This window comes from Salvelinus alpinus, chromosome 26 (genome assembly GCF_045679555.1).
Source record: "Salvelinus alpinus chromosome 26, SLU_Salpinus.1, whole genome shotgun sequence".
In the NCBI taxonomy this organism is placed as follows: domain Eukaryota; kingdom Metazoa; phylum Chordata; class Actinopteri; order Salmoniformes; family Salmonidae; genus Salvelinus; species Salvelinus alpinus.
Window position 1 is genome coordinate 10,919,648 of NC_092111.1, and position 121,896 is coordinate 11,041,543.

The window sequence follows — 121,896 nt, forward strand, 5'->3', positions numbered from 1 at the left end:
TGATGATGGACTGAGTTGGTTATTAGCATCACTAGCCTTCTTCTACCAGGTGATGCATGCTCCCTCACTCACTCACTCACACAAGCTATCACACACACACCTCATACTCACTCAAAATGGTGGCCGGCAAGTTCGGCATGGCGGCAGCTGCAATCTAGATGAAAGAACTGTAAACTCTCAGCAACTTCTGTCATGCCGACACTTTTGATGGTGTCCAACACTTCGGGTTTGGAAGGAATGTTTTATACCAAACTTTCATAACACCTAGGCACAAACCAAAACGATAATCGAAAGCCAGTCTGAAAACTCAAATGAATGGTGGAGATCTTATAATAACTATATGCCTTCTCTTATCGGGTGATATCCATCAATGCCCTGGACCTCAGTTTATCACCAACACCATCAAATGGCCTATGCACCCATGTTCCTCATGCGAACGTTGGATTAAGAGTAAAAGCAAAGGTCTGGCATGTTTGGAAAGCGCGCAGTGGATTCATCTTAAATGCAGTGATCCTAGCTTTGGGCATGGGGTCAATGAAACTTACGTTTGCTGTCTGTGTGCTGTACCCGCGGGGTGTGTGAGCATTGAAGGTGGAGTGGGACCAGAGGACTTACCTAGGGTGGAGAGTAAACCAGGGGGGGGGGGGGGGGGGTTGCTCCATGACTGCAGAGGCCACCAGAGGCAGTGCAGCGGGAGGATGGTAGTGCAGTAGGAGGATGGTAGTGCAGCGGGAGAATGGTAGTGCAGCGGGAGGATGGTAGTGCAGCGGGAGGATGGTAGTGCAGTAGGAGGATGGTAGTGCAGTAGGAGGATGGTAGTGCAGTGGGAGGATGGTAGTGCAGCGGGAGGATGGTAGTGCAGCGGGAGGATGGTAGTGCAGCGGGAGGATGGTAGTGCAGCGGGAGGATGGTAGTGCAGCGGGAGGATGGTAGTGCAGTAGGAGGATGGTAGTGCAGTAGGTGGAGAGTTACAAGTGAATCAGAAATTCAGTCAGGCCTTTGGGAAGAAAGGTGCACTTCAACGTCCGAAGCCTACAATCGTTGCCAAACGTTTTGAGAATGACACAAATATTAATTTCCACAAAGTTTGCTGCTTCAGTGTCTTTAGATATTTTTGTCAGATGTTACTATGGAATACTGAAGTATAATTACAAGCATTTCATAAGTGTCAAAGGCTTTTATTGACAATTACATGAAGTCGATGCAAAGAGTCAATATTTTCAGTGTTGACCCTTCTTTTTCAAGACCTCTGCAATCCGCCCTGGCATGCTGTCAATTAACTTCTGGGCCACATCCTGACTGATGGCAGCCCATTCTTGCATAATCAATGCTTGGAGTGTATCAGAATTTGTGGGTTTTTGTTTGTTCACCCGCCTCTTGAGGATTGACCACAAGTTCTCAATGGGATTAAGGTCTGGGGAGTTTCCTGGCCATGGACCCAAAATATCAATGTTTTGTTCCCCGAGCCACTCAGTTATCACTTTTGCCTTATGGCAAGGTGCTCCATCATGCTGGAAAAGGCATTGTTCGTCACCAAACTGTTCCTGGATGGTTGGGAGAAGTTGTTCTCGGAGGATGTGTTGGTACCATTCTTTATTCATGGCTGTGTTCTTAGGCAAAATTGTGAGTGAGCCCACTCCCTTGGCTGAGAAGCAACCCCACACATGAATGGTCTCAGGATGCTTTACTGTTGGCATGACACAGGACTGATGGTAGTGCTCACCTTGTCTTCTCCAGAGAAGCTTTTTTTCCGGATGCCCCAAACAATCGGAAAGGGGATTCATCAGAGAAAATGACTTCACCCCAGTCCTCAGCAGTCCAATCCCTGTACCTTTTGCAGAATATCAGTCAGTCCCTGATGTTTTTCCTGGAGAGAAGTGGCTTCTTTGCTGCCCTTCTTGACACCAGGCCATTTTCCAAAAGTCTTTGCCTCACTGTGCGTGCAGATGCACTCACACCTGCCTGCTGCAATTCCTGAGCAAGCTCTGTACTGGTGGTGCCCCGATCCCGCAGCTGAATCAACTTTAGGAGACGGTCCTGACGCTTGCTAGACTTTCTTGGGCGCCCTGAAGCCTTCTTCACAACAATTGAACCGCTCTCTTTGAAGTTCTTGATGATCCGATAAATGGTTGATTTAGGTGCAGTCTTACTGGCAGCAATATCCTTGCCTGTGAAGCCCTTTTTGTGCAAAGCAATGATGATGGCACGTGTTTCCTTGCAGGTAACCATGGTTGACAGAGGAAGAACAATGATTCCAAGCACCACCCTCCCTTTGAAGCTTCCAGTCTGTTATTCGAACTCAATCAGCATGACAGAGTGATCTCCATCCTTGTCAACACCTGTGTTAATGAGAGAATCACTGACATGATGTCAGCTGGTCCTTTTGTGGCAGGGCTGAAATGCAGTGGAAATGTTTTGGGGGGATTCAGTTCATATGCATGGCAAGAGGGACTTTGCAATTAATTGCAATTCATCTGATCACTCTTCATAACATTCTGGAGTATATGCAAATTGCCATCATACAAACTGAGGCAGCAGACCTTGTGAAAATGTATATTTGTGTCATTCTCAAAACTTTTGGCCACGACTGTGCTATCGAAGATCGATGAGATACGCCTGTTGGCTCGCAAATCAGAGGTGGGTGTCTTATGTTTTACAAAGACATGGTTGGATTCATCTGTTTGGGACTCAAAAATTGAGATAGTAAGGACCGGAATCGGAAAGGTGGAGGGGATATGTGCGTTTGTAAGATCGGACATTGCTTATCACGTCAGATCGGATTTAAGCGTTGATCTGGAGATTGTCTGGCCGCCCAATCAGAATGCATTCTATGAAGGTCTCAAACTTGTGTTGTCAAACTGTAATGATTCTCTGCTGAAGGAAATCATTTTGTTAGAGGATTTCAATACTGATGTCTGCATAAAGGACTGAACATCAGGGGGAGATGAAATATGAAAAAGCAGAGGATGCCAATGGATTCAGCTCTTTTTTTAAACTTATTTTGCCAGCAAGCTGCCTGCCACCTATTCTGGTTTGTATGGAAACGACCAAGTCAAAAATATTATGCCGAGTGAGGGGTTCAGCCAAACTCTTTTTCTTTTGCAAAGGTAGCAGCAGCCAAAATAGCCAGTATGCTAGCAGAGCTTAAATGCTCCAAAGCCACAGGCCTGGATAATATTCCTGCAAGGTTTCTTATAGATTCTGCTGAGCAAATTGCCCCTTATATTACGCATATTGTTAATCTCTCTCTTGAACAAGGCATCTTTCCCAGGGACATGAAACACATTAAAGTTATACCTCTGTATAAGAAGGCGATACAGTCTGACCCTGGTAATTATAGGCCTATATCTATCCTCAGTATAACATCAAAGATACTGAAGAGAGTTGTACATTTACATTTACATTTAAGTCATTTAGCAGACGCTCTTATCCAGAGCGACTTACATGAGCAAATGTATAAATATGTCAACAAACAAAGTCTAATGTATGATTTTCAGTCAGGTTTTAGAAAAATTTATGTATACTTTACTTCACTGACTTCACCAGGAAATAGATTGATGAAGGAAATCTCTGTGGAATGGTACTGCTTGACCTACAGAAGGCCTTTGATACAGTTAACCACTATCCTAATCTCCAAACTGGAGGCACTGGGGTTAAGCCGTATTCCTCTAGGCTGGGTAAAGTCCTATTTATCAGGTAGGGAGTAAGTAGTAGAGGTTAATGGTTCACTGTCTCAGGCAAATTCAATGAGTTGGGGCGTTCCGCAGGGGAGCGTGCTTGGGCCTCTACTGTTTTTACTTTATATTAACGATATGAAAGATGCTTGTTCTTGCCGTCTTCCTTTATGCGGATGACTCTACACTTCTGGTGTCTCACAAAAGTTAAACTATGTTGGAGAGCATATTTAGCACAGAGCTTACTAACATTAGCAAATGGCTTGGAGATAAGCCATCTCTGCACTTAGGGAAAACTGAGGCAATTATTTTGGGATCCAGACCTAAATCGAGTGGGTCCTCTAAAATCAGAATGGCGTTAGGGGGTGAGGTGCTGACTACTAAAACCTATGTTAGCTACCTGGGATGCATCCTTGATGGAAGCTTGGGAGGTGTGAGCATGGCCACTAAAGTGCTAGGGAAGGTTAATGCTAGGACTAAGTTTTTGGCCAGAAAGCCCAAGCTGCTTGATAACGACTTGAAAGTGCTAGCTCATTCAATGCCATTTTGACTACGCTAGTACTTCCTAGTTTGGGGGCTTATCCAAGCTTATGAAGGGGAAGCTCCAGATAGCCCAGAATAAGCTGATCAGGGTAGTATTGAAGGTGAGTCCACATACTCACATATGCAGGAGCTGCTTTCAGGAACTCAGCTGGCTGCCTGTTGAGGCTAGGGTGTCCCAGATTAGACCGGGTTTGGTTTACAGTAGTATTTATGGTTCTGTGCCCAGATATCTAACTGATTAATTTCCCTGTGTTAGGGATACATAATCACAGTACCAGATCAGGTGTTGCTAATGTGTGCTTATACAGGTTCAGGAGTAATGATGGGAAAGGTACTTTCTTGTATACTGGAGCCCAGAGTGGAATGAGTTGCCTCTGCCCATAAAAACAACATCCTCTCTGGGAAGCTTTAAAAATAAAGTATTCTGGTCCCATATGAGTGGCCTCTATGATGTAACTGCAATGATGAGATCGATAATAAAACAAAAAAACAAAAAAGATCTAACTGTCATACTGTGTTCAACCGTGTTCGATCTTGCCTAGCCATCTTGCCTCAAGAGAACCACAATGGAAATAAGTCCGACTTTTTTGTGTTATCCTCGATGATTTACCTCATGTGCATGTATGGCTTTTTCAAGTTTTCTGTGTGCTTGTTTATAAAAATGGTCAAATTAATAAACTAAACTAGTCCATCATACACATTCATACCCTTATCTTTCACTTTCAGATGTTGGACCAAAACATTACGATACGGGTTTAAGAATCAATCCATCCAGTTGTTTGGGACACGATGAGGGAGCACCCGCTCAGCTTCCTAATGGTTTGAGTGGACATGGGCGGCAGCGCCTTTCTCTTGACACCGGAGTTTCTGTGAGCTTATAATCACTTCCTCCTATTAAGCACTCGGCATTGTTGGCCGACCTTGGCTCAGAGGCCCAACAGCGAGGGGCCTGGAGGGGTATCTGATTTCTGTTCCACCTGGCCCATTATTCCTGTGCCTGAGTCCCTTAAAATTCAACCATCTCTTTATCAAAAGCTGAAACACAGGCCTGCAGGAATTGCAGCAGGTTGTGCAGGGCAGTCCATCTTCTTGTTGATATTGTGGCAAAATAACAAGTGAAGCATGAGCAACGCCATTTAAATCTCCGGTTCTTCTCAACAATGTTGGCTGCTTCTGTTAAGACCCAAACTTCATCTCCAGTGTGCATCTTACCTGTGTTCCTTTGACCACTAATATCCCAGCAGACAGCGCCTCAGGACCTCTAACCAATATTAGATGTATCCCAGCGGAACTAAGTGGGAAGTAACAGAACTCCAGCTCTGTTGTCTGATGGTCTCGAGTCAACAGTGGTGGAAATGAACAAGGTGAACAAATCCTTCCAGTGATGCTTGTCATTTCTTTTGCAGGATGGTAAGCTGAAGGGTCAGCTTTTTCTCCTGCTTTTGCTGATGACATGCAGAAACAACCCCAATGGCTGAGGCTGTATTTGTGCTTTAACACTTTAAACTAAGGCTTTGCCAACTTCATGGTAATTAATGACGCTTGAATTCGGCTTAAGAATACTATAAAACAGGAGGCTTGCGCTTTGCCTAAATGAATTTACTGGCGTATCGGGTTCTGTTGGTGGGCCCATGGCCAGTCAGCCCGGAGTGATTAGCTCTGTCCTTTACCATTCAAATCTCGAGGTAAACCATTTGAGACACATTACATCTGCCAAGAGCAGAGGAGAGAATGCCAGGCCAGTGCCCTCTGTGTCCTATTACAGCTGTTACTCTACTCACTAAGCCCCTACTAGACTTTAAAATAAGGTTGGTACAGTAGATAGTGAACTGACATCCCAAAATGGATTCTTAAAATTGGCCTTAGCCATCAGGAAGTGGAGGATTTCCAGGAGGTGAGACACCATTATATTGGATGCCCAAAAAATGTTTTCCTTAGAAGTGGATGGCAAAGGCCAGAAATCACATTACTGCCTGATAGTGGCACAGGATTGAAAGCTGTGCTGAGTTATATGCATCATTGTAGAGTAAAGGCTGAATAGTCCCCTCTCGTGCTATGACATTGGTGAAGTGGTCCGTTTAGAGAAGCAATCTGTGTTTCGTAAATCAAATAAGCAGGCTGCAGATTAGTGCATTAGCACTGAAATAGTGCAAGTTTCCTGCAATCACAGAATGCATTAGTACTGAAATAGTGCAAGTTTCCTGCAATAATAGAAAAGTCCCATATGGTCTGAAGTGGTAAAATATGGGTTGAGTAAAGGCCTAAAAAAAATCCTAATTGATATACCCTATACAAGCTTGTTCTATCCAAAAAGAAAGAGTGCACACTTCCAATATGCATGAATTACTTAAATCCACACAGTATGTTTAGGTAACATTACACAGCTCAATGATTGTTTGGAAATGACCACATTAAATCTGAATGAAAAATCCAAACAAATGCAATAAAACAATTACACATGATAATTGCATACAAATTAGACTGTTGGCTGTCTCACAAACTGTTGTATGCTATATTGAAAGATGGCCACGTTCAAATGGTTCTCCCAATTATAACCACAAATAAGATGGTTACATAATGCTTTCACACAGGACTAATACTGAAAGGCTAGGGTAATTTGATAGTCCAGCAGAAAGTATTCACAGGATTTGGCTCAAGATTGAGTTTAACTGAGCTCAGAAAAGTTTCTTCACAATACGTTGCATCCAAGTTACCTCATGACATGCTGCATACATGGGACAAAGAGTAAACACAGTGAGTTACCTTTAAAAAGGCTCTGTTTTATTGGATTACAGCAGACAACTGGTTTTTGAAAAGAGTAAGCAGGATCTTGGTATAAGTGGAGTATTTCTTGTTATACAGTGCCTTCGGAAAGTACAGACCCCTTGACATTCCACATTTTGTTAAGTTACAGCCTTATTCTAAAATTGATGAGGGGGGGAAACTAATCAAACTACACACAATACCCCATAATGAGAATGCAAAAGCAGGTTAATTTTTGCTAATTAAAAAACATGAAATATCATATTTACTTAAGTATTCAGACCCTTTACTCAGTACTTTGTTGAAGCACCTTTGGCAGGGATTACAGCCTCGAATCTTCTTGGGTATGACACTACAGGCTAGGCACACCTGTATTTGGGGAGTTTCTCCCATTCTTCTCTGCAGATCCTCTCAAGCTCTGCCAGGTTGGATGGGGAGTGTTGCTGCACAGCTATTTTCAGGTCTCTGCAGAGATGTTCGATCAGGTTCAAGTCCGGGCTCTGGCGGGACCACTCAAGGACATTCAGAGACATGTGCCGAAGAGACTCGTGTTGTCTTGGCTGTGTGCTTAGGGGCGTTGTCCTGTTGGAAGGTGAACCTACACTCTAGTCAGAGGTCCTGAGCATGTTTTCATCAAGGATCTCTCGATACTTTGCTCCGTTCATCTTTGCCTCGATCCCGACTAGTCTCCCAGTCCCTGCCGCTGAAAAACATCCAAAGCATTATGCTGCCAACATCATGCATCACCGTAGGGATGGGGCCAAGTTTCCGACAGACGTGACACTTGGCATTCAGGCCAAAGAGTTCAATCTTGGTTTCATCAGTCCTGAGAATCTTGATTCTCATGGTCTGAGTGTCTTTAGGTGCCTTTTGGCAAACTCCAAGCGGGGTGTCATGTGCCTTTTACTGAGGAGTGACTTCCGTCTGGCCCCTCTACCATATAGGCCTGATTGGTGGAGTGTTGCAGAGATGGGAGAACCTTCCAGAAGGACAACCATCTCCACAGAGAAACTCTGGAGCTCTGTCAGAGTGACCATCGGGTTCTTGGTCACCTCCCTGACCAAGGCCCTTCTCCCCCGATTGCTCAGTTTGGCTAGGCGGCAAGCACTAGGAAGAGTCTTGGTGGTTCCAAACTTCTTCCATGATGGAGGCCACTGTGTTACATTTACATTTTTACATTTAAGTCATTTAGCAGACGCTCTTATCCAGAGCGACTTACAAATTGGTGCATTCACCTTATGTGTTCTTGGGGACCTTCAATGCTGCAGAATTATTTTGGTACCTTTCCCCAGATCTGTGCCTCGACACAATCCTGTCTTGGCGCTCTACGGGCAATTCCTTCGACCTCATGGCTTGGTTTTTGCTCTGACATGCACTGTCAACTGTGGGGTATGTCTCTTTCCAAATCATGTCCAATCAATTGAATTTACCACAGGTGGACTCCAATCAAGTTGTAGAAACATCTCAAGGATGACCAAAGGAAAGGGGATGCACCAGCACCCGATTTCGAGTGTCATAGCAAAGGGTCTGAGTACTTATTTACATAAGGTATTTCTATTTTTAATACATTTGCTAACATTTCTAAAAACCTGTTTTCGCTTTGTCATTATGGTGTATTGTGTGTAGATTACTGATATGTTTTATATATTTAATCAATTTTAGAATAAGGCTGTAACGTAAGAAAATGTGGAAAAAGTCAAGGGGTCTGAATACTTTCTCGAAGGCACTGTATGTCTTGACCATGACACTAAAGCGGTACATAAAGAGCTTGTATTGGTTTGTTTCTAATGTCGGAATGGAACTAGCACTACTTCTATTAAGTCAACATGTACATAGGTATAAAGGCTATTACAGATGTGTATGTTCATTTGCAGGACAACAAATAAATCAAATAGAGAAAGAGATTAGAATATGATGCAGGCAGCATGATTCTGGATTTGTTCAATGTGATTATTTCTTTCTGGTTTTGCCACTGACCGTTTCTTTTCTCTAACAATGATCCACAACATCACTTGGTCAAACAAGCATGCATGTTCCTTACCAGAGTGCAGGTTGGCTTAGAGTCCAGGGAGTACAATAGCACTTCAGAACAGTAAATAGTTTGATTTGATATAAGTCCACCTGACAGGAGGGAACTGCAACGGAAGTTCAGCATTGGAAAACTGACTGAAATATTGCCAACGGTTGTAGTGGTTCATGGTGTTTCATTACAAAATGTAGGACAGACCACTAAGATCAGCTGGAGCGAAAAAAAGGGGCAAGTTGCTCCCATTATAAAATGTAACAAAATTCCCCCAAAATTGTACAAATCTGTAGCAACACAGAAAAAATATATTTACAAGAAACCTTTTTTTAAAAGTGTAATAATGCAGCAAATCCAGCTTTGGCACTCAACGATCACCACCTGGTCAGTGCTTCAGGCACACATTCAGTGCACTGTGCCTTCTACCTCATCCTAAATCACACACAACATTACCACCATGTTTTTGAAAACGTTCTACAAAGTTAACTCAACCTTGAGGAAATGTTGGGCACAAACTGGGATGGAACAAGCAAGAAATTATTTGTTCAGAAAATACAATATTCAATAATTAAACTCTTTCCTTTTCAGCTCCTGTGTGCAACTGACAGTGGCAACTGTTCTCACCTGCAAGGAAGAAAAATGGTCCCGTTATTACATTTTACACAATTGGAATAACACTTTCACAAGAGCACTGATAATTCCCAAAAGGGATTAAAATGCTATTCTACTGCCAACAGTCAGGGCTCTCAGTGCCTTGGTCCCATTAGTAACTAGGACACGTTGTGAAATGCAGCTACTACGGTAAGAAAAACATGCCCTATTCTAGTGGCAGCAGGTAGCCTAGCGGTTAACAGGTTGGGCCAGTAACCAAAGGGTTGCTGGTTCAAATCCCCAAGCTGACTAGGTGATGAGTCTGTCAATGTGCCCTTGAGCAAGACACTTAACCTTAATTGCTCCTGTAAGTCGCTCTGGATAAAAGCTTCTGCTAAATGACTAAAATATAAATGTCTACAAAACTAACACACTTTCTTACCCTTTATCCAGTCACCCTTCCAGAAGCATCCTCCATCATCCTGTCTTTGTCCGAGACCAGCTCCTTAGCACCCATGCGTGCATCCATCCCCTTGGTTTCCTCCATCCAGCTCCCGAACCCCTCTCGAGAGCCTCCATTTTGGCCACAATTCTGGCTGATATCAGATGTGTTTTGTCTCAATTTGCTGGCAAACCATTCCTTGATCTCCTGGCTGCTAAGACTGGCATGCTCCGTTAGCCTCCCAATATCCTCCACCTTGGGTACCTTTACTTCCTGGTAGCGCTGGATTATGCTGAAAGCATTCTCTGTGCTCAGTAGCGCCCCCTCGCCATTTTGCCCACTGCTGTTCAGTTTATGGAAAAACTCCATCCACTCCAAGGTCCCACTCTTCAGTGCTGACCTACTGTCCTTGAACCAGCGGACGATTTCTGTGCGAGCCAGGCCTGTCTGGGCCTCAAGCTGATTGTATTCTTCAGGGGAAGGCCACCGAGTTTGTGCAAAAACATCCTTGAGAAGAGCCAAGGATTTGCTGTCTATAGGCACTGAGCAAGTGGTGGTGGGGGCAATGATGGCAAAGGGAGAGCTTCTTGGATGGCCACCTTGCTTGCGCACACCATTCAGCGGTCCGTGTTGTTGCTGACGCTTATCAACGTTGAGTCTCTTTGAGCCCATGGAGTTTAGAAGAGCTTGTTCAAGGTTGTCACGCAGCGCCCGCCGCTCTAAAAACCAGCTGTCAATTTCCTCCCGCGACAGTTGGGTTGCAGTCACTAGATTGTCAACGTCATTGTATGTTGGAGAGCTGTTTCTCTGGAAGTTCTCTTCTAGAATCTTCAACTGCTCAGAAGTCTTCCCTTTCATTCTCTCCAAGAGTGGAAATTGAGTCTGTACTGATTTTTGCTGTTCTGGTTTCGATGCTAGCTCGTTGTACAACTGTAGAATGCCGTTCTGTGCATGAGGCCCTTGGTCATGAACCCACTTTGCATCCCCACGAGAGACACCATTGGCTTCCCCAAGAGGGGTGAGCACTTTGTCCTCAGAGAGACGTCCTCTGACATATCCGGCCTTCATCTCTGTTATTTGCGTTTTTGTTTTCTTGCCGTCTTGGGAAAAGCTAGGGAGTTGGAATGGGCCCTTGAGGGGAGTCCACACTGACTGAATTATTGTTGGCCTCCTCACTTGAGGGGCAATGAGAGGGGGTGAGATTGGTAACTTTAAGTCTGAAGCCAATAGAGAGTGGGTGATTGGAAGTTTGTCTTTGGAAACGAATGAAGGAGGAGGCAGCATGTAACTTTTGAATTGAGGGGTGACAATAGGTCTCTTCATTTTAGGGAAGATTGGAGAAGGTGCCATTGGCAGCTGGTTTTTGGGGTTCACAAGTGGAGTGGCCAAGGGCAGTTTTCCTTTAGAAGCCATGAGAGGTGCTGCCGAGGACCTTTTCATCTCCGAGGCGATAATAGGAAGTGCTAGAGATCGCTTTAATTCTGGGGGCACTCGGGGTGGGGCCATGGGAAGTCTCTCTTTTTGTGGAACTGGAGGAGGGGCCATTAGTATCTTCTCCTTTGGGTCTTCTGCAGGGGCCGCCATGGGGCGCTTTAATTCTGGGGCGAATGAGGAAGTTGTCAGGGGTCGCTTGAGAGGTTGCACATAACTGGCTACAGTCACTGCAACAGGAGCACAGGTCATGGTTGAGCCATTAGCAATACTTGTCAGTACTAGATTAGACTGCCCAAAGCTAGTCTGAATAAGGGACTGGGTGGCTTTGGCAGGCTGAGAGATTGGGGTAGGCAGAACGGTGAAGGTCTGATGTATGGGTGGGATGGAGCCATTAAACATTTTCTTCCTGGCTTCCTCGACTTCCTCTGGTGACCAGGTGATGCCTTGCTTTAGCCGTTGGGTAGTGAACCACACCTTTATTTGCTCCTCTGGGTGCTTGGACGCAGCAGTTAGCCAGGACAGCTCAGCATGGGTTGGGTAAGGGAATTTGTTAAAAGATGTCATTAGGGTTGTGTTATTGTCCAGTGAAGGATTATATTTGGTGGAGTTCAGAGGAACAGCAATTGTTGGTACAGAACACAAATTGGGTGGTCTTTGAAGCAATGGCATTACATACGAGAGCCCTTGAATGATTGTTGGTTCAGGGATGATCATTGTGCCGTTTATGTTCACAGCTGTGATTTGATCTTTTGGGATAAAGTTTTCCAACCTCTTCTCCAAATCATTCCCTTGGTAGAGGGATTTTAGAGGGTATGTTGTATGTTGTAGAGGGTATGTAGAGGGTATGTTGTCCATGTTTGGCTTTCCGATATTCACCGTAATTGGTTTGCTCGGTGGAAAAGTGACAAAGCCGTTACCACCTTGTCCGTCTACAGTATTGCAGAGAACTGAATTGGTCTTGCCTTCGATTGTCTGCTCCAAGATAGTCTGGTTATTTACTTTTACCCTCTTGAACTTGAAGTTGGTCTCTCCAGGGTGTTGGGTCTCATTGTGGTCTGTAAGAGAGTCAAACTTTTTGGTGCTGAAGTTGCACACGGCACACAGGTAGAGGGGGTTGAGTATGACATTGGGGTGACTGGAGTCTACGTGCTCTTTGAAGTCGTTGAGGTTCTGAGTGGAGAAAGGACAGTATTTGCACTCATAACCTCCATGCTGCCTCAGCTGGGGCATAGGATCAGCTTCCGCCACAACTTTTGCTTCAATCGCACTTCCTAGATCTTCTATAGTGCCTTGTAATGTATGGTCTTGATTTTCCACAGACTCTGAAGACCCATTTTTAGTCACATTGGCAGTGGACACTTCCATTTCGTCAGAGTCATCCTGCTCTATTATGTCACTAACCCGGATCATGCAGGGGGTGAAGGATTTCCTGCGACTGGACATTGCTGGTGACTGATGTGGGATGTTATTTCGGTCAGGGGGAGGGTAAGTCTCCAGTGTTTGAAGAAGACCCTGCTCCTCTACTGTCCTTGGTCTGCAGTGGTGTCTCCTGCCGACTGTGGACGTCAGCTCCCGTGTGCAGCTTCATGAGAGTTCATCACAGATGGCATTCACCTGGAATAAAAGGGGAAAATAGGAAATGTTAAAGGGGAAGTTGGAAAAAAGCTGTGGGATGGGGCTGGAGAAATGTAACCACTCTCAAACTCATAGAGCTATGGATGCAAGAATTGACCATTCATTTAAACATGTTTTGAGGCTATAGTGTTTGTTTACAAACAATGGAGTAAAACAAGCTTATATTTTGGGTTCTCATGGAGTGTGGCAGTTAAACTAAGTTCATGAGGCATTTCTAAGTTATGTACCCATTGATTCTTGAAGAATATATCATTAAAGTCCAAAAATGTATGGAGCAACTACAGATTGGCTCTTTAACTGACATCACCTTTTATTTTCACTCTTGTAAAACTATAGCTGTACCACCCAATCTGGAAAAACAGTAGGTCTATAAATTCAACATATAATTCACTATCTAGAGAGTGGGCCTAAAATGCAGTACTGAGGTGTGACTTTCAGTACAAAGTTTAACTTCAAAGAAAATCCTTATATCGTTTGAAGCAAGACTGACATTCACACAAACTCAAAAGTGGAGAAGTTTGAGTGCCGAAAGAGTCTCATTCAGGCATTCTGAAGCGTAACATGTACGCCAATGTGAGCACAAAGCAGAAGATAAACTAGGCCATGGCCTGAGTGTGAGTGAGACCGTCGTGATCGGGGGAGGAAGAGAGAGAAAATCTAAGACACATGATAACCTATTTATCTAATAATGACAGTATTACAAATCTTAGTGTATTAGCCATTTTAAGTCATTAAACAAAACTATCACTTTTAGCTTTGTCGTTTTAATAATTAAACTTCTACGCTACATGCAATGGTCCTACCCAAGCTAGCCTGACACTTACAAAATTATTACAATAATTAGGCCTACAGTACAACTACATTTTATTACCAACAAGCTGAACTAATTGCCTCTAGTTTTTTTGTTCAGGTTAATAGACAAAAGTATAATTATGATGTCGTGTCAGTATGCTTTTATCAATTGCACACCTAAGGTCAGTCTGACAAAAGATTAAAATACTCTGAACTTAGATCCCTAGAACTTTCAACACCAGTCTGAATGTAGCATGACTATTCTCTGTAGGAAAACCACCATATAAACTCTGCAAAAGAAATGTCCCTTTTCCAGGACCCTGTCTTTCAAAGATAATTCGTAAAAATCCAAATAACTTCACAGATCTTCATTGAAAAGGGTTTAAACACTGTTTCCCATGCTTGTTCAATGAACCATAAACAATTAATGAACATGCACCTGTGGAACAGTCGTTAAGACACTAACAGCTTACAGACGGTAGGCAATTAAGGTCACAGTTATGAAAAAACTTAGGACACTAAAGAGGACTTTCTACTGACTCTGAAAAACACCAAAAGAAAGATGCCCAGGGTCCCTGCTCATCTGTGATAATGTGCCTTAGGCATGCTGCAAGGAGGCATGAGGACTGCAGAGGTGGCCAGGGCAATAAATTGCAATGTCCGTACTGTGAGACGCCTAAGACAGCGCTACAGGGAGACAGGATGGACAGCTGATCGTCCTCGCAGTGGCAGACCACGTGTAACACCTGCACAGGATCAGTACATCCAAACATCACACCTGCAGGATGGCAACAACAACTGCCAGAGTTACACCAGGAACGCACAATCCCTCCATCAGTGCTCAGACTGTCCGCAATAGACAGAGGCTGGACTGAGGGCTTGTAGGCCTGTTGTAAGGCAGGTCCTCACCAGACATCACCGGCACAAACCCACCGTCGCTGGACCAGACTGAACTGGCAAAAAGTACTCGTCACTGACGAGTCGCGATTTTGTCTCACCAGGGGTGATGGTCGGATTCGCGTTTATCGTCGAAGGAATGAGCGTTACACCGAGGCCTGTACTCTGGAGCGGGATCGATTTGGAGGTGGAGGGTCCGTCATGGTCTGCGGCGGTGTGTCACAGCATCATCCGACTGAGCTTGTTGTCATTGCATGCAATCTCAATGCTGTGCGTTACAGGGAAGACATCCTCCTCCCTCATGTGGTACCCTTCCTGCAGGCTCATCCTGACATGACCCTCCAGCATGACAATGCCACCAGCCATACTGCTCGTTCTGTGCGTGATTTCCTGCATGACAGGAATGTCATGGCCAGCGAAGAGCTTGGATCTCAATCCCATTGAGCACGTCTGGGACCTGTTGGATAGGAGGGTGAGGGCCAGGGCCATTTCCCCCAGAAATATCCGGGAACTTGCAGGTGCCTTTGTGGAAATAGTTGGGTAACATCTCACAGCAAGAACTGGCAAATCTGGTGCAGTCCATGAGGAAGAGATGCACTGCAGTACTTAATGCAGCCAGATACTGTTACTTTTGATTTTGATCCCCCCCTTTGTTCAGGGACACATTATTCAAAATCTGTTAGTCACAAGTCTGTGGAATTTGTTCAGTTTATGTCTCAGTTGTTGAATCTTGTTATGTTCATACAAATATTTACACATGTTAAGTTGCTGAAAATAAACGCAGTTGACAGTAAAGAGGATGTTTCTTTTTTTGCTGAGTTTGTATTCAGTAGCACCATGAGACGCATGACAAAAAGCATTGATCAATCATTCATTATCCACACAGGGCCTGAAACAGTAATTAGGCTACATAGTGTTAATGTGCCTAAAGGTGCACGACACACCAAGACAGGGCCATATGACTGCCTTCCTGAAGTTTGCATACAGTATTTACTATTCATGTGATGCAGAAAAAAAACACACCATGTTTTTAAAACGGAACGGACAGATCTAGGCCAATATTCAGTAATCAAAAGGAATATTGTTAATTGTAAAAAGCTCGGCAACAGTGTCCTCAGCTCTAGGTCTGTCAATATGCTGGGCAGCAGGGATTATGCTGTCTTGCACCTTAAGAATGCAACATGCCAGGCATCTCGTCACCTCTACCTAAACAACAATCTATGACATGGCCACAAATTTATTTTCTTTTCAATTTGGAAGATTGTGTTCGAACACACACTTGCCTCACAAATACTATCCAGCCTCATCAAGGGCACGCTCAATTCTACCCAAACTTGAATTGTCATGCCCATATTGCCCAGAACTGAATGATGAACTAAAACATGAATAAATAATTGTATCAGTCCTCCCTCATAAATGAAATTGATTCAGTGGCTCCTTATTAAAAATGGGAGGGGAAGAAAATCAAAAATAATTAGACTGCCTTCATTGCCATGGTGTCACTATGGCAACAGCCAAGGCAGCGAGGTGCCTTCCTGCTACCTCACCGCTGCATATTAACGATTTCTTCTCACAGGTGCTAATTGGACGAGAAGGGCTGCGGTCGAGCGGAGCTGGGGCCAGACAAAGTGAACAGCGTGTGGCGAAGGGTCCTCCGCGAACCCTGTCGGGACGATCCATTCCGGCTGATCCGTGACGCTCGCCTGGGTAGGCCTTCGCCACGGAGGCGGCAGTGCTGGGCTGATCAAACATGCATGAGCCTGTCTGTCTCGTGTCCTCTGGCAACTCTCAAAGCGCCAGTCAGCCACGGGGGACATAAGCCTGCCTCCAGACTGCCTGGGATATGACTTAAACCTCATCTGTGCATACTGGCCGATTAACTCACTTCATAAATGGTGGCAACACTGACCGCCTAAAATCAGGGCAAGACAATTCCCTCTAAAGGCTGACAGTGACATATGCCAGGGATGTATACAGTGGAAAAGACTAGTGCTGAAGATTTCTAAAATTGTGCGTTGAACTCTTCCGGTGCCAGTTCAGAGAACAAACACAATGCATCATCGTGGATGATCAATGTCCTGTACAGCCAGAGCAGACTGTGTAAAACCCCAGAGGCAGCCTCTACTAAGTCACATACACGCAGCCCTGCCCCGCGGTCAGCTCTCTCAATCACAACAGAGAAAATGACAGACAGAAAGTAAGAGGGGAGAGAGAAAAACAAGAAAAAAGACCGACCGAGTCAATCTGAGCATGTCATGTAGGGCTCAAACAAATTTGACAAGTGGATAATGGCATTTGTAATCGACTGTAGGCTAATTAGTAACACAAAAGGAACTTCCTAGTTACTATACAACTATGCTTATCAACACCAGTAAGGATAAGGATTCATATAGGATTTAGGCTGCACTTCCTAAAGACAAGGCATAATTTGTCCTCAAATGAATGCAGGTTCATTCAGAGACAACGTTCTTAGTTAGCTGTTGTCCTCAAAGCTCAGAGAGCATCATGCAATCCAAACAAGCAGTTCAAGAAAGGATCATGTTTTATTTTCTCGTGTAGAGTCATTTCCATATCAAAAGGTGGTGACTGACTGACATGCAATATCAAAGTCCTCAAATTGATTTCTAAAGCATGTTAAGTACAAGCTCATCGGCTAAATCTTGCTCTATTTGGTTAAACGTTTTAAGAACTGCTTCGCCAGTGAGAGGAGACTAAACCCAAATAACAGAGCAGCTCATCTCAATGAGACAGAAGAATTTGAATGAGCACAGAATTAATTTAAATCTCATCAGGCCGCCCTTTTAATACCTTATCAGTTCTGCATGGCGACAGAAGTAATTGCATTAGTCCCCCTTTGGTGTTTCGTAAGTCATTGTAGCCTAATTGAAGTGGTTAGACAGTTACCTTCTAAGGGAAGAGCTCATGGGGAAGTTATGCACTGTGCTGTTGTCTCTGGCAACATAGGTCGGGTTTAATATCTTCACACAGTGTAGAACTGTACATTATATACACAGACTCCCACAAACCCAAAGCGCTACGAGTCAAATACAACAAAAAACTAATTATACAAAACAAATGCAGTCATACAATGTACACCACACAAATATAGTGTAGGCTATTCCATACTGTCATGTAAGGATGTAATAAAAAAAACGATTTCCCCATAGCTATATAAATGTTAGGGAAAAGTCAGTGGCAGCATTAGTGTGTAAGGGCTATTCCAAACAACTCTTACGACGTTCAATCATTACGCTCAGATTAATGCCCCTGAAACTTTGATGGCAGATTTGGGTCCAGGCTACTGGGGTTTAATTCTCCTCAGACGTCCATGGGACTGGCATGTTGCTATGGAAACTGCCAAACCGGAGATAAGAGTGATTCAATCTCCTCCAAGACCTTTTGATGGCAATTGTTTCGCTCTGTTTGAATTTAGAGATGTGAGGGTCTTCTTTTTCATACTTTTGAAGGACATTCATATAGATTTTGGTTCGGAGTATAATGGTCAAATTTTGGGCCAACGATAATCTGGTGACTAATATTCCTATTCCTTGTCCTTTGTCGTGATTATTCACATTTATTCTCCTGCGAATATGTCTCAAACTAATGTCTGACTGTCTCTTAGTTCATGAAAATATCTCTAAACTTGGTCTTTGAAAAAAACTAAACTAAACCACGGAGACAAACACAAGATCAGACAAAGGATTAGAAGTATGTTTTTAGGCAGGATCCCGTCCCGCCCACCTGTGAATAAAAGGGACGAGACCACATGACATCCACAGGGACTGCTGTTCTCCGAGAACAGAGGACTCCATCTTGTCTGCAAACTCCACACATTAAAGACATTTATTTCAAAAACGCCAGCCAAGCAGGGAAATAGTTTGGCTGCACATCCTGTGCTGCTTGTTTAAGCTCCGATCTGGAAAACGTTTTTTTTTTTCTTCCCCCATGCTTTCCTCTTTACACCCCTGCAGACAAAGAAACCATTGATCCTTACATTGTGGTAAAGCAGGGTTTGTGGTCACTCTAAACAATGGCAAAAACGCAGGAAATGGTTTTCTGCTGACCACTGAACTGCGGATGAAAGGCTAAAACGTCCAGCGACTCAAAATAAAACGTTGGAGCTCGCTTATGAAAAGTTATGAAACAATACATTAGCCCATTAAAGTGTGTTAACTGTGGTGGAGAAACCATTCATTTGTATATGTGTAAACAGCCTGAGAAAAGAGCTACGTAAAGGACAGGAGCACGTGTGTGTGAGAGAGCTGGAAGGGGTATGTGCTGAATAACTGTGTGGTGGCCAGCTGCTTCTCTACATGTGGGGATGTCCAGCAGGAACTGGATCCAGTGGAGCGGCAGACTCCCATGGCTTCTTTCCCAGAGAGTTTAGAGGCAAAGCAACGTTGATGGATCCGAGGGGGTGTCTGGGGGGGGGGGGGGGAGAAGGGGGTCTGATGGAGACAAGGGGGAAGGAGTTTTCGGCTGTTGTTCGACAGCAAATACGTATCTTTTGCCAGACACATGGTCTAAGGAACAAAACGGTATCAGAACTCGTAGTAGTTCAAATGGGGACAACAGAATCTTCAGGCAGGCCTAAATGTTTATCTTTTTAGACAAATTAAAAGAGACTGTAGTCTGAGACTGTAGAGAGACTGTAGTCCATCCAACAACGTATGCATGTAACATACATGTGAGATCAAGTCACAAACACTGTCAATGCACAAGTGAGACAGCAGACGTAAGTGAATAATGAGAGCAGTTAAAAATATAGCTAAACAATGGCAAACAAAGTATGGAGGAGAGCGGAATTAAGCCTCCCATGTACCCAGGACAAGCACACAGGTGAGACTCAAGGAGAAGCACAACATAGATCACTTGATGCCACAGAACCAATTGAGGAAAGCATCTGGCATTAACAAGGTGTGCTTGTCATCTTGTTAAAGTGATAAGGGAAAATTCTTCACTGCAGGTATGTTTATATACACTGTGTACAAAACATTAGGAACACCTGCTCTTTCCATAACAGACTGACCAGGTGAAAGCTATGATCCCGTATTGATGTCACTTAAAATAAATCAGTGTAGATGAAGGGGAGGAGATATGTTAAAGGGTTTTTAAGCCTTGATACAACTGAGACATGGATTGTGTGTGTGTGCCATTCAGAGGGTGAATGGGCAAGAGAAAAGATTTGTGCCTTTGAATGGGTTATAGGTGGAAGGAGGTGCCAGGCGCACAGGTTTGTGTCAAGAACTACAACACAGCAGGGTTTTTCAAGCTGAACAATTTTCCTTGTATCAAGAATGATCCACCACCCAAAGGACATCTAGACAACTTGACACAACTGTGGGAAGCATTGGAGTCAACATGGACCAGCATCCCTGTGGAACGCTTGACAGAGTCCATGCCCTGACGAATTGAGGCTGTTCGGAGGGCAAAAGGGGGGAGGGTGCAACTCAACATTAAAAGTGGTACACAAGTATGAATAAATATATATTTATTTAACAGTTCCCTACGTGGCTTTTAAAGTGAGTATTCTTCATGTTTGTATGCATAGCCGTCTATTATGGCGCTTTGAGTGGGAAGACATAAAAATGCCCACCCCCTTGATGAATTATTAAATGTGGCCTTGATCAAGGGTACACACAGTAACTCCAGTTGCAGTAGGCAGCAGTGGCTGCTTGTCAGTGATTCGAGAGTCAACTTACCTGGTGACTCAGGACTTGGATTGACTGAAAGGGAAAACGTGCTGGCATGTCAGCTGTTGAAAGACCGGAGATATGGTTCCTAAGTCTAACTATGCACCAAAAATCATTGTTTTCCTGCCAAATAGGAATTATTCTATTAGCCCTGGCTGGGTAGGAGACATTACTTGGGTGAACCACTTTAACGGCGGAGGTCGAGGAGAACTAATGTTGCGAAGTGTGAGACGGATCAAAGACTGTCACTGCGGCATGACCTATGGTGACGCGTCGTTGCACAAATAAACATAACCCAGATGGGTCTCGCGCCAACATTCAAATAAATACTGTAAAGTGTCATTTGTTATGCGGCCCATTAATTACAGTGGAATTTCAAGTGAGCGCCAAACACAATATTCACTTATCTGTACCAAAAACCATTACTTCTAGTAGATGGAAAAACAGACTAGATGCTATATATTATGCTTGTTCCCCTGAAAAAGTCTGATGCATCTACAATGAAGTGTGTGGTGCTTACTATATACAGTATTATATTGGTAACACTGAAGTTCCCTTTGCTGCATGTTGAACAATCTGACTAACCATCACAAGGATTTTTCTGCCATCAAAATCCTTGGGTGGGCTGCCTAGGCGTTTTTTCGGACCACCAAACTGTATTTTTATTTATTTTTATAATTCAGGATGGAAAAGCGCCTTCAGTCTAAATGACTAAAACCAGATATAAAGTATGTAAAAAAGATAATGGACCTTCATATTTTGTAATAATACCATCTTTGAGAACCAACAAAATCACCCAAAAAAGCTAGACAGCCAGGTAGAATGGAAAATTCCAAAAACAATGAATTTGGCAGTTTTGATTTGTTATTAAGTTTGAACGAAATAACACAGCATTAGCCAAGGCAAAATGCATAGAATTTAAGGAAATTAGCTTAAACTGCAAACATTTTTCTCAGCTCCATGGATAAACTTTTAGAATTTCAGGAAATTGCCTTAAATTCAGAAATGTCTATACCGCCAAGATGGGGGCCTCTAAAATGTTCTCAAATTCAGCTGGGCTGACCACGCCCACCACCTTAGCCCCTTTTGATCCAGAAATCCAGTGGAATCCAGTCGAACGAGAGGGGGTTATTGGGTCTGCAGGTCGGTTGGGACACTTCTGCACCACATATCCCCCAGTGTGTTTGTGGTGTGCAAAGAGAATGTCTCTTGAAGCAGACAAGTAAAACAGCTCAAATCTAAAACAGAAATACCATACATTTGGAGACTTGTTTATCGAGCTATTAGGCCTAGTTTTAATTGCAGTAACAGCCTGTTACTTTCTCATTGACAAAAAAAGGAAAACAGTACATAGTTAGTTAGCTAGGCAAATAGATGTTTTGAAGTGTTTAAAAAGTAAATGCAGAGAAATGTTTACCATGGCAAAACATGGTGTTAAAATGCAGATTGATAGTTTGTATTTGAATAAATAGCCTGCCCTACTCGATGCATGACTGAGAAGATTAAAATCAGCCAACTAACGTTAACTATGCTAGCTAGGAATAGTAGCTAGTATGCAGCTTTGTGCTGTGGATTCTGTTGAGTTTGCTGAATGGAAAATTTGACTTCTGAATTGTTGCATATATTATGTTCAATATGTTTTAGATGAGCAGCTGTTCGCTTTGTTTGTAGTTATAGCTATCTATTGTGATATTTACGGTATGTTGAGTGGGCTTAAAGCTGCGTAGCGTGAACGTGGCTTTGCCCATACCACATCCCAAGGATGTTCTAAGGATAATATAAATAGAAAACTTGCAAATCTGATGTCAACGAAAGGCAGTGCCGTCTAAAGGGCCTATTTGAACAAGCATAGCAATTACAACAGTAGAGTAGTACCGGTTTCCCCCCTGAGCATCCCGCCCCCACCCGAGTGTTGCCCCGTTGTGAAAGGGCACTCACTGCACTTCCGCAGTAGGGTGGGGCTTCCCTTGGGGGGGGTTGCCTATCTTGCTCCAGTTCCGCCTCCACTCTCTCCAGCTCCTTTTTGGTCTCCGGTCCAGCGGCACTCTGGGTAGTCTCTTCTGGAATCTGAGACGAGACAAGAATGTCAGTGGCAGGGGGGGGGCGGTAGCTCGGAGGCAGAGCCCTGCAAAGGCCCTGAAAACTGCACCGCTTTGTGTTTGCCGAAAAATTGAAGGTTGTTACCTTGGAAACGTGCCGAAAGAAAGAGCCGGACAGCTTTGGAAGGTTATTTGAATGACAAACACCACCTGGGATGTATCGTTTCATTGCGCTTGACTTATCAGAATTAATCACATTACAACTCGTCAATGAACGCCGTTAGGAATTAAGCTCATCGCCGATACAGTTAGGTTACTTTAAAAAGTGTGTGCAAGACTGGGGTAAAACCAGGACCAGTTTATAACAATCAGCCCAAAGCGATGAAGATGGAATCTGTGTAAAATGGAGCTAGGCAGCAAGCCACATCTTTGCTGCTTATTCGAAGATGTAACAAACTAACCCGAAATTACAATACACAGTGCATGTTATAGGAAATATACCAAAAATGTGTTACAGGATATCTATGGCAAACAAAAACATAACGTCTTAACACGAACACGCTTAGCCTATGCCGCTAAAATTGCTCATCCATATATTTATATATTCCATTCCTTTACTTAGATTTGTGTGTATTAGGTATTTGTAGATATTACTGCACTGTCGGAACTAGAAGCACAAGCATTTCACTACACTCGCAATAACATCTGCTAAACACGTGTATGTGAACAATAAAATTTGATTTGACATTTACAAAATGGAGTCATCCACCTAGGGCTGGGATGATACCAGTATTGCAATATATATATATATATATTTTTTTCTCTCTCTTTTTAAACACGAAACAGACCAAATTCTTTGGTCCTTTAAAAACCTGTGAATGTACAATATTGTGCGCTATAGCTTGGAAAATAAATGTGTAACTCTGGATGACAACATAATGATTGTTTCCAACATTAGTTTTCCTAAAGAAGTTAAATCCGCTTCTTCTTTTGTTTCCTTGCCATGATACTAACGAGTCTCGCAATACTGGTATCATCCCAGCCTATGATCCACCCCACATGCAGCAATTATGACAAGAGGGGCTGAGGACCATACAGTACAACCAGAGAGCCACTGAGATGCTCCCCCTCAGGATGAGGTCATTGCTACAGACAGAGCACAACAACGCAGCTTTCAAGGGAGCTTAAGCCCACAGAAGTGACATCATCCGTCCACCTGAAACGACTGCTTAGTCACCAACAGCATAGCATCCACATGTGAACCGCAGCAAGTGGTTGCCACATAGAACTACCTCCTACTCACCACTCAATGTATTGATAAATGAGTAGGCCTATTCAAGGTAATGTAGCTGCAATGAAATTCATTTTCTTTTGGAGAATCAAAATTGACCGTTATTGAATGAAAACCACTGCACTCTCTCCCCAAGGCTAGGCCTGTGATAACTACCAATAAATATGATGGTCCTGACAGCCCCTCCTGTTTGCCAGAATCGACAACCCTGAAGTGAAGGTTCAGCCAAGGAGTACTTTACGCCTACGCCATGTGTTTACTTTTGAGGACACTGTTGGAGGCAGAGTTGAAGAGGAGAACAGTGTAAGGCTGTGTCCAATCTTATGTCATTTCTGACCCTCAAATGAAGTCTTAAAGCAATAGAGCTGCTTTTGGAGGCAAATTTAGTTGATTATGGTTCTCTTCTCTTACACTGAATCATAATGTGAAATACAAAATGCTTTAGATAACCAACTGCTGTTGAGAGATATGGTCTACATTTAAGTGTTCGGAATTTCACTAACAATGAGTCACTGAAATAAAAATATTTAGCATATCTTAATTGGTGCTGCCAATTAATTGACTATGGTATTCAAAGCAGGTGAGCAGACATCATTTCTGTGTAAACAGAGGTAACTATGCAATGAATGATGTTGGGAATGCTGCAATAGATGGCTCTACACTACAGCCTCCATGGCTACAGTAGTTAGGTCCCACATTCAGCTCTCTGGGAAGAAACAGACCCACTTGATTCAGTGAGACAACTGAATGCAAATGCATTTACTGGAGCATTAAATATATTAGTCTAATGCAGAAGATTCTGCAAGCCTTAGTCATACAAAGTATTTACAGGATAGGTCTACTACACCTTGCTTGTTAGTCTGCAGGGCTGCATATTGCAAAATGGAGTAGGCTATGCGTGTTAACATCCAATTAGGCAAGCCTGGCATAGTGGAGGAGAGCAAGAACCAAGCTGGAGAATTTGAGCACTGGGTTTGTGATTTCCAGCATTGCACATGCTCAGTTGGGGGGGGGGGGGCTCATCAGAGCACATTGTATTTGCACCACATGACTTGCACAAGTGCACGCTTGCCAAGCAGCTCTTTGGAGCTCACATTAACCAATACTTATGCAAACAGAACATTCAAATAATATGCAGATTAATGAATTCCTTGAGCTTGAACCAAAAACCGAGCAGTACCAGATTTTGCAGAAAAATGTTCGCTAAGGGCTAGTCTGAAGACAAAATGGAAATACCTGTTTTTCTGATAAGAATATTAGACAATACTTAAATCATTCAAAACCAACAAGTAACTGATCAACATAATATAACTTTTAAAACTATTAACACCATCTATCATTGGGCTTACATAATTAAGGCTACAAAAAACAACTACAACAACAATAGTATAGACTTACTACTAGTCACTTATCTCACCATATCTGGCCCAGGCTATAGGAGGTTTGAGTCTATTTTTAGTGAGTGCAAACAGAAGTCATACAAGGGACAGGGCTACCGGTAATTCAAAGCAGGCCTTACAGAGATACAACATAAAAGTAGCCTGAGCCTGACATTGTAGTGCAGGGTTCCCCAATTTGGCCCGCAGGTGGTTTTACTTAGCCCTCCAAATTTTCTGATTTCATTGTTGGACATAAAAATAAATGTAAAAACACCAGAAAATTGATTTCAAATGTGTAAAATATGTTCAAGTATTTCCACGCATATTAGAGACGTGATCATAAACAAATGTAAGCAAGGTTTGAAATGATTATGTTTCAGTCAAATATTTCTGTTTGTGCTTCCTGCGGTTAATTTACAGTCTACAAATTACTTGTAATTATGCTCTGGCCCACCGACCATCCACTCATGAAAAATATGAATGAATAAACATGCAGCAATTAATGATTTTACTGACTTACAGTTCATATAAAAGGAAATCAGTCAACTGAAATAAATTCATTAGGACCTAATCTATGGATTTCACATGACTAGGCCAGGGGCGCAGCCATGGGTAGGCCTAGGAGGGCATAAGCAACCCACTGGGGAGCCAGGCCCAGCCAATCAGAATGAGTTTTTCCCCACAAAAGGACTTTGTTACAGACAGAAATACTCAGTTTCATCAGCTGTCCGGGTGACTGGTCTCAGACGACCCCAGAGGTAAAGAAGCAGGATGTGGAGGTCCTGGGTTGGCGTGGTTACATGTGGTCTGCGGTTGTGAGGCTGGTTGGACGTACTGACAAATTTTCAAAAACAACATTGGTTTATGGTAGAGAAATTAACATTAAATTCTCTGGCAACAGCTTTGGTGGACATTCCTGCAGTCAGCATGCCAATTGCACACTCCCTCAATTTTAGACATCGGTGGCATTGTATGACAAAACTGCACATTTTAGAGTGGCCTTTATTGTCCCCAGCACAAGGTGCACATGTGTAATGATCATGCTGTTAATCAGATTCTTGATATACCACCGTCGGGTGTATGGATTATCTTGGCAAAGGAGAAATGTTCACTAACAGATGTAAACACATTTGTGCACAAAATCTTAGAGAAATATACTTTTTGTGTGCATGGAACATTTCTGGGATCTTTTATTTCAGCTCATGAAACATGGGACTAACACTTTACATGTTGTGTTTATATTTTTGTTCAGTATAGTTAATCCATGTCATAGTGCTTTGTTTACTTGCAAATAAGAAACCATGTAAACCATTTCCAGCTAAACTTTCCCATACAGTATACCTTATAAGTAAAGTGCAATGAGCTGTGGGCATTGAACTCCACGGTCCAACCGCCCTCACAACCATTGTGAACAGAGTGCCCCATGGTGGTGGTGGGGTTATTGTATAGGCAGGCATAAGCTACGGACAACGAACAAAATGGCATTTTATCGATGGTAATTTGAATGCACAGAGATGGTGATGAGATCCTGTGGCCCATTCATCTGCCGTCATCACCTCATGTTTCAGCATGATAATGCACAGGCCTATGTCGCAAGGATCTGTACACAATTTCTGGAAGCTGAAAATGTCCCTGTTCTTCCATGGCCTGCATACTCACCAGACATATCACTCATTGAGCATGTTTGTGATGCTCTGGATAGACGTGTACAACATCGTGTTCCAGTTCCCGCCTATATCCAGCAACTTTGCACAGCCATTGAAGATGAGTGGGACAATATTCCACAGGCCACAATCAACAGCCTGATCAACTCTATGCGAAGGAAACGCGTTGCGCTGCATGTGGAAAATTGTAGTCACACCAGATACTGTCGGGTTCTGAGCCACGCCCCTACTTTTTTTGTTGAGGTATCTGTGACCAACAGATACATATCTCTAGTCCCAGTCATGTGAAATCCATAGATTAGGGCCCAATGAATGCATTTCAATTGACTGATTTCCTTATATGAACTGTAACTCAGTAAAATCTTTGAAATTCTTCCATGTTGCATTTATAATTTTTATTCAGTAAAATGTATCAAATTAACTAAATCCACTGAGCAGCACTTTCTCATAGGAAGGCAAACAGGCAGGTGATTGAGCACTGGTTGAGCCCCATCTGTGCATGTGCCTGCTCCAGTGGTGTTTTTGCATATTGTATGTTTTAAACATGAGCTGGGAAAAAATAAAATTAAAAGAGTCTTGCCAGTCACTGGTATAGCAGCGGTTGCGAAAAGCTGTACTGTACTACCAATGTTGTGTCAGCACTACTGCCTGTGTCTAAAGGCGGGTGTAGACTACACCATTTTGGCCACGATTTAGTTCCCCAGACAAGTTTTTGAGATCGGAGATAAAATCCCCATGTCGTTGCCTACTTGGGGCGCGCGTCTGTCACCGACGCTCGCTTAATGTGAGTGGGTCAAACTCATCATGTGAGGGCTACCAAACTCATCTTTGAGAAGTTCCAAACATCAATATATTTTCAAACATGTTTGATTTTATCAGCACAAAATATGCAATGCTCTTGTAGAGTGAGATGTGCAATGACACATTTTGAGAATGGTGATCAGCAACAGCCAATGAGAGCTTGCCAGAGGAAGTCAGTGAGATGTTTCGCATCACCCAGAATGTGTAGACTAGACTCTCGAGTAGGAGCGATGACTACTACTAGTATGCGTTTGCACTTGCCTTTAACCAAAGCGTCAAATTGTTACAGCTCTGAAGATCACAAGCAATGTTATTCAATTCAAAATGTTGGCTAGATATTTGAACTCTGTATGGCAAGCATAAATGTCTGACAAAGTTCATGAGGCTGCTTTGAGCCACAGCTCGTAGCTACGTTAAATCTGATCACATCATTGTTTTCCCGGGAAAGCATGGTATCGAGAATCCTCATGACCAAGTGAAGAATATTGTAGTGTGTGACCATCTCCGTGCCACATCGTTTAGTGTGTGCACCACTACGTTGGCAACACACACAAAAACGACTGGAAAGACGGTCGTTTAATGTGAGAGGCTCAACAATAGGATTTAGAAAGTTGTGTAGTGTTCCCCCGGTTTAAGCTGGACGCAGTGACATAGGCTGGTGTGGATAAAATGCCAGGGCCGAATTCTTGTCCCAGTCCGCCACTGCTGGTGGAATTTACCACACTGTTGTCACCGGGCAGCATAGCCCGCGCTGCCAGTGTGCCACCACCAATCCATACCGCGGAAGGCGTCACCACATTTAACCCATCTGCCTGCCTGCCTGGCTGGCTAACTGCTGTAGCCAGGCTGCTAGCAAGCTAGTGTCAACCAGCTACGCGACAAATAAAACCAGAGCTATATAACAGCAGCAAGTAACATTTACAATAACTAATTAGCTATAAGTAACGTTAGCTAGTTACCTAATCCAAATTGCGCCTCTTGTTACACAATACATGTAACTAACGAATGCACTGTGACAATAAAGGAAGACAAAATATTCACATAGTTAGGTACTGTACGTTTCGCTGGTGACAATAGGAAGGCTGTCTAATATGTAGGATGATTCACATTACTGTCCTATAGCTAGTTACTATAGTATAAACCCAGAACTTGTCAACAAGCTTGACAAACGGAGGCCGAATCTTAAAATAATGATGGGACTATTTAACGAGTTAACTAACTATGTAAACAGACATTCTATAGCTAACCAGTTCAGAAGTAGTGTTGAAGCACGAATCTTTGTTTGGCACGTTTTCAAACTTCAGAAGTGAGCTGGGTCGCTAGCTAGCTAACGTTAGGTGACAAGGCAAGCTAAATGTCTAGCACCAATACATTAAGGTGCCCACTTCAAATGGGCACAAAAAGTTAAAACGTCAAACTAAAAACATTTACTTAATTCTAATTGGTTAAATATTTACCTAAACGAAAAGTTAATGTATGTAGTTAAAGGGTAAACTAGACTTTAAGGTTTTATTGGCATGATTTGATGGCAAGGTGATTCTAATTCAAGTGTGACAGCGCGCGAGTAGTGATGAAAGGGATGTCGCTAGCATAACCACACGAGCTGGGCAAACCAGGCGGCTAGTCTCGCTTGCTACCAAACCGTTTATAACTTCATTTTAGTAATTTATTTGGCCAATATTCTTCACCATTCTTGAAAAACTGTTTAATATCGTATTCTTACCTGCCTAGAGCCTTTTGATGCTGGGACGATAAGCTAGCAGTAAAATTCCCAATTGTAAGTAGTCGGTGGTAACGCGCATATTCCGCTGGTAATTCTAAAGATTCTGGCATAACCTAAAGACAACAGTCAAAAAAAAAAAAGTCGTCGTTCATGATCTACGACAAAAACCACATGATGTTTTACGTCAGCATATATTTGCATACGACGCCAAAAATATGTTTCAGTCAAGTGCCATGAAAATGTATTTAAAAGTTAGATATGGCAATATACATTTGGCAATTGACAATTGGACAAAATGTCTGAATTCCTCTGGTGAGTGGATTATATTCGAATGCATGTTCAAACATTGACCATACTACATATCAAATAACTTCGTGTGTATATACCATAACCTACATAAGAAATAAAGTGTCAAATCTACGCTGAAATACACAATATGAATTCAAGTCATTTTCACATTTTCTCCATTGATTGGTTATATCCAATGAATCTTCATGAATCATGTTTTACTCAGTGAATTCTATGGGTATAGACTGTGCCAAAACTGTTAATTCATAATGTAGACTACCATGCATTGAAATAAGATATAGCAAAATAAATATAAGGCAGACTAGACTATTTAGGCATAATATGAATATTATAAACCTAGCATTAACAATATTATGGGACATCAATCCTATTACAGATATGTTATGTTAAATATATAAACCTAATATGGAAAATTGATTGGCAGGTATGGTCATCAGTGCAATTTACTTTGATGGGAGAAAGGCATCAATGCCTATAGCTCAGTGTTTCAACAATATCATTTTGCAATTTATATTGTCTGTGAACTTAATGTACATGACCAAATTCAACATAATAATGCAACATCAATGTGTCCACTGTCAAGCTCTAGTGAAAACATGTCTGATAGCGACATCTTCTGTCCATACGGAGAATAGCAAGCAAGATGTATATACATTTATACAGTACACACAGCCAAGTCTAGGGATACCACCGTATCATAATATTTTAACTCTTAAAATGTCTATTTTGATATAAACAAATTGAAGAGGAGTATGTAGCTGACTGTCATTGATGATTAGGCATTGATACTACAATAGGAATGTGACAAAAACCCCTACAGTCAGTCTTAGGCTACTCCTCTGGATTCAGTGACCTTAAGACCAGGGGTGACATTGAATAAGCAGAGAGAGGTGGATGGCTACACTTTTGATGAAGCACAGGGAGTTGGCCTCTAACTCTTCCTGTTATGATCTGATGAATTACAGAGGGGTGAAATAGGTGTGATAAATTGGGAGAAGTTCTTTGCACTCCACTGCAGCACGGGTTGGCTCTCCTCATGCATAATTCATGAGGCCAAACTGGATCGCCATGGTGTCTGGGTACATTTACATACAAATGAGCTTTGAATTCATTATTTATACACCCCTCTGCTGCTGTCTTCGGCCGGCGTCTTCTTCCTCGGCTCCACTGATGTAGTGGATGCCAATTATAAATGTCACTACACAATACAGTATCAGTGTTATTGTAAGGCGAAGGAGTATGTTCTCTGCTAGTGTGTTTGAGCACTTAATCAAGTTTGTTGAAGTGATCATTTGCCTCCTTGTTTACAGTAACATTGTCAATTTATTGGTGCGTGGAGCAGGTTGAATGCATTGTGTATTTTCTGCACTGTTGCGTCATCAGTCTTTTGATATTGTGTTTATTCATATTCATGCAAGGATCCACATGGTCTGCATAATAAGGCCTCTCTCACTGGGCATACCCGCCAAAGCACACGCACGCGCACACTCACGCTGTTTAATATTTATGATTGCATGCACTGTATAGGGTCTATTATTAATATTTTATCTACAGTGCCTTGCAAAAGTATTCATCCCCCTTGGCGTTTTTCCTATTTTGTTGCATTACAACCTGTAATTTAAATAGATTTTTATTTGGATTTCATGCAATGGACACACACAAAATAGTCCAAATTGGTGAAATTAAATGAAAAAAATAACTTGTTTCAAAAAATAAATAAAAAATAAAAAAATGAAAAGTGGTGCATGCATATGTATTCACCCGCTTTGCTATGAAGCCCCTAAATAAGATCTGGTGCAACCAATTACCTTCAGAAGTCACATAATTAGTTAAATAAAGTCTTGTGTGCAATCTAAGTGTCACATGATCTGTCACATGATCTCAGTATATATACACCTGTTCTGAAAGGCCCCAGAATCTGCAACACCACTAAGCAAGGTGTGCCACCAAGCAAGCGGCACCATGAAGACCAAGGAGCTTTCCAAACAGGTCAGGCACAAAGTTGTGGAGAAGTACAGATCAGGTTTGGGTTATAAAAAAAATATCCAAAACTTTGAACATCCCACGGAGCACCATTGAATCCATTATTCAAAAATTGAAAGAATATGGCACGACAACAAACCTGCCAAGAGGGGGCTGCCTACCAAACCTCACGGACCAGCCAAGGAGGACATTAATCAGAGAGGCAACAAAGAGACCAAAGATAACCCTGAAGGAGCTGCAAAGCTCCACAGCGGAGATTGGAGTATCTGTCCACTTTAAGCCATACACTCCACAGAGCTGGGCTTTACAGAAGAGTGGCCAGAAAAAAAATCCATTGCTTTTGGTGTTTTTTTGGTGCTTGCCAAAAGGCATGTGGGAGACTCCCCAAACATATGGAAAAAGGTACTCTGGTCAGATGATACTAAAACTGATCTTTTTGGCCATCAAGGAAAATGCTATGTCTGGCGCAAATCCAACACCTCTCATAACCCCGAGAACACCATCCACACAGTGAAGCATGGTGGTGGCAGCATCATGCTGTGGAGATGTTTTTCATTGGCAGGGACTGGGAAACTGGTCAGAATTGAAGGAATGATGGATGGCGCTAAATGCATCTTGAGGGAAACCTGTTTCAGACTTCCAGAGATTTGAGACTGGGACGGAGGTTCACCTTCCAGCAGAACATTGACCCTAAGCATACTTCTAAAGCAACACTCAAGTGGTTTAAGGGGAAACATTTAAATGTCTTGGAATGGCCTAGTCAAAGCCCAGACGTCAATCCAATTGAGAATCGGTGGTATGACTTAAAGATTGCAGAACCCGTCCAACTTGAAGGAGCTGGAGCAGTTTTGCCTTGAAGAATGGGCAAAAATCTCAGTTGCTAGATGTGCCAAGCTTATAGAGACATACCCCAAGAGACTTGCAGCTGTAATTGCTGCAAAAGGTGGCTCTACAAAGTATTGACTCTGGGGGGGTGAATAGTTATTCACGCTCAGGTTTTCTGTTTTTTTGTTTTATTATTATTATTATTATTATTTTATTTATTTATGTGTCACTATAAAAAATGTTTTTCATCTTCAAAGTGGTAGGCATGTTGTGTAAATAAAATGGTACAACCCCCACCCCCCCAAAAAATATATTTTAATTCCAGGTTGTAAGGCAACAAAATAGGAAAAATGCCAAGGTGAATACTTTCGCAAGCCACTTTACATAGTGACACCAGGCCAAAGAAAAAGTTTTGCTTTGCAATTATCTTTTCGTATGTCCATTACATCACATTCACATGTACGCACATTCGTTACATCAAGATTTTCTCTCCTTTTTGGAATATCTGAGAATATATTATTTATCTTGCTGTCTCCTTCACAACCTTCCTCGACTAACCTGTACCCCTGCACATTGACTCGGTACCGGTACCCCCTGTATATATAGCCTCGTTATTGTTATTTTGTGTTACTTTAGTAAATATTTTCTTAACTATTATTTTTATTGAAACTGTATTGTTGGTTAATGTAAGTAAGCATTTCACAGTTAGGTCTACATCTATTGTATTCGCCACGTGACATTTTGTTTTTTATTTTATATGTTTTAAAGTCCAACATCTAAACTAAAATGATTGAAATTTCACTTTTTCTTCAGACAGTCCACATCTATTTGTATTATCTATGGTAAACAGTAAGGGACTTCAGTATCATCCTTTGTTGGACCCAGTAATAACATAAACAGGCACAACATCAGATTACCCCAAATCACGTAGCCTTTTTATAAATTGTCTAAAGGGAGGCTAATTTAATTGAATGTGATTATGAAAATGTACTCTCATTACCCATGCTCTGATATATTAGAATCCAAATGACTACCCTATTGAAAATATTACATTGTTTTCCAGGTTCAGTTTGCCCCTTCTAATGTCTTGTTCAAAACTGAAGAATGACTGTGGTAATAACATTCACCAGACCTATAGTAATGTAATCATCTGAGATAATGAAGTCCTTCAAAATGTATGTATCCCATATATATAAAATATATGAATATAATATATGCAGGATGTACGTATAGCACAGACATTTCTTTCCCGATCATGAATTATCTGAAAATCCACACTAGGTGGGGCACTAGGTCCAAACTTTAAAATCTCAAGCTTATTTTCAGACCTGCCGATGTAAGTTTCACATTCTCTGACAGTTAAAGTAGAAGTAACAATAACATGTACATTTACAAAATGCTTCTGTACAACCGGACAACCCAAGCATTTGAGCAAATACCGTTCACTGGGAAAAACATAGGTCTAAAACATGGTGATTGTGGCATCTTTATGTAACGCCGCGCCTCAATATGTCCTCGGAATGTACCTGTAAATTGCCTGGTTGTTAGCGTTGACAGCTCACACAGTAGAGAGCGAAACATCCGCCACTGTATCCTTCCCCAGGATGAGACTTCTCTTTCTTCACTTGACCTAAATACTTGGTAACCTCGTAGTGATCGTGACATGACTTGTCTGAAATCAGATTTTTAAAAAATCCTTATAGGGTGTATGTTTTTTGTGTGTTTGGGTTTGTGAAAGTGATAAGAGGGAGAGAGAGCAGGATACATTTATTTTAAAAACTTTTGACCGGTAGTGTATATATACAGTCCAGTCAAAAGTTTGGACACACCTACTCATTCCAGGGTTTTTCTTTATTTGTACTATTTTCTACATTGTAGAATAATAGTGAATACACCAAAACTATGAAATAACACATATGGAATCATGTAGTAACCAAAAAAGTGTTAAACAAATCAAAATATATGTTATATTTGAGATTCTTCAAAGTAGCCACCATTTGCCTTGATGACAGCTTTGCACACCCTTGGCCTTCATGGTCAGCTCGTCATTCATTCGCCCCCACTTGGAGTGAAAAGGCAGACCTATGTACAGGGGCACATGTCTGTCTGTCTGTCTGTGACCAGGGTCCACTTAGCAGCGTGACCCCAGGGGATCTAACATCTGGCCTGGAGATTTCCTGGGTGCAGATCATGTAATTACACCTCCCCTCAGAACGCGGCAGAAATAATAGCGAGGCAGACTCTACTCTCACTCAGCAATTAGACAGAGGAAGAAAGTTTCTGGCTTCACAACGTTACGGTGTGTGTCAGTTCCATTTGGTTGTAAGTAGGGCTGTGGCAGTCACAAAGTTTTGTCAGCCTGTGACTGTCAAGCAAATAACTGTCGGTCTCACGGTAATTGACCGTTAATTAACATAAACACATTTAGCATCTCCTGGCTTCCACAAGCCACGGATGCAGACCTTTGGAACATCTACATTCTAAAAAGTCTAATAAATCCATGTAATATAGCCTACACATTCACAATAAATCCATTATTTATTTTAGACAGGTCTAAAGAAGCATGATATGAAGAAAAAGTAGTCTATTTCAGAAGAACAGAATAGCATACTCTGAGTTGTCCTTATGTTAGGTCCTGATCTGGCTATGCCAAATGGCTATGGGCTACACTAGTTAATTTAGCAGACAAGATTTGCTTAGAATTCCATGGCATTATTTTATAGTATGAAGAATACAAGTGAAGAAAGCCGAATAAAATACAAAGGATATTTTCTCCAAACGATTTGAGGGAGTGCGCACATACGGCTATTCTGTGTTGAGTGGTTAACAAAAAATAAGTATTCCTATATGCTTAATTTAGAGTTATTAATGTAACTTACGTTGGGATTTATGTTTTGATTTTTAATACATTGTAAGGCTGCATGATGCGACTCTAATGATGATTTGAAAAAAGTTGCTTGAAAGGAATGAGCTCTGCTTTGTTTTTTGCGCAGGCTGTACACACTACATCCGTCACTCAACAAGCAGGCGGTATCCCCTTTGTGTGGCTGTAATGCACCCTCATAAGTGCAAATGTTCCATTAGAACAGCATTCTCAAAAGTGACTGCAAATGCAATTATGCATGTAATGCTTTTATTATAAAGCTGCATTTTTATGGTGAAAATGATCTTCCCCAAACTTGAAACTCACGCGCTGCTTATGTATGCCAATTAGGCTCTACACCCCTTGTAAAGTGGATTAATGAGCTACATTTTAAGAAGTTATTTGGCAACTTTAGTTGTGATACAAACCATATCAAAACATTTAGGCCTATGGCCTAGGCTACATGAGGTGTGCAGACTATGATTAGAAAAAGTTGCAAAAAAGCATTTTTTCTTATGCTGGACATAATTCACAAGTGATAATATATTATTCACAAGTGATAGGCTAATATTGTTAACCATCAGACTATTCTTGATTTAATCTTGTCGTTACATATACTAAATAGTTTGTGTGTGAAATTTGTTTTGATTTGGAATGGACCATTATCATGCACCTGTATGGAAACAGGAAAAAATACATGTCATCTATGCACTTAAATAGCGAATGGAGGAAGCTTTTTTTGAGTGGTTAATTTTCCTGCCAGACGGTTTGGTTATATTTACAACAGGAGTATAGCCTATGTGCTTAATATTAGGAAAGTTTAGAAATAAATATACTAGGCCTAGCTGATGGGATCCTCTTTTTAGTAGAGGCCATCACTCTGTTTTCTCGCACAATTGCATAGACTATAGAAATGTTGCGCAACATGAGCTCATGGGCTCTCATGAAGTGTTTGATTCGATTTTCGATTACATTTGCACGTATGTCAAAGTGATTAGAGGGACAATAGAGTGCTGAGTACCAGGCAGTTAGCATGTTTTGTAGGCTACTAATGACCAGCAGCATCAGAGCTTGGAGAAGCCTAACTGTGACAGTCACATGGAATTTGATTGCCTTCATGACTCGTGACCGCAGGTGTTGCAGTAATATGGTCACCGCAACAGCCCTAGTTGTAAGTCCTATGCGGTTCACGGATTCAAAATAATTAAGTATTGCACACTGCTTGCTTACAAAGTTTCAGTGTGTGTGTGAGTGCATCCCTTTTCAAGTGCCGATAGCTGAGAGAACCACAACAAGGATTACAGATGTCATTTAGAAGACTCTCAGCTGTAGCAAGTACACATTGCTTTGGGGTTGCCATCTGTGTGAGTACACATTGCTTTGGGGTTGCCATCTGTGTGGGTCCTTTAGTAATGAAACGTCTTATAACTGATAATGTAATTGAAGTTCTGCCATTGGTCCAATTGAAGTGCATTTTATTACTTGTAGGAGAAAACAAACACATCCATATGAACAAAGAAGCAGTGTTGAAAGTACCCACCGCGAATAATGGTTGTACTTCAATTTTATTGTTTGAAAAATCAATACCAAGTAAAAAATAAATTACTTCCTCGATTGAAACATGTTCTGATGAGAGACACTACAGTGGCCTATTCCACATAGTTAGTCTCTGGAGCTCTGCAAGGTGAATAGACCACAGGCCTAACAACTCATCACAATACTGTAGGCTGAACGCTCCCGTTCTGGAGACCATATTCCGAGATACTTGCAATACAATAAACATACATTAAAAAAGAAATATATTTTTCACATGTGTAACTCATAATCGTGTTATATTACATGTTTAGCACCTTCTCAAACACCCTTTAAAGACATACATGTATCGTAAAAATACAAAGAGCAAAATGTTTGTACCGTAACACTGCAATGGGGGTATTAGTTGGGCTATATGGCTGGTAGCTTGAATGACCCTGTCAAGAAATGAAAGCATATATCTATGTAGATATGTTGTTTCCCATGGGTGGGTACAAAATAGCATTATACATTGATATGGAATAATTATATGTGAAACAAACACACATGCAAATATTACATTATGGGACATTTCATAAAAATAAATAATAATTGTCAAGTTTTGAACAGCTGGAGAATAACTGGTCATATTGAGTGTATTTATAATGTTAGTTGGGTAGTTATCAATATAGGTAGTTATATTCACTACTAATATGACCAAGTAGTAGATCGTTAATATTCTACTCTATTTTCAAAATGTTCAAATAGCACTTGCTATCCACTCTTGAGTAATATCCTAGCAATAAAAGCTACAATTGAACAAAAATATTACTACTAAACTATACTATATTATACTATACTATACACTAGACTATAATATACTACACTACACTGTAGGCCTATGTTCTTCCAGTATTTACTAAGCTCATAAACAAGCACTTGAAGTAAACCGTGACCAGGAAATTGATCATTTGCATGAAATTAGATGAATGAAGCACAGAGGTGGTATGCTGAAAACGAAAAGAAAATAACAATACAATTGTATCTCTTGAAGTAACCGATTAACAAACACAAAAATCTGACCACACTACAACCAACAGTACACATACCCTATCTACACCACCAACCACAACACTTCCAGAAAGAAGAGGAGAAGAAGATGGTCCCTCCGACTCTCTCCTCCAACCTCCTCCACCCTTCCCCTCCCATATGTCCATTTGACATTGACATCAGGCACTTAATGATAGTCCTTAGAACCCCCTTTGGATACTTCTCCCTTTAACTGAATAGTCCCAACTCCTCAGTTGTGTGTCCCTGACTTCCTCAAGACTCTCCTTAGCCTGCTCTCCCTCATGGGACCAACCATTTTCCTCTCCTCCGGCCCCTCTTCCTCTTTCTTTTCCTTCTCCTCTTCAGCCAGGCTCCTGGAGGAGCGGTGGATCCCGGGGGACCTCAGCACCTCGTCGCCCTGGGTCAGGGCTGGGTCCTCGGGCTCGACTGGTCGGGGCGCCGGGTAGTTGGGCTGATAGTACTCGGAGGGGTAGCCCCCCGCGTCGTACCTATAGGGGTCCTCCTCCTCCGCCTCGTCATAGTTCTGGTAGACGTTGGGGGGCAATTGGACTAAGGGAAGATTGCGGTGGTCAGATGGGTCACCACCGTTGCCACCCTCTTTAGCCACCGCGGCCACCCCCAAAGCGTGCATTTGTTTGTTAGTTTTTGATTGGGTTAGCGGGACAGGACAGGAAGGAGGAAGAGACACACACGAGGAACAGTGTTAGCGACGACATCAAAGCGGCCAGAAGAGCTAAAGAGGGGTATGGATGAGCTACACTGACAGGGACAGGAGGTCTAAGTGGATCTCTTATTAAATATATGTGACAGCTCAACTGAATAACGCATCAAATGACAATCAGTATTCAACTATTGGCTCCTTATAGAATATAATAACTGTACACATTCCCTGCAGAAGCATAGAGAAGCCTTGGATAAAATACAGTTGAAGTCGGAAGTTTATATACACTTAGGTTGGTGTCATTAAAACTCGTTTTTCAACCACTCCACAAATTTCTTGTTAACAAAGTATAGTTTTGGCAAATCGGTTAGGACATTGTGACTTTGTGCATGACACAAGTCATTTTTCCAACAATTGTTTACAGACAGATTATTTCACTTATAATTCACTGTATCACAATTCCAGTGGGTCAGAAGTTTACATACACTAAGTTGACTGTGCCTTTAAACAGCTTGGAAAATTCCAGAAAATGATTTAATAGCTTTAGAAACTTCTGATAGGCTAATTGACATATATGAGTCAATTGGAGGTGTACCTGTGGATGCATTTCAAGGCCTACCTTCAAACTCAGTGCAATTTCCAAATGCCTGAAGGTACCACGTTCATCTGTACAAACAATAGTACGCAAGTATAATCACCATGGGACCACGCAGCCGTCATACCGCTCAGGAAGGAGACGCATTCTGTCTCCTAGAGATGAACGTACATTGGTGCGAAAAGTGCAAATCAATCCCAGAACAACAGCAAAGGAACTTGTGAAGATGCTGGAGGAAACAGGTACAAAAGTATCTATATCCACAGTAAAACGAGTCCTATATAAAATAGATGGCAACATGAGGCAGGAAAATGATGTGGATATATTGAAGCAACATCTCAAGACATCAGTCAGGAAGTTAAAGCTTGGTCGCAAATGGGTCTTTCAAATGAACAATGACCCCAAGCATACTTCCAAAGTTGTGGCAAAATGGCTTAAGGACAACAAAGTCAAGGTATTGGAGTGGACATCACAAAGCCCTGACCTCAATGCTATAGAACATTTGTGGGCAGAACTGAAAAAGCGTGTGCGAGCAAGGAGGCCTACAAACCTGACTCAGTTACACCAGCTCCGTCAGGAGGAATGGGCCAAAATTCACCCAATTTATTGTGGGAAGCTTGTCTACCTGAAATGTTTGACCCAAGTTAAACAATTTAAAAGGCAATGCTACCAAATACTAATTGAGTGTATGTAAACTTCTGACCCACTGGGAAGGTGATGAAAAAAATAAAAACTGAAATAAACAATTCTCTATAGTATTATTCTGACATTTCACATTCTTAATATAAAGTGGTGAACCTAACTAACCCAGGATTAGGATTACATGTCAGGAATTGTGAAAAGCTGAGTTTGAATGTATTTGGCTAAGGTGTATGTAAACTTCCAACTTCAACTGTATATATTAGTTTATATGGGGTGAGATTTAAAAAAAAATGCATTTTTGGCTAAATTAGTTTTTGTGTCAGGCAGAATGTGTTTCTACAAAGAGAGGGACAGCTTTATAGGAAACAAGGCAGTAGTCATTGCTGACAGTGATATAGCGAGGGGGTAGGGCCAAGGGACAAGCCTGTCTACCCTAACACCTTCACTACAACCCTTTTGAACGTTGCTCACTACCCATACTGTTGGACTTGAGTAAGAAAGTAGCGAGAGAGAGAGAGAGGGATGACAGAAGGAGAGAGAGAGGGAGACACACACACATACCACAGGTCAGACAGATGAGACAAAATCATAAAGTCACCATGCTGGTATTACTCACACTGTGGAGTGCATGGAGAACACCGCAGGCCTTTCGAGCCATACAGTGTGCTCACCGTAATGCCTTTTCCTCAGAGAAAATGGCCGATAGAGAAAGACATCATTGATGGGTGTCCATGCACACATGCATTTACAGTTCGGGCGCTATAGATTGTATCCACACTCACAATAACCATGTGTATTAGATGACAAACTATTGTTGAATAAATCATGATCACATGACTTTAAAGATGCAGAATTTTCTTTTTGAAACAATGTAACCAAACTTGATGCAAATACTGAAACATGACTTATCGTGATAAGACTTTGAGAGTTTATAGATATTTTGTCGGAATAACTATATTGTACATGTCACAAGCATTCACAGATATCTGTAGGGTCTATAGACGTTTAACCAAGCAGGCTTGTTTAAATTCAATTCCACAAGCTAAAATACTGGGATACTGAGATGGCAACATTGCAAAAAATATTCTCAGGTACCATTATATGAATTCACCACATTGTAAGTCATTGTTTCCAAGCTGAATTCTGCATCTTGGTTACATTTTGTATTTCAAGGCTTAAATGGCAACAGGAACTAATGGATTCATAAATAAGCCATATGCTCACGGCCATCTTACTGTAAACCATCAGATAATAGAATGGGCTCATTATTTTCCTGAGCTGTCGTAAACAGAGAATAAAGAGCTCCCACTCATTTATTTTAATGAGGTTCAGTCCTGAGGTTAATCAAGTGGGTCTCAATACATTAGAATTCAAAGTCTATTATGCATAAAGTAAATCAGAAAACAAATGCCAATTGCTTAAATATATTTCAGTATGGGCAACCAAACTAAACTTGGTTAACTGTTAAGTTAGTCATACTATAGTGTAGGCGATTCTGATAACTTCCTTTTCAAGATAGGTCAGATAGGTCATGCTGTCTTAGCATCACCTTGAAATACAGTGTGGATAAGGGTGTGATTCGGGTCAACCCCCTGGCGGATTTAACCCAATGAGACCTCTTTGCTCAGGTCTCCCTTTCAAAGAGCTTTTATTGGATTAAATGAGTTGGTGATTGATTGGCAGGGTATGATACAATAGGTCAGATATACAGACATGGAAACCCATTCTCAGAGAGTGAATTCTCAGGTAAAGGTTATCTACACAACAAGCTGATGGGAATGCCAATGGAGTTCACTATGGCTAAACAATTAGATCTAATGTATCGGACTTTGATATTATAAAAATCTCATGTTGCCTTGTGGTGTTTTGGTGTGTGTACAGTGGTAGGGGAGGATGAGTGTCATAATTACCTCCTACGTTGTAGCCCACGCAAGAGTTCTGGTCACAGTATCCAGGAGGTCCAGCCGACCCCACTGGTCCAGGGATACCCGGCCGCCCAGGAGTTCCAGGGTTCCCCGGCCGACCAGATGGACCCTGGCTACCTGTCCGCCCCTGACCCGTTGGTCCTGGAGGAGAACGAACAGGAGTGATGAGAGGGCGGAGAAGTGGGGGGAGTGTGTTTTGATACAACAAATACATTTTCAATTAACAATTAAGATTTTAACTTTGAGCTAAATTCCCGAAGTTAAATCATTATATGAAACATTATGGCAAACCAATAAAACATGATGGCATTATTATTGTTTTCATTGTGACTAAGAACACTGCATATTGAGGTAGAATTCATGAAGTTAAAGGGATAGTTCACCCAAATTACAAAATTACACATTGGTTTCCTTACCCTGTATGCAGTCTATGTAGAAGTTATGACAGCAATCCATGCTTTGGTTTAGTTTCCCTGGCACTGTTTCCACATGCTAACGTTTTAGCATTTGTGGCGCAAATCCCATTATTGTAAAGCTCAACAAAATCACTTGTAGATGTTTTGAACATAATGTGTGAAAAATGCTACTATTGGTCCCATGAATTGAATTGGTGCCCAAAAATGATAAAACATTACCATGTGGAAACAGTGCCAAGGAAACTAAACCAAAGCATGAATTGCTGTCATACCTTATCCATAGACTTACAGGGTAAGGAAACGAATACGTCAACTTGTAATTTGGGTGAACTATCTCTTCAAATCTAGTAGTGTGCTTTGAAATAGAAAACCAGCTAGAGTCCATAATTAGACCAAACATCTCTCCACAAAAGGAAGAGAATCAGCACATTTATCATTACCCAGCAGTCAGTACCAATAAGCATAAGCTTTTGTGCCTTTTCATCAGACCCAAAATGCTATTATCACTGAGCTGTCTCCATCAGGAAATGCAAAGGCTATGAATATCCTTTTTCAAATATCCTTGGAGGCAATGATCTCGCGCATGCCAGACACCTACGTGTTCTCCCAGTAGCGCTCCGAGTTCTCTCATGTAGACCAACCTGGCAACCGCTCCAGGAGTTTAATCAACACACTGCGTCAGCTAGACTACAATCAATAAAGGAGTCAAAAGCTATGCCCCCTAATAATGTTTAATTAAACCAGTAGGGGCAGCTTAATGAAAAACAACAAAACAACAAACAAAAGTAAATTAAATCCAACTTGGGCTACCCTCTTCGTGTCATATTCTCCCCTTGAATCAAGAGGGAGACGCTTTATCAAAAAACAGATTGGATGACTTCCCATTTTCTAATCCACCCCCTTAACAGATGTTGATTTCCTCTGCAGAGGCTCGGTGGCAAAGGAAGTCCCTGGAGAAAAATGTAAGTTGGAAATGTGCAGTTTTTCGTTTTTTGGGGTGTTTTTCACCAGGCATTGCTTTGGTTACCTGGGGGTCCTACGGGGCCTCTGGGACCCTGGACTCCTACACCTGGGCTTCCCTTGTCACCCTTCTCTCCTGACAAACCTGGACAGACAGAGACAGAGACAGAGGGGACACACACCGTGACAAAATTCAGAGAAGTGGGCATGCTTGTCTCCTTTCCATATTATATCACCTTCAGCACTACAAGTGTCATGTCCAATATTGTAGATCTAGCCTAATACGTAATCCTCTTTCTGATTATATTAGTGATGTTTTCTTACATTACCTGCCGGTATCATTTACTGTAATATTTTCTCTCACAAGCTTATGGCACAGGCTACATGACTATATCTTTACTCGATAGCTTGAGTTAAATCTGAATCATCTCTATTCAGTACCTCTGGCTCCTGGTTGTCCATTCTCTCCGTTGGACCCGGGGAACCCTGGTCTGCCCGCGGGCCCCTGCTCTCCCTGTGGTCCTTGGCCGCCCTGCCGCCCGGGCTCTCCTGGGGGTCCAGGAATGGTGCGGACCGAAACGGGTGCACTGGGGATGTGGTTGAGGATGGAGCTGTAGCGAGCCATGTGACCTGTGGGACAGACGTCAGACTGAGGTCAGTGGCGCATGAATGGATGCCAATGGCAAAATACATTTACACCCTCATAGACAACACTCCTTTTTTCAAACTGTACACCCCTTCTATAGAATACAATTACACTCAAAGACACAAGACCTGTGCAAACCCACATCCATATACACAAACCCACACAAACACACACAGGAAGAGGGTCAGATGCAGGATAAAAAAAATACTCACTCTGTATCAGCTGCTCACAGACCTGCCGGGCGATTGCTTGGACCGATGCCTGGGATTGCAGGTCACCCTGGAGGCAAAAACACATGGTGACACCAAGACCATGGCTACAGATAACACTGTGTGTTTGATGTGTCCAACCTGTTTCATCGATCCCACAGGTGACATTTCCTCCACCATTACTTGGGTTGAAAGCCTGCCAGCCGTGAATTTGGCATCAACTCTTTCGATTGGAAAACATGGCTGTTGTTGACAAGCATAGATGTTGCTTTTTGAGCCTTGTCTAAAAACCTTATTAACCATTCGCTGTTCGCTGTTATGGGCGAAACCAATCCATAAAGTACTTAACACTAGAAAGATAGCTCTTTAAAAATATAACTGCTGTAAAGTAGAAAATCATTTCTACAGTTGAGTAACACAGCTCTAAAGCTTTAGCTTATAAAGTATGCATGAATAGGTCTTCTACAAAATGTGTTCTGGGTGCAGTACACCGTGTGATATTGCTCTTCAGAAAACTTGTTGTAATGGTAATTGTATACTGTCAGGCTGTCAGAGAACACCTACTGTACACCGCCAAGCTGAGGAGCAGCAATTACTTGAAAGGAGGGCATTATTTATCTTGAACATATATGTTAAGCATCGAACACATACACATACCAAAAGTATATGGACACCTGCTTGTTGAACATCGCATTCCAAAATCTTGGGCATTAATATGGAGTTGGTCCCCCCTTTGCTGCTATAACAGCCTATACTCTTCTGAGAAGCATTAGTGAGGTCCGGCACTGATGTTGTGCGTTTTGGCCTGGCTCGCAGTCGGCATTCCATTTCAATCAAATGTATTTATAAAGCCCTTTTATATAAAGCTATACAGAAACCCAGCCTCAAACCCAAACAGCAAGCATTGCATATGTGGAAGCACGGTGGCCAGGAAAAACTCCCTAGAAAGGCAGGAACCTAGGAAGAAACCTAGAGAGGAACTTGGCTCTGAGGGGTGGCCAGTCCTCTTCTGGCTGTGCCGGGTTGAGATTAAAACAGTACATGGCCAAGATGTTCAAACGTTCATATATGACCAGCAGGGTCAAATAATAACAATAATCACAGTGGTTGTAGAGGGTGCAACAGGTCAGCACCTCAGGAGTAAATGTCAGTTAATAGCCAAGCATTCAGAGTTTCATCCCAAAGGTGTTCGATGGGGTTGAGGTCAGGGCTCTGTGCAAGCCAGTCAAGTTCTTCCACACCGATCTCGACAAACCATTTCTATATGGACCTCGCTTTGTGCACAAGGGCATTGTCATGCTGAAACAGGAACTGTTGCCACAAAGTTGGAAGCACAGAATGTTGTCTAGAATGTTAATGTATGCTGAAGTTTCCCTTCACTGTAACTAAGGGGCCTAGCCTGAACCATGAAAAACAGTCCCAGACCATTATTCCTCCACCAAACTTTACAGTTGGCACTATGCATTCGGGCAGGTACCAGATTTGCCTGTTGGACTGCCAGATGGTGAAGTGTGATTCATCACTCTAGAGAACGCATTTCCACTGCTCCACTGCTCCAGAGTCCAATGAGCTTTACACCACTCCAGTTGACGCTTGGCATTGCACATGGTGACCTTAGGCTTGTGTGTGGCTGCTCTGCCATGGAAACCCATTTCATGAAGCTCCCAACGAACATTTATTGTGCTGACGTTGCTTCCAGAGGCAGTTTGGAACTCAGTAGTGAGTGTTGCAACCAAGGACAGACGATTTTTATGCACTATGCGCTTCAGTACTCGGCGGTCCCATTCTGTGAGCCTGTGTGGCCAACCACTTCGTGGCTGAGCTGTTGTTGCTGCTAGACGTTTGCACTTCACAGTTGACTGGGGCACCTTTAGCAGGGCAGAAATTTGCCGAACTGACTTGTTGGAAAGGTGCCACATTGAAAGTCACTGAGCTCTTCAGTGAGGCCATTCTACTGACAATGTTTGTCTAAGGAGATTGCATGGCTGTGTGCTCGATTTTATACACCTATCAACAACGAGTGTGGCTGAAATAGCTGAATCCACTAATTTGAATGGGTGTCCACATACATTTGTATATATAGTATACTGTATATTATACAGAACAAGATAAGTATCATAATATATCTCAATTCAATTGAATTTAATAAATGCTTTACTGGCATGAATGGGTGGTTGCCACTGTTGCCAAAGCAATGTATATGAAGTATTACATAAATTACCAATATGCTTGTTATCTCTATGACTTACTCTTTCTCCCTTCTCTCCTTTGTTTCCAGCGGAACCCTGCAACAGAACAAGAGGCAGAATGACAATGGACAGAAAACAATGAAGTACATTTACTGTACACATTTTTTGAGTTGTCCATTTTCTTTGCCATCTTTTTCCTTTCAAGAACTTGCATCAAGAAGTAGACATTTTCCCCAGAGAAGTAAAAGCAATTTGGAAAGGTTAACAGAATTACAAGAAAGACTGAAAGACAATCTGGATGACAGGTATGAAAAACTCTTCTTAGGAAAAAGCACTGCACAATGAACAGACGCCACCTTCAGTAAGCTAGAAGCTACCTTAAGCAAGCTAGCGTCATTATTTGAACCCTGTCATAACCATTTATCTGCAAAGGTCATATAATGACAAATAATAACGATGCAGTACCAGTAATTACATCGTAATTACATAGTAGGCAAGAGTATGTAATTACTGCTAACCTTGTATGGCTCTCAGCCAGAGAATGTTAGCATTTTGACATCTGGGGCACACCAATTAAAAAGGTGTCATCCTACAAATACCTTGATCTTTGGTTGGACGATAAGCTGTCCTACAAAGTTCACGTAGATAATAATTGTGAGGAAGTTTAAACTCAAATTGGGTTCTTATTCTTGTAACAAGGCTTGCTTCCCATTTGAGGCCAGAAAGAAGCTTGTTCAAGCCACTTTTCTTTCTGTAATTGATTATGGTGACATATTGTATATGCATGCAGCCTGTTCTGTGTTAAAGAGACTGGACTCTGTTTATCATGCATCTTTGCGTTATGTTACAAATGCCAAGTCACTCACCCACCAGTGCACCTTATATCAAATGGAGGGCTAGACCTCGCTTTACATACGCAGACAACTACATTTGTATTTGTTCATCTACAAAGCCCTTCTGGGTAGCCTGCTCTCCTTCACCATCACTACCAGCAGTTCCCAGACTAGATGGTTGCTACTAAAAGTCCCCAGGGCCATTGCCGAGTTAAGCAAAACTGCCATTCCGATTGTGCACCTGAGGCATGGAAGTCTGCAAAATATGCTTCACCTAGATATACTAGTGCCCCTTAGGCGGTTTAAAACTCTGGCCCAAAACTCTGTTGAGGAGTGTAAATGTTTCCTCCAGGCCGGATGAGCACCTAATGACGTGTTGTTGTGCTGTTTGTATTGGTATGTTAAAATATTGTATTGTATTGACTGCTGCTGCTTTCTTGGCCAGGTCTCCCCTTGCAAAATAGACAACGTGTCACAATGGGTTTTTTCCTGGTTAAATAAAGGTGAAAAAAATACAAATAAAAAATATAAATACGTTAGTGCCTTGCAAGCCACCAATGTAGCTTAAAATGCATATTGCATATTGTCATGACATTGTAAGGCAATTTAAAGGTTTACTTAAACCGCCACAAACATATTCTGTTCTATAGTCATGATAGTGTTAGGTTAACCTCCGATTTTCTAAAGAAAAGACAGGCCATTCAGTGACACAAAAGTCTGTTTTTCTGGCAACAATGTTGAAATAGACAACGACAAAATACAGTTAACAGCCGAAATAAAGGAAACACCAACATAAACCGTTGGGCCACCACGAGCCGGCAGAATATACAGGATGTATAGATTGTACAAGCATAGATTCTACATGTGTCTGGAATAGTGGTGCGGGTAAGCTGTTTGTTCACCCACACCCGCCCGCAAATAACCCATCCGCAACTACCCATTGGGGCGGCAGGTAGCCTAGTAGTTAGAGCGTTGGGCCCGAGCTGACACGGTAAAAATCTGTCGTTCTGCACCTGAAAAAGGCAGTTAACCCACTGTTCCTAGGCCGTTATTGTAAATAAGAATTTGTTCTTAATTGACTTGCCTAGTTAAATAAAGGTTCAAAATAAAAAATATGTGACCCACTCAACCCTAACCAAATATAGAATCTGCGCTACAGTCAATGATGACATAAGGATTTTTTTTTTTTACAGTGGGTGCATTTTTTGTTGTTGTTGTTGCCTGATTTAGATACAGTTGAAGTCGGAAGTTTACATACTACACCTTAGCCAAATACATTTAAACTCAATTCATGACATTTAATCCTAGTAAAAATTCCCTGTCTTAGGTCAGTTAGGATCACCACTTTATTTTAAGAATGTGAAATTTCAGAATAATAGTAGAGAGAATGATTTATTTCAGCTTTTATTTCTTTCATCACATTCCCAGTGGGTCAGAAGTTTACATACTCTCAATTAGTATTTGGTAGCATTGCCTTGAAATTGTTTAACTTGGGTCAAACGTTTCGGGTAGCCTTCCACAAGCTTCCCACAATACGTTGGGTGAATTTTGGCCCATTCCTCCTGACAGAGCTGGTGGAATTGAGTCAGGTTTGTAGACCTCCTTTCTCGCACACGCTTTTTCATTTCTGCCCACAAATTTTCGATGGGATTGAGGTCATGGCTTTGATGGCCACTCCAATACCTTAACTTTGTTGTCCTTAAGCCATTTTGCCACAATTTTGGAAGTATGCTTTAACTTCCTGACTGATGTCTTGAGATGTTGCTTCAATATATCCACATAATTTTCCTGCTTCATGATGCCATCTATTTTGTGAAGTGCACCAGTCCCTCCTGCAGCAAAGCACCCACACAACATGATGCTGCCACCCCCGTGCTTCACGGTTGGGATGGTGTTCTTCGGCTTGCAAGCCTCCCCCTTTTTCCTCCAAACATAACGATGGTTATTATGGCCAAACAGTTCTATTTTTGTTTCATCAGACCAGAGAATATTTCTCCAAAAAAGTACGATCTTTGTCCCCATGTGCAGTTGCAAATTGTAGTCTGGCTTTTATATGGCGATTTTGGAGCAGTGGCTTCTTCCTTGCTGAGCGGCCTTTCAGGTTATGTCGATATAGGACTCGTTTTACTGTGGATTTAGATAATTTTGTACCTGTTTCCTCCAGCATCTTCACAAGTTCCTTTGCTGTTGTTCTGGGATTGATTTGCACTTTTCGCACGAAAGTACATTCATCTCTAGGAGATAGAACGCGTCTCCTTCCTGAGCGGTATGACGGCTGCGTGGTCCCATGGTGTTTATACTTGCGTACTATTGTTTGTACAGATGAACCTGGTACCTTCAGGCGTTTGGAAATTGCTCCCAAGGATGAACCAGACTTGTGGAGGTCTACAATTTTTTTTCTGAGGTCTTGGCTAATTTCTTTTGATTTTCCCATGATGTCAAGCAAAAAGGCAGTGAGTTTGAAGGTATGCCTTTAAATACATCCACAGGTACACCTCCAATTGACTCAAATGATGTCAATTAGCCTATCAGAAGCTTTTAAAGCCATGACATAATTTTCTGGAATTTACCAAGCTGTTTAAAGGCACAGTCAACTTAGTGTATGTAAACTTCTGACCCACTGGAAATGTGATAGAGTGAAATAATCTGTCTGTAAACAATTGTTGGAAAAATGACTTGTGTCATGCACAAAGTAGATGTCCTAACCGACTTGCCAAAACTATAGTTCGTTAACAAGACATTTGTGGAGTGGTTGACAAATGAGTTTTAATGACTCCAACGTAAGTGTATGTAAACTTCTGACTTCAACTGTATGATTCTGCTTAAAATTGCCAACATTTTAGTAGCCTATTTGTTAATCAACTTGTCTATAATTAGATACATGTAGCTTCTCTTTTGTCTTTATATGTTTCCCTAGAAGACTAAATAAACCCATGCTCAACCGAATAATGTATCAGATTGATAGAATGAATGCTTCAATCTAGTTGACATCGGTAAAGTTCGCTCTGTCATCTTTCACGGAGCAAAGACCGGGGAGAAAATACAATAACGCAAAATAAAAATCGGGAAAGATTTTCTGTGCAAAATATGTTTTTTTTTTGTGCCGGCTATTTGACACATGTACAGTTAAACCCTAAAGCTTAGGCTTGTGCACTAATACCAGATAGTCTAAATGAATGAAAGAAAAAAACTCAATGTAGCCTGTATAAATTGCACAAGAATTCTACATTTATGGATTTTTTAAGGTATTGTTTCTCTTTGTTCAACCTGCCCTTCAGCCACACAATATTTAATGACCCTAAACATGTCTGCCCCGTTGATGTAATCGCGGGGACTGCGGGTTATGAGTCAACATGTGCATTACTAGTCTGGAACTCTTTTGGAGATCACGTCAAGACATCCACTATTTGTATCCCCTACATTTAAAACAATCTCCTGAAGACTCCTTGGCTTCCGGCATCTCTGTCTATCACACCTCTGTCCACCAGATAGACTACAGGCGTGTCGATCCCAAAAAGCAAGCAGGCAGACATAATCCTGTTTGCATTTCAGCATCACACACAGACAGCTTTAGAATGAAGTTGGTGGACTTTGAGTGTCTATTAGTTTAGCAAAGTCCTTTTTCAAGCCTGGCGAACATAAAATACAGTGCATCTTTGACATAGCTTCCCCTTACAATGTTAGATTTTCTTGATGTAGAACGAGATGTATATATAGTTCCTTAAATTATTTATCTGCCTCCGAATATCCCCTTTGAACTGTTATCCTCTCTCCCAGGTCTTTTACATACATAGAAATACGACATATTCCTGACCATGTGACCTGCCCTAGAATAATGCATGGCGCTTGTTATAGTTTGTAACTTTTATTGGTCAAGTCAGGCAGTCAGGAACAACTCTAAGTCCTAATTATGATATATATACTGTACTGTAGGACTATGTACAATATATTCATATATGACTTTGCTGTCTCCCAAAACCTACCTCCCGAATACTACACACAACGGGCAAAACCGTTTGAAATGACATCATGCTGACGTATCTGGTTGTAATGATGTAATTTCATCATTTCTGCTCGCTGGGTATTTCCTTAGCTAGAGGTTCAGCTCCTTAAGTAGTAACATGCATGGACATAGAGAGGTCAGATGACTCACAGGAGGTCCTTGGTCTCCCAGTGACCCTGGAGGTCCACTTGACCCTGGTGAGCCGGGAGCTCCTGGAGTGCCCTGTGGGTGAAGGAGGAGAAAAACACAAACAAACAAATTGCCACCTCACTGATTAAGCAATCACTCAAAGTTCCAATTTGTAACTTTCGTTTTCCAAGTGGTAACTTGAGGTACTACAAAAACATTTGTCCAAGAAACAAAACAATAAACTGTTACATTCGCCAAGAAGCACAAACAAGTAACCTACAGGGACAGTACTGTTGACCAGAAAGTATTGTAAGTTGCAGATCACATTTTACAATTCAAAGTTACAGAATGAATGTATTTTATAATTCAATTCAATCAAGTTCATTCATCAGTCCCTGATACTCCATCCACACACAATCTGATTTACCATAGTCCCTGTAGGTCCTGTTCGCCCCTGGGGTCCATCTTTACCAGGCAGTCCCTGTGGAAAGGGGTTACATGTACAAATACATACCTATGAGACTGTGCTGTTACGCCAGGTCCTATACCATGACTTTATATACACATAAATCTATTCCTTTGGATTAAACTGACAAACAACACCTTACCCTTGTTCCTGTTTGTCCTTCTCGACCTGGTGACCCAGGAGATCCAGGAATGCCCTGCAACCGTAGAGAGAGAGAGCATGTGAAAACAGAAAGGCCTGTTAAGGGTGTCAGCATGAATACATTTGTATTGACGGGCTCAGTTGGTTGGACCATTATCCTAACTCATTACAGATAATTAATGTTGTGAGGCCTGAGCTGTTTGTAATACACAGTCTCTTGCATGACCTTCACAGCCGTCAAAGCCAAATTCCCTCACTCAGACACAACGGGTACTGAATGCCAATGGCATGGCTCAAAGCCTATTACAAACAAAAACACACATCTCCCAACCTCTACAGTTATTTACAGGATCCAACTTAATTGGCTGAGCTCAGAGATTGATTATAATGAAAGTTCATGGCATCTTAGACATGAATCATTACAACAGAGGGGAAATAGCTATTGTTGTTCTGTAAAAATGTCTTGTTACGGTCCAGGCAGGCGCTGCCCATAACCACAGATCTAGGATCAGATTGCCCTATCCGCTAATGCTCAGATTTACCATCAATGGGATGGGAAGACAGCTGACCCGTTATCAGTGGTTAAGACCAACTTCTACCTTCTCCTTTTGCTACCTATGCAAATACGACATAACATAAACCAAAGGGGAGCAGTAGCCCTTCACACAAAACTCTCTCACCAGAACTCAGAATGACTTGTTCCTATTAACAGCTACCTTACAGAGATAGAAATTAAATATGACATTCAAAGATCTCCCTTTGGTGCAATGGTGTCATTTGAATGTCATTTGAAGACTGAGTGCCATTTTGTGATGAGGGAAAGTGTGTCTGAAAGGGCAGGAAGTGAATGGTGGTCTTTACCTGTATTCCTGGAGCGCCAGCTGCACCCTTCTCACCTCTCTCTCCTGGACCACCCTGAAGTGTGAAAAAACAACAATAGATATCAACAGCAAATAGCAAGCTTATTTGGAGGCTATTTCATAAGTTGGGGTCGTCACTATCTGGTCACCATCTGCGTTCTAATTACAAATGCCATTTGTTTCACAAGCTCTTACAGTAGCTGTACCTTAATAACCCTTAATAACCCTTACTAACTGTCACCATAATCCTGAATTAACAACAAACAGATCATGTCATCGATATAGAACGTGCGTATGTTATACCAGAGAGAAAAATGTACCATGTGTTGGAGCAAAAGTTATTTATTACATTCTAATGCTTTTGTGGGTGAAAAATGGTTTTGTTACAGTCACTGGTAATCCTCCACAGCTGACCAGTAACCTCTTCGTACACCCTACAAAGGAGTGATTTGTTACTCGTTCATTATCTGTACAAGCCATCCAGGTTGAATTATTTGCCTGTCTGTTTAGGCTCTAAAGATCTGATCATTCCCCTATCTTAGACACATCGGCTGTGAGAACCGGTTAGAACCTGCTTTTGTTTGTTTGAACGTTTAAAGGGAGTAGAGCTAATGACCCTTAGCTCTTTTGTAAACTTCCCTCTTGTTCGGGGTTAAGCAGCTCTTTGTGTAGGTGGAGTATATAAAGACTGAGTGACTTGTAAATAATCAAGATCCTCTCCGGGTTCATCCTGAGAGGGTGATCTTCCTTGCAATTACTTGAATAAACTTCTTATTGCTGATAAAGGAGTTCTCCTGATTCCTTGAACGAGTTTCTCAACACATAGGTTGGCTTAAACATTGCCTTAGTAAAGTTAAGTCTATTAGATTACGATACATCCTTCCTCCTTTATGGCTTATGTTCAACATCAGTCCTTGAGAGAGAAAGAATCGACCTCTGAGTATTACAACAGCTTTTACAAAGTGGACTTTATAGCAGGCCTAGGTGAATCTGTTACTGTTGCTGTGTTATGTATGTCGGTGTAACGGATGTGAAATGGCTAGCTAGTTAGCGGGTACGCGCTAGTAGCGTTTCAATCAGTTACGTCACTTGCTCTGAAACCTATTAGTAGTGTTGCCCCTTGCTCGGCAAGGGCCGCGGCCTTTGTGGAGCGATGGGTAACGATGCTTCGTGGGCGACCGTTGTTGATGTGTGCAGAGGGTCCCTGGTTCGCGCCCGTGTCGGGGCGAGGGGACGGTTTAAAGTTATACTGTTACATCGGGAAACTAGACTCCTCTAATATGTGCAGTATTAGATGGTGTGTGTGAGCGTGTGTATGCGCATTTGTGTGTGTGTCTTACCGGGGGGCCCATGATGGTGCGGCCGCTGGGGCCCTGGGGGCCAGGAGGCCCCTGCAGCCCAGGAGTACCAGCGTCCCCAACTGGACCTATCGGCCCCTGTCATAGAGACAGAAGAACACATTGATAAAATAGATTTGAATATAGTTAACAAAGAGATAAAGTGATCTATTTTACTACAGATCTAGATAAATCCCGTATTTCCTACAGCCAATACCTCTATGTAGTATGAAAGTACAATTTTAAACAACAACAATATACCAATTTGTGAATGTTGAACTGCTAGCTAGTAATATAGTACTATAAACATGTTTTAATGACATATAAGACTATAACACCGGAACTGCAATCTAAGGCTTTCAAAAGTTGACGACATGAATATCAATAGTGTGCTGTGCCAGGTTTCATGGAGGGCGAGCAATATGTTCATAAATTTTTTATTCCATACAACTGTCTTCATCCTTTATACATTATCTGACCCAGCTCTTGGCGGCTGAGGGGGCTTTAGGCTAACTCTGTGATTTAACTGCAAATCAGAGAGCCGTGAGGCCACTCTCTGTCAGTCTTGTCGTGAGCCAACCAGTCGCAGGCCATTGACTTTCATGGGGGCACGCTGCGTCTCCGATGAATATAAAATTCATGAGAGTAGGAAGACAGCATGGGCGCACTGCGAGGACGCCTGCATTACAAAGACCTTCCCATGCTGTAATAACACACCATTCAACCACCAGTGCAATTTTCTGGGACTTTCAAGACCCATGCAATCCCGAGTCGAATAGCATGTGAGAGAATGAGATATGAATAAAAGATTAGAACTTTGCAGGGGGCATTTTCAGAGAGTGGGTTTTCAGCCAAGCATCGTATAAGGGATCTTTTATGGAAGAGAGGTATCCATCAATGTTGGTATGTGTCTGGTATCCATCAATGTGGGTATGTGTCTGTCCACCCACTCAGTGCTTGTGGAATTCTAACATATCGTGGTTTTAGTTTTACAAGCTGCATTGACTTTCATTGGGTTTTTATTTACATGAGTGTGTGTGTGTGTGTGTGTGTGTGTGTGTGTGTGTGTGTGTGTGTGTGTACTGTACCACAGCTCCTGGTTCTCCACGGTCCCCTCTCCCTCCTCTGATCCCAGGACCTCCCTGTTGATAACACACAAACACATACCCTCTGTCACACACCATCAACATACTGTACGTATCACAGACATTAAAGACCCACTCTTTCAACACATCCTAAGCACACTATCACACGCTGGGTGTATGTACTGTAGCTATGTATATATCCCTCTCCATCCCCAAATGTCACACCGTGTTCTGTTCATCAGACACTGAATGCAATAAATGAGTTCCTAGCTCAACAACAGCTTTAAGTAACAAATGATGGCGATGAAGGAGAGACGGAGGGTCCTCACAGGGGGTCCAGTGGGGCCGGGGGGGCCTTTGCTGTCCTGTGTGCAGGTGCAGGCACGGGGCATGGCGGGACAGTCCTCCTCCTTCCTCTGAGAGATGAGAGAAACACCACAATAACATGACTATGCTACTGTGCGACCAAATTACAATACATGGAACACAAGAGGACAATGAGCTAATGATTACGATAATGTCCAAAGCATAATGATGGAAAAAAGAGGATAACGACCACAAGACACAAAATGACATGATCCTACAACATGCAACTACACATTACAACAAAGGTTAGGGTCATTCCATGTCAGTCAGTAGATGAGATCAGTAGTGAGGCTTGAACTCACCAGACCAGGAAGCTCACAGCACTTGTCTCGGCTGGCCCAGGACGTGCTGCAGACGATGTCAAACGACTGCAGTTGAAACTGAGGACAAAAAGAACAACAAACACAGACATCTTTTTTTATAGTGAACAAAAGTATAAACACAACGTAAAGTGTTGTAAAGCTTTGTGCACAAATTTGTTTACATCCCTGTTAGTGAGCATTTCTCCTGTGCCAAGAAAATCCATCCGCCTGACAGGTGTGGCATATCAAGAAGCTGATTAAATGATCATGATCATTACACAGGTGCACCTTGTGCTGGGGACAATAAAAGGCCACTTGTCACACAACACAATGCCACAGATGTCTTATGTGTTGAGGGAGCGTGCAATTGGCATGCTGACTGCAGGAATGTCCACCAGAGCTGTTGCCAGATAATTTAATGTTAATTTCTCTACCATAAGCCACCTCCAACGTCATTTTTGAGAACACAATTCCATTTTATCAATGGCAATTTGAATGCACAGAGATACTGTGACGAGATCCTGAGGCCCATTGTCGTGCCATTCATCTGCCGCCATCACCTCATGTTTCATCATGATAATACATGGTCCCATGTCACAAGGATCTGTACACAATTCCTGGAAGCTTAAATTGTCCCAGTTCTTCCATGGCCTGCATACTTACCAGACATGTCACCCATTGAGCATGTTTGGGATGCTCTGGATATATGTGTACGACAGCGCTTTCCAGTTCCCGGCAATCTCCAGCAACTTCGCACAGCCATTGAAGATGAGTGGGACAACATTCCACAGGCCACAATCAACAGCCTGACCAACTCTATGCAAAGACATGTATAGCACTGCATGAGGCAAATGGTGGTCACACCAGATACTGACTGGTTTTCTGATCCACACCCCTACCTTTTTTTAAGGTATCTGTGAACAACAGATGCATATCTGTATTCCCAGTCATGTGAAATCCATAGACTAGGGCCTGATGAATTTATTTAAATGGACTGATTTCCTTATATGAACTGTAACTCAGTAAAATCTTAGAAATTGTTGCATGTTACGTTTAGATTATATACAGGTTGTGCTACTTTACTACTAGTCTCTTGATAGAACCAGCAGCAAGCTGCAGATCTCCTAAATAAGACCTGAGCGAAAGTATGATAACTCTTCAAGTATTACACATAGCTAACGGATCCATTGCACAACTCTTATTGAGGAGGAAGAATCAATAATTGGTCTCTCCAAACAGATTGCTCTGTTTTCTCCTCCTCTGCAGAAAGGGGTCCATTTGAAAAAAAATAGTTTTTGTCAAAGGAAGAAAATGATCAAGCCTATCAGAGAGTACATCTCACTGCTTTTCCTGTATGAGGATATCTGGGCTATTTATGGAACTGGGCGATTGGATATGAAAGTTCAGTTGGTAGTGTGTCTCTGTTGTTTCTATGACTTGTTTATATTTAGTGGCAAATGGACCTTGAAGTGCTGATGTGATTATACATCACTCAAACCCTCTGTCTTAATGCTGTTATAGGAATTCATAACCTAGGCCGTAGATAGTTTATCCACCAGTGTTTTGATTACTGTATGACACTAAACATCTTACTGTACTGTAAGACACGTTAGAATTCAGCCCGACTATACATGTAAAATAAGGTGAATCAAGAGGTTAAAAATGCATAGAAATCCAATTACGGAATGTTGACATGGATATTGAATGGGGATGTCCTTAGAACTACAGTATATTCTAGTAATTCTATGTCAAAACAGCTGTGTCTGACTATAGGGCTTACCGGTGCAGAGTTGTCCTTCTTCCCCCGGGAGCGCACCATTCGTCCCAGCACCTCCAGGCCATCTGTGGTGATGTTGCCCGCCGCGTTGATGGCCTTCTCCCCCACCAGCTTACAGTCGATGACAGCCTTGGCGTTGGTCTTGCTAATAGCCAGGTGCAGCTACAGGGAAGTTTAAGAACCAGATCTGGGTTAAAATCCTATTTGAAATCTTTCAAATACGTTGAGCGTTTGACAAAGCCTGCCTGGAGTGCCAGTTTGGCAGGGTTTACACAATCCTAAACACAGCTAAATGATCCTAAATTATTTAAAATAGTATTTGAACCCAGGTCTGTTTGGAACACAGACACAGTGGGATTGAAACGTCTTATGTGTGAGTCTCAATAAATCACTGGGGAGCATTACAGAGTTGCGGGCGAACATACTTTTTTCCCAATAGTCCAGAACGCAGACAGCGGTTCAAAGAGACACAGGCTGTAAAATAAGGTCTGCTCTGAGAATTGCACCAGTCACCCGAAACGAGAGAGTCGGTTTTGAAGTCGGGTGATTTAAGACGTTTTTGTGACAAATAAAATATTAGCTTTTTTTTATACCCTTGACACATCAAGCTTCTACTGTATGCTTCGTGGAAATGGGATGTCTCATGGGGAAATACTGTATATGGGGGAATTTCAAGACATTAGCAAAATCACATTTGCCGATTAGGCCTGGCTCGCAGTCGACATTCCAATTCATCCCAAAGGTGTTCGATGGGGTTGAGGTCAGGGCTCTGCGCAGCAATATTCCCTAAAAGAAATTCCGCACTGAGCAAATTTCAGGTCGGCTGAGCACAAACTTGAACGTTGTGAAAATTCTGTGCAACTTCCAGCGTGCATTTACTGTGAACACTGAGGCTGTACCCTCTTTAAGTTACAGTTGTAACAGTGGCCAAGTAGGCTACTGTGGCTATTTGATCATAATGTAGGCCTACCAGAGTGGCCTACTATCAAAAACAATGGAGAAAATGCATCCCATAACATTTTAACATGGAAATAACTGTTTAATCATTCAGCCTACCGTAGCAGCCAATGTGTGGGACTCAATGTGGGCCTACATTCCATGAGACTGAATAAAGAAAACATGCAGAGCTTGACATTAACCTGTTTATCCACCTGTCCTTCAGACAAGGAGGTGACTGAACATTTTGTTGTGTTGTTTGATGCAAGAAACCACTTTACAAAATAAAATCCATTATTATTCCCATACCATTATTACAGAGAATCAGACAAATTATGCTACCCTCTGCCTACTTAGCTTATTCAAGCCTGTCTCAAAATACAACACTGCCCCTTTAAGACAAAAAAAAGCTCTTTACCTAGCTTTTCAAAATGTCTAGAAATGTACACCTTTTGTGCTCTTGTAGAAAGCAATCCCTCCCCTATTGCTGACTACAAAGGATCTGAAACTGGGCTATTAACTCACTAACTAGTAAAGGATATGAACAAAATGTGCACATGCGGCTACATGCAGCTCTCGCTTTGATCTCAAAACAAGCGCATCTACTCACGGATCCATATATGGCAATGGTCTACCGCAGGTCTGATTGGCTATGCCGCACTGGTCTGTGTAGAGTATGGTCTGGGTCATGCACAATAGAATCCTAGTCCGATGCCTACAACAACATCTCTTGTATAGTTTGTTTTGTTTTCGGTGTGTTGCATTGCAAGTGGCTAATATTGCATTGATTCGATCACAATTGCCACAGTAAAGGGAAACGTTGATAGTGTTAACTAACAGGGAAAAGTGTAGAAAGTTGAGTGAAGTTACATTTTGTGCTTCTCTCCGTGGGATGATATTTCCTCTGTGCTCTGCACGGCTGTCTGCGGCAGTCTCGGGGGATACTGCACGCCTGCGCGCAGTTTAGAGGGAATATTGCTGTGGAGTCAAGTTCTTACACACCAATCTCGAAAAACCATTTCTGTATGGACCTCGCTTTGTGCATAAGGGGATTGTCATGCTGAAAAAGGAAAGGGCCTTCCTCAAACTGTTGCCACAAAGTTGTAAGCACAGAATTGTCTAGAATGTCATTGTATGCTGTAGCGTTAACATTTCCCTTCACTGGAACTAAGGGGCCTAGACCGAACCATGAAAAACAGCCCCAGACCATCATTATTCCTCCTCCACCAAACTCTCCAGTTGGCACTATGCATTCGGGCCGGTAGCATTCTCCTGGCATCCGCCAAACCCAGATTCGTCCGTCGGACTCCCAGATAGTGGAGTGTGATTCATCACTCCAGAGAACGCGTTTCCACTGCTCCAGAGTCTAATGGCCGCGAGCTTTACACCACTCCAAGCCGATGCATTGCACATGGTGATCATCACAATAACAGCACTTACAGTTGACCGGGCAACTCTAGTAGGGCAGAAATTTGAAGAACTGACTTGTTGGAAAGGTGGCATCCTACGACGGTACCACGTTGAAAATCACTGAGCTCTTCAGTACGGGCCATTTGATTGCCAATGTTTGTCTATGGAGATTGCATGGCTGTGTGCTCAATTTGATACACCTGTCAGCAACAGATGGGGATGAAATAGCCGAATCCACTCATTTGAAGGGGTGTCCACTTACCTTTGGCCATGTAGTGTATCTATTCTACCTGAATATCAAATGTAAATGTGTGTCTTTATGAAACAGCACTTTCAGCTTTGTTGAAATTGGTGCATTACTATGCTAAAGCTCTGATAATGATGGAACTGTAGCATTTCCTTTGCATTTACACCTTTGTTCCTACAAAAACAGATTCCTGATGAATCATTCGATTTAGGCAACTTGAGTCAGCAAAGTATCTGGTCATCAATCAGGTCTTCTTGAGAGGTCATCTAAAATGTTACCACATTATCACCAAAGTGCTGACAAGATGACACATGATAATACTTATGGATTGGCAGGGCAAAGAATTGCAGTAATCACTGGTGATAATTTGCTGAGAAAAAAGGCAACAGTGAATACAGGCCATAGTCACTTTCAGTCATATCAACTTCCTCCTCCCTACATAGTTTAGGTTGTTAAGCTTGTTTGGAAGAGGCTATGATTCAAATACGAATATATTATTCTGGCAATATTGGGGTGCCAGCTTCATTCCACATGGTTTGCATTTAAAAAAAAAAAAAATTCAGCAGATAGCAGGTGAAATATGAAGGGGATTCCTTGTGAATATCATAATGGCACCGTATTACCCACAGTATATATTACTGCTACAGCCACACACTGTGTACTGGTCCCGTGTGGCTCAGTTGGTAGAGCACGGCACTTGCAACACCAAGAGTTGTGGGTTCTAGTCCCACTTGGGCCACCCTTACGTAAAATGTATGCACGCATGGCTTGTAAGTCGCATTGAATAAAAGCGCCTGCTATAATGACATATAGTACTATTATTGTGAGGCAAAAAAGTTGAAACAATTTGAACAGTCAAAACATAAGTGATTTACAAACTGCTCCAAAAAAGGTAGGTGTTTGTTTCAGGTGCTACATCTCACTCAAGGATGATAATGTTAGTTATCTGTAGACAGAGGATGATTATGACATTGGCAAGTGGGTGACCTGAATACACTATCAAATAACTGTGCCAGTGAAGAGATAAAGCACATCCTCATTCATTTTAGCAGCAGGCCATGGATGTGGGGAAAGGTATTGTAAGCTCCACTGACAGCCAGACAAGAGTGACTTAACGTCACTCAACAAGCTGGCTTATAGCCAGGAAGCAGGACATTCTCTGAGGTGTTAGGGTGATGTTGTAGCAGCGTTTGCACTGAGGAAGTGAGACAACAAGGAGTGCTTTTGAACTCTGACCTTGTGGAAACTGCCGTAGAAGAGCTTCTTGATCTCAGGTCCCTCGAAGGTCACAGTCTGAAACTGTCCTTTGTAGTCGTGGTTGAAGAAGGTGAGGGTCTTGCCACCGTCTAGAGTTGGAAAGAGAACCGTTTGACAGTATACAGTACAACTCGAATATAGTAAGGAATGTTCTCGTTTCAAATAGAGGAGGCACGGATGGTTTAGTAGACATTGTGCAATCTGAGCAATGGGATACCTTTTGAAAATGTAGCCTACATTGACAAAATGTTTCTGCTGCTCACAACTGATAAATGAGCAGAGACACCTGGGGAAATGTCCCTGGCTTTGTCTATCTTGTGACAGCAACCAAGTCCCAGCCCCGCCCCCCGGCATTCTACTCACTGTCCAGGATGACGCCCACCAGGGGCTCGTTGTCCTTGTTGAGGATCTCCCACAATGCAAAGGGCTCTTTGGGGGTTTCAGGCAGTAGGCGGAACAGTATGGTGATGGTGTAATCGGAAGGCAAGCCCTCAGGGTGGATAAACCTGGGGTGGAAAGTTCACAGAACAATAGGCTCTCGTCTGAACATACTGCAGGTTTTGTTGTACTGTAGCACCTTCACCGAGTTCAACTGTTGTTAAACACATTTTCAAATGCTGTTTCAACTTGCCAATTAAATTCTTTCAATAGCGTCTTTCAATTCGAAAGAGAGGTTAGGAGCAGGAAGCTATTGTTTCTCCATACTGTATTTGGACCACATTTGCTGCATTATAATTTGAGAATGGAACACAAAATGACTATGCTTTGTGTGATGTGGTGTGGGGATTGTTGCAGATAAAGGAGAGGAAATACACCAGGCAAGGCCAGCTGTCTGTCATTATCACCACCTCTTCATTGTAATAACAGCATTTTTAGGCCACATGACAGGAAAAGAGGATTAAATTCGGGGGAGTAGGGTTAGTTGTATGCTATAAGGTGATGTTTATGTTATCATTGGGTAAGTGCTGCCAATACTTAAATACATTGTCATAAAGTTATAATATATATGAAGTGTCATGTACTTGTGTTAAGCAACCTGTATCATTGTAGTCCCTGACATTTTGTCACTTTGGACAAGAGCATCTACAAAATTGTACATGATTGATGGAAGATAATGCGCTGTAATGCCTTTTAGTTAAGATGCTAGTGTCCATACTTGGTGGGCTGGGCGAGGAGGGAGTTGTTGTGCAGGCGGAAGCAGGGGAAGCTGTTGAAGGTGCCAGGCTCCATGGACACTCCTGATACATGTCCATACAGACCCTCCACCAGGCCAAACATCTCCATCATCCTGAAACCTGCAGCCACAACATAAACAACCGCGAGTCGGTGTAAAAGCAGATATATCCATACACAGTTGTCTACTGATAAGTTAAAAAAAATCTGTTTTATCATGACTTCTCAATACTGGGCTTCTACTTCTTATCATTGAAGATGTTCTGACTTATTGGTACACACTTTGAAACAGGGCATTTTACGCAGTGTTAATGGTACGGGTTGACACTTCAGAGTCCAGTGTTTGAAATGATCTGTGTCAACTGTACTGTACCTGTCCAGTTTACAATGATGTTGTGCATAACAGTTATACTGGGGTCGGAACTAGTCAACGGGTCAGAGAGTAGAGGTCTTGACTGTGCTCTATATGCTAGGAGGCATGAAGAGGTTCTATAAGTAAGTATGCTCCAGTCTCTAACCTGGCAAGGTACTGCCACTCATCGCCACCGAAGGACAAGCTGAAAGACAAAACAGTTATGTCACTCCATGGATAAAAATAGACACAATAATATGCCCCTCCCCTGTTTCCAAATAACATGGATGTAGGACTCACTGGCAGTGGCAGCCTCACAAACAAAGGTGACCAGCTTTTCCTCAATTTTCTTGAAGGCGTCTAAATCGTCCACAAAGAAAACGTGTCTCTCGCTGGGCTTGCTGGCGATGCTCACCAGCTCCCCGTAGTCCGCATCCGCAAAACCAATGGCAAAGACAATGTACCCTGTGAAGAAGGCAAGCATACAATATTGCCAATTGTGTGTAATGTGCATACAAATCTAGAACATTTTGGTGGATTAACATAAACAGATACTTTTTTGTACAACCTTCTATTCAATTGAATTCTCGCATCATGTGCATTACCTTCCATCTGCATCTCTTTGGAGACCTTGTTGACATCGTCCTGAGAGCGCCCGTCAGTCAACACCACCACTACTTTGGGGATGCCCCTCCGGATCCCTCCCCCCACCGTGAAGATGGTGTCTTTCACATGCCGGATGGCTAGCCCTAGAGTAAGAGAATTAGAAGGAGGGATGAAGGGGGGAATGGAGGGAGAGAGAGAGAGAGAGGGAGGAGGGGAAGATGAAGAGAGGTGTTACACTCAAAGTGAGATTGACAGCAGGAGTTACTGCCAGGTTACTTGGTAGAGGATCATGGTTTTGGGTTACCACTATCACTGCAAATGATTCAGCAAAAAATATACAATGTAGTTATTATTCCCACCCCACCTGCAACTATACACATCACACACAAATACAGCAGAATCAAAGGAGAACACAATGCAACAATTATCATTACCAAGCGGACTTCTTTGTTGCACCCGTTTGAAAAAAAGAAAACATTGCTGGATGACTTGGAGAATGCATTATCGCTCCCCTTGGGGTTCCTGGGTTTGGTACTTAGAAACACTGATTAGTGACAGTGTCTCACTGTTCTCCGGAAGCCAACTCTGGCCTGTCTGATTACAATGACTGATTCTTTTTTGGCAGGTTACAAAAGGAAAGTCAATAAGGGGTATTTCTGTTCATCTGGCGGCTACAGCTGTCTCAATGGAATTCAGCTATCCTGTTAATTAACTGTTATGGGAGTCCCTTTAGAAATTCAAAGAAAAATAAATGGGGACTTAATGTATGCTTCAGAGCAATTATATGAAAACTCTACATTGGTAGGGAGTGAATAAGGTTTGACAAAGGTTTGGCTTTAATAAAGTCCACTTGCCTGTCTTGGTGTTCCCTCCCTTGTAGGAGATGCGGTTAATGGCCTCTAGTAGCCTCTCCTTGTTGTCGTAGGAGTTGAGTTTGAACTCGGTTCTAGCATCGTCACTAAACTGGACAATGGCCACCTGGCAGGAGAAAGATACTATGAGTTTAATGAAAAATGGGACATTGTTCATAAAAGCACAGGTGACACATAGTCAAACATAAATGTACCTTCATACATTTTAAGACCATTAATTACTATTTATTTGAGTATATCACTACAGTACTGTAAGTGCTAGCCGGCTACAGGACCTCACCCATTGGTTGATCTAGGTGTCAATATTTACCTGAGTGCCATCTGGTCCAATGGTGTCGAGGGCTCCTGTGGTGCTGTACAGGAAGCGGATGATTTTCAGGAAGCTTTCATCCCCGATGCTCCAGGAGCCATCCACTAGGAACGCCAGGTCTGCCTTGGCTGCCTTGCAAACTGGCATGAGAGAAGGAATGAGAGAAAGGAGCGAGAGAGGAGAGAGTGATAGAAGTAGAGAAAAGTAGGTGGAGGGAGGAGGAAGAGGGATAGAGGGATGAGGAGATATGAGGAAAGGGGGAGAGGGATGAGGAGTGAGAGAAGGAGAGGAGAAGAGGGGAGAGAGTGGAAGAGTGAGAGAAAATAATATACAAACGGAAAAAGAGACAGAACAGGACATTTACATTTACATGGCAATTAGAACATGCTCTTATCAAGAGCAATTTAAATTCAGTGCCCACAATAAGAGTTCCTACAATAGACAGCATATATAATACAAACTGACAAAGAAAGAGAACAATATACACACACACACACACACACACACACACACACACACACACACACACACACACACACACACACACACACACACACACACACACACACACACACACACACACACACACTCTACTCTAGCCTCAAAAGGCAGCAGTGGAAGAATCACAATGGAGAATGGAGAGAGCTTTCTCATTCTCCACAGGTTACGAGAGAGAAGCTGCGATGATTGGCAATTATCTCAACAACTTCCCTCTCTCATATCAGCGCCAGCCAGGGACAGATTGACCAGTAGAATACCTCATTTCCTGTTGTTTACTGTTCTGCTCTGTCATTTTCAAAGGAACCAAAAAATAGTATCCAAGTTGCTAGTACGTGGGAAGCAAAGTGAACTAAAAGTAGCATTTGTTGATGTTTCCTAGGCATACAATGACAATAATAAAACAATAAGAATTACAGGCTTGGAAGTTCCAACAGAGGGGACTGAGTTTTCAGTTAACTTTTACAAGACTCATCCCGGGAAAGCTGTGTAGGAAAAAAGAAAACTGCTAAGATTATGGTTCTCTAAAACAGCAAATAAAGTTAAACTTATACACATTTTCTACAAGTATAATAATAATATGTTGCATGTGTTTGTTGGAGAATTGTAAATATTCTGAGATATTCTGACTTGAAACTCAAGACACAAGGTCACACAAGTTCCAGTTTATGGTATTATCTCAGACTAAAAAGCTCATATGGGATCGTTTTTGAAAGTCTGAATAGATTTGTGATTATTCTAAAAGCACATTAAACAGCTTTACTATCATTTCAGATGTCTGTAGTCATGACGGTGCAATAGACACTGTGTTATATGCACTTGTATCAGATTCACATATTTGTGTCAGGAATCATTTGAGGTTTGAATGTCAGTCAGGGACCGGTTTAAAATTGACCAAGCAACCTGACAGAGTGATTTCCATGGTAACTGCCTGTTCTGAGGGCTCTTTAGTTTACTTTAACCTTTCACCAAACAAAATTACAGTGCCTTCAGAAAGTATTCACGCCCCTTGAGTTTTTCCACATTTTCTTGTCTTAAAGCGTGAATTTAAAATGGATTAAATTTAGATTGTTTTGTCACTGGCCTCCACACAATACCCCATAATGGCAAAGTGTAATTGTTTGTTGTTGACATTTTTACAAATTAATTACACAGCTGAAAGGTCTTGAGTCAATAAGTATTCAACCTCTTTGTTACGGCAAGCCTAAATAAGTTCAGGAGTAAACATCTGCTTAACAAGTCACTTTATAAGTTCCATGGACTCACTCTGTGTGCAATATTAGTGTTTAACATGATTTTTGAATGACTACCTCATCTCTGTACCCCACACATACAATTATCTGTAAGATCCCTCAGTCGAGCAGTGAATTTCAAACACAGATTCAACCACAAAGACCAGGGAGGTTTTCCAATGCCTCGCAAAGAAGTGCATCTATTGGTAGATGGGTAAAAAAAAAAGAAGCAGACATGAAATATCCATTTGAGCATGTTGAAGTTATGAATTACACTTCGGATAGTGTATCAATACACCCAGTCAAAGATACAGGCGTCCTTCCTAACTCAGCTGCTGGAGAGCAAGGAAATAGCTCAGAGATTTCACCATGAAGCCAATGCTGACTTTAAAACAGTTACAGAGTTTAATGGCTGTGATAGGAGAAAACTGAGGATGAATCAACAACATTATAGTTACTCCACAATGCTAACCTAATTGAGAGAAAAGAAGGAAGCCTGTACAGAATAAACATATTCCAAAACATGCATTCTGTTTGCAACAAGGCGTTAAAGTAATAATGCAAAAAATTGGGAAAAGCAGATTTTGCAAATCTGGCAAAGCCAACTTTTTATCCTGAATACAAAGTGTTAGGTTTGTGGCAAATCCAATACAACACATTACTGAGAACCACTCTCCATATTTTCAAGCATAGTGGTGGCTGCATCACGTTATGGGTATGCTTGTAATCATTAAGGAGTTTTCAGGATAAAAAAGTAACGGAATGGCGCTAAGCACAGGCAAAATCCGAGAGGTTCAGTCTGCTTTCCACCAGACACTGGGAGATGAATTCACCTTTCAGCTGGACATTAACCTAAAACAAAAACAAAAGGCCATATCTACACTGGAGCTTCTTACCAAAAAGACAGTGAACGTTCCTGAGTGGCCGAGTTACAGTTTTGACTTAAATCTCCTTTAAAATCTATGACAAGACCTGAAAATGATTGTCTAGCAATGATCTACAACCTATTTTTTCAACACCTTTTTCTCCCCTATTGGTAGTTACAGTCTTATCCCATCGCTGCAACTCCCGTATGGACTTGGGAGAGGCGAAGGTCGAGAGCCATGCGTCCTCTGAAACACAGCCCTGCTTCTTGACACACTGTTCGCTTTACCCGGAAGCCAGCTGCACCAATGTGTCGGAGGAAACGCCGTACACCTGGAGACCGTGTCAGTGTGCATATGCCCTTCCCGCCACAGGAGTAGCTAGAGCACGATGGGACAAGGACATTCCGGCCAGCCAATGGCCAACATTGGGCAAATGTTGCACAATCCAGGTGTGGAAAGCTCTTAGAGACTCACCCAGAAAGACTCACAGCTGTAATCGCTGCCAAAGGTGATTATTACATGTATTGACTCAGGGGGTTGAATACTTATGTGATCAAGGTATATTAGTGTTTGTTTTTTCAATGTTAGAAATTTTCTTCCACTTTGACATTACAGAGTATTTTGTGTAGATCCATTTGAATCCCACTTCGTAACACAACAAAATGTGAAAAAAAGTCAAGGGGTGTGAATACTTTCTGAAGGCCCTGTATGTTAAGGTTCATGCCACTCTAAGTGAGTTGAACAAAAATACATAGATAATCTACCATAGGGGATATCTCTACAGTATCTATACGCCGATGGGTGGAGACTTGTGAGCATTTGAGTGCAAAATTGCTGCGCTACATCACCCAGGTAGATGTTCACAATGGACAGTATTAGTTCCCTTTACCCCATAAAGGAACATGAAGGGCTTTGAGGCCAAGCCAAAAGCACTATAGCTTACTAAACGCAATACAGACCTAAAGTTTTTCTCTCCAGCAGCCCAACCAAGCATCAATGTTTACTAGGGAAAACACTGATGACATCAGTACTAGGAAGGGAGTGGACCACACTCGGACCAACAGGTATGTGTTTACAACAGGCCTTTTGTCTTACCTTCCTTGGTTGAGGGTATGGTGGGAGGAGGGGTGGTAGTGGGCGGTCTGGTGGGTGCCGGGGTGGGAACAGGGACTGCATGAAAGCAATGACATAAGACACACACAAATCATTATAACATCCTCATTAGTTGTCTATGTCACCTCACCTAACAACATGCTTGGTGAGGCTTTCATTTACAGTAAAATAAAATGGCTACAGACAGAAGATACCACATTGGTAATAGCATCAAACATAACATATATAATCAGTCAGATGATAGAAGAATCAGAAGGAATTCAGAGAATAAATCAGAGATGGTAGCTTATGCTTAGCAGCATGCCGAGGTGATGATTAAGTGACCTATATACAGTAATTTGCTAGCTTGATCACTACCAACAGCGGCAGTCAAATTGAAATGAATTTAACAATTTTTTTCTAGCTCTGGAACCCTGCTGGAACCCGCATATACTTTACCGCCGTAGTTATTCAGCTACATGAAACTGGGAATTACTTTTGATGGCAGCCTGCAAGGCCGCCTGGGGAAACGCAGGGTAATTTAAAAAAGGCCTTTAGCTCTAATCTGCATCAAAACAAAGCTATAAATCAGTGTCTAAACTTAGAGTAAAGCAACTCAATGCAAACAAATGCCTGGTGGGTTAGAGAGAGTGCCTTGATTACTGTTGTGGTTGCCCACAGACCGAATCATGATTCATTCCTGGGAGAGGCATTCAAGTGCCTCCCAGGAGGCTAATAATGTCTTGAAAATATTGTATATGTTGTGACTGTCTGTAAGGCATGTTGATGTACTGTATGTTTGGTGTGGATAATGTTGTAGCGATGTTGCTACAGTCTAGAGGGAATACTTTTTTTGTTTATGTTTTAACTAAAAACTTTGGGGCGCCAAAATAAATCACTTCGGGGCTGGCTTTGGCCTGCGAGCTGCCGGTTGCCCGACAGGTGATGTTGGAACTTATGTCGTTACAACATTGTCACAATGTTGTAAGAATCCTTTCTGAGAATAGTAGCAAGTCGGTTGTAGGGCTGTTGTAGAGTGTATACTAAGCAGCAGTTGATGGGGACACCTACAGGTTCTCTCTGTGGTGGTGACTGCAGGTCCCTCTGTGTCCTGAAGTTGGGCGTACACACTGATTTTGTACTGCGTGTTAGCTGTCAGGTCATTGAAGCAGTGCCGGGTGGCTCCTCCTCCCAGCCTTGCCTCCTGTTTATGTCCATCTAAAATGAAGACAGAATAACCCTCACAATATGCACTGTGTATATAGTGTACAAAACAGGAAACTGTTGAGCATGAAAAACCCAGCAGCATTGCAGTTCTTCACACAAACCATGTATTAAGACCTGTGCCTCTTACACAAACTGTTCGGGGTTATTCAAATATCTGGCAACCCGAGCAGTGGCCTTTCCATGAGTGGAATCTCATTATGAGGTCTCCTGTGGAAGTGGCGGGTTCATTTCTCACCCCAGAATTTTAATTTCGGAACCTTCCCCTTAAGGCCTCAACTTAAGCCAATTTCACTCATACACCGAGGTGGTATTTTCTTTGGGTAATTATATATTTATCTAGCCATCATAAATCCTAATTTGGGCTTAATACCGGCTGATAGATCTAATATTTCAGGAGCTCCCAACGGTAATGCTGCGAAATTGCAATGTGCGAAACGCTACACGATAATAATGATGTTTGGTTCTCAGTGTTAAACTTGATGAATTGCTCGCATTATTTTCCTATTTGGCAGATGATACTCATATTGGGATCAACACAGCATCGATAAGACATTGACATTTTAAATGTTCCATTGCTGAAATATTCCATGCCCTCTATTGCATAAATCCCACTATATGCTAACTGTATGTTAGGATAAATTGTAAATTGAATGTCATGAATTGTCTAGAATTAGATTAATGCCAGGTTCTCTCATTAATTTAGGACGTATTTTGTTTTATCATATGGACTGGCATACTAAACTCAGCAAAAAAAGAAACGTCCTCTCACTGTCAACTGGTTTCTTTTTCAGCAAACTTAACTTTAAATTTGTATAAACATAACAAGATTCCACAACTGAGACATAAACTGAACAAGTTCCACAGACATGTGACTAACAGAAATTGAATAATGTGTCCCTGAACAAAGGGGGGGTCAAAATCAAAAGTAACAGTCAGTATCTGGTGTGGCCACCAGCTGCAATAAGTACTGCAGTGCATCTCATCCTCATGGACTGCACCAGATTTGCCAGTTTTTGCTGTGAGATGTTACCCCACTCTTCCACCAAGGCACCTGCAAGTTCCCGGACATTTCCGGGGGGAATGACCCTAGCCCTCACCCTCCGATCCAACAGGTCCCAGACGTGCTCAATGGGATTGAGATCCGGGCTCTTTACTGGCCATAGCAGAACACTGACATTCCTGTCTTGCAGGAAATCACGCACGGAACGAGCAGTATGTCTGGTGGCATTGTCATGCTGGAGGGTCATGTCAGGATGAGCCTGCAGGAAGGGTACCACATGAGGGAGGAGGATGTCATCCTTGTAACGCACATCGTTAAGATTGCCTGCAATGACAACAAGCTCAGTCCGATGATGCTGTGACACACCGCCCCAGACCATGACGGACCCTCCACCTCCAAATTGATCCCGCTCCAGAGTACAGGCCTCGGTGTAACGCTCATTCTTTCGACGATAAACGCGAATCCGACCATCACCCCTGGTGAGACAAAACCGCGACTCATCAGTGAAGACCACTTTTTGCCAGTCCTGTCTGGTCCAGCGAAGGTGGGTTTGTGCCCATAGGCGACGTTGTTGCCGGTGATGTCTGGTGAGGACCTGCCTTACAACAGGCCTACAAGCCCTCAGTCCAGCCTCTCTCAGCCTATTGCGGACAGTCTGAGTGTCACGTTCGTCGTAATGAGTAGACCAAGGCGCAGAGTGAATAGAGTTCCACATATTTTTAATAAACTGAAACTCACCAAAACAAAACAATAAAGCATAAATTAAACATGAAGCTACTGGTGTGCACTCAGGCAACTCAATGTAGACAAGATCCCACAAATACCAATGGGGAAATGGCTACCTAAATATGATCCCCAATCAGAGACAACGAAAAACAGCTGCCTCTGATTGGGAACCATATCAGGCCACCATAGAAATACAAAAAACACCTAGATGACCACCCAAGTCACTATCACGCCCCAGCCAACACAGAGAAAAAACAGCTTACTATGGTCAGGGCGTGACAGTACCCCCCCCCCAAAGGTGCAGACTCCGACCGCAAAACCTGACTCAATAGGGGAGGGTCCGGGTGGGCATCTATGTTGGATGACGCAGGGCGTCGGGGGCGGCTCCGGTGCGGAACGAAGTACCCACTCCGCTCGTAGTTACGTCTTCCTTCATGGCGGTTCTGGTGCGGGGATCATCGTCGGAAGCTCCGGACCGTGGGTCGTCGCTGGAGGCACCGGACTGTGGATCGTCACCGGAGGCTCCGGACTGAGAACCCCTGCTGAAGGCTCTGGACTGCAGATCGTCGCTGGAGGCTCTGGACCGCCGACCGTCGCTGGAGGCTTTGCCGCTGGAGGCACTGGACCGTGGATAATCGCCGGAGGCTCTGAACTGGGAACCACCATTGGAGGCTCCGGGCTGCAGATCGTCGCCGGAAGCTCTGGACTGGGAACCCCCGCTGGAGGCCCTGGACTGCAGCTCGTCGCTGAAGACTGGACTGCCGATCATCGCTGGAGGCTCTGGACTGCAGATCGTCGCTGGAGGCTTCGTCGCTGGAGGCACCGGACCGTGGATCATCGCCGGAGGCTCTGAACTGGGAACCACCACTGGAGGCTCCGGACTGCAGATCGTTGCCGGAGGCTCTGGACTGCAGCTCGCCGCTGAAGACTCTGGACTGCAGATCGTAGCTGGAGGCTCCGGACTGCAGATCGTCGCTGGAGGCTTCGTCGCTGGAGGCTCCGGACTGCAGATCGTTGCCGAAGGCTCTGGACTGGGAACCCCCGCTGGAGGCTCTGGACTGCAGCTCGTCGCTGAAGACTCCGTACCATCGCTGGAGGCTCCGGACTGCGGATCGTCGCTGGAGGCTCCGGACTGAGGACCGTCGCTTGAGGCTCCGGACTGGGGACCGTCGCTGGAGGTTCCGGACTGGGGACCGTCGCTGGAGGCTCCGGAAAGGGGACCGTCGCTGAAGGCTCTGGACTAGGAACCGTCGCTGAAGGCTCCGGACTGGGGACCGTCTCAGGAGGTTCCGGACTGTGGACCGCCGCTGGAGGCTCCAGAATGGGGACCGTCGCTGAAGGCTCCGGACTGGGGACCGTCTCAGGAGGTTCCGGACTGTGGACCGTCACATGAGGTTCCGGACTGTGGACCGTCTTAGGAGGTTCCGGACTGTGGACCGTCTCAGGAGGTTCCGGACTGTGGACCGTCTCAGGAGGTTCCGGACTGTAGACCGTCTCAGGAGGTTCCGGACTGTAGACCGTCTCAGGAGGTTCCGGACTGTGGACCGTCTCAGGAGGTTCCGGACTGTGGACCGTCTCAGGAGGTTCCGGACTGTGGACCGTCGTTGGAGGTTCCAGACTATGGCACGTCGTTGGAGGTTCCGGACTGTGAAACGTCGCCGGAAGCTCTGGACTGGGAACTGTTGCCGGAAGCTCTGGACTGGGAACTGTCGCCGGAAGCTCTGGACTAGGAACTGTTGCTGGAAGCTCTGGACTGGGAACTGTCGCCGGAAGCTCTGGACTGTTGAGGCGCACTGGAGGCCTGATGCGTGGGACCGGTACAGGTGGCACCGGGCTGATGACATGCACCTCAGGGCGAGTGCGGAGAGGAGGCACAGGACGTACTGGACTGTGGAGGCGCACTGGAGGTCTAGAGCGCAGAGCTGGCACAACCCTTCCTGACTGGATGCTCACTCCAGCCCGGCAAGTGCGGGAAGCTAGCACAGGACGCATTGGCTGTGAAGGCGCACTGGAGACGTGGGACCGATACAGGTGGCACCGGGCTGATGACACGCACCTCAGCACGCCCGCTCTGCAGCACTCTCAACGCCAGCACCTCTCTCCGGAATCTTGCGTTGAGCTCCTCACTCGACTCCCTGACTGGCTCTGGTTCACTCCTCGGCTCCGCCGACTGCTCCATGTGCCCCCCCCCAATTTTTTTTTATTGGGGTTTCTGTGGCCCTCCTCCCCGACGTCGTTGCTTTCCTCTCATGCTCCTAGGCGACTGTCCTGCCAGGATTTCCTCCCAAGTCCAGGATCCCTTCCCATCCAGGATCTCTTCCCTAGTCCAGGATACTTCCTCCTCCGCTGCTTGGTCCTTTGTTGGTGGGATCTTCTGTCACGTTCGTCGTAATGAGTAGACCAAGGTGCAGCATGAATAGAGTTCCACATATTTTTAATAAACTGAAACTCACCAAAACATTTATTGCCCTGGCCACATCAACAGTCTTCATGCCTCCTTGCAGCATGCCTAAGGCACGTTCACGCAGATGAGCAGGGATTCTGGGCATCTTTCTTTTGGTGCTTTTCAGTGTCAGTAGAAAGGCCTCTTTAGTGTCCTAAGTTTTCATAACTGTGACCTTAATTGCCTACCGTCTGTAAGCTGTTAGTGTCTTAATAACTGTTCCACAGGTGCATGTTCATTAATTGTTTATGGTTCATTGAACAAGCATGGGAAACAGTGTTCAAACCCTTTACAACGAAGATCTGTGAAGTTATTTGGATTTTACGAATTATCTTTGAAAGACAGGTTCCTGAAAAAGGTCTGTTTCTTTTTTTGCTGAGTTTTATATGAACTACGTACAACTTTAGACCACTTTGAGGGCATTCAAAACTTTTCACAAACTTTAAATATCCCTTTACGACTACTGCACTGACTGAGTAGCAAACTATCACTTTGAAAACAACCTTGATTTCACTTCCAGACACCCACCCACACTGACAGTTGGTTGGAAGTCTCACGTCTGTGAGGTGATAATTATGACTTAGAAGGTAAAAGGCGCTTACACTATTTTCCTGAATATAATTGTTTTACCTCATAATGTTCTGCTTTGACGCAAATACAGTATCTAGTTAACTACAAGCTGAAACAGAAGTATCTGGAACTCCCCCTGTCAGAGCACATTGAACCAGAAACCCAATTGTTTTACTTCTTCAAAAAGATGCAATGAGGTGCAATTACGGTCATCTGCATAACAAGTATATCTTGGCTAGCCAACGTTCGCTTATTTAACCATAGGATATGTAAACGTCAACTAAGCTCGCCTGTTAAAAAGCTATGTAGTAGGCCTAATGTATATTATTCTAAACTGAAACCCAAAATATAGCCCCCAGAGTCTGTCCTATTGACGTTATATCTTATGCTTTATACTGTATATAATATAGCATAATTTAACATGGTATATCATAGCATTTGAATATTGATCAAATGCTATGATATACAAATGACAATCCCCCAGTTCCTAATACAGTTCTGCTGGGGAAGTGTGAAATCCCTGTCGCTATTACAAGTGAATCTTCCTCCCTGCAGGTTTCCGTGTCCCGACCGAGATTCCCTGCCAGGAGCATAATTCCTGACCGGGATCACATGTGGATTTTAGGGGGGAGTTGACAGCCTTATCCACATGGAGACGTGTGGCCGCATGGTAATCACCTCCTTCCATTAGAGTGGCTGTGTTAGTGTGTGGGGAATACCAATGTGGATTTGGTTGCATATAGTGTACTGTATAGTGTACGTCTACACACAGAAGTAAGGGCATACTGTCAAGGAGAGGGTGTGGATATTGTGCTGCCATGACAAATGACTTGCTTATAGCAAGCTCAATACTGTAAAAGACTGTTGTTGGTTCAAATGGAACAGGGAATATTGATGTGTGTATGTGGTTGTGTGGTGCTGGGCACTCACTGAGCAGCGACTCGATGACCACACGGTACAGAGTGGCGTGGCGGTGGGCACTCCACTGGGCACACATGCTGTTCATCCTCACCTGGTAGGTGTTCAGATTGGTCACTCCCAGGTATACTGTGACAGAGAGAGACAGGCACATTATCACTATAGATCCATCTCATCACATTGGAAACATTGGGCTCCCGTAGTGGTGCAGTGGTTTAAGGCACTGCATCTCATTGCACGAGGTGCCACTGCAGTCCCTGGTTCAAATCCAGGCTGCATCATGATTGGGAGTCCCATAGGGCGGTGCACAATTGGCCCAGCGCTGTCTGGGGTAGGCTGTCATTGTAAATAAGAATTTGTTCTTAACTGACTTGCCTAGTTAAATGAGGTTACAATTTAAAAAAAAATGTGAGCATGGATGTGGCAGACCCACCATATCATACTGGAACCTGGGCCTAAGACTGAAAAGAATGTCTATGGATCAGTATTCAGTAGATTGTTTTGCTATACTGCAACATAGTGGAATGTAATCTTGTCATCGTGACTTGACTTTAACCAGAGCAGTGATGGTAAATACACCAGTGATACCCTCAGAAGTGACTAAATGATAAAGCCCTGCAATATAAACATATCCTTAACGATAATGAGCAGACATCTATCGTCAGGCAGTGCATCTACCGCCACACAGCATATGTCTCCATTTGGGTTGGACTCTAAACATACGGCGAGAAAGTTATTTGGGGAGTTGAAATATGGTGCCGGTATCTTACTCCTAATGATCAGCAGTACAAATCCATTTATGCAAATGTTGCATGCATTTCTTAATCTCATTCTTGCGTGCTGCTATCGATTTGAATATATCAGTGGGGACATACATTTGAAGTTTCATTCCAAAATGCTATATATAAATTTTCAGAAATGTTGGTAAATTAATTTTTTAACAAAATTATGAAACATATTGGTGTGTTTTTTTCACTATCTAATCAAGGGTTGTTCAATGACAGACATGTATTTGTTTAACATCTGTCACTTGATGGTTTCATTTCAAAGAGACAAATAATCATGTTTTTTTGCAAAATGCTATATATTTGCCTCACTCTCAGTGAAATAAGTAGTACTGCTATGTTTCAGTGAGTCAAATGTAACAAACAACTAAATGTTTAACAAAGACATGTACAAATTATATATTTGTGACATCAATATATATACCGTATATTTTTTAAATAAATACATTCAATAAAGTATTATGAGATCTGTACGTAAAACATTTACATTTGACATTTTAGTCATTTAGCAGATGCTCTTATCCAGACATACAGTAAGTGCATTCATCTTAAGATAGCTAGGTAAGACAACCACATACAGTATCACAGTCAAATATACATGATACGGATATTCCATTCCAGCTAAACAATGGATATATTGCATTTTGCTAAATAAAACATTTTAACACATCGAAAATATATCAATAAAAAAATCTGAGAACAGTAATATTTTACCCACGCATGAAGGTACCCATAAGCAATCATTTCTGATGAAAAAACACAAACGTGAAAAATTTGTGCATGTAACGTTTTGGAAATAAACTCCATTTAACTTGGGGAGCTTGATGTCCATATTTTGTATTCAGAGTCGTGAAAACAAATTTACTTACAACTGTTTGGTAAATAATCTAATCGGCATATATTGGAACATGCACATTTCCCAATGCATATGAATAAATGAATAATGTTTACACAGGTAATAGACTGTGTTACATAATACATAACATACAATACAACAATTCATTGACTTTCGCAAAATAACTATACACATACATGACTGTAAAACAAGGAGATCTTGAACATGACATTGAGCTATCCGCATTTTCTCTTATTGTAGTGCAGGGTTCATTAACATGCTCACTGCATGTCAGTCAGGCATCAAACTCCACCCAAGAGACACCCCTATCCTGATTGCTATATCTCTATCTATGCCCTTCAAATCACGCACTACCCAAGCGTGCTTTACTTAATTATCATGCACAAGGTGATATCGTAGTTACATGCAAACGAATGCGAGTCTCTAGTTTCCACTCCCCCTTCCAATCTGATTATCTGGGAGCTGCCAGCCCTAATAAGACAATGATCTCCGTTACAGTGCTGAGTCGCTGACACTGGTACTACATTAGGCACGCCTGCCTGGCCACTTGATATCATTGTGGCGGCTGCAGTCTCCGATGGAGTGAAGCTGTGCTACTCAATAATTCACACTGATTCAATCTCAGACAGCACCAGTTGACCTACATGTGATCCAAATGATGCTTGCTGGGAAAGTTGGGGATTAAAATTAGAGAGGGAGGCAGGTAGCCTCGTGGTTAACAGCGTTGGGCCAGCAACGCCAGAAAAGTTGCTAGTTTGAATCCCCGAGCTGACTAGGTTAAAAATCTGTTGATGTTCCCTTGAGCAAGGCACTGAACTCCTGTAAGTCGCTATGGATAAGAGCGCCTGGAAAATGTCGAGGCGCCTACCTGGAAAGAAGATGATGAATAACGGAATTGTATTTGACAAACATTGTGCCCCAATCACCTTGACAGTGATCAATGTGACCAGAAAGTGTTTAATAATTAATAAAGTTTGTTATGCACAAAGGGGATAAGTAAGTAATTACGCAGTCACAGTATACACGGTATCCATTCTGGAGTCCTGTTCTACTTGGAGGTGTTGTGTTGAATAATCGATTAATTAACATATATCCATTCTAGAGTCCCTTTCCACCTGGGGCTGCTGATAGTCTACTCACATGTCCTGGCCTTGCCAGTGAGGGCCTCGCTGGAGCCGGTGGTGTAGGAGGCGATGACCCTGACGCCGTACTCTGTACCGCTCATCAGGTTTAGGATCAGCATGGTGTTCACGTCCTCGCCCACAAAGGTCTCCAGAGCAGGTCCCGGAGCTGTGGAGAAGAGAGGGTTTTGTGTGTGTGTGTGTAGAACTTGTAGGCTACACACTGCTTGCAGAACTTGTAGGCTACTCTCGCCTAAGGAGCATTTAAGACGTTATTGATTTTTTGCAGCTGACTGTGATTGCTAGAATTTCATGAATACTGCATTGTATTAAGGGTGAAGTGGAGTTTGAGTAGTGGGTTGTCAGTCAGAAAACAGCTTTAGACATCATTGTGTGGAATGTTTTAAACATGTTTTGTGTCAAGGCGATTTTCCCCTCTAGCAGATATATAAATAGGGTGGTAGGAACTTATTTTAATAAACATTTCGTGCTTAGAAGGTGATGAACTGACCAGATCACATATGAGTGGGATCACAAGCGTAGGAGGTGGCCCAGAATATTATCCTTTGTAGTTAACACAATATATTGAATGTGGGTTGATGCACTTTCACACCATGTATTTGTGTGTGTAGTAGTAGTAGTATTAGTAGTATTGGCATTAGTAGTAGTAGTGGTAGTAGTAGTATTAGTAGTATTAGCATTAGTGGTAGTAGTAGTAGTATTAGTATCGGTATTCATATCAGTAATAGTAATGGTTGTATTAGTAGAAGTAGTATTAGTGGTAGTAGTATTAGTAGCAGTAGCAGTACTAGTAGTAGTTGTTGTAGTAGTAGTAGTTGCAGTAGTAGTTGTAAGAGTAGTAGTAGTAGTAGTTGTTGTAGTAGTAGTAGTTGCAGTAGTAGTTGTAAGAGTAGTAGTAGTAGTAGTTGTTGTAGTAGTAATAGTAGCAGTAGTAGTTGTAAGAGTAGTAGTAGTAGTTGTAGTTGTAAGAGTAGTAGTAGTTGTAGTAGTAGTTGTAAGAGTAGTAGTAGTAGTAGTGTTAGTAGTAGTTGTAAGAGTAGTAGTAGTAGTTGTTGTAGTAGTAGTAGCTGTAATAATAGTAGTAGTAGTCTTAGTAGTAGTAGTAGTTGTAAGAGTAGTAGTTGTAAGAGTAGTAGTTGTAAGAGTAGTAGTTGTAAGAGTAGTAGTTGTAGTAGTAGTTGTAAGAGTAGTAGTAGTAGTAGTAGTAGTTGTTGTAGTAGTAGTAGTAATAGTAGCAGTAGTAGTTGTAAGAGTATTAGTAGTTGTAGTAGTAGTTGTAAGAGTAGTAGTAGTAGTTGTAGTAGTAGTAGTAGCTGTAATAATAGTAGTAGTAGTAGTTGTAAGAGTAGTAGTAGTAGTAGTAGTAGTTGTACCTTTAGTTGTAAGAGTAGTAGTAGTAGTAGTAGTAGTAGTAGTAGTAGTAGTAGTAGTAGTAGTAGTAGTAGTAGTGGTAGTAGTAGTAGTTGTAAGAGTAGTAGTAGTAGTAGTAGTGGTAGTAGTTGTAGTTGTAAGAGTAGTAGTAGTAGTAGTAGTTGTAAGAGTAGTAGTAGTAGTAGTAGTTGTACCTTTAGTTGTAAGAGTAGCAGTTGTAGTAGTAGTAGTAGTAGTAGTATGATATATATTTTTTATAAGCAGTATTGATGTGTGTTGTAGGGTTTTTGTGGGTTAGATGGGCTATCTTTTGAAATAAGCAGTACTGTGTGTGTGTGTGTGTGTGTGTGTGTGTGTGTGTGTGTGTGTGTGTGTGTGTGTGTGTGTGTGTGTGTGTGTGTGTGTGTGTGTGTGTGTGTGTACCAGAGATGGGTTTGTAGACGACCCTGTAGCCCATAGTTGGGGATGGGGGCGTGTCCCAGGTGATACGGAAGCGGTTGTACCATTCCTCCGACACTCTCAGGTTCCTAGGAGCAGACAGCGGCACTGCAGGATGAATGAAAGAGCAAGGGAAAGAGAGAATGAAATTAGAGATGGATAGAGGTTGGAAAAAGTATGGAGACATGAGACAGATAGATATAGAGAAGGAATTAGAGGGAAAAAGAAAGAGAGATAGACAGAGGGATAGAGAGAGATAAAGGCATAGCGCGAGTGAGCGATGGACAGAAAGAGAGAACAGAACACACTCAGAGAAAAGGTACATTTTCATCAAGTACAGCAATGAATTGTAGATGAGAAACTCTGTGTACATATGAGTCACTCAGTCTCCTGTCCTAAAATGAGAGGCATGTTGGGAGTTCTAAACACGATACGCGTCTGATGGGCTTTTAGATGACTAACTTTGAGTCACAGCCTCACAGCGTTGGACTGAATTACAACTGGATTCAATAGTGTTAGCAGAACGTGTCCAGACCTGTTCATACACACACACACACACAACCAATGTGACACGTCGTTTGAGGGATTAGCCTCATTTTTCATTCTTAAAGGGGACTGTCATTTTCAGAGCAGGGAAAATAAAAAGCAACTACTCATGTTTGCATTTGAGGAAGAATGTAAATGTGAAATCCATAAAAATGATTTTGCTAAGCTTCTGAAAACCTCCACAGGCGGAATTACCATCTCCTGTCAAATCAACAGTTTATTTAAGCCTACGAGAGGTCTCTGATGTAGAGGTGAAAAGCTTCCATTGGATTACTCGGTATGTGTCAATGATATACAGAGCATGGTTATCTCACCTACGGCGAGGGTTCATGGACTAACTAACAGACTCATTCCCAATGTACACTGGTTGAAATGAAGTCATTACAACCATTCAACATGGTTTGAGCAGTTTTACCTGCTGGGTTTACTTCATGATATATCTTTAAAGTTCCATATTCCACATGAAAGAAAAATACAGAACAACAGAGGCTTCCATTGTGCCGAAGAGAACAGAACACATATCTCGGAGTCCGAGCCTGTCACTAAAATGTCACCACGGAGAGAAGGTCACGCAGACAGACTTACAGGTGCGTCCCATGCGGCTGACACCGGGGCCGTCTCCGTCGGCGTAGACCGGGGTGACCGTCACCTTGTACTCCGTGTCAGACAGCAGTGGCTGCAGCAGCAGGCTGTTCTGACCACCGGGGACCATTTTCTAGAACACAGATACACACACAACTGCAAATCACGATACTAGGACGAGGTTCTGGTGTTGTCTGGAGTGGAGGCCGGTTAAGGAACATGCTGGGTCGATGTGACTGGTGATTAAATGTACTGGAGTTGTATCAGAAGAACAGATGAAGCTAGTAGGTAGCCTTGCACCAGACTGTCTGTGCTGTCTTTCCAACTCCAAACTATGGTCATTGTTTGGCATGACATATAGAGGTGAAGTCTGGGACCAAGCGAGCTAATAGGAGCTCTGTGATGGCTTTGTTTTTAGTGATAACAGAAAGATCAATTGATCTGATTTCTGTTTTCGCATCTTTTGTATGTTAAGGAAATCTTCATGTCCTTACGTCATGTGCAATAACGTGTGATAGTGAGTGAATGAACATGCTGTATTGGAGAAAACCATTCAGCAAATGACTGAGTGAATTGAATGATTAAGGCCATGAAACAAAATTGAGCAGACACAAGATTAAGTTAATACTGTATCTAGGAGAAACTCTAGTCTAGGACTTAAAGACAACATATTTTAGGCAATCAGTGAATGACAAGAAAGAATACCTCCCCAAAATAGTTAAGAACATGTCAGGTCTACACTTGAGCAGAAAACTAGAATTTGAATCATACTGGTTCTGGTTGCGTATGAATCTTTGTATGTACATAATAAACATGAATTAAACAATTATTAATTCATATCCACATCTAATAGCTGACAGGAATATAGATTTAAACAGCAATTCATTGCAAAGTCATATAGGAAACACTCATAGAAATCTACATGAAGTTAGATATCACAAATAATGCTAAGCTTGCCTTACTACAAAAGAAAACAAGTATGTTTTTTGGGGTACTTTGCCCCCAATTTATGTACAATTTGAATTATAAATAGACATTGAATTGGAAATAAAGGTATAGACTACCTAGACACTGATATCAGTAAATTTAATTGGAAAAATAGTAAAAATATATACTTTTAAACTTTCAGGAGTTAGGCTATAGAAGTTAATTGAGTAATGTATTGCACAATGCATAACTCGACATGTGAACACTGTGAATTCGTAGTGCAGGCTGTCTAATTTCAGAATCACCTAGAATGTTTGTAATTTCTGAACTACAGGCACTCCTCTTCCTCTTCCCCCTCTCTCTCTCTTTCTCTCTCTCTCAGGCATCTTCTTTTTCTCTGTCTCTCTCTCCTCCACTCTCCATTCCTCCCCTCATTCCTGTTTCTCTCCGTCTCTCTCTCTCATCCGCTCTCCATTCCTCCTCTCATTCCTGTTTGCATTCCGAGCGTGTGCGGTCTAGCCTTGCCTCCGTCCCAAAAAGTTTCACAGCCATGACAAGCGGCGAGCGGCGAGCTTGACAAATCAATTTCAGGCAAACGTGATGAAAATAGCAGTTAGCTTTTTCGAAGGGGGGGACCGCAGGACGGAGTGCGACCCGAATGGCTGAGTCCCAATGCCACCGCCGTTGCCAAATTAGATTATTTTTATTATGCGGGCGCTCCCTCATAAACTATTTAGAATTTGGGCAGTTCAATCTAGTTTGGAATGAAGTATCTGTGAAGAATGCAAACTATCATCGCATTGACTTTGCTACAGAGTAGCGCTGTGGGTTCCACTCTACTGCTTCTATTGCTGGGCTGGCCTTTAGTGAACTGTGATTGGATAGGAGTTGTTCAGGCTATGTGGTGCTGGAAGTTGCCGGTGATTTGAGAAACCAAATGCAAGGCTTCAGCGACTTTTCCTGTACTATAGCATTGGACTAGGAATGAATTGTTGTTTTGTCATTGAAATCCTATTTCAAGACACGATTTCATTGTATTGTTTTCCATTATTTTCAAATGGGCATGTTACATTGGCTTGGGACGCCGCATCACAAAATCAGCAAGGTTTATCCAACAGATAAGTAATACATATCGACTACATTCTCACCGGACTACAACATTCTGATATCAATAGATAAGGAATCTGATTAAACACTATATCACTATGCATCTGGCATAAACGCTTAAAGACTACCATACAACCCCAATCTCTAGGAAGTGTTTATGGAAGTGTGTGTGAGTGTGTGTGTGTGGGGGGGAGGGGGGGGTACTAACAGACAACAAAGTCTCCTCTGTATGCGTCTTACCGTCTCCTCGGCACGATCGCCCCTGGCGGTGACATAGGCGACGCGGTACTGACGCACATTGCGGTCCTGCATCTCCCAGGACACCTCCATGCTGAAGGTGGTGTGATCACTAAGCAGGAGGTTCCTCACACCCAGATGCACAACTGGGAGAGGGAGGGAGGGAGATGGGTAGAGGGAAGGCGGCATGGAGGAAAGGAGGAAGAGAGGGTACAGGAGGTTGGAGGAAGGTAGCAAAAGAGGGTAGTGAGGGTGGAGGGAGGGGGAAAAAGGGAAGCGAGGATGAGTTGAGAAAGGGAGGTGGAAAATGGAGATAGGATAGAGACACCAGGTGGCTTTACTATGCAGACTGTGTGGTTGCATGCATACATTTGAATAAACACAATATTAATAGACCAATGATGCAACAGTGCAGAAAGAGAGGGCACACAAACACAGGGATCCTGATGAGATCATAGCTACATACAGGATGAAGAGTTTCAATCCAAAACTATACATATCCATTTTCACAAATGTTGGTAAAGTTGCTTTTATTGTTTAAAGAAATTATTAAAGAGATTGGTGTATTTTTTCCCTATCTAATCTTGGCATGGGGTTGTTCAATGACAGATGTGTTTAAAATCTATTACTTCATGGTTTAATTTGAGACAATTTTTAATTTTTTTATGCTATATTTCCGCCTCACTCTCAGAGAAATAAGTAGCAAGTTTTACACAGTCAAATAACAAACATATTCATAAAAAAATGTACAAATGATACATTCGTGACACCAACATACATAATTAAAAAAATATATATATATATTCAGTAATATGAGATCTGTATGTAAAACATTTATATTTGACATTTTAGTCAGTTAGCAGATGCTCTTATCCAGTGTGACTTACAGTAAGTGCATTCATCTTAAGATAGCTAGGTGAGACAACCACATATCACAGTCAAATATACAGGATCCGTAGTTCCATACCAGCTAAACAATGGATGTACAGCGTCTTGCAAAACAACACATTTTCTCAAATCTATGAATAAAAAAATCTGAGAAAATGTTTATTTTACCTACACATGAAGGTACCCATAAGCAATCATTTCTGATGAAAAAACACAAATGAAGATTTTTGGGGGGATATAGCCTTTTGGAAATAAACTCTTTTCATTGATGATGGATGAGGTGAATTGCAATTTCAAACCAAGTGAAAAGCACGATATAAATGTAATCCATCATCACTATAATACATGACTATCACTCTTATAAACAACAGGACAAGTTGGGGAAATTACTACTAAAAGCTCCCACAAAATTAACTTTATAAAAATCGATACAGTACATGACTGGAAAAAATCTAGTTTACCTGCTGTGGTGGTAGCTCGTGTGGTAGTCGTGGTTGTAGTAGCTTTTGTGGTAGTCGTTGTTCTTGCCACTGAAAAACAGATAAATTGGTTGGGTCAATCAATAAATCAATCAATTAATGAATACATTTTGATTTGTATAGTGAGCATTTCAGAAGAAGAATTAGAGGAGATATATACTATATATACAAAAGTATGTGACACCCCTTCAAATGAGTGGATTTGGCTATTTCAGCCACATCTGTTGCTGACAGGTGTATAAAATTACACAGCTGTACAATCTTCATAGACAAACATTGGCAGTAGAATGGCCTTACTAAAGAGCTCAGTGACTTTCAACGTTGCACCGTCATAGGAGGCCACCTTTCCAACAAGTCAGTTCTTCAAATTCCTGCCCTACTAGAGCTGCCCCGGTCAACTGTAAGTGCTGTTATTGTGAAGTGGAAACATCTAGAAGCAACAACCGCCTAGCTGTGAAGTGGTAGGCCACACAAGCGCACAGAAGTGCATTGCAAAAATTGTCTGTCCTCGGTTGCAACACTCACTACCGAGTTCCAAACTGCCTCTCGAAGCAACGTCAGCACAAGAACTGTTCATCGGGAGCTTTGTGAAATGGGTTTCCATGGCCGAGCACAATGCGCAATGCCAAGTGTCAGCTGGAGTGGTATAAAGCTCGCTGCCATTGGACCCTGGAGCAGTGGAAACGTGTTCTCTGGAGTAATGAATCAAGCTTCACCATCTGGCAGTCCAACGGACAAATCTGTGTTTGGCGGATGCCAGGAGAACGCTACCTGGAGGAGGAGTAATGGTCTGGGGCTGTTTTTCATGGTTCGGGCGAGGCCACTTAGTTCCAGTGAAGGGAAATCTTAATGCTACAGCATACAATGACCTTCTTGATGATTCTGTGCCTACAACTTTGTGGCAACAGTTTGGGGCCCTTTCCTGTTTCAGCATGACAATGCTCCCCAAACTTGACTGGCCTGCAGAGCCCTGACCTCAACCCCATCGAATACCTTTGGGATGAATTGGAACGCCGAGTGCGAGCCAGGCCTAATCGCCCAACATCAGTGCCCAACCTCACTAATGCTCTTGTGGCTGAATGGAAGCAAGTCCCCGCAGCAATGTTCCAACATCTAGTGGAAAGCCTTCCCAGAAGAGTGGAGGCTGTTATTTCAGCAAAGGGGGACCAACTTAATATTAATGCCCATGATATTGGAATGAGATGTTCGACGAGCAGGTGTCCACATACTTTTGGTCATGTAGTGTAGTTTTGACTTTAATGTCAATGTTTCAGCACAAAGGTGTTTCTCAAGACCAGTCTTAATGAACAATGCCCTGTAGCAAACATACAACACATGGGTAAAAAAGCTGTGTTGTGGACATGCACGATTTTAACAAAGAGCAAGCAGTAGCACAGTGGCAACATTAAATCAATACAATAATCAATACAATCCCCAATGTTCAATTAACCCTGATTGGAGTGGAGTTTCCCTTAATTACCTGTTGACTCTGTGAGGGTCACGGCGTCGCTTTCCTCCTCGTTTCTAAAGACAGCAATCAGAGAGACTTCGTACTCAGTGATGGGCCTCAGTCCAGTCAGCAGGTGGCTGTTCCTGTTACCATTCACTAGCATCTTCACCATGGAGAAGGGAGGGAGGGAGTGGGAGGGAGGTAGAGTTGGAGAGAGGGGGAGGGAGGGATGGAGAGAGGGGGAGGGAAGGGGGGATGTAGTGAGAATTTGAGTCAAAAATGTCAGATATTTCTGCTGCTACCGAATGGACTGGAATTCTACAGTCACCAAAAGGGCTTCAAAATAGCACTATAGCCCATTCCTGCGGTCAATGACGAAAAGCGCCCTCTGTGGCCACATGGGTGGAATGTTATTAATCGTTTTCATAATTTCAAAGTTAATAAAGATGCATTTTTTTACGAAGACAATTTGGTGTTTCTATGTCAAACAGTTTTGTTATATTTTAGTCTTCTGTGATGTATATAAAGTGTAATATTGGAATGCAAACTCAAAATGTAATAAATGTCAACTCTATATCAGACATCGTGCAGGTGTCTTCGTTTTATAAGCCCGTAACTATGTGTGTGAGGTGTTTAAGTGCTCAGGGATGTGATAGAATGTATGCCAAGCAGTGTGGGAGAAATCACGTAGCAGAAAATACACTAGCAGAAGCAATTCATTTGCCGTCAGAGCTCCTTTAGCTGATGTGAGACACTAACTGCACTGACAGATAGACAGAAACACAGACAGACAGACAAATATCCATCCATTCAACTAACCAACAGCCATCAGACACAGACCTCTTTAGTGTCTCCTCCTCTGGTTGGGGTCCAGGTGAGTCTGTAGAGGACCACGTCTTGGGCTGAGTGTTCCCAGGTGACCCTGAAGCTCTCAGTGGAGACTTCACTGGTCTTTAGGTTCAGAGGCTCTGGGACTGTCTCTGGATTACACACAAAGGGTAAAGATGCCTCAAAATAATGGAAGGAGAGTGCCACCACTTTGCATCCCCCATATGAGTGGTCATATTCACAGTCTGAACTCACTTTTAGATACACTTAATCACGTGTAAGAAACTGTTCACTTACATCAGCGTTTCATTTTCAAATACAGCTAGATAATTTGTTAGCACTTTCCATAGAAATAGAATGCCCACCCATCACGGAACGTTGAATTGAATGGGAATGTCCGTTCTATTAATTATATTTCTATGGCACTTTCTACAAGCCGCAGCATTTAAAGCCTTTTTTTAGTATTATAAAGGCTGTTGTTGAAAGCCAAGAGCTGCCAATAGCATTGCTTATATGGGTAGAGACACTCTTACTAGTGGTGAAGCTGTCAGTAAGGGGCTCTGCCTGGCCCTCGTCATAGATAGCAAAGATGGCCACCGTGTACTCTGTCAATGACGTCAGGTTCCTCAGCAACAGGGTGGTGATGCGGCCAACATCCATCTATAGCCAAGGAAGAGAGAGGTCAGAGTTAACGGTCAGTGTGAGTCCCTCTATGTGACAATAAAACAGTATATATATTTTATTTAACTTATGAATTTGGTATCCATTCCAGTGATGCCTAGTTTTCTATAAATCAGTCAGCACCAGATTATATATCACATTCTATCAGGTTTACATGTTTGCAAGATGCTATTCGTGCAGAAACACAGAACTGTCTTTGAAAAGTTATTTCTTTAGGGGGAAAGTCCGCAACATTAACATTAACACGATCTATTCATGGGTTTAAAGTCGAGTTACGTTATTGGCCAAGTGCCGTGAGCTCTCACCTCATTGGTCTGCACTCCGTTTGTCTTGACGTACATGATGCGGTAGCCGTTGGCCTTCTTGGACGTCGCCTCCCAGGTGAGCCTGGCCGAGCTGTGGTCGACGTCAGAGAAGCGGAGGTTCCGCGCCGGGGTCAGGGGTACTGGGACATGAGGGGGGTAGAGAACAGGAACACGGGTCAACCCTAATATAGTTGTAATTAAACACAATAACCTGAGTCACCCTCCCGCTGGTGCATGACCTGACTCTTTTTGATTGAGAGTTCCTCTCCGAAGAAAACAAAAGGGCAGGAGAATGGCCTTTTGCGTACAAAGTACATTCTCTGGCAGAGTTAGAATTTAACAAGGAGCTTTAGGTAGGGCTAGAAGTCCTGCTTACAATTACTCCTGTTTTTTCTTGCTGCGGTTCATTCTCTTCAATTGATATGAGGGTCAGCGTTTAGCTTTAGATGCAGGGAGCATGAAAAGGATGCAGTAAAGGTGGACTGGGTTCATGAGGGAATTGGAAATAAAAAAAGTCGGAAGAGGAGGGTATTAAAGTTTGGCAAGGATCTATTCCTACTATACTTCAATGCTGTCATTTATTACATGTGACAGATCACTCCAAAAAATCTGTTTGTCTAATGTTTACAGATCTCCTAAGTGGTCCAATGTTGAGATGAGTTGAGAACACACACTCTGTTATTTAGATCATGTTACATACCTCCATTCCAAATGAACTGGACATACTAGCAGCATTCTTAGACAGTGTTTATCTTTCCCCTTCTTTTGGGGTTGAGATAAATAGGCTGGATCTACACCACATCCAACAAAGTTGAATTCAGGAGTGAACTGTTCCTTTTTAAGGCACTATCCTGTTCCCTTAAAACAGACAGAACGTCTAAGGACAACTACTTTCTGAACTGTTTTCAAGCCTCTGTATATCTACAACACGTGTCGTGACACCGCCCTTAGAAGCGTTCAAAGAAGGACAATAACACATTAACTAGCAAGGGGGTGACTGACAGTTGGTCAACGTCAACACTAAATTGATGCAACCGTAATAGCTCTGAAGTGCAAAGTTAGCACAAACACCATTGTTTTGGCAGCCTGTTCGTTAGATCTTGCTCTAAAGCTTGCCAGGGCTTGACATCAAGGTGCAGGCAGAAGCATGAACATTCACTAGGCCTGATGGCTAACAAAACATCTAAATACCTACAGTAAGTATCTCATGCTCAGCCAGTAAATATGCATCCCCTGTTCTGATAGAGATTTACAATTATTATGACAGCTTTACCTACAAGTGCCGCAACTGTTTTACCCGTAAAAAGTATGGACACACTCTCTCATTCCAGGGTTTTTAAGTATATATAAAAAATATAAAAAATACATTGTAGAATAGTGAAGACATCAACACATGAAATAACACACATGGAATCATGTAGTAACCAAAAAAGTGTTATATTTGAGATTCTTCAAAGTAGCCACCCTTTGCCTTGATGACAGCTTTGCACACTCTTGGCATTCTCTCAACCAGCTTCATCTGGAATGCTTTTCCAACAGTCTTGAAGTAGTTGCCACATACGCCGAGCACTTGTTGGCTGCTTTTCCTTCACCACTCTGCGGTTCAACTCATCCCAAACCATCTCAATTGGGTTGAGGTCTGGTGATTGTGGAGGCCAGGTCATCTCATGCAGCACTCCATCACTCTCCTTCTTGGTCAAATAGCCCTTACACAGCATGGAGGTGTGTTGGGTCATTGTTGTGTTGAAAAACAAATGACAGTCCCACTAAGAGTAAACCAGATGGCATATGGCTGCAGAAAGCTGTGGTAGAAATGCTGGTTAAGTGTGCCTTGAATTCTAAATAAATCACAGACAGCGTCACCAGCAAAGCACCCCCACACCATCACACCTCCTCCTCCATGCTTCACGGTGGGAACCACACATGCGGAGATCATCCGTTCACCTACTCTCAAATTTGGACTCATCAGACCAAAGGACAGATTTCCACCAGTCTAATGTCCATTGCTCGTGTTTCTTGGCCCAAGCAAGTCTCTTCTTCTTATTGGTGTCCTTTAGTAATGGTTTCTTTGCAGCAATACGACCATGAAGGCCTGATTCACACAGTCTACTCTGAACAATCGATGTTGAGATATGTCTGTTACTTGAACTCTGTGAAGCATTTATTTGGGCTGCAATTTCTTATCCACTGCAGCAGAGGTAAGCCTGTGTCTTCCTTTCCTGTGGCGGTCCTCATGAGAGCCAGTTTCAACATGCAGTTGAAGAAACTTTAAAAGTTCTTGAAATGTTCCGGATTGACTGACCTTCATGTCTTAAAGTAATGATGGACTGTCTTTTCTCTTTGCTTATTTGAACTGTTCGTCCCATAATATAGACTGGGTCTTTTACCAAATAGGGCTATCTTCTGTATACCACCCCTACCTTGTCAAAACACAACTGATTGGTTCAAGCGCATTAAGAAGGAAAGAAATTCCACATATTAATTTTAATACATTCCAGGTGACTACCTCATGAAGCTTGTTGAGAGAATGCCAAGAGTGTGCAAAGCTGTCATCAAGGCAAAGGGTGGCTATATGAAGAATCTCAAATATAAAATATATTTTGATTTGTTTAACACTTTTTTGGTTACTACGTCATTCCATATGTGTTATTTCATAGTTGTGATGTCTTCAGTACTATTCTACAATGTAGAAAATAGTAAAAATAAAGAAAACCCCTGGAATGAGTACGTGTGTCCAAACTTTTGACTGGTACTGTACATGTGTGTCAGCTTATTCATAATGTATGTGAATCTGTGTGTACACGTGCATGCGTACGAGTGTATGAGGCGGTTACTCACGCGTGGTCTCCTGACTGGTCATAGGGTCACTGGCCTCCTCTCCGTACATGGCGTACACGGTCACTGTGTACTCTGTGTCTGGAGTCAGGTTCTCCAGTTCCACTTCGTTCACAGTCTCAGCCACTTTCACCTGCACAAACAGTCATCAGAGACCTTAGACGAGGTGACAGACAGGTACGCAGAGAGGTTGGCAAAGGAGCAAGATATATACAGGGGGTTGACAGAGACAGAATATCAACCATCAAACAGACAAGGGCAAGGCAGTCACACAGCCAGATAAAGTGGCAGCCAGCCAGCCAGACGTGATACACGAGGGTGTGAAAAAAAGTGATTTTTCCTGCATTTTACAGAATGAACCATACTGCCCCAAGATTGCATTCGTTTTAGGCTATTCTATATAGAGGCTGCAGATTTTAACTAAACAACCCAGATATGCACTTAAAACCTGTCTGGATCAATCGACAACAGTCAATGTAACATTTAGCACAAAAACTTCAAGCATCACTTTGAGAAAAAGAGAGAAAAGCCCTGGAAGCCATGTTGTGCCCCAACAGGCTGAGCAAGTGAAACTGTGAACCTGAACTGATTACTGTGCCTGGAGGGAGTGTTCTTTTTTAATGAGCACTAACAGGATGGGTGGAATTTGAGCGGTGGAGGACTTTGCCCTCATTTTCTCTCTCCCTCTCCCCACACCCCCTTTCACTGTACTAGTTACAATGTATTCTAAATATTTCCTTGATTTGAGTCTAAACTCCCTCCCTTGCTACTTCTTTATTTTCCTCTGTATTTAAATTTAGCCACTCCATTTCTTAAATCCTCTTCTCTCTCTTTCCGTCTCCATCTGTGCTTTGGATTATATTTCTTCTTTCCTTTTCTTTCTGACAGTCTTTTCTCCTTCTCTCTGTCTTTATTTTACCATCTCATTCCTCGTCTCGCTCATTCTCTCATCCTCCTTTCTCTATCCTCTCCGTCCTCCCTTCTCTCTCTTTTTTCTCTCACCTCCTTCTCGTCGGCGGCGTCTCCCTCGGTCAGTGGGGCATAGAGGATCATGTAGCCAGAAGCCCCCTCTGCGACCCTCCAGCGGGCTCTCATGCTATTGTGGGTGATGTCAAACAGCTCCAGGTTGTTCACCATGGGTAGGGCCACTGTAACACACAAGGGTTATACAGGGGTCACGCCATAGAACTACTACAACAGCCATCAACATTCAAGTCAACATTCAGGATTACAATTCTATATTAGTCATATTGAGGGTACCAATGAGGGTGCAGTCAAATTGGTCAGAGGGGCTTTGCCCGTTCTAGTAATTTTATTTCTACGGGTCACACACAGTTCACACAGGGTTCAGACTAAGTCCTGACTTAGACCAGTAGATCAGGTTTAGCAAAATCCTCCTTACGGAGCACTAACATCAAATCAAATCAAATGTTATTTGTCACATGCTTTGTAAACAACAGGTACAGACTAAGAGTGAAATGATTACCTACTGCATTGTAGGTTTTTGCTCCAGCCCTGCTTCTACTCTAATTAAGGTCCTGACGTGCAGCTGATCAGGGGTTAGCGGTAGGAAGTGGGTTAGGACACAGTTACACTAGCAGTACATTTCACTAGCAGTCCATTATTCATATCCCAGCAGCAGCAGGGCCAGGTGCTCAGAGTACCAGTAGGGAGTGATTACTCACAGTTGAGAGGGATTACCTAGCTGAGAAGCTGATTGGAAGTAGCCTCCTGACCCGGCAGGGTTTTCCCATTTGTGTCTGAATCTGTTTCCTTAGGTTGGCATGCTTTTTTGTTTTTCCTTTTGTAGACTATTATCTTTGTCCCCATTTGAACCTAATAACTTGCTTGTGCTGGCCGACTAGGGATTCCCAACTGAGCTCTTCCTGAACCTTGGTGAGTAGGCTATACTGTCTCCACTAGGGACAAAGACATACAACACCCTGATCGCACACCTCAAGGTTACAGACTCGTTAGAATGTCTTAGCTTCCCTTGATTGGCCAGAGTTTATATACACTCTTAGAAAAAAAGGTGCTATCTAGAACCTAAAATGGTTCATCAGCAGTCCCCATAGGAGAACCCTTTGAAAAATATTTTTTGGGTTCCAGGTATAACCCTTTTGGTTCTAGGTAGAACCCTTTTGGGTTCCATGAAGAACCCTTTCTAGTTTCGTAACATACTAAGAGGAAAAGCAAAGGTCAAATTGTAAACAATTTGGCATAATTCACAATTCACACAGCAAAGCAATCTCCATTCCTGTTAACCTGTTTGACCAAGAGTGGCCTTAGCCCCTCCCTTAACCTGTCTATAGAAATACATAAATGGTGAGCCTAAACGCAATACGGGCTACTTAAGCGTCAAAAAGTGAGAGCCTTTACAGCATTACTGGATGTCTGGATGTCATAAATTGTCTTACTTCCTCCTCCATCTGTATGTCAGTCTTGACAGCGGTAGGTTACTCACCATCCCCATTAACTTTGAGACAAGGTCAATTGTGTACTTAGTATTCACAGATTTCCATGGGGGGATTTCATTGCCATTCATCAACTTCTAGCCCCCACTAAATTAGATGAGATTCAGTTTTGTAACTAGACTTACATGTGGTAGTGCTGCCTCGGAGGGCCTCGCTAGCTGATCTGGCGTAGATGGCGAACACGGCCACCTGGTACTCAGTCAGGGAGAGGAGGTAGTTGAGCACCACTGTGTCCACTGTGCCCTGCACCACCTTCTCCTCGGGCTGGCCCCCGCTGGCAGGGTAGAACACCACCCGGTACTTCTCCACCGTGCCAGGGGAGTGGGTCCACGACACCCGGAAACTCCTGGCCGTCACTTCTGAGGTCACTAGGTCTCTGGGAGCAGCCATGGTGACTTCTGGGCCTGTGTCGCCTGAGAGATTGTAGAGTGGGAGAAGAATGAGAGAAAGGATGGGAGGATGTAGGATGGCAGAGGAAATAGAAAGAGTTAGAAGATGTAGGATGGCAGAGGAAATAGAAAGGGTTAGAAGATATAGGATGGCAGAGGAAATAGAAAGGGTTAGAAGATGTAGGATGGCAGAGGAAATAGAAAGGGTAGAAGATGTAGGGTGGCAGAGGAAATAGAAAGGGTTAGAAGATGTAGGATGGCAGAGGAAATAGAAAGGGTTTGAAAATGTAGGATGGCAGAGGAAATAGAAAGGATGGGAGGATGGATTTGTTTGTGTTCCGGTGGATCTATCCAAAATCACTGAAGTGTCACTATTTAAACAATGTCTGCTTGTACAAAGGTATACTATATGACTAAATGTCTATACAGTCCCATGCATTTGACCCAGGTATGGGAAACCTATTTTCTTTTTTTATACAAATAACCATTCAAATACTCAAATAAAAGTACTGTACTTGTTTGGGCTGTATATTTGAAAATACAAAAATACACAGAAAATAATTTTAAATACTAGATACTCAAATACACATGTATTTGAACCTAGGTCTGGATGTAACATTCTCAATTCTCCTTTCTGAATCTACTACTCTACTTGAATCTGGCTCACCTTTGATGGCCTTGTCGAGCTGTTCGACCCGGTCACAGACGGTCCTGGTCAGACCCTCCACGATGGAGCTCATGGCGCTGAAGTCAGCCACGTTGTAGACGTGCGTCTCCTCTGGAGGCGAGCCAATGGCCTTCAGCTCTTTCTCATCGGCGTTCTTCACACCTTTATAGAGAGAGAGAGGGGGAGATAGATAGAGAGAGAAAGAGATATAAATATATGTTTCACATGCCAATAAAGCCCTTTGAATTGAGAGAGAGAGATGAATAGATTTAGACATCTCTAGAGGACATATCACTACACTGGGCAGGTGTCAGAACAGGTGGCTTCACATTCAAACCAGATTTCCCAAATACTGTATGAATGTAAAAGGTGAAAGAATGCCCTCCATCCGTCAAGAAAAGTGCATCTGCATTCAATCTGTTTAACTACAGTAGTATATGAGCATTTAGAGAAAACTAAGATGAGGCTTTGTCTCGTACCAATGGCAAACAGCTCTATTCCCGCCTCTCTCAGACTCCGCGCCGGGGGTTGGACATCGTCTTGAGACTTCCCATCTGTGATCAGGATTCCAATTTTGGGAACGCCGGCCCTGGATCCGGACTCGGGTTTGTAACTGTTCTCAAGGATGTATGTCAATGCAAGACCTACAGTAGAGAAGAGCAGTATACTGTCTAACTCTTGCATACACAGGGGTTCTTGAGGGCTGTCACATACAGTATTAGCGTCTTTGTTGGGTTATTGGGTTGCCTGGCTAAATCTCTAAGATATGGTCAAAATGTAATGGAAAACGGATTGTCAATCAGGTTATCTGGACATGTAATAAAATGTGGTAGAATGACATCATGAGCGTAATTTGTTGCAGAGTGGGTAATGTGTATTATGTGGAGTTCAGTGGTATTACAGAGTACAGAGGAAGAAAGGATTCCTTTCCAGTACCCGTCAGTGTGTTCCCTCCTTTGTAGGGAAGGTTCTTCACAGCGTCGATGACTGCTTCTTTGGTGGTGAAAGTGTTCAGGTGCCACTCAATCCTGGGGTCACCACTATACTGGGCCAGACCTGTGCAAAGGGAATCAACACTCAGGGTAGCTTCTCTCAACACACAAACACACGCTGTTATTGTACTGACGAGCAGCTAATCATTTATTACCCAGATGAAACACAGCAGCACAACAACACAGAAACTACAGTACCCGTGACTTGAGTGGGTGGGATAGAAAGGCTAATCATCTAATCATGAGCGCTTTAGCAACGCTGCTTTCTTATGCTTATAATTATAATGATGATGACAATGATAGGGAAACAACGTCACCAATGGCGATGAATAAAGACACCAGTAAAATGGCTGACAGATCGTTTCCTCACCTATCCGTGTCTTGTCAAACTCCACATGGAAGGCGCTAACCAGATTCTCCAGGAACATGCGGACCAGACGGAAGTTTATCCGTCCGATACTCCATGATCCGTCCACCAGGATCACAATATCCGCTATGGCCGGGGTCTTACACATGAACTGCTCTGTAAAGGAAAAACATACAGACCAGATTATGTTTAAACCAACATACTAATGACAAAGCATTTAAACAATAGCCTAGATAAAACACAAGAATATACAACATACCACTACTGAGCGTAAAGGGGAAAGTAAGGTCACTGAAGAGAGTAACTTATCAAATAATGGTAAACTGAATCAAACAATTACAATGTTATCATGATTTAAAAACAATTTAAAAAACATTTGTAATTCTTTGAAGTGCAGCTTAGGTCCAAAGCATTTGTTTATTCAGTTCAATACATCTTCCCATAAAATTCCCTGAGGGGTAATTTAGTGCATAATTCATGCAAAATAATGCTAGTGCTCATGATTACACCCAGTCAATGAAGAGAAAATAGGCCTTGATTAGGTGACATTTTATTTAGACACTCTATGCTACATAGCTTTTCACATAATAACATATCTCATTATGCCTCCTCTCACAATCTGTGCCGATCTATTAAAGTAGAGAGGCCTGTCATTAGACCATAAACAGACATGATGACAGCAATGTGCTGGATATTATCCTGATCCGACATACTCAGAGAGCGTGAGTGAAAGCCATTGAGCCAGAACTCTCTCTCTGTGTGGATTCAGAAGGTTTCTGCAGGGTATGCACAAATCTGCATTGAATACTGTATGTATCTTAAGTTCAGGAAATAATTCATGAAAGAAACTCTGACTTTCACAGTTCAGAAAACTTTCAGAGTCTTATAGGAAATAATATACCCAGAATCAAGATTTTTTTGTTGACAGTATATTTCTCCTATGCCAATTATTGTGTGTGAGAATTGTGAAATTGGGTGACCAGGAAAGACACAGATAACTAGAATAGGGCAGCAGTTTATTGTTTAAAAGCAAAATACTGTAAAAGTAATCCAGCATTCCATCAGCCTTTATGGTGGATTACAATGATTGATTTCAGATTGTAAATTAGCTGTAGGTGGTATGTGCCACTTTTCCCCATCGAGCATTCCATGCACACAGCTGCAGTGGCACACAAATTCCGTCTGAGCTGAGAGGACCGATATCTTCTGGATGTTTAGCTCTACCTCTGGGGAGAGAGGAAATACAGTACATAACATCAATGTCGAGATCATCACATAAACAATATTTCAATCAAAAAGGTGTGGTTGGGTTCAAATCCATGCAAAAGACATACTGAACAATACGATGTTGGTTGGAAAATATATAATATATAATTCAATAACCATCTTATCCCCCAGATGTAGAACAAATACTTATCAGGCTGGAACATTTTACCCAATCTAGGGTAGAACTGCATTTTTTAAGAGTCATTTAATTTGTCACTGACAGAAACAGAGTGGTCTATCACTTCCTACAAGTCTGTACAGTCCTGGAATCTCTGTTTCCAAACCAATCAATATCTCAGCATAATAGACCTTAGTAAAGGAAGTAAAACAAAAAAGTGTTTTGTGTGTGTCAACCTCATAAAATAACCTCCTGTTTCCTGAACATTTAATTGAAGGGCAGGGCACCATTTTGGAGTGAATGAAAGAGCATTGTCTGAGTGCCTTAATAGCAGGGCAGCAAACATAGCCAGGTGGATAGACGGTGGGAGATGGGGAGTGAGAAGTGTGAAGAGAGAGGGCGAAGGAAAGAGAGAGAGATGAGTAGAACAAGACATCTCTAGATGACATATCACTACACTGAGTAGTTGTCACAACAGGTGGCTTCACATTCAAACCAGTTTTCCTGAATACACTATATATAAGAAAGTATTTGGACACCCTTTCAAATTAGCGGATTCGGCTATTTCAGCCACACCCGTTCCTGACGTGTATAACATCGAGCACACAGCCATGCGATCTCCATAGACAGACAGTAGAATGGCCTTACTGAAGAGCTCAGTGACTTTCAACGTGGCACCGTCATAGGATGCCACCTTTCCAAGGTATAGGAGGACAGAGGGTGGAGAGAGTGGTAGACACTATACAGACAGACGGATAGGAGAAGGACACTGAAAAGTAGAGGGGATAGTAAGAATAGAGAAAGGGAGAGGGTTGAAAGAGGGAGGGAGAGATTCTTTTAGAACATAGCTATTAGTGGAGGACCTCAGGCGCTTGTGGCTCTGATGGGTCACAGGGTCAACAGTCAAGGCCAAGCCGGGGTCAGGGTTAAGGTGACTGCGGTAACGCCTAGAGGGAGAGGGAACCAAGAGTTCCCATTCCTCCATGTCAAAGCTGGTCCATGCACCGCTCCCTCATCCGCATCCAGATTTATAATGTGTGTAATTTACAAACACAGAGGAGAGAAGTCACCATCGCCTCAAGATAAGGGCCTAACATTCCTCTCCAAAAACATGAAAGGGCAAAGTAGTTGTGTGCAGCGGCTAGTAGCAGATTCCAAAGATGTATGTCCACTAGGCAGATAACCTCAAAGGTCAGCTCATTAATCTACAGTATGAACATGGCAGGGTTAAAGTGATCGATTAGTGAAAGCTACACGTGACAAAAGTGACACGTATGCACAGTACCAGTCAAAAGTTTGGACACACCTACTCATTCCAGGATTTTTCTTTATTTTTACTATTTTCTACATTGTAGAATAATAGTGAAGACATCAAAACTATGAAATAACACATATGGAAACATGTAGTAACCAAAAACGTAGCCACCCTTTGCCTTGATGACAGCTTTGCACACTTTTGGCATTCTCTCAACCAGCTTCATGAGGTAGTCAGCTGGAATCCATTTCAATTAACAGGTGTGACTTGTTAAAAGTTAATTTGTGAAATTTCTTTCCTTCTTAATGCGTTTGAGCCAATCAGTTGTGTTGTGACAAGGTAGGGGTGGTATACAGAAGATAGCCCTATTTGGTAAAAGACCAAGTCCATATTATGACTAGAACAGCTCAAATAAGCAAAGAGAAACGACAGTTCATCATTACTTTAAAACATGAAGGTCAGTTAATCTGGAAAATTTCAAGAACTTTTAAAGTTTCTTCTTCAAGTGCAGTCACAAAAACCATCAAGCGCTATGATGAAACTGGCTCTCATCTAGCCCAAATAAATGCTTCACAGATGCTTCACAAATAAATGCTTCACAAGTAACAGACACATCTCAACATCAACTGTTCAGAAGAGACTGCATGAATCAGGCCTTCATGGTCGAATTGCTGCAAAGAAACCACTACTAAATGACACCAATAAGAAGAAGAGACTTGCTTGGGCCATGAAACACAAGCAATGGACATTAGACTGGTAGAAATATGTCCTTTTGTCTGATGAGTCCAAATTAGCGATTTTTGGTTCCAACCTCTGTGTCTGTGTGAGACGCAGAATAGGTGAACGGATGATCTCCGCATGTGTGGTTCCCACCGTGAACCATGGAGGAGGAGATGTGATGGTGTAGGGGTGCTTTGCTGGTGACACTGTCAGTGATTTATTTAGAATTCAAGGCACACTTAACCAATATGGCTACCACAGCTTTCTGCAGCGATACGCCATCCCATCTGGTTTGCGCTTAGTGGGACTATCATTTGTTTTTCAACAGGACAATGACCCAACACACCTCCAGGCTGTGTAAGGGCTATTTGACCAAGAAAAAGAGTGATGGAGTGCTGGATCAGATGACCTGGCCTCCACAATCACACCACCTCAACCCAATTGAGATGGTTTGGGATGAGTTGTACCGCAGAGTGAAAAAAAAAGAAAAAGAAAAAGCAGCCAACAAGTGCTCAGCATACGTGGGAACTCCTTCAAGACTGTTTAAAAAGCATCCCTCGTGAAGCTGGTTGAGGGAATGCCAAGAGTGTGCAAAGCTGTCATCAAGACAAAGGGTGGCAACTTTGAAGAATCTCAAATATAAAATATATTTGAAATTGTTTTACACTTTTTTGGTTACTACACGATTCCATATGTGCTATTTAATAGTTTTGATGTCTTCACTATTATTCTACAATGTAGAAAATAGGGAGTCCCATAGGGCGGTGCACAATTGGCCCAGCTTCGTCCGGGTTTGGCCGGGGTAGGCCATCACTGTAAATAAGAATTTGTTCTTAACTGACTTGCCTAGTTAAATAAAGGTTCAATAAAAAATGAGTAGGTGTGTCCAAACTTTTGACTGGTACTGTATATACACACACATACTTGCTTATTCCTATACACTGAGTGTACAAAACATTAGGAACACTTGCTCTTTCCATGACAGAGATTGACCATTTGAATCCAGGTGAAAGCTATGATGCCTTGTTAATTCCACTTAAATCAGAGTAGATGATGGGGAGGAGACAGGTTAAAGAATGACTTTTAAGCCTTAAGACAATTGAATGGGTGAATGGGCAAGACAAAAGATTGAAGTGCCTTTGAACGGGGTATGGTAGTAGGTGCCAGGCGCACCGGTTTGATTGTCCCAAGAACTGCAACGCTGCTGTCAACAGTTTCCCGTGTGTATTAAGGATGGTCCACCAATCCAGCCAATCCAGCCAACTTGACACAACTGTGGGAAGCATTGAAGTCAACATGGGCCAGCATCCCTGTGGAACGCTTTCGATATCTTGCAGAGTCCATGCCCCAACGTATTGAGGCTGTTCTAAGGGCAAAATGGGGTGCAACTAAATATTAGGAAGGTGTTCCTAATGTTCTGTACACTCAGTGTAAATAAGCAGGTAAGAAAAATATACAATCTGGTCACATATACCATGAATTTATGCAACTACTCGAAACAAACTAGCTCCCTCTGACAATAATACATGTGATCAGCCAGTGATCCCTCTGACAAAAATACATGTGATCAGCCAGTGATCCCTCTGACAATAATACATGTGATCAGCCAGTGATCCCTCTGACAAAAATACATGTGATCAGCCAGTGATCCCTCTGACAAAAATACATGTGATCAGCCAGTGATCCCTCCAACAATAATTGATGTGATCAGCCAGTGGTCCCTCTGACAATAATATATATGATCAGCCAGTGGTGCCTCTGACAATAATAGATGTGATCAGCCAGTGGTCCCTCTGACAATAACAGATGTGATCAGCCAGTGGTCCCTCTGACAATAACAGATGTGATTAGCCAGTGGTCCGTCTGACAATAATAGATGTGATTAGCCAGTGTAGCTCCGCACCAGCCCTCCTACCCCAGTGGCAAATCTAAGCCTAATAATCTCATAGGGTTGACATTATTCACAGGAGCTGTCTCCGAGGAGCTCTACCATACAGGAGAATAATGAAATCATGCAGAATAAACTACACTAAACAAACAAATATAAACGCAACATTTAAAATGTAGGTCCCATGTTTCATGCGCTGAAGTAAAAGATCCCAGACATTTTCCAAACGCACAAATTTGTTTACATCCCTGTTAGTGAGCATTTCTCCATTGCCAAGATAATCCATCAACCTGACAGGTGTGGAATATCAAGAAGCTGATTAAACAGCATGATCATTACACATGTGCACCTTGTGCTCGGGACAATAAAAGGCCACTCTAAAACGTGCAGTTTTACGTCTCAAATTTTGAGGGAGCGTGCAATTGGCATGCTGACTGCAGGAGTGTCCACCAAAGCTGTTGCCAGAGAATCAAATGTTTATTTCTCTACCATAAGTCTTTTAGAAAATTTGAAAAACGTCTTTTAGAAAATTTGGCAGTACGTCCAACTGGCCTGACAATCGCAGAGTACGTGTATGGCATTGTGTAGGTGAGCGGTTTGCTGACGTCAACATTGTGAACAGAGTACCTCATGGTGGCAGTAGGGTTATGGTATGGGCAGGCATAAGCTATGGACAACGACCACAATTGCATTTTATTGATGGCAATTTCAATGTACAGAGATACCATGACAAGATCCTGAGTCCCATTGTCGTGCCATTCATCCGCCGCCATCACCTCATGTTTCAGCATGATAATGCACGGCCCCATGTAGCAAGGATTTGTACACAATTCCTGGAAGCTGAAAATGTCCCAGTTCTTTCAGTTCTTGGCCTGCATACTCACCAGACACGTCACCCATTGAGCATGTTTGGGATGCTCTGGAGCGACGTGTACAACAGCGCGTTCCAGTTCCCGCCAATATCCACCAACTTCGCACAGTCATTGAAGAGGAGGGACAACATTCTACAGGCCACAATCAACAGCCTGATCAACTCTATGTGAAGGAGATGTGTTGCGCTGCATGAGGCAAATGGTGGTCACACCAGATACCGACTGGTTTTCTGATCCACGTCCCTACCTTTATACCTTTATATTTTTGTTCCAGTATATAAGGAGGACTCTCCATGCTTCCCTCCCACAGGCATCCCGCAGACGACAGTAAAACCAATAATACAAGCCTCAATATAGCAATGCTAGTTTTCTCTTAATGTTATTCTAGTATATGGAATATGTGGCTGAAATATGTAAGGCATTAGATATGAGCAGTGTCTTATTAATAGTGATCGAATGGTGTATGGTTCATCTGTACGGTTCTTACTGGTCCATTGATATCAGATTATGATAGGTCTCTATGGCATTCATAATTCTCTAGGGGATCCAGGTGGATTTTTCCTCATGCATTTCTCTGAAAACAATGCAGGTATAGGCTAATGTTTTTCAATTTAATTTGAAAAGAATCGACTTAAAATTGACTTCATCATCGGGCCTGATGAAGGATGTTGTGACAGAAGAATCTCCTATTGTCCAATAAAATCCAAAATGTGTCTACAAAATGTATGGCCTTCTGTCTGCATATTTTCCACCATACTTTCTCATACCATAAGCTTATTTGTGAAGATGTTTAAGCTAAGAGGCCACACGGCCCCACTCCCAGTGAGTGATGGGACTACAGCGACTGGGGCAGAGTGGAACAGGTAAAGCCTCACCTCTGGGTATTGGCTTTGTGACTGTGAGGCGATGCAGCATATGAAGAAAGGGCCGCGCTGTCAACCAAGCGAGGATGTTACTCGTTTATCTGTCAGCCCCATACGGTAGAGAACCGAACAATGAGCAGACAATGTGACAACGTTCAGACGTTGTCGTGGGAACCCGGGGGAAATTACTGTAAGTCAGACTTGTCCTGCGAATATTCAAATGCACTTCTGTCGCTAGAAACAATTAACAACAGACTGGAGGAGTTGGGTGATGTGACAGCCACACTGACTCACACAACATCCTGGCAGGTGTGTGTGTGTGTGTGTGTGACATCTCAGAAAGTGTACACTCACTCACTCACTCACTCACTCACCCAAAACCAACACCAATAACAACAAAGGAAACATCACATTTTTTTCATAAGAAAACTGTCATCAAAAGTTCAAGCCTCCGAGGCTAAACACGTCCACCTAATGAATGATGCTGGTCAACAGAGGCCCATTCCCTCGGGCAAGATGGACATGATCACGTGGCATCTTTTCTCTGGATGGGGTTGACTAGGTGACTTTAAACGTGTGCCCGTCTAACTGCCTGAGAGCATCCGTCACCTGTCACATTCCTAACCCTTCTATTTCTACTTGGGACTCCAAATGACTCTGTCTGAATGTCAAGTTCCATTGATGGAGATTTTTCTCCACGCTTCATAACTCAGTAAAGCCCGCACTTGCATTCATGGAATGCCAGACTCTCTCAGTCTAGGCCACAGCACTATTTTGCTCACTTTCAATTTGGCTTTATCAACAGTGGATCCATCTGCGATGAGGCATGCTCTGTTGATTCATCGTTCATCGTGATTTGTAGCAGGGGGAAATGACATTGCGTTGAGTTGTTTGTTGATTGCTGTTGATTTTGTACATAATGTATCCGGTAAGTTCGCTGTGGTCTGTATATGCATCAGCTAAAGCAGGGATGGGCAACTGATGGACCGTGTACCACTTTTTGTAGGCCTGCAGATCAATAGTAGAATACACAAAGTGTAATTTCGAAATTTGGTTGTGCATCAGCAGTTTTTCTCTTGTTATTTCAGTCAATGACAGTCACTCAATTAGCCCATGTCAGCTAACATTATTTTTATTGAAATGTTAGTCTAGCGACCAGCTATCTAAATCATGGTCGAATTATCGACCTGGGGGCCACCATTGATCATCAGATATCATATTAAAAACGGCAAACATTTGTCTCTACCCTTTGGCAAAAAGTGAAGAATTGCAGGAAATTAGCTGTAAAATTGCGAATTTCTCTCTCCACCTCATGGCAAAATGAGTAGAATTGCATGAAATTAGTTAACAAGAGCCCCCAAAAGGCTAGGGCCGACTCTGACTGCATGTGTGGGTATGGATGTGGGTACGCAGCCCCTCATGATGAGTCCGATTTGTTGTGGCCTCCACCCCCATCAAAGTTGTCCATCCCTGAGCTAGAGCCATGTACAGTAAACGGGTTCCTTTCACGACAAGCTGACAGACCGAGCCAGCCAGGTGAATTTCTTTTGCAATGAAACTGTTATAAAACCTGTTATAACACCATCAAATGAATGACATAATACCTGTCACTCAATAGGAAGCAGTATCCCAAGAGTCCAGCATAAAAGTTGCAATGCTCCATTTGTCCATCAAATTATTTCCATTTCATAACAGTGTTTCCTGCGTGTCTTACATGAACAGCATTACGGCTGAAGATCAAAAGTACTATACAGTCTGTTACCAAACTAATTAATTACAGGGAATTGTGTGCCTTTGACACTGAACAGAGAATTCCAACAGTTACATGAGTTCAGCCTTAAAAAAAACATGCCTGTGACTGTGTCCATGGTTACAAAAATACCTCAGGTTGCTCTTATGTCTTGTGAAAATACTGTGTTTTCCAGACATCCAAGAGAATTAGGAAAGTAAGCCATGCTTCAAAACACTAGTTTGCACCTGTTATTGCTGAATTTGTGCTGTTTTACAAGGCAAATTGTCACATTTTCATTCACTACTGCACAGATATTTAATCGCATCTTAATCAACAAAAAAGCGAAATAACGACCTCCTCCTTCGCTAAACATTGCCACAAAAGACACCACTACCATAACATATTCTGTACCCATCTCTTAGCTGTTGTTCATGAGCCTAGAGAGAACCTCTCTGTCCTCAAAGCAGCCCTGCCTGTAGGCTACTACAGACCACTAAATGTCTTCTATGCTTAAAATATGACCTGTGGTTCCTGGGGGCGACACTACAGCACGTTAGGGTCCCCTGAAGAGTGGGGGAAATCAGGAGCAAGCTGTGATTTCATTATCTCGCCGGCCTCTCCGGATACAGCCCAATTACCTCCGTGTGAACAAATGACCGTGTAATTAAAGTTAAACAAATGGGCCATGTCATCGCAGCGTAATACTGTCTGGCAGCACCACCTCCCCAACCACCTGCTAGTTAAGGGACATTGAGGAAGCGTAATATCCTCCTTGACCCCCAAGCGACAGGGCGGATGATAAGCTAATGCTATCTGCGCTAACTTGAGCAAGTAGCAGTGTAGCCAGCGGGAACTGAAAGCCGTCTAGCTGAAAGGTAAAGGATATGGTCTGGTACTGGTTGTGGTTATTGGTTCAGATGTACTGGTAACTGCTTATGCCGCTGCATATAGAATATACCTCAAAGCTGGAAGGGCAAACATAAACTGGAAAGAAATGAAAAGAGGTTAAGTAATGCCTATGATAATGTTATGGCAGTGTAATATACCACATGGCACACGCCCATACCCATATACTCATCTAGAGCCAAAAGGGGCTAAAAATCAATGTGTCATACATAAACTACGCCATTTTATCCCTTCACTGACTGACACCAATTACTTTTCGCTCAAAAATGTGTCAATCAACCCTGAGCCTCGGATCCCAAACCCCGGCCACTGCACAACATAAGCGCTGCCATGGCGATGCATGAGTCATCCGGCCTTAATTACCTATTTGTGTCCCTTATGACACCATCGCCACTTCTGGATGCGCCGACTCTGCCGAGCACGGCCCCAGCAGCTTCAATTAGGGCATAAATATAGGGGCCTAATATCCTTCCTGGGCCCAGTTCAGAGAGGGTAGGCGTGGAGGTAAGTGCTAGGTTGTGTGGGACTGAGGCGTCTGCCAGGCCTTGGGCACACCTTTATGCCCTCTGGTATATCTGCACACCCAGGCAGGCAGGGAGCTACAGGGGGTTTACTTAGCAAGCCTGGAGCTGTCCAAGAATGGGCCCCTGTGATAACATAGCAAAGGTATTCTGCAAGTGTGGGCAAGGAGATAGCTGCCTGTGTCAACTGTCTACATGCAATGGAGAGAGAGAGGGAGAGTCGAGAGAGAGAGGGAGAGAGGGAGGGAGGGAGGGAGGGAGGGAGGGAGGGAGGGAAACAGTGAGGAGGAAGAAATGAGAGCTTGACAGGGAAATAAAGAGTTGGAGAAAGAGAGAAGATAGAGAGTGAAGGAGAAAGCAAAGCAGCATCATTATATCCGAGTTATTTTCCCCTTCTGTCTTTTACTCATAGGCAATTCCAGCATTTTAAGAGACGGCAGGTGATCCATCGCAGACCTCAAAGCACCACAGGGATCCTTACACCACACTCCATAACTGCAAAACACTTTTTGACACCTCGGCCAAATCATAGCTCTTTAAGCCAGAAGCACAGACGATCCAAGTCACCATGAAACACACACTCCACAGGCGTTTCATAAACACTGTTACTATCTTTGTCTGAAAACAAAATCCTAAATCTACCACTAATAGCCTGTTTCAGCCCACCAACAGCTTTTACAATATCCCTGTTTTTTTAAAATATATTGACACTGGTTACAGACAAGGGGCAATACTGTGGCAGACACTTTGAGATCAATCCTTTGCAAATAATCAATATTTAGTCTCCAGGTCTCTTTTATCTGTTTGAACTAAATTCCCAATCTGGCCCTCAAACCATCATGGTCACCTAATAATCCCCAGTTTATAATTGGCTCATTCATCCCCCTCCTCTCCCCTGTAACTATTCCCCAGGTCGTTGCTGCAAATGAGAACATGTTCTCAGTCAACTTACCTGGTAAAATAACGGTAAAATAAAAAATAAAAATAAAAACTCAGCTGGAAGGGTGTGTTAAAATACCTCTGCAACTATTGCATACACAGCCTTTACCCTGACAGATGTTATTTCAGTTGGGGCTGAATCCTCCTATACAGTATTAGCCCTGAGACATAACTGTAGACTCCTATAACATTACAGCTTTGTATCAGTGTCATGATGACTGGTTTTAAACTTTGTCATTCCAGTCTTTACATCCTGGCCGATCGTTTACCATAACAGATTTATAACAACTTCATGCTCATTTTAAAAGGAAAACAGTTTTATGCTTACCTTGGTTTTACGGAACATGGCAATCACAAGTAGATCATTGCTCCAAAATGCTTCAATATCCAGTGCTTTTGTTTTAATCAGATCCTCTCAGGCTCTGTCTGTTTCAGGACCACAAGACAGTGTCTGTGGTACCTCTGGTGTCCAGTTAGAAGTTTTGTATACTGGGATCCAATGTAGACTTACTTTAATTGACAATTTTTCAGCCCTGGAATTTCCTTCAAAGTCCACTTGAAATGAAGCACATTGCAGTTGTTGCTCCAAGGAGTGAGTGGGATCACATTCAAGGCCTTTCTTCTTCAGAAAAGTTCGAACGAATACATCACAAGGGCAATGTTTTCTAATTGTCGCATCCACTCCCAATGAAAAATGTACAGCTGTCCACTCCACCACCAGGTATAGCCTCAGCACAAACCAAGAGCCCTTTGGAGCTTCAACTTACCTGTGTGTCTTCAAGCTAATCTTCTCCATGTTGATTTCTTGGTTGATTTGAAGACTGAGCCATGGCAATTTCCAGATTTCAGGTTGGTCACTCATACATCCCATACTTACCTTCAGATATCTCATTGTTCTCCTCTGTGACACTGGTGTCTTTCTGGTTCTTGGGTTGTACATTCTGGGGCTGTACGTTCTTAACGTCAGGCTCTGAAAGTTGGGCTGAAACAAAGCAAACACATTTCCATTGACACATACCGTAGAATACATTTTGTCAAATGTGTTGGAACAATGGCAATCACACAGACCAGCTATTACCTTTGATTGAACAAGTTCATGAAATCATGGAATAGGTTGTAAAAGGTAAAAGGCTCTTCTCACCCTCAAATGTTCCTAGAAGTGGCTTGCTCTCCCGAGCACCTTTCAGAGCAGTGACCTTGACTGTGTACAACTTTCTGGGGTCAAAGTCTATGATCACTTTGGCTTCCTTCTTTGTCACCTCTAGTTCAGTCTCCTCTGCATCTGTAATCGGGAGAAAGTAACAAACAAGACCAATCTTTGTAAATATCCAAGAAATTGTTTTCACCTGATTGTTTATTAAGTACATTCGATTGAAAATGAGTTTACCATAATAAAAATATACTTTTTGGGATATTTTGACTATTTTGAAATCTCCTTTTCAGGTGGAATGTCAGGAATGACATTTGATGTTGCAATGAAGGATACCACTGGATACGGCAGTAAATGAACTGGGCAGCGGCTCAGCAGGCTGCTGCAGGACAAGTAAAGTGAGGCCTCAGTGTTCCAACACACCTGAATTACTTTAAGAAGCAGTATGCACAGTACATGGAGACACTCAGTTGGACTCACTCAACTGTCTCTCTCTTCGAAAACAACTTAACAGGGCTGTGTGAAAACAGGAGAGAACGCACTCCCCGTGTAGCCTACTGATTCTAAATCAATTTATATAAATCGAGCCTGGCAGACCATTAAAGCACTTAAGGGAATGTAGCTAAAATGTACTATTTATGCATTGACCCTAGGTTTCATCATTCTTGTTTTGCATATCAGAACAGAACTACGGAATTACAATTATCCTGACATTTAACACTCGTCTTTAACGGTGTTCACTGACACGTACAGTTCCTTCTTTATTACTATTTTGATATAGCTGCTAAGCACGGCCTGAAGCCAACGTGTTGCAAATGGAAGTGTGTAGGCATGTTGTAGAAATGGGGGTGTCAAGTCTTGTCAGGTCTTGCTTAAAGATGATGCGCCCATCATAGGTCATTCATAGGTATTATGGAGGCCTTATCTGACACAACTGGACCTTAGACGCACCCCTATGAATGATTCAAACAATCTTGACCAATACTTCCGAATGTACCGCAGAATACTTGAAAAGCAAGCACTGATATTTTTCTGTCTTTTTCAGCAAAATGTCTGTGTTGCAGCACACTCCGTATATATTTATATTTGAGTCATTTAGCAGATGCTCTTATCCAGAGCAACTTACAGTTAGTGCATTTATCTTAAGATTGCTAGGTGGGACAACCACATATCACAGGCATTATAATGTAAATTTTTCCCAATAAAGTAGTTATTGGTAGAGTCAGAGCTAGTGGGGGGGGGGGGGGGGGGTGAAGGCTGTTTTTATGTCCTGCCCAATGCATTCTCCAAATAGTCAAATAGAAGGTGAGGAGGATTATTTAAGATACTGTTTGAAGAGGTAGGGTTTCAGATGTTTTCGGAAGATCGGAAGGGACTCTGCTGTCCTAGCTTCAGGGGGAAACTTGTTCTACCATTGGGGTGCCAGGACAGAGAAGCGCTTGGACTGTGCTGAGCGGGAGCTGCCCTCCCGTATGGATGGGAGGGCCAAGAGACCTGATGTGGCAGAACGGAATGCTCGGGTTGGGGTGTAGGGTTTGAGCATAGCCTGAAGGTAGGGAGGGGCAGTTCCTTTTGCTGTTCCGTAGGTAAACACCATGGTCTTGTGGTGGATGCGAGCTTCAACTGGAAGCCAGTGGAGTGTGCGGAGGAGCGGGGTGACAAGAGAGAACTTGGGAAGGTTGAAAACCAGGCGGGCTGCTGCGTTCTGGATAAGTTGCAGGGGTTTTATGGCACAGCAGGGAGCCCAGCCAACAGCGAGTTGCAGTAGCCCAGATGGGAGAGGACACGCTTCCTGTGTGAGGTAGGGTCGTACTCTACGGATGTTATAGAACATGAACCTGCAGGAGCGGGTCACTGCTTTGATGTTTGCAGAGAATGACAGGGTGTTGTCCAGGGTCACGCCAAGGTTCTTTGCACATTGGGAGGGGGAGACGGTGGAGTGGTCAACCGTGATGGAGCGGTCTTTGAGCGGGCAGGCCTTCCCTGGGAGGAAGAGCAGTTCCGTCTTGTTGAGTTTGAGCTTGAGGTGGTGGACCGACATCCAAGTTGAGATATCTGCCAGGCACGCAGAGATGCGTGTCGCCACCTTGGTGTCAGAAGGGGGGAAGGAGAAAAGTAGTTGAGTGTCATCGGCATAGCAATGATAGGAGAGACCATGTGAGGATATGACGGAGCCGAGTGACTTGGTGTATAAAGAGAAGAGGAGAGGGCTTAGAACAGAGCCCTGGGGGACACCAGTAGTGAGAGTACGTGGTGCAGACACAGATCCTCCCCACGTCACCTGGTAGGAGCGGCTGCCAGGTAGGATGCAATCCAAGAGTGTGCATTGCCTGAAACACCCAGTCCTGAGTAGGTGGAGAGAAGGATCTGATGGTTCACGGTGACAAAGGCAGCGGATAGATCTAGGAGGATGAGAACAGAGGAGAGACAGTCAGCTTTGGCAGTGCGGAGAGCCTTCGTGACACAGAGAATAACAGTCTCGTTTGAATGACATGTCGTGAAGCCTGACTGGCTGGGGTCAAGAAGATCATTCTGAGAGAGATAACAAGAAAGTTGATCAGAGACAACACGCTCAAGTGTTCTGTAAAGAAAAGAAAGAAGGGATACAGTCTATTGTTTTTGATGTCAGATGAGTCGAGTGTTGGTTTCTTGAGGAGGGGAACAACTCAAGCCATTTTTAAGTCAGAGGGGTCGAATGGAAGAAGGTCTCCGGAGATGGTCTGGAGAAGGGAGGAAGGGATGGGGTTGAGCGGGCAGGTTGTCGGGTGGCCAGACCTCACTAGTCGCAGGATTTCATCTGGAGAGAGAGGGAGAAAGAGGTCAAGGCGTAGGGTAGTTCTGTGTGAGTGAGACCAGTGGACTCAATAGGCTGAGTGAATGAGTAGTCGATGTTGTCAACCTTTTTTTCAAAGTGGTTGACAAAGTTGTCCGCAGAGCGGGGATGGATTAAGGGGAAGGTGGAAGAGTTTCCTAGGGTTATAGGCAGAAGCTACAGGCAGAAATTTAGAGTGGTAGAAAGTGGCTTTAGCAGCAGATACAGAGGAAGAGAAGGTAGAGAGGAGGGAGTGAAAGGATGATAGGTCCTCCGAAGTTTATTTTTCCTCCATTTTTGCTCAGCTGCCCGCAGCCCTGTTCTGTAAGCTCGCAATGAGTCACTCAGCCACGGAGCAGGAGGGGAGGGCCGAGCCGGCCAGGAGAAATGGGAACAGTGCAAGCCATAGGATGCAGAAAGGGAGGAGAGTTGGGTTGAAGAGGCAGAATCAGGAGACAGGAGGGAGAAGGATTTAGCAGAAGGGAGAGATGATAGGATAGAAGATGAGAGAGTAGTTGGAGAGAGAGTGAAAAATTGCATGACCATCTGGGTAGGGGCTGAGTGGTTAGGGTTGGAGGAAAGGGAAATCAGAGACCTGGAGGAGGGGGGGGGGGTTGCAGTGAGATTAGTAGGCGAGCAGCCTCTTGTAAAGATGAGGTTAAGCGTATTGCCTGCCTTGTGATTTGGAGGGGATTGGGAAAAGGTGAGGTCAAAAGAGGCAAGGAGGGGAAAGAGAGAAATGAAATGAATTGAAGGCAGATGTCGGGAGGTTGAAGTTGCCAAGTACGAAGAGCAGTGAGCCATCGTCAGGAAATGAGCTTACCAAGGTGTCAAGCTCATTGAGGAACTCTCCAAGGGCACCTGGTGGGTGATAGATTACAATAATGTTAAGCTTGAGTGGACAAGTGACAGTGACAGCATGGAATTCAAATGAGGAGATGGACAGGTGAGAGAGTGAGAAAAGAGAAAATCTCCACATGAGTAGACCTGTGCCACCACCGCAACGACCAGATGCTCTCGGACTATGAGAGAAAACATAGTCAGATGAATAAAGAGCAGCCGGAGTAGCAGTGTTCTCTGTGGTGATCCTTGTCTCCGTCAGGGACAAAAAGTCAAGGGACTGAAGTGCAGCACAGGCTGAGATGAACTCTGGTTCTTGACCGCAGATCGGCAGTTACAAATGCTGCCAGAGACCGGGAATTCCACATGGGTTGTGCGCACAGGGTACACTACGTTAGAAGGGTTGCAGCGAAGCGGTGGGGAGCGTCTCTAAAGCCTACAGGGAGTGGTGCGAACAGGTCAGAAAACAGACACATAGTTGACAAAGCTACAAAAGAGAAAAATGAGATAATCTGTAAATAACTAGGTAAAATACTCAAGAGAGAAAGTGGTGTGGAGCCTTCCTCTCTTTCCTTCTTTTCGACCGGCGCTTGTCTATTTTCAAACACTTGCGCCAGGAATGGATTGGTAATTTGCCTGTCTTATATGAGCTCGCTTGCACTGAGGTGGGAGGGGTGGCAATATCTGAGGTGTGTCCTTAAAAACGTGCGCCAAAGTGCCAACTTCAGGCGGCGCTGGTGGGGATATATAAGACCAACCAAAAGCTGGTCTTAGCAGGTTGGTTATGGCATGGATTTCACAAACCTGATGTCATAATTTCACCACGGAATTTGCCATAATTGGATGAAGGTCGATTTTTTTAAACCGATTAATTCTGCATCGTTGCAGGGTTAAAACAACAACAACTTAAAGGGTTAAGTTTAGGTATTCATTTCAAGTGGTTAAGGTTACGGCTATGGTTTGGGGAAGGCTTATAACAAAATAATTAAAAACAATGCGCCGTTTCCATTAAGTATCATCAAGTACTCTCCCTGCTTGCTAGAGAATTGTGAACTGCCGTGGCGCAGTGATTTAAGCCGCATGCTCTGGCTCTGAGCCTTGTGAGTTTGAGCCCAGTGCTATTGTTTTTTTTTTGGGGGGGGGGCATATAGGCATATATCGACGTCCTCAGGACCTTTTCAAAAGTCTGAAATCAACGTCTCTTTCTTGTAACCAGCGCAGCCTATCCAGCCATGACGGACATTGCCCATATGCGCAAGGAACAAGAGAGATGTGCTTTTTGTGCCCCTAAACCTCAAAAGAGATTAGCTGATGCTGGCAGTGACCCTATTTAGAAACATTTAGGCCAACTATAACGAAAGCTGTTTCAACAGCAATGCGTTGGGTGTATTTCATGCATTTGCCAAGGAGCCTATCCATAAAAGGTTTCTAAAATAATTGTCTACTCGTGAGGCTTTTGCCGTCATGCTTTTGCGTTATTCACAATTCAAACTCTATTCGGCTTGTATCCGTCCCCATTTTCAGAACACGCCTACCAAAGACTCACTCCACCAAACATATTCAAATGATTCAGTCCTATAACGTGCTTATTGAGAACGTGCCTCACACATACAATACAATTTATGGTAGTCTAGTATGGTAGTCTTTTTTTTGAGGAGAAGTGCGACGCTTAAATACATGTAGGCCTGTACTCGTTGAAGCCAATTTGAACAATGTTGACTGTCAACACTGTTACTATAGCCTATCCTATTTAATAAACTGTAGTATCAAACCACAATGGACTACGATGAGAATATTCCATGCCCCCAGCCGCATTGGAGTTGACGACAATGCAAAGACTGTCAATAACCTACAGAACTTGGTACAACGGCATGCAATATTACTCCATGAACCGCGTTGTTTGGCCAGTGAATGGCTACGCCCTCGTCACACCTCAAATGTATTAATTTGTAAAATCCCGGCCTCCCGGGTGGTGCAGTGGTTTAAGGCACTGCATCGCAGTGCTAGCTGTGCCACCAGAGATTCTGGGTTCGAGCCATGGGTTGGCGCACAATTGGCCCAGCGTCGTCCGGGTTAGGGAGGGTTTGGCCGGCAGGGATATCCTTGTCTCATCGCGCACTAGCGACTCCTGTGGCGGGCCGGGCGCAGTGCACGCTGACCAGGTCGCCAGGTGTACGGTGTTTCCGCCGACACATTGGTGCGGCTGGCTTCTGGGTTGGATATGCATTGTGTCAAGAAGCAGTGCGGCTTGGTTGGGTTGTGTTTCGGATACATGGCTCTCGACCTTCGCCTCTCACAAGTCCGTACGGGAGTTGCAGCGATGAGGCAAGACTGTAACTACTACCAATTGGATACCATGAAATTGGGGTAAAAAAATGTATTTAATTAAATCGTCAAATCCCAGACCGTTATTGCCACCGCCAGCTACTGCGCCTATAATTCTGGTTGTGAATATTTCTGACACACCCCTGAACCTATAATCCTACTGCCAGTGTTACTACCCACAATCTAGGGCTGCATTCAATTCCACCCCAATCATAATGGTTTGTGTATGTCTGCGGGTGTTGCCCTCTGTCAAAGCAACTCTTATTCAATGAACAAAGGCTCACTGACTAGCCTCTCTCAGGAGCTCCCATTTCAACCCACACAGAATATGACAATTCTGACTGTTGAAATATCCTCTATTTTGCAGCTGGCATAAGGAGAAGTTCACCAGAGGAAGCAGGCTTGGTGGGGAGATGTGCTCCTTTAGCAGGGTGCCAGAGCTGGGATAAGATTGTGCCCCCCACCCTGGCCTGCCTCAGGCAGTTTAGATACAGCTGCTTGTGCTCTGCTCACTGGCGCTTACTCCATCATCTTTATCAACACCAGATCAAGGGCCAGGCAAGCCACTGGAGCTGCAGCTTTCCCCCTAGCTGCAGGTATGGTACTGTAAGGACTCAAAGTAAAAGCCATGGTGGAATGTCATGGAGTCTATCTATACATTGAGAATTGGCAATTTATAAATATCTTTCCTTAAGAACAACTTGAGAAGTGAAATGGTAGGCTGTACTACACATTGAGTCAAATTCGCCTAATACAGTGTTTCTCAAGTTGATACACGTCGTTGGCTTACTACGTGTATCAATCACAGTGATTAACATAGATTACAAAATGGATGTTTGGAGTTCATTTCTCAACGTGATTATAAAATGGAGGAAAATCACATACTCTGAAGTACTCCTATTTCTTTACTGAGAGTGTGTGCCAAAGACATTGGCTATCTCACTCTCCTAATTTCTTCATGATCATTACCAATCAGTCTGTGTCTTCTTCAACTCCTACTCCAATTACCGTTAATGAACTATAGTCAAACCTCCAGAAGTCATTCACGTCATAGGAGACGGGCTATAACCAGATGACATCATTATCTGACATGTAATTGATATGTCATTCTGTTTTCTACACTACAAGTATGAAGCCGTTTGTGAAACACGGAACATAAGTTAGAAAGCGTAGTCCTTCAGGGCCGAATCGTAACTTGATCGTAACATTGCTGGACCTTACCTGATTGTGTGCTATAAATAAATCTGTAGCTTTCAAAGTCTCCTTTCGGCTCTTTCCATGACACATGCAGCTGGGTTGCGCTCAGGACTTTGAAACGAAGTCTTCGTGGAGTGGCAACTAGACAAAAAAAAAGGCACAAAACACAGTTTTTAACAATAATTGACTAATTCAAGAAACGTTTGTATATAATATTCAATAGTAATATTGAATGCATGGTTAATATGACACCAAGACAGTGGCTGGGGTTCAATCAAGTGTAAAAAAAAAAACAATGTTCTTTGAAAAAACTGTCCGGATTCAGTAACTAGTAGAGTGCGACAGGTTTGGTGATTTTTTTTTGCCAATGAAAATGCATGAAACCTGAGATTCCCAAGTTAAAAGAGATTATAAAACTGTTAGCAGCTAGATTGAACTCCAGCCAGAGTTTGGCGAGGTAACAGGCACTCCATCTGTGTTTCAAGTCCTAAAAGATTGTATCTTGGCCAAATAAAAAAGATACAGATTCAAAGAGTACCACAGATGTCACAAAAAAAGCAGTCACATTCTCTCCCTTTGCCATTGATAGCTCTCATGTCTCTTTTGGAGGGGTGGGGGTCTTTTGTGCAGCACTTATCTCAGCATCAAAGGACCATCCCTGATCTCATCACGATTGCATTTGGCCGGAGCAGTCGAATTGAGGGTGTATTACAAAGCGTGTGCTCTTTACTTTGAGGCCTTTTCAGAGGAGAATGTGACTTTTTTTCAGTTGTAGCAGCGACAAAGGGAAAGGCACTGGAATAGCATCTATTCCTGTCTTCAAGAAGATATCTATCTACAAGTAGAGCAATATACCACTTCACCACTTCCTCTTGGGTCAACATCCCACAGCTCCGCACAGTAGTTAATACTAGGCATGACCAAATCCCAGAGTAAAATAAAATACAAATAAACATTCCCATCTAATTTGGTAATAATGGAAAGTTCTGCAAACAGTCCCACAAACTTGTCTTGTTTGTGTCCTCATTAGGAGCAGGCAAGCTATCTGGTGCCAATGTATTCTTTAAATACCTTCACTATGACTGACATAAATGAGAGCGAAGCTCTACAGTTGAAACATACAGAATAATGATGTGTGTATGAGATTATATTTGGAGACATTGATGTAGGTATGGAAAGAATACAACCAAGCACATAGAATGGAGTAACTCATCGGAAGGTAAAGAGCCCGGAGATGGTACATGGTGCAAACAGGCGAATAATAATACTGTACTGAGCTCACCAACCTGAAATGGGGGGTGGGTATTCAGCAGGGCTTAACTCTCTCTGAAAAAAAGATCTTCTCTGAAGAATGTCGTTTCCCCGAGTGAGAGAATTAGCATGTGTGTTGTTTGTGTATTTTTTTTTTTTAAACCTTCAGAGACTTTATGCATCACCATGTACAGTGAGCCAGGAAATATCCAGAACAGACGTCTCAGACTAGTTGTACGCTCGGTAAACAACATCTCCAAGACAAAGGACTTGCCTGTGTGAAGATGGGCTTAAGTTCTCATATATTTTTCATAGCCATCTTGTGCAAGCAGCCAGCAGGCTGCGGAGGGTTTAAGAGGCCACAAGTACCCATAGGGAGTTTGGAAGTCAGATACAGTACAGAATGTTTAATGCATTTTAATTCATATGTAAGAATTAGTTATAAGGGACATTTTGGCTGAGATGCTGACACTGTAGGGATGGGCACGTGGCCACATGCCATTGGGTGACAGTGGCCTGTGTTCCCAGACATCCCTCCCTTGTCTATCGCCTCAAGGGCCGGATGCTTTCAGTTAAACGTCTTTAGCGCACTTTGAAGGAAACTTCTATTGAAGCCCACTGACCGTACACTTTGAACTCTGAACTGTAAAAAGGACAGGTTGTTTACTTTAAACAAGAGGCCGGCCCTTCTGACCAGAAGGCTTCTGCCGACACCCAATGGATACTGTCCAAGGTGTAATGCTACAATACAACACAAAGCGGCACTATGCTGTAGCCCAGGTTAGCACAGTACAGAGTGCACTCTTAGCACAGGAATGCTGTGGTTCGTTTCACTTGAGGACTGGGCAACGGTGTCAAGACAAGCCCAGATAAACAAACTGCAGCTGTTTGAGGGTGCAGTTTTTGTTTGTCTTCACATCAACAAGGATAAGGCCAAAGGCAGATATTGTTTGCAACATTGTATATATGGGCAAAGACCATAAGGGTAGGTAGTTCATGTAAAAGCATAATCTCAAAACACTTGAGTTGACTGCAAATGGAATGTTAATGATGTGATTTTACACACAAAAATGAACTTTTATTACCAGAAAATAGTGACTTTTCCCTTTGAAGTAAAATAATCACAAAGTGAAAGTGACACAAAGACAAATGCTTCGACAAAAGCGGCACATCAAATGGAATGTTAATGATTTGATTTTACACACAAATATTTACTCATATTACCAGAAAATAGTGACTTTTCCCTTTTGAAATAAAATAATCCCAGTGACAGTGACACAAAGACAAACGCTTTGACAAAAGCTTCACATCAAAAAGACACACACGGGACGACTGAGGATAAGAAGCAGCCTATATGATTGTGTTTACCTTGACCCTGAGCTGGTGCAGGTGAGAGAGAGATAAGAGCCAGACAGAGTAGAGGATTCCATACCCACGTCTTCAGTCCTGTAGCCGGCATCCTTCACACTGGTATAGGAGAGGAGCTTAGAAAACCTGACGAGACATCAAACGGAATGACAATGCCTGATGCCATTGAAAATGAATAGATAAGCTCCATTATTAAAGGAAGTCTAGAGGAACAGCTTGACTGGAAGTCATGTAGACTTCCAGTCATTGTGCTAACGCTAGTTATTGTTATCTTAGCACTGTTGAAAAGTGTGTTTTACCGGAATTTCAACCCCCAAAAATCTATGTAATGACTTATCAACGTGAAAAACTGATTTGGATTTGAAGAAAGTAATCAACGTAATGGCATTTTGTCTTTCTTTCACCCAACTTTTAACCGTAATCCACAGACATGGTGATTCATAACATTTTATGTTGAAAACTTAACCAAATGTAATTCAAAACTAGACATTGAACTGAGGTCTGTGCCCAGGTTATGCCTGCTGAACGGGGCTTACTACAATCTATTTTATTGTGATTGTTCAGGTTCACCATCAGCAATAGTTCTGGTAATTTTGCTTTAAACAGTATGTGTAAATAGTCATTTTTAGATATACAGGGTAAAATTGATGATTTCATAATGAGGACAGAAATCACTGAGGCGCACTGTATGGCCGAAGCAAGAAGAAAAGAGAAGATCCCTCCATAAAAACATCCAAATGGTCAAAATCATTCAATTTTGAGATGGGGGTGAAATCCAAAATTGTGCTATATGTTCATTGGCTATGTCATAGCTCATTTGTAAACAATAAATATTGATATATTACTAGCTCAAACACTTAATCTGGGGGGGAGACCTAGGCTACATTGCCGCCCTAATCTGATAGTGGTAGTAGGATGATAGATACCTAGTCTCACTTATAGCTCAGCTCAGGTGCCTACATAGTACATACAGTACACCATAGACATACATAATTTACACACACCACACACACACACACACACACACACACACACACACACACACACACACACACACACACACACACACACACACAGAAGTCAGCTCAGACCGATCCAGCTCAGAGAGGCCCAGCTCATGAGCTCCATCAACAGCATATTTTAGTTTATAATGGCAAATGAATGTGTTTATGCAACAAATGTTAGTGCATCGAATTGTATCACATCGAACTGAATCGCATCGATTTGTTCTCTAATCAAACTGAATTGCATGAATCGTTTCAAACTAAAACATATCGTTCCTGTATCATATCGGAGCCCATGTATCTAGATAAGTATCGAATCGTCTTGAAAGGGAAAGATGCACATCCCTAGAAGTTATAGAGCAATTTTATGAATATCATTGATAAACTTCAACTGTAGGTTGATAAACAGTAGATTCCCAATTACATTTCAAATAGTTTTGGAAATAAACTCAACAAAGCATCTAAACTTTGGCATAACCATAATGACACCCAAAAATCACTCAAATTATATTTGAAACGTGGCATGCTTCTGCAGAGTACTGTGGCAGTAGTATTTTCTCAAACAAATGGAGGATGTAAAAAATAGATGAGCATGATGTCACACCTTTCTCTCAAACGTATGCAAACACTTCGATAGGAATACTTCATCATTAGGCTAGCTGGTATTTCAAAGCAGCACTTCAGTTCGCCGTGCCTAATCATTCTCCTCAACTACTCAATGTACCTAAATAGCCTTCTAATCTTGCGATTATGACAAATTGCAGGTGTACAAGTAGGCTAACCTACAGGTAAACCACAGTAGTAGTCCACAGTCCTCGGTGATGGTTCGTGTAGGCCTATAGACTTAGGGAAAAATGGAAAACGACTGTACATTATATTTTAATTATAAATGTGATAAACAAACAGTATCGACGAAGTACAAAAACAGATGTAATAAATTGACTTAACCAAATTTGCATATATTGTCAAACGCGCCCCCACGACCACCACTGACAGGTGAGGTTCCGTTTCCGACCACTTCTACTTGAAATGTGTTGTAATTAAACACGGACTTTATCCCAAACTAAAGAAAATATCTCATACCTTTTCAAAACATATGTTTACAGGTAATATTGCTCCCAAATGACCCTTCCTGTGTGTCTTGCTTCGCGGGCTGTTGGAAAACTATCTCCAGCTCCTTCAGTTTCAGACTTGCTATGGTGGGTGTATCCCGTGCTGGTATTCATTCACCCATCCCTTGAGCGATTCATTCCTTCACCTCGTTTAATCTTGACTGAGGCAGAAAAATGTGTTTCGGCGGCAGCCAATATAAAAGAGGCGATAAGCTATGAAATGTGAATTCTGTTCTGACCGCCCCCAGGGTAGGCTACATGCTTTCACTCCTCGTCCATAAGCTTTTTTTCAGGTATGTCTTTTTTTCTCGCGCTTTCTGGTCAGTACGAGCGCTACCTGCGTGCAAATGTTCATTCCTCCTTTCAGGGGAGAATTTACTAATGTGGCAGTAATACTTGAGGTAGCTTAATCAGCCAGCCATATGGTGACTTGGCATATTTTATATTATTATTATTATTTAATGTTATTATTATTATATTACGCACACACAGACATAGATACGTGTTGTTATGTAGGCCTATAACAACAATATTTAACTGTCAACCTTGGTTCATGATTAGCTTAGTATTCTCAAGACCTGAAAATGCAACAATTTCAGGTTTCAAGGTTTTAATTGACAATACATCCTCATCTCTGCTCTATTACTTGTTTGCATTCCATCTATCTGGCCATCACGATCATCAGGGTGCAGCAAGTTGTTCTTGGCTCAATATGCAATGGGACATGTATGAAAGTGTTGTATCAATACAGTACCAGTCAAAAGTTTGGACACACCTACTCATTCACCTACTCATTCATTTTCTACATTGTAGAATAATAGTGAAGACATCAAAACTACGAAATAACATATATGGAATCATGTAGTAACCAAAAAAGTGTTAAACAAATCAAAATATGTTATATTTGAGATTCTTCAAAGTAGCCACCATTTGCCTTGATGACAGCTTTGCACACTCTTGGCATTCTCTCAACCAATTGGGTTGAGGTTGGGTGATTGTGGAGGCCAGGTCATCTGATGCAGCACTCCATCACTCTCCCTCTTGGTCAAATAGCCCTTACACAGCCTGGAGGTGTGTTGGGTCATTGTCCTGTCGAAAAACAAATAATTGTCCAACTAAGCGCAAACCAGATGTGATGGCGTATCGCTGAGGAATGCTGTGCAGAAAAAGCACCCCCACACCATTACAACTCCTCCTCCATGCTTCACGGTGGGAACCACACATGCGGAGATCATCCGTTCACCTACTCTGCGTCTCACAAAGACACGGCGGTTGGAACCAAAAATTTATAATTGGTACCTATCAGACCAAAGGACAGATTTCCACCGGTCTAATGTCCATTGCTCATTTTTCTTGGCCCAAGCAAGTCTCTTATTATTATTGGTGTCCTTTAGTAGTGGTTTCTTTGCAGCAATTCGACCATGAAGGCCTGATTCACATAGTCTCCTCTGAACAGTTGATGTTGAGATGTGTCTGTTGCTTGAACTCTGTGAAGCATTTATTTGGGCTGCAATCTGAGGTGCAGATAATTCTAATAAACGTATCCTCTGCAGCAGAGGTAACTCTGGGTCTTCCTTTCCTGTGGCGGTCCTCATGAGAGACAGTTTCCTCATAGCGCTTGATGGTTTTTGCGACTGCACTTGAAGAAACTGTCAAAGTTCTTACATTTTTGACTGACCTTTATGTCTTTAAGAAATGATGGACTGTCGTTTCTCTTTGCTTATTTGAGCTGTTCTTGCCATAATAATGGAATTAGTATTTTACCAAATAGGGCTATATTCTGTATACCCCCCTACCTTGTCACAACACAACTGATTGGCTCAAAAGCATTAAGAAGGAAAGAAATTCCACAAATTAATTTTTAACAAGGCACACCTGTTAATTGAAATACATTCCAGGTGACTACCTCATAAAACTGGTTGAGAGAATGCCAAGAGTGTGCAAAGCTGTCATCAAGGTAAAGGGGGGCTACTTTGAAGAATCTCAAACTTAAAATATATTTTGATTTGTTTAACCATTGTTTAGTTACTACATGATTCCATATGTGTTATTTCATAGTTTTGATGTTATTCTTCTACAATGTAGAAAATAGTCAAAATAAAGAAAAACCCTTGAATGAGTAGCTGTGTCCAAACTTTTATATGTACCATCAGTCTGAATTATATTTGATTGGTTGGGTAAGAAATA

The 121,896-nt window shown here is 42.6% G+C and overlaps 2 protein-coding genes across 8 annotated transcripts; both read right to left on the reverse strand.

Annotated features, from left to right (window-relative positions):
• Window positions 1-6,976: 6,976 nt before the first annotated feature.
• Window positions 6,977-29,525, reverse strand: LOC139554686 (zinc fingers and homeoboxes protein 2). Of its 3 annotated transcripts, none has more exons than XM_071367711.1 (4): window positions 29,385-29,525; window positions 22,426-22,554; window positions 10,037-13,084; window positions 6,977-9,627 (listed from the first exon to the last, which is right to left on the reverse strand). In XM_071367711.1, the coding sequence occupies exon 3, from the start codon at window positions 12,911-12,913 to the stop codon at window positions 10,040-10,042; it is 2,874 nt and encodes a 957-aa protein (XP_071223812.1). In that variant the 5' UTR covers window positions 12,914-13,084; window positions 22,426-22,554; window positions 29,385-29,525; the 3' UTR covers window positions 6,977-9,627; window positions 10,037-10,039. The 3 variants fall into 3 exon arrangements, with proteins under 3 accessions (XP_071223812.1, XP_071223813.1, XP_071223814.1); XM_071367712.1 differs by having other exon boundaries at window positions 22,363-22,554; XM_071367713.1 differs by lacking the exon at window positions 22,426-22,554 and having other exon boundaries at window positions 29,385-29,516.
• A 7,360-nt stretch (window positions 29,526-36,885) lies between these two features.
• On the reverse strand, window positions 36,886-120,000 carry LOC139554687 (collagen alpha-1(XIV) chain-like). Of its 5 annotated transcripts, none has more exons than XM_071367715.1 (47): window positions 119,681-119,999; window positions 117,594-117,692; window positions 114,999-115,115; window positions 107,792-107,932; window positions 107,528-107,632; window positions 95,574-95,726; window positions 95,148-95,267; window positions 94,691-94,855; window positions 94,212-94,373; window positions 93,281-93,568; window positions 91,684-91,829; window positions 90,685-90,814; window positions 87,847-87,986; window positions 87,394-87,520; window positions 86,873-87,012; window positions 86,063-86,195; window positions 84,565-84,633; window positions 83,219-83,361; window positions 80,948-81,077; window positions 79,802-79,924; window positions 78,006-78,155; window positions 75,237-75,353; window positions 69,412-69,558; window positions 68,344-68,418; window positions 64,653-64,792; window positions 64,325-64,448; window positions 63,470-63,613; window positions 63,165-63,329; window positions 63,031-63,069; window positions 62,496-62,634; window positions 61,703-61,845; window positions 61,319-61,428; window positions 57,493-57,651; window positions 55,713-55,790; window positions 55,374-55,460; window positions 55,048-55,101; window positions 53,963-54,058; window positions 52,624-52,677; window positions 51,764-51,817; window positions 51,583-51,636; window positions 51,177-51,248; window positions 46,251-46,286; window positions 44,005-44,071; window positions 43,588-43,776; window positions 43,214-43,291; window positions 41,756-41,911; window positions 36,886-38,544 (listed from the first exon to the last, which is right to left on the reverse strand). In XM_071367715.1, the coding sequence occupies exons 2-47, from the start codon at window positions 117,682-117,684 to the stop codon at window positions 38,177-38,179; spliced, it is 5,718 nt and encodes a 1,905-aa protein (XP_071223816.1). In that variant the 5' UTR covers window positions 117,685-117,692; window positions 119,681-119,999; the 3' UTR covers window positions 36,886-38,176. The 5 variants fall into 5 exon arrangements, with proteins under 5 accessions (XP_071223816.1, XP_071223815.1, XP_071223817.1 ...); XM_071367714.1 differs by having other exon boundaries at window positions 117,594-117,719; XM_071367716.1 differs by having other exon boundaries at window positions 36,886-38,496; window positions 117,594-117,719; window positions 119,681-119,998.
• Window positions 120,001-121,896: the final 1,896 nt, after the last annotated feature.

Excerpts from the sequence above, each read along its gene's own strand:
- LOC139554687 (XM_071367715.1), bottom strand. The coding sequence starts at position 117,684 with ATGCCGGCTACAGGACTGAAGACGTGGGTATGGAATCCTCTACTCTGT. Across the intron at positions 87,987-90,684 it reads GACCAGTCAGGAGACCACGC|TACCCCTGACCCCGGCGCGG; the intron begins GTGAGTAACCGC and ends CTCATGTCCCAG. Across the intron at positions 87,521-87,846 it reads ACGGAGTGCAGACCAATGAG|ATGGATGTTGGCCGCATCAC; the intron begins GTGAGAGCTCAC and ends CCTTGGCTATAG.
- LOC139554686 (XM_071367711.1), bottom strand. The coding sequence starts at position 12,913 with ATGTCCAGTCGCAGGAAATCCTTCACCCCCTGCATGATCCGGGTTAGT.